General features: G+C 43.8%; 4 protein-coding genes and 1 non-coding gene across 7 annotated transcripts; 2 read left to right on the plus strand and 3 right to left on the minus strand.

Moving 5' to 3' along the window:
* The first annotated feature begins 5,043 nt into the window (after positions 1–5,043).
* Positions 5,044–12,046, plus strand: CD40LG (CD40 ligand). The gene is made up of 6 exons (XM_030967750.1): positions 5,044–5,253; positions 7,678–7,815; positions 9,000–9,042; positions 9,343–9,399; positions 9,677–9,739; positions 11,648–12,046. The coding sequence occupies exons 1-6, from the start codon at positions 5,098–5,100 to the stop codon at positions 12,037–12,039; spliced, it is 849 nt and encodes a 282-aa protein (XP_030823610.1). The 5' UTR covers positions 5,044–5,097; the 3' UTR covers positions 12,040–12,046.
* Positions 12,047–16,113: 4,067 nt separating this feature from the next.
* Positions 16,114–57,962, minus strand: ARHGEF6 (Rac/Cdc42 guanine nucleotide exchange factor 6). Of its 3 annotated transcripts, XM_030967996.1 has the most exons (22): positions 54,928–57,962; positions 53,835–53,918; positions 46,038–46,122; positions 41,146–41,273; positions 40,534–40,735; positions 37,922–37,992; positions 36,648–36,742; positions 35,887–35,982; positions 34,926–35,048; positions 33,490–33,628; positions 31,551–31,610; positions 29,280–29,426; positions 28,332–28,418; positions 27,282–27,360; positions 26,271–26,404; positions 25,866–25,991; positions 23,153–23,173; positions 22,270–22,363; positions 21,065–21,154; positions 20,257–20,356; positions 19,380–19,434; positions 16,114–18,459 (listed from the first exon to the last, which is right to left on the minus strand). In XM_030967996.1, the coding sequence occupies exons 1-22, from the start codon at positions 55,090–55,092 to the stop codon at positions 18,319–18,321; spliced, it is 2,322 nt and encodes a 773-aa protein (XP_030823856.1). In that variant the 5' UTR covers positions 55,093–57,962; the 3' UTR covers positions 16,114–18,318. The 3 variants fall into 3 exon arrangements, with proteins under 3 accessions (XP_030823856.1, XP_030823854.1, XP_030823855.1); XM_030967995.1 differs by lacking the exons at positions 53,835–53,918; positions 54,928–57,962 and adding an exon at positions 49,050–49,139 and having other exon boundaries at positions 18,319–18,459; XM_030967994.1 differs by lacking the exons at positions 23,153–23,173; positions 53,835–53,918; positions 54,928–57,962 and having other exon boundaries at positions 46,038–46,116.
* A 130-nt stretch (positions 57,963–58,092) lies between these two features.
* RBMX (RNA binding motif protein X-linked) lies at positions 58,093–73,352 on the minus strand. The gene is made up of 10 exons (XM_030967997.1): positions 73,275–73,352; positions 71,918–72,047; positions 71,614–71,720; positions 66,023–66,194; positions 64,838–64,954; positions 64,372–64,486; positions 64,133–64,258; positions 63,953–64,041; positions 61,217–63,448; positions 58,093–58,794 (listed from the first exon to the last, which is right to left on the minus strand). Exons 2-9 carry the CDS (start codon positions 72,024–72,026, stop codon positions 63,141–63,143), a joined length of 1,143 nt encoding a protein of 380 aa, XP_030823857.1. The 5' UTR covers positions 72,027–72,047; positions 73,275–73,352; the 3' UTR covers positions 58,093–58,794; positions 61,217–63,140.
* On the minus strand, positions 71,794–71,865 carry LOC115915050. The gene has a single exon (XR_004061474.1). It is a non-coding gene; the product is annotated as a small nucleolar RNA SNORD61 (small nucleolar RNA).
* Positions 73,353–77,530: 4,178 nt separating the features above from the next.
* Positions 77,531–105,314, plus strand: LOC115914813 (transmembrane 9 superfamily member 2-like). The gene is made up of 17 exons (XM_030967587.1): positions 77,531–77,761; positions 78,134–78,201; positions 79,498–79,591; positions 81,148–81,275; positions 81,500–81,629; positions 82,577–82,704; positions 83,894–84,005; positions 86,129–86,208; positions 87,120–87,228; positions 90,401–90,533; positions 91,535–91,654; positions 91,832–91,889; positions 94,773–94,932; positions 95,575–95,726; positions 96,665–96,776; positions 97,195–97,366; positions 104,680–105,314. The coding sequence occupies exons 1-17, from the start codon at positions 77,645–77,647 to the stop codon at positions 104,745–104,747; spliced, it is 1,941 nt and encodes a 646-aa protein (XP_030823447.1). The 5' UTR covers positions 77,531–77,644; the 3' UTR covers positions 104,748–105,314.
* Positions 105,315–142,636: the final 37,322 nt, after the last annotated feature.

Below are 142,636 nucleotides of genomic sequence, written 5' to 3' on the forward strand. Positions count from 1 at the left end.
CAGAGCCTCGCTGGGACGTTTCACTGTGGTTTTGATGGGTGCAGGCCCCCGCACCCCATGCAGGGAGAGCAGCTTTCACTGAGAATGGGGGATGGCATGGGATGTTCTGCTCCCTTCCGCCGTGACTCAGGCAAGAGGGGCTTGTTTGGCAGGGCCAGGGCCGTGGGCCTCCCCACACTGGGCTCTATTTTTAGGAAGTTGGGAGGAGTAGGTGCAGTCTTCACAGCAAGAAGCTTCTAGTGCCATTTGTGGTTTTGCAGCTACTGCAAAGCTCAGCAGTTCCAAGGCCAGGTGCTCTTTGTGGCTCAGCACAGCAAGGCTGGCATTGTCACCCAGATGTGGCATGAAAGCCACATGCCCTCCAGGGCCTTCCATCCTCTGTGGGGTCACTGGGGCTTGTTTCTTTGCTGTTGCCTGCTCTCCACCCACCTCAGTTCCCCAGGGAAAAGTCTGGCTCAGTTGCAACTGTGGATTGTACAGAAGGGCAGGGAGGTGAGGGGGCAAGGAGGGAAGAGGGCACAGGGGACAGTGACCCTTGGAACAGGGTTGCTCAGAGGGACAGCAGTACCCCAGTGCCACCCCCTGTTACTCTTTTTCTATTGTTCTTTACTGCTCCGGATGGTGGCAGAGAAGATGTCTGGAGGGGCAGATGTTCTCTCACATGTGCAGGGAAAATGCAGTGGAGATGACACTGTACATCTGATCTAATCTACCTGCTGTGTTCACATCTGCTGGAGCTTGGAACTTTTGCTCATCTCCACATGGGTTTCTCTATGGCTGAGGACCATGGCAAGCAATGGGGCTGCAGCCTGCCATTGCCACCATGGTGGCTACAACCTGCATATTATGCTCTTCTCTTACTCAGGGGGATGTGGCTTTCACAAGGACTGACATGTTTTTCTCTCTCTGAAACTTCTTCTTGCTGCTCTGGACTCCAAGAATTTTATCTTATTCGACTGAGGTAGATAGTGAACAGAAACCGTAATGCAACCTTTCCTTCTCTGTGATGTTTTCTGCGGTGCTCTGGCTATATCTGTTCCCTCTTCCTCTCTGACGGCAGGGTTGTCCTGGAGACATGAGAGCTCAGAAGGTACAGAAGAGTGAAAAATCTAAAGAAATTAAAAAGCAAATGGCAGAAAAATTCAAATTTCCCTTCTGCCCCTGGCCTTGGGCTGAAGGGGCTTAATTTAGGTTTCTCTCATAGATTCCTTTCTGCATCCCTCCCACGGCATTGCAGGCAAACTCCTTTTCTGACTCAGAATAAAATCTTCTTTTCGAGTGTATTGCTCTTAGGACTGCACAACACCCAGCTTTTGTTAATTATAAAGAGCATGTGGGGAAGCATCACATTTTAAAAAGCTAGTCAAGAAACCACAGCATGCACCCAGAAAACCCCAAAAAATCACTCTCTTCTCAGCAGCTTTCACCTTGCTGCCTTCAGAGATGCTCCCAGCCTTTGACAGATCACAGGGGCAGGCGACCGGATATTTTCTCAGTAAACAAAACTCAGAACACCGAATACGAATGGAGACAATTTGCTGATCAGCGGAAATACCACAACTCGGGCAATAGGAATTCAAGCAGCGGATCACATTTTCCCATCATCTCACCCAGGGGTTATCTGGCTGGAGCAACTGTACCAGTTTGGGTTCACAAGTGGGTGGGTATGGTTACGTTCAGAGAGTTTGGGACGTGAAAGAAAACCTGATTGGTTTCTTGGTGATGGGCTCATCACCAGGTGAAGATGTGACTTCATCTTCCCTGGGATTATCCCATGAAGGCAGACTGTTCCTTCTGCTGTTGGGTCCTCTCTTCCTTGCCCATCATCTCTCTGGGTCCCACTTTCCCTAAGACTGTGTTCCCCATTTTGCTACGCTCCCTCATGTTCCTACAGCAGCCAAACAGTCAGGGATATGCATCCCCCTCCCCCTCCATCCCTCCTATCCATTTGAGGTGGCAATAGAGTAGGTCCCAAGAGGCCGACAGCTCCACATACCCTGCAGCAGGTCCCTGGGTTGCCTGGCTCTGAACAGTCACAGTGCCAGAATGGCTCATTGGAGGTCTGCCTGCCACAGGGCTTGGTCAGCTCCTCCTGTCTGATCCAACACCCCTGCTCTGCAGCTGTGGTGGTCCAGGTTGAGCCGTAGAAGCCTCAGGAGCAGGTGCTGCAGAGTGGACAGCTCACAAGGGTTGATCCCCGCCAGTTGCAGCAGCAAGGGGCTGGATTGCTGGTGTGGAGCAATGGCTTCCTGAAGAGGAGCTGCTGCTGCTGAACCTCTGCCAGGATCCCCGCTGTCATATTTTCCACCTGGTTTCTCCTATCTGGGTGCTGTCAAGGAGCAACTTAGTTTCCTGGTTTGCAGCACTGGCGGCCAACAGTGATGTTCTGTGCTGGGTACTCAAAAGTGGAGCTCTTCCCCATCCTCCTGACTAAACTTGTCAGCCCATCTAGGGCTCCAGCCTCCATCAAGGAGCATGCAATGGGACCAGTGACATGCTTGGTCTTTTCAACATTTCCTACAGGCTCTTCTCATTTCAGTGAAGCAGGCGGCTCTACAGAAATGTGTTTGGAAAGGTTTTGTCCACTGGGGAAAGCCAGGGCTCAGGAATAGCTGTGCAAAAACTCTCTGCAACACTCAGCACTGTGGTTTCACACATTGTTGGCTGCCTCTGTCCCAACACATTCGGGAACAGTATTAAATGATGACTTGTCATATAATTTAGTTTCACATGTAGTGACTTCCCCCAGATGTGTTAAATTTAGAGGAAACGCTAAAGAGCCCTGGAAAATGCTGCTGAGTGTGGTGAGGCTAAGGGCAAAGCATGAGAACTTCAGGAAGCTGATGCTGCTCCCCACTGTGGCCTTGTGGCCCTCAGCTGTCTGGTGTATTATTGGGGATTTTCAAATGGCTTTCTGCCTATGGCAAACTTGCCATGATCGGGACAGTATGCAGGAGCTTGGTGTCAGACCAGATGCCTGAGAGGAGACCAGGCTGGGCCTTTCCAAAGATTATGGCAATTTTGAGACAAAAAGAAATAAAATCAGGCGCTTGGCAGTGGCCCCAGGCTGTGAGCAGGCTTGGTCCTCTGCGCAGCAGAGCTGCAAGCCTGAGGGACCAGGCCCAAAGCTCAGTGATACTGAGGAGACCCCCTTTGGGGACACAACTATTGTATTCCCAGCACTGTTTATGGCACCTTGTTGCCACTGGGAGGACACTCCTGAGGAGACTGGAAAGCCCTGGTGAGCTGAGCAGCAAGGCAGCCCTTGGATGGTCAGGGTGTGTGGGCAGCCCTCAGAGTATGGGCATTCAAGGGGATGGACTTGAGCAGCTACTCTCTAGTCTAGGAGGCAAAAGGGGAGCTGACCTCGGAGCTGGCAGTCTCTTCCCAAAGGATGAGCCCTACGCCTCACTGCAGAGGTGTGACAGTCCTGGCAAGCTGAAGGGTTACATGACTCCAAAGCACCGGCTAGGGCCTCAACCCCAAGGCATCCTCTGCCCTGTTACTCAAATGCTGCCCACAAAGACCCTGAAGCCATCCCACACTTGTGATTAGGATGTTATATTTAGGAGCACAGTGACCTGCTAAGGTCAAACCCTTATTCAGTTGCAGAGGTGTTTGTGCTTTGTTACCAGCATTTGCATTTGCAGCTCATAACACCTTAACCACACAGGGCAGGATGCGGGAAAGAAGGCAGATAGGAAAAGCAGATGCTGGACTCCATCCTGCAGTGCTCTGAGGAGCCCCAAAAGGCACTGTGTACCCTCCTTTCCTGTGGCTGCTGGCAAGCAGGACCTGTTCGGCACCCCCCACCAACACGATCCAACCCTGTATTAGCTGTGTGCACATCTGATAAGAACATCTCCTCTAGCATACCACTTTCAAAACAACTCTACATGATGGTTGATGAAGCCTTCAAATCAGCACTCCAGTCCTCCTCAACATATTCTTGCAGCCCCCCTCCTCTGCATCCCAACAAACCCCCACATATATTCTCTTTACATGGAAAAAATGAGGTCTGTCCCCTGTTGCAAGCAATGAGGACCCCCTGGTATTTACTTGGTGTATTATTTTAGCAGCATTACATGTACTCATGAATGTTGGATTCCTGAAGAGCTGGGGGGCAGGACCTCACCTCCCTGCAGCCAGCTCGAGAGGCGTTCGGGTGTAGAGGGGACATGGGTTTCTCTAAGTTGCATGGCAGTGATGATGGGAGGTCAGAAGCTGGCCAGAGTATCTGGCATTTCCAACACCCCTTTTCATGTCTAGGTACATAGATACAGGTAACAGGAATAAGTGGGGCAGGGTATGAGATGGCTTGTGCCCTTGGGTACAGGGTGAGCACCTCACTAGGGTATCAAGAAAGCGACTTAAAACTTGTCTCTGCAAACTAATAGCCAAGCACCAAGCTCGAAGTCCCATTGTCTGCTAAGGAGCATGAAAGCTGTGCCCACACCAGGGTTACAGTGTCTGTACAGATGGTCCTTTCTCCGAGATCATCCAGCCTACCCAGGCAGAGACATCAGCCAGGGGTAGCACAAGGGAAAGTAGAAACCAGCACAACCCACCTGCCTCAGCCAAGCATCTTCACTGCAGAAATCATCCTTGTCTTAGAGGGAATCAAAAGGAAAAAGTTATTCTTCCCCTTTTGAGAAACAACCAAATCTCTGAGTGTTTCCCAGCCCCTGGCAGCCCACAGTGCTGCTCAGAAGCTCTTTATTTGTATTCAGTGTACATTTCTTTTACGGCAACTTGTCAGAGAACTTTCATCCACAACAGTAAAAAAAATCCACCGGGGAATATTTTTGAGTGATTCAAAGGCAGATATGAATATACAAAATAAGAACCTTTCTCTGTTTCTGGTAGAACAGTAGGAAAAAGCATGGAAGTGCAACAGAGAAGGAAGTCTAAGCAACTTTTTTGTTGTTGTTTGTTGTGGGAGATGGTAGTGAACAAACCTACCCACTATGAAGAGCTTTTTCCAGGAAGTGTAGGTTGCTGTACCCTGTATCCCCTGAGCAGCAGACGCTCGCACAACAGTTCTCATGCTACTTGCAAGCAGTGCATTTGGAGGAGCCCCAGCAACGTACACGGAGGATGAACGAACCCTATGGCCCTGAGGCACCCCGTCCTATCAGCAGCACATCTCCTGGCATCATGAAAATGTTCATGGGCTTCCTCAGTGTATTTATTGTAGTGCAGACCATTGGGACCGTGCTCTTCTGTTTGTATCTTCACATGAAGATGGATAAGGTAAGCAGAGAGAGAAAGTTGTCTCTGTCCCTGCTGGATTGCTGGCATGCTTTGACCTCGGGTCTGGTGAGATCTGCTCATCAGGAGGATGAACATGGTGTAAAATGGTGCTGACCACTGGATAGAGGTAGCAGTACCATTTATCTCACCCATGCTCTCATTTCTGCTTTAATTTGCCATGAGAATATGTGGGAGATCTGTTCCCCTTGCTAACAAAAAGAGAATGACCAATTGCCAAGAGACACCTGGAATAAATCTGCTATCTCACCCATGCTCTCATTTCTGCTTTAATTTGCCATGAGAATATGTGGGAGATCTGTTCTCCTTGCTAACAAAAAGAGAATGACCAATTGCCAAGAGACACCTGGAATAAATCTGCTATCTCATCCATGCTCTCATTTCTGCTTTAATTTGCCATGAGAATATGTGGGAGATCTGTTCTCCTTGCTAACAAAAAGAGAATGAGCAATTGCCAAGAGACACCTGGAATAAATCTGCTAGCTGGTGGCTAGTCTGACGACAAGAGGGTGTGGTTTAGGCATGCAAATGGCTGTTTTAGACTGGTGGTGGTTTTTTCTGATTTTGTAGCACTTCTTAGCACTGTGACATTAACTGAGAGAATGAAAGGTCCAGAAATAATTTTTTTTTAATGTTTCAGTGTGTTTATCAACATCTCACTTCAGGTGCAGTCGTGTAGGTTAGGGAAGAAAAGACTGGACCTTAGTACTTCCTCTGTTTTTGAAGGTACACAGTACTAGTGATCCTGTCCCATACCTGAGACAATATCTACGAAAAAGTTAAAGTCCAGAAAGACGTTTTTGAGGTTGGTATGGCTGCAGCTGCACTGCATGATGCCTAAAATCACCAATCCAAAGCTACTTTACTTCAAGCCAGAAATGACTGCCTGCTCAAGAAATATGTGCCTAAAACCCAGCATGCATTTTTCTTACCTGATACACTGATATGGTGGATGTTACTGATTTTTACATGTGTTGTTTCAACTTAAATTGAAATTTAGATGTGTGGTTTCTGATCTACAAGGGTGGAGAACAATGTTGAGCTAGAGGGGCTTTAATATTAGATGTGTTGAAGGGGACTTCACTGCATGGAGGTTGCAGGCTCTCATGAAGGAATGTGTAGAGGGTCTCTGGCAGAGGGAAATGTGACTACAGGGGTACATGGCCGAGGATCAGAGGCAGCTGAAATGCAGTCACAGGTGGCAAGAAGATTTCAGTTGCCTTCAGAGCTTGTGGCAGGGCTTCAAATCTGATCCTCCATATCTTAGTGCTACCTGTGCTGAGCTCTCTGCCCGGCTGTGTGTCTTCATGTCCAGCTGCACTTCCTCTTTACCACTTAACTGAATGTTAGGTTTTTACAAGGAACAAAAAACCAACCAAAAAAACCCAAACAGGTGTAAATATAAAAATCAGTATTTGGATGCATTTAATAATTTTCTTATTGGCTTTCTGATTTTTTTTTAATCTGAAGATCTTCGCACAATTCAGCCCCAACCTACATGTTGTTTTGTTTTGCTGGCAATGCTTTTAGTCAATAAGTCAGTAGAAAAAAAGTTTAAACCCCTCTGAGTGGACAGGGCAGTGAGGGGCTGAGTGAGCATCCCAGCTGCCTGCTCAGGCCATTGGGGAAGGACCTGCAAAACTCCTGAGCCACCCACTGGGATTTCTGTTTCTTTAGGAAAAGTTAGAGATGGACATTTAAATTAATTATCAAGGTGATAGAAGATAGATACTTATTGAAAAAGCAGGGCAAGCCCAATGAAGGCAAGAAATTATGAGGAGGACTCCATCTTATCAGAAGGCTAATTAATTACTTTATTATACTATATTATTCTATATTACATTACATCTAAACTGAATCTGCACAAAGCACTCAACTCGACTGCACAGAATCTTGTGACTGTCTGCCAACAGTCCCGACACACACACATGGATTCAATTGGTCAATGAATCAAAATACTCACACCAGAATCCAATTACCAATTTCCTTCAGGTAAACAATCTTCCACAGTGCATTCCACTTGTGAACAACAAGAGGAGTAGCCATTGAGATAAGAATAGTTTTTTTCTTTCTTTTCTCTGCTTCTCTCACTGATTCTCTCAGGTTCAGAGAATGTGAATGCCACAGATCTTTAGCAATCCTCCTGTCACCTAGCATTGCCATTCAGGGTGAGCTCCATGGGTTCAGTTCCCAGCGGATGAGGGCACAGATGCTGTGTTGGGTGTCTGGTGGGAGCTCTTGCTGCCCACGGTTTGTCTGCCCACCTCATTCCAGTGCTGAACGTCCGACCCTGAGCTTCCCAGGCTGGATTTGTTGCTGGAAGGAATGCAGCATGGCTCTGCTGCCAGCTGTTGCAGGTTTCCTACTAACATCCCATTGATCCTCCTCTCTCTCCTCTGTTGGTAGACGGAAGAGATGTTGAGCTTAAATGAAGATTACATCTTCCTGAAGAAAGTTCAGAAATGTCAGACAGCAGAAGGTCAGAAGTCGACATTATTGGACTGTGAAAAGGTTATAAAGGGCTTCCAGAACATCCAGTGCAAGGTACATGCAGTTGGGTGGATAAAGATCCCACTGAAGAAGGAGAGGGGCTCCCAATCACACACAGAGCTTCACCCCAAGCTTTTTTTTAAACCATGGGTGCTCTTTACTTTTAGGCTGTGTAGCACATGCCCTTTTTTATACTGCATTCTTTTTACACTATATTGATATTATTGAGAAATCTCATTGATTTTTTTCCTAAAATGCTTTTGATCAGAGTACATCTAGCTGAAACATGCCATGGTGTGTTTGTGCCTTGTGGTGGGCAGGATGGAGCTACAGCCACCTTGGCACTTCTCCCTGATTCCAGTCTGAAAATAATTTATTTTCTGTTGTCTGGCACCTAGCTGCAGTCCTGTGCTGGGTGGCTGTGAGGATGCTTGTGGCCACCTGCCACTGGGAACACATTTCTGCCCACTTTGCCCAGGTGTCAATGACAGTGCAAGGCTTGGGCCAGGAAACAGCCCTGGCAACCAGTGAGAAGGAGCATGAGGGTGCTATGCAAATTGCCACCCCATGGACTCAGAGATGGCATCTCTAGTTGGATCAGGCTCCTCACATTTGGATGCAGAAGAGCCAATTTGCATTGCAACATGCATTGCAATGAGGTGCTCTCATCCTGCTCAGCCCTGAATTCACTGCTCTGTGGCTGTGCTGGCTGGAGTAGACAGGAGAGGAACATTTCTTCTTCATTGTCACTGCCTGATGACAACAAACTCCTCAGCTAAACCTGTCTCAGCTAAATCTTCAGGTTTGCAACAGTACCCAACAGACCACCAAAAATTGTATCTGAGGTAGGCTGTGGTCAGCAGTCCTGAAAACCCCAACTGCAGGGCAGGGGTGTACATTGGCAGCACTTACATCATGGCTCTGCCACATGAAAAGGAGATTTTTCTTGTTTGTTTATCTTATTGTTGTCAATAAACTTTACCTATCATTTTAATAATGAATAAAGCCTAAGACCATAAACCCTATAAACTCATTGCTGCAAATAGCCCATGATCATATGTGAAGCTGGGGAAGGTACAAGAGGGGCTCTCTGGCTTCAGATATACTCTGTCATGAACTGACAGGGCTGTTGGAGTTAAATATCACCAACCTTAGCAATGACCAGAGCATCTTTTATATAGAAACTTTCAAAATCATTGATTTTGAAAAAAAAACATATATTTTTTCCGTTGTAACAGGATGGACCCCCCAAGGAGCAGCCCAAGTTTGAAATGCAGAGAGGTGAGTTTCCTGGTGTAGCCAGTGCACTCATGACTTGCTGGGGCAGGGGAAGTTCCTTGGCCTGGGAAGCGGTTTCCTTCAACAGCCCATGAGTTTCTCAGGGCATGGTGTGGAGGCAGGGTATGGGTTGGAGTTTGGAACATCCTCGTGGGTGTAGGACTGAGCTCAGTGTGAGCTGGCAGAGGGGGACACTGGGCATGGCTGTCTCCCCAGGGCAGGCAGTTCTGGGTGTCAGAGAAGACAGTCTGAAGTTGTTGAAATTGAGCTCAAAATTAAATCTGTGGCCTTTTTACGTGGCAGGTCCTGAGCACTACGAGCATCCCCATGTGATGCACAAGAATGAAACATCTGCGGCAGGTGAGGTGTGGGCACACCCAGGTCCTGTTCCAGCGGTGGGCGAGGTGGCACCATCTCCTCCGCAGGCTTCATCCATGAGAGGCTTTACCTCAGAGGCACCTGCAGGTCTTTGCTGAGTGGAGTCCTGCCTCACTCTGGGCTGGGGGTGGAATCTGGAGATGATGTCTTTGCCTATAGAGAAACATTAAGGGCAGAAGGTGCTGCAGTCCCTGCAGAGGAGCACTGGGGAAACAGTGAGTGTCAAGGCATCAATAACACTGGCCTTTCTAAATTGCAGCAGAGAAGAGGGAGCCAATTGCAGTTCACCTGGCAGGTCAGCAGAGCAACAAGGCGGGCTCAGGTAAGACAGACTCACTTGGTCCTACCTTGACCAGGGAGCCAGAGGGACACAGCAGTGTGCATTCCCAGTCCTGCCCTGTGGCTCTCTAAGGGTGGGGAACGGGACAGAACAACTCCAGCACAAAAATGTGTCCCCAAAACACAGCAAACCTCCCAGTGGTCACGTCGCCACGTGCTCCTGTGCCATGTGGGGTTCACACATCCCAATTGTCCTCAGTAGCCCTATGTGTGCCTTCCTAGAAATGCACCACAAGGGCTTAATCTTTCCAGTGTTTTTTATGAGTGGAAAACTTTTTAGCTTTGTATTTAAGGAAAGCAACCTCCTATTTTTCTTTTGTTCTTAAAATAGATATTTTTGCTCTCCTGGCCATCTCTTGCTAGGGTGGCTGCTGCTGGAGGGCTCTGCTTGTATTTGCATCTGCTGATTTAATCCTCTTCTCACCCATAGTGCTCCTGGTAGTAAGATGGGTGAGCTGAGGGCTTTACAGTCGCAACATAGGGCTCCAAACTGGTTTAGTCAAGGTGTAATTATTCACAGCCATGGCCACATCAGGTTTGAGAGAAACGCCTGAGTCCTTTTGCATCCCAGTGTATCGGCTGTGGTTGCTCTTGCTGCTCTGTCCCTCAGCTTGGCCTTAGCTTAGGGACTTCCCACAACAGCAAGGCTTACCAAAGTGAGTATGAGCTTGCACAGTCAGTCACTCCGTCTGACAAGGACAAGAATTTCACAATCTAAGCACTTCTGATTTAATTCTGGAGTAACTGACAGTAATCGGCAACTGCTCTTTCCGTCTCTGATGCAACATTTCACCGGTGCTCAGTCTACCTGTGGAAAGCTTAGTGCTAGATAAGATCAGAGAAGTGAGAAACTTGCTGTATTTTAAAACTCCCTGCTCAAACACTTGTTGAGCCTATAAAGCAGAGTCCAGAGAGCAGCAGTTGCCTGGAGCTCAACTCTGTGTGGGGAAATATCCCTGTGGGATGCTTGGTCAGGGCCCATGGGCTTCGTGGCTCCTCCAGGACTACCCATGGCACACTGTCTCTGGGCTGGGGTAGTCAAACCCATTATTCCCCTTGGAGCCAAGTTGCTCCCCCTGGCTGTTCTTCCAGGTGTCTCTGTAGGCTGGGGAAAGCAGACATCCAAATTGCAGAGGTCATAGCTGAGCTCAGCCCCTACAGCCATGGCTTCCAGGTCTCTGTATAGGCTTATCTGCATTAACCACATGAGCTACTGTGATGACACCAAACGTGTCCCAAAATCCATGGCATCACCTGATCTGTGTGGGCCGTGGTCCTGGCAATGGGAAACAGCGCTCATTGTGCTAAGCCCTTGCAGCTCTGCACTTAGGTGGGGATAGCAACTGTGCAATGTTAATTTTTGTACTTCCTTGGTAAAGCCTTGCCATCTCCAGAGGCCAAAAGGAGGAAGGACTCTAGAGGAAAGGCAGCCCCCAGATGGAAAAAAACTGGGATCGAAGGCTCTTAAGAGCAGAGTTGCAGCATATTTTCGTAGTGCTCTGAGGGTTTGAAGGGTGTCCCACTGAAGTCCATGAAGGCAGCAAATGGAAGTGACACTGTTTGGTCTGTTGTGGTAAACACAAGCAATCCTCCTCCCAAAGCATTTCCACTTGGCTGGATGAAGGAAGCTAAATGTACCTCCACTCACGTATCCAGTCAAGGCTGACAAAGCCAGTGATCAGCAAACAAGGGTTAAATCTGCTCTGGCCTTGGGGAAGGGTCCCTGCTCCCCTGGGCTGGGGAGGGTGTCCTCGGCTGGGTACCCCGCTAACTGCACCTCACAGACAGACAGAGGCTTTGAGGCCAGATGTCTGTGGGTGTCCCCCCAAATCAGCCTGCCAAACTGGAAGTCTCCTTCTCTGATCTCACCTGCCATGCTCTCTCCCTACAGTGCTGGAGTGGAGGGAGACCATGTATGGCCCCACAAACAGCTTGATATCCAACAAGGAGGGGAAACTGAAGGTGAAGGAAGCAGGGCTCTACTACATCTACTCCCAAGTCAGTTTCTGCACCCCAGAAGTGTCTTTGGCACCCTTCACCCTCTATATTTATTTACATATCCCCAAAGAAGAGGACCGGCTCTTGCTGAAAGGACAAAGGACACAGACCTCCTTGAAGACACATGAAGAAAAACACTTGAAGACTGTCTGTGCACTCCAGTCCATCCGTGTGGGAGGTGTCTTCAACCTCAGGGAAGATGACATGGTCTTTGTCAATGTGACAGACTCCACAAAAGTGAGGTACAGCCACGGCAACACCTACTTTGGCATCTTCAAGCTGTAGTGAGGAAAGGGCTGTCCTGAGCTGGGAATTCAGTCCAACCTTCTTGAACAAAGTGCCTTTCCCTTTTCACCTTATTTATGCTCCTCTGCCTCTCTGTTTTTCTTGTTTCTTAATTTGTATAGTTTGTTATTTATTAATGAGGGCCAAGGGGCCCTGAGAACACAAATGGAACAAAGTTTGAAGCTGTTCTTATTTGCTTTCAGTTTTTATTCTTTCGCAGCCAGTGATTTGGTACATGCTGGTGTTGCGTGTCTGGGTCCACCACACCCCACATTCCTGGCAGGGTCGATGTCCCTGTTATGTCATAAGAGCTTTGTTTTCCAAACTCTGCCATCAATGTTTCTTTCCTAAAGATGTACGGTGGCTCAGGGCGCTTCAGCCAAGCTGGGTTCATGCATATCTCCGGCACCAATCTGCTTACAAACATCAATGGAAAAACATTAAAAGGCTTAGGAACATCTTCTCTAAAGGAATCAGTAAGTCCAGCACTGTCATTGCATGGTAGCTGCTGGTGAGGCAATGTTGCCACTCCAGCTGTCGGCTGTATCTGGAGAACCCCCTTTTTTCCATCCATGCCTGTCAGTGAAACTCAACCACCTTCCTCAGGGTGGCACTGCTTTGGCTGGGTTCATACTTGGTGACAGTCGCTCCACACCAGAGGGGTGATTGGTGGCTGAGGGAGGACTGCAGATTTCAAGGCAGAGAGAAAGTAGGGCACTAGTGGTGGTCTGCTCTTGGTGACCTGAATCAGTTCACCAGACTGTCCTCCCACCTCTGCAGGCAGAGGAACCTTTGCCTGTGGACAGTTTCATTACCCTGTGGAAGGGGCACTGGGCACCACCATCAAAATTGGAACTGCATCTTCTCCTGAGACCCCTCCTACCCAAGGAGGAGGACCGGAAAACCACAGGGGTGGCAGAACCACCTACTTCTTCCCTCCAAGACATGTGCAGAGCATCTTCTGACTGTCCTCAGTGAGGATATGTCCACAGAGGCATTTTTTCTGGAGCTCCAGGAAAGCAGGACTGTGCAGATGCCCCCTTGGGCAGGGGGTACCTGCGTGACACTGCACACTAGGGTCTTCCCAGCCCTATTCTCCAGCTTGGTCTGCAGGGAAGGCGATCAGAGCACAAGGACATTGATTGCATTTTAAAAAACATTTGAAGATGATGCATGTGACAAGCCTGGGGCTTTTGGTTATACAGGTCACACATAGAGTGTCAAAGTTTGGAAATAATCTTGGATGCCAACAAGTTTGCAAATGAAAGAGCTTCTAGATTTGGACAGCCTTTAGGCTTTGTTGTGCTGGAGGCTGCAGGTCTAGTCCTAACATAGTGCCCAAATGCCACCACTGGTGGGACAGAAAGGGCATTCCTTGCACAGCTCATTGCAGAGCTTGGTGCCCAGCACAGCCCCCTTCAAAAGCAGTAGAGCTCAGGGACTGTTTGGTTTCACAATAATTTAGTAAGTATTTTTTGGATGTTCTCCAAAACTAACTTTTTTAGGGGATGGACCACTCTTGTCTGACATCTTGTATGAAGATTATTTATTTAACTAAACCCATCTTATATTTGTAACCAGAGAGACTGAGTGCCAGACGACTGTGAATTATGCTGTGTTTTGCAACATAATTCAGTGTTCGTGGTTCCCCCTTCCACAGTGTGGGGTTTCTTCCACTGATCATCCCACAATTAATACAGTTTATGGATTCAGACATAGGTGGCTCTGTATGTTTTGAACACTGCTCACCCTTCCCAAATCCAGGCTGAGATTTCACAGGGTCCTGCTTGGGGGTCTGGGGACCAAGAGGGCTGTGGGGTGGCACTGGGGGGTTACAGTGGGTACAACCAGTCCCAGAAGCCTCCAGGGGCAGCCATTCCACCATGCTCCTTGGGGCATGTTGAGGTGCCACGGCCAGGCAACACTAGGGACATTTTGGCAGCAGGAGGAAACAGAGAGCCCCTGTCCTGGGCAGGCAGTGAGACACCAAGGCTGAAGCCCCTAGCACAGCAATGAAACAGAGGGGTGGGGACTAGTTTTAATGGGATTTAGGACATCTGACTGAAAGAGGATAATTCCTGCCTGTCCTGAGGTCATGGAGCCTGCAGGGATGTCTCTGCTTCAGAGCAGAGGGATGGATGCTGCACGTGCTGTGTGTGCGGCTGGGCAGCTGCTGCTTCCCAGGGTGCCCTGTGGTAGTGTGACCACATCTTCCTGCTCCTGCTGAAACACAGCCAGCCCTGTGGGCCAGGCTCCTGGAGGCAGTGCTGGGCTGCCTGAAGAACCACAAACCTCCACAGGGGAGGTGGAGGTGCTCGGTCATGGTGGGAGTGTGGGTGGGAGCTACAGGAGAAACCAAAAATGGTGCAAACTAGCATGGTCTGACACGGGGGAAGAAGCTTGGAGCAAGTGAATGGGGAGGAGAGAGCTGTGAGAGCTGTGTGTGTGGCCAAAAACGAGGAGTAGAAAACCTGCTCATCATAGGCAAGGAGAAACTGTGATCAGTGCACACTTTGAAGCCTCCTGCAGCCTCCAGTCTCAATGGCCAGGAGCACCTGCCAGAGACTTTGGGCTGGGCTGTGGTCCCCAGCCCAGATCACTGAGCAGGGATCCAGAAGCTGCAAATTGCATGGTTGAGGAAAACAAAGAGGGGAGGAGAAAAACAGTCATTAAAGAAGTCCATAAATTCTGCAGCAAGGGCAGCAAATGCCAGCTGTCATCTCTCCTGCCTGTGGGTTGCCTGACCAAGTCCAGCCCCTGGCCCCAGAGCTGCCTTTCTCAGGGCTTTTGTTTCTTGCCTCTGTTTCTTGACTTGCCAAAAATAGCCCATGGGATTCAGATGTGAGGTAGTGTGTGAGAGGGGACGAGAGGCAATTGCTGCCATTCCGCTGTGTCCTCCTCCCCCAGCCCTGCCTGTTGCCATAGCTGGCACTGTTTGCTCTCCCCATGGAAAGTTTAAAGGTTGTCAATACATTGATTTTTTCCTTGACGTGAGGCCTCTATGCAAGTCCTCAGGCTGTGGATTTTACCGTTTCCAAACTGATTTTTGTTCTGAGTTAAGGGGTTGAGAGGGTAATGAGTTTGCAGGGCACATCAGCAGGACTGACACACGGCGTGATGGATGAGCAGTGCTGCCCAGGCAGCAGCATGGTCATCTGCTGGGAGAGGTGTTTGTATGGTTCAATACACACTGATCTCACACACAAAAAAAATATATAGATAGATATAGATATATACATGTTTTTTATATATATATACATATATATATATATATATACACACACATCCAAGGTTGCTCCAAGCCACATCCAACTTGGCCTGGAATCCTTCCAGGGATAGGGCAGCCATAGCTTCTCTGGGTAACCTGTTCTAGGGCCTCACCCCCCTCATAGGGAAGAATGAGGCTTTCTAATATCCTATTTAAGCCTGCCCTCTGGAAGTTTCGGACTTCAGTGTTTTTCCATGATGCACCCAAGGCTAGTGTTTCTTTTTTGCCTTGTTCTTTTTCCTACTCTGAAGGCTGTGTTTGGGGAAGGAGAGGAGGGTCCAGCCCTCCTGCCCTTGATCTTCCACTTCTGCTGTGGGCTGAGACCACAGACCATGGTACATCTCCACCAAAGAGTTAAAAAACTCCCAGTCTGCAGGAGACGTCTTGTCCAAGTGGTGGTAGACCAAAGGAAATCCTGTCACCACACCTAATTGCCAGAAAAAAACACACACTAACTAAAAAAACATAAAATCTCAAACAGGCAGGAAGTCACTTATCTACAGCAACTGCCTGGTGCAGCAGAGCAGTCTGTTTTCCATAAAGCATCCTTGTGAACAGAGTGCACGTGGAGCCTGAGGGATGGAAATGCATCTCTTGACCAGGGACCAGGTGCTCTTGGCCCACTGCAGGTATGGATGACAATGGGAGCAACAGTTCAAGTGCCAGCATCACCTTTCATACCAGTATTCCTACCAGTAAATCAGAGAGGTATGATGCTGCCATGGCATTTTGAGGAAATCAGTGATGCCCAGAGCAAGCACTGGCTTTGCTTTCATGGCAGAAACACAGGAAGCAGCTCCAAGGGCTAAGAAGTGACTTTTATCCTTTATTTGTTGAAAATGTCAATTAAAAAACTGTTCAAAATAAAAACATGTTAGAAAAGTTGAACTTGCATAAGTAGTTTACAGTAAATAAACCTACATGACAAAGATACACTGGAAGGCAGCTGACACAACATCCATCTAAAGACAGACTCACTGGAACCTATTTACAAAGCACTGTAAACAAAGTAAATATGGAAACATTGCTGTCCATCTGGCATGGCTTCTTTTCCTTTTTATTTTATTTTCTTGTCTTTTTTTGGCTTCTAGCTCTTGACAAACGCTTGATCCAAAAAGTCCCAGTGTGCCCTCCATCACGTTACATCTCACAAACATGAATATGTACATAGAGCACGGGTTTCAACTGAGCCTGGGGGCAGCGAGGACACATTTCCACCCTCTCCCTGCAGTGTCAGTGGCCCTTGGTTTGCTCTGCATGTCAGCAGCCTAGTCCCCAGGCCAGCTTGGAGCAGGCAGCAGGGCCAGGCAGTACCGAGGGGTCTGGGCATGGCCTCCCTGAGCAGCAGTAAGTGCAGCAAAGGTCCTACTCCTGGAAAACAATTCACAAGCACAGCAGGGCTTGACTGCTGATCAAATCGCTCAACTGTGTGCCCAGGGAGGGATGTGGGGAGCTGCTATCTGGCTGGGATGCTCTGGGGATGGCAAATGTAACCAGACCTCTGTTTTGCTCCAGAAATAGAATTTGCTCTAGAAACTCTTTAAAGAGGGTTTCTTATTACACTCCTTGAGATGTTTTGGAGTTTGTATCTCCCGAAACACGATTTGCAATGTCCTGGCTGAATTTTAATGGCAAGGAGAGAGTTGTAATTATTGCCTCTGTTATGTCCTTCACAACCAACATAATGGTGTGACTGTAATGAGCTGTGGTGCCTTTGCACACCCTGGGACCATGCTGCCCTGTGAGATAAATAAGACATAATTAACAGGTTATTTTTATAATACTGTTAAGGAAGGAAGGAAGGAAGGAAGGAAAACACCAGTTCTAAACTAGGGTATAACACCAAATAAGATAAGGAGAGCTGATACATATGCATGTTGCCTGTATGCTGTATTCAAGGAGCTGTGCAGGGATCTGGGAGGGTGTTGCACATCCTTGCCTCAGGAGCGTTCCAGCTCTTGTCAAAGCATAAATACCTTCCCTATCTCAGGAGAAAGTTCCTTTTCCCTAGCAGAAAGTCCCTGTGGGGTGATGTGGGGAGAAGTGGCCACTGGCAACATTCCCAACCTTTGGGAAGGAGTGATGGAAAGCATGAAGTGGGCAGAAGGGAGCAGGGAACCAGCACATTTAGGGTTGCTTTTTTTGTCAAGCAGTGTTTACATTTCATATGGAGAAAAGCATGTCCTGCAAGAGGAAGCACAGCAAAATTATCATCTTCTAGGCTACCTGGACACTCAATGTGAAAACAAAGCAGGGGTCAGGAATTCTACATCATGCATAAGAAAAGAGATGGGGGCAGAACAGCAGTTATCTGTTGTGCTAATCATGAGCTGTAAGGAGGCAGCACTGTGCAAAATACCCTCCTATGTGCTCTGACAGGTGCTCCAGATCTGGCTTCCCCCAAGGAGTTCAAACATCTTCATGTTAATTGCACATTTTAATCAGTATCAAGGCCACACAGGAACCACAGTATTGCTGGGCTCTAGTTCGCTACAGTCAACTAACGGGGAAAAAGAACACAGATGGGAAAAGCTTCCCCAGTTGTGATTATCTGAAAAGAGAAGCATGGTGCTTTTTTGGTTTCTGCTCGATACCACCTCAGTAATGTTTTCATTCAATAAATAGGTACTGGTGCTTTTGGAAAGAATGAAAGCATTAAAAAGTGCTTAAGCTTCTTCTAGGAAATTGCTGCCCAAGCCTTTGTGAGCAACAATCACTAGCAGAGTTTGTATTTGCTCCCAGTTGCAGGTACAATGAGGTATTAGTTGCTGCAGATGAATTGTGAATCATGGACTGCTTGCTTACTGGTTCAGTTGTGACTGATTGTTTCTGCTTTATTTCCTTACTGGATGGAAAAAAAACCATTTTTTCTCTGTGAATTTTTTTTTTTTTTTGGTAACAAAATACCCCAAACCAACAAAATAAGGAGCAAGAAGAGGCAAAGGATCCAGTTCCACTTCCCAAAAATACACCTGAGGTCACACACTACTGCCAGCAGCTTCTCCATGAATTCAAGCGATCAGGGATGACTTGCGCCCGGTGTCCTCCCTGCCACACTCATCTGTCTGTTTCAGCAGTCTTCTCACCAGCTTCTCCAAGTCCTTCCTGGATTTAAGCTCTTCCTCCAAACACTGTTTCATCCTTTTGTTTTCCTGCAAGGTGAAAACCAAAGGAATAAAGATGCAGTTATGCCCATGCACTTTATGTAATGAAGTACTTCCATGCATCTGCTGCCTGATGCCTCAGAGGTGATGAAATAACAGAGACATTTGATGGGAGTTTGTGAGGAAGAAGAACGTAAGTGGATCAGACCATGAGTAACCCAAACAGAGTCTTACTACCTCACAGACCTGCACAGAAGTTCCCTGACTCTGGGCAGACAGAAACATCCTCCCTGAAACCTAATTTTTTCTTGGGTTGAAGAACCCTTTTCCCCTCTGATGGTTTCTCCCACCTCCAGACTTGGGACTGGAGGGAAGAAGACATATTTCCTCTGAGTCTATAAGAACTGGTGTCCACCAGACCCCTATAAAATGAATGGTCAAGTTGAAAGAGCTTTTGGAATAGGGGGAATGTTTTTCATGTTACCACAAAGACCAGCTCCTCCTTCCCTCTTGCTTTCTCTAGCACTCAAGCATGGAGGATGAGAGGAAGTGGTCTCCAGCCGCACCAGGGAAGGTTTATGTTGGATATTAGGAAAAGTTTCTTCATGGAAAGGGTTGACAAACACTGGAACAGTCTGCCCAGGGAAGTAGTAGAGTAACCATTCCTGAGAGTGTTCACAGAATGTGTAGGTATGGCACTTCAGGACATGCTGTAGTGGTGAACATAGCGGTGGTGCTGGGTTGATGGTTGGATTTCATGATCCCAGAGGTCTTTTCCAACATTAAAGATTCTATGATTCTGTGATTCAGGAAGGTAAACCAGAAAAACACTAATGCTCATTTAGGAATTTGCAGGATTGGACCAGCATCAGCAAGACTTTTCCTGGCACCAACCAGCTGAAAATGATCCAGCACAGATTGATTGGCTGTCACTCAACTCCCAGCACAAACAATCCCACCCAAATTACCTGCTTCAGCTCTTTGACTTCATCTTTCAGTGCATAAACTGTATCAACAAGGCTTCTGAAAAAATAAATTAAAGAAAAAAGAAATTAGAGTTGGTGCGCAGGAAAACAGTGATAGCATGGGAGGTGCTGACAGGAAAGTTGCAGCCAGATTCCGCTTCCCAAGCATCAGGCTGCTGCCTGGGAGGGGACTCTGGAAACACAGCCTAGGAGCATTTATATGCCACTGGTGCAAAACTCAGGGCTCTCTTCTCAAACCTTGATACCTTGTTCTGCTTTGAGTTATCAGCAAAGGTCTGTGGCTTTGGCTTCCTTGTTTATGCTATGGCAATAAATAACAATGACTTTAAAGGTGGAAATGCCTATCTTTTGTAAAGCAGCCTTGATTACTTGAGGCTGTGCTGCAAAAAATCAAATGTGAAAGGAGCACACTGACTGGGTTGGAAAGGGAGGGGCTCAACACAGTCACCCAGATGTGCAAGTTACAGAACAGGCTGGGAGCACTCACAGGCAGGTGCCAGGTAGGCTCCCGAGGGGCAGCAACAGCTCAGTGCATCAGTAGTTTAAAAAAAAAGAGTCACTTGTTTGGTTCTATCCTCACTGACCCCATTATCTTATATCTGGATAAGCCATAAAATGGGGATCCAGACTCCCGGAGGAATATAGCCATGTCAGGACAGCTGGGAGGGTGGGCCTGTCCTTAAAAGGGACAAAGTAGCTGTTGAAATTGTCTGGTGGTTCTTTGCCAGAATTAAGGCAGCAGTCAATGACGCCAGGCCTGCTCCTCTGTGGAGGTACAGAAGGAGAGGGCATCATTTTTAATGCCCTTCCAAAAAGTGACACAGGGATCTATCTGCAAGTGGAGAGCAGCCACACTCACTTTTCCTCTGTAACCGTCTGGCCATTGCTTCGTGTCTCCTCTATGATGATTTTCTCTTCCTCAGGAAGAAGGACTTGGGGAATGGAGTCTTTACGGGAGCCTGTGTACAAGAAATATTCATGAGGGAGAAAAAGGGGTAATCTTCCCTGGTGCCCATGCTACATCAGAGACAGAAGCTCTCACTCTTCCTGCTCCACCATCAGCCTCGGACAGACTGGAGATGTCAGCTACATCCCATTAACCCAGAGCTACAGCAGCAAGTGGAAAATTTTCAAGAGTACTCATTGCATCTAAAGTTACATCATGACTTATAAATGAAATCATCTGAATAGGGTCAAGAGCTCCCCAAAGAACCATGGCCTCTCTTTTTTATATGTACCATTATTTGAAATTTCAGAGATTTAATTGGCTGACATCTCACCAGCAATGATAAATAGTTATATTTCCAGAGGTGAAGATGTTAGATAGGTTCTTATGAAGCAGGTTGTTCTTAAACACACAGCTGATTGAGAGATAATACTCATGCTTCCTTTCTAAAGCTATAAGCAACCTGAGATTATCATCAGGTAATCATTGGTGAAATAGCAGTGTCTCATCTGCCCTCCTACCTGCTTCATTCTCTGTGTTTAGGAGAAAAACAATGGCAACTAAACCACTAGGCAGATGAAGCTTCCTTATCTCAAAGATTGAACACTACAGTTTCCTAGCACGAGTCTCACTGCTGTATGATGCAACATCTGTTTTTTCCCAAAGGGGTTATCGGTGTTGTGGGCAGAGTATGAGCTAAATTATGTGTTTGTGTGCCCACCTGAGCTGAGAGCTTGCTGGAAGCCTGCCCCAGTACAGTACGCCTCAATCACCTTCAGGATCTGAGCATCCTCCTCCAGCGCAGCAGTACCTGTAAAACATCGCAAACAATAGCATGCACAAAAACCAAGGTACTCTGGCCTTGTCTCTCCCAGTCTTTGCTCCCAAGCCCCTTAAGAGATCATGCTGTTTCTTTGGCTTACTGCCTCTGGGACTTTGGCCAATCTGTTTTGTGGTCCTTTACATTTTCTGGCATCAAGTACCATGAAGAAATGGTGTGAAAACTTATCTCTAGTTGCTCATCTTGGCAAAACTCAGGGGGTGATGCCCTACTTTGGGTGCAGGCAGCATCAGGAGATGGGCAGGCAAAGCAACCCTAGTGTGGGAGTTCTGGTACAGCAGCACCAGAGCAGGACTTGGAAACATGAAGTGTTAATTTCCAGCCTCCGCTCAGTGCCATCTTCTCAAGGGAGAGAGCTAATGCTGGAGCTGTGCATGGCAGCATGACCATGGCTTGACCATGGTGACCATGGCCTTTTGTGTAAAGCCACCAAGGTGTGCCCCAAGTGGGCTCTAGGGAGTTCTCAGGACACCTCTCTTTGCAGGTGAACATCCCTATTGGGATGGGGACCTTTTTGTTTCCTAATTCCCCATGGACACTGTTCTAGGACATGCTGGCATGGCCAGGTAAGGGTTTGCCCCAGCTGTCAGACACTTTGGTGACTCTTGATGTGCAGTTTAATGCAGTTTTTAACTACTTGGAAGTATTTCCTTGGCTTCAGACTCAGAATAAGATCACCCACAACCCATGACCTTGTGCTAGCAATCACAAAGAGGGTGGTGGCATATCTAGCAGTCATAACTGGGAGGGGAGGAGAAATCTGTCAGAGGCTGAGGACCCGTGCACTTCCAGAAGTCTCCCATGCTCAGGAGCACCCAGGCTCAGAGTGAGAGCATCCTGTCACATCCTGCACTGCAAGAAAGGGTGTTTTCAAAGTCCCATGAAGATCACTGTGAACACAGAAATCTCCAGAAATGAAAGAAAAATAGCATCACAGAATGGTTGGGGTTAAAGATCATATAGTCCCAATCCCTGCCACAGGCAGGGACACCTTCCACTCAAACAGGTTGCTCCAAGGCCCATCCAACCTGGCCTTGAACACTTCCAGGGATGGGGCAGCCAAAGCATCTCTGGGCAACACTTACTTTTCCGAATAACAAACTCTTCATCAGATGGTTTTCTCTCAGTTTTCCTTTTTGGAAGAAACTTCTTCATTGTTTTTGGACTTTTGCTAGAATCCTACAGAGAAACACACTCTTGTGTTTAACCAGAACCAAAGGCAGTTAGAACAGTGGAGCAGCACAGATGGATGCAGCTACCCATGCTACACACAACACTTTAGAAAGCTACAAAGCAGACAGTGACAAAGTTGGGGAAAATTATAGTTTTTGCCCTTCACATGTACCCACTGCTCCCTGGAACAGCAGTGGGAATTGCACCTGCAGGTTTGGGCCAGGACAGGCTCCTCTAGTAAATGCAGTTCTTCTCTAAAATCCTTTAGCCAAAGAATTCAAACACATTCATAGCACTTTTAGTTGCTTACAAACTCTGTGGTCTGTGCTAGAAAACCCTAAAATGTGGCTTATCCCATTGACTTAATTACTAATATAAAAGAGTTGGCAAACAGCTCTGCTTCTAATTGCCCACAGTTTGAGAGTATAAATCCCATACACAAGTATACACAGAGAAGAGACAAACACACATAAAGTTAGTGTTTGCTATGACTCCACGAGTAAGAAACACAAGTTTTTATCTCCTTCACTCAGTTAAAAGCCTTGCTGATTTGGAAAGAATTGGAGTATTAGTAGGTTACATGCGATAGGGATTTAAAGAAGAAGCATGCCAGGAGTACCATAACACTAACTCCTTTCCAAGAGTTATCTTAAAATACATTTGTCAGCTGCTACTGACTCTGACAATAACTTACTGATACAACGAGGCAAAATTAGGGTCATGCAAGCACAAGAAGCATTAACAGAAACAAGCATTCTGTGTCACGACGAGCCAAAGAGATGTATCTACCCTTACCTTTAAGATATAAGACATCCTCTACAATGAATATGCAAAGAAAGAGAAGATGAGTGTGAGAGACTGATGATTTTTATCACCAAGTCAATTAAATCCACAATTCTAAACCCCATTTCAGTGTTAGTCCTCAGATTAATGCAGCACTCCCTCTGTCCTGGTTTTAAAGCACTATCAACATGCAAAGGAGCACCGTGTCATGCAAAACTGAAAATTTACATGTGAGACACAGGATGAGTGGGCATTAATACACTCTAAACACAGACAACATGCTTTCTTGGTTAGTAGTGGGTGTCTGTAGATGTTGGCTGCCTAAACTGGTGCTTACAACCGCAGGAGCCCCATGTGCCTGGCTCCATCCAAGTCCCAGGAAGCGCTCAGGGCCTGCCCTCAACACCAATTCTAAGGGCCTCAACCCAGCCTAGTGAGGATGCCAGGACACTCTGCCCACCCTGGTGACAATCTCCTGGGACTTCATCGTCTCAAAGGGGACCTTCCATCCTGACTGAAGCCCTGACCGTGTCAGGCATCAGCACTGCAACACCTCCCTGCTTCACTGGCAGGGACAGGGAGCTCCCTGCACATCCTGGGGAGAATTCCATCCCTGGATCCCATCCCTGGGATGCTTGACCCAGGGAGCCAGGAGGTCTGCCCAGCAAAGTCCTGAACCCTGACGTTATAAAGTCTTCACTTAATGGAAAGCAGTCAGTTTAAAAAAAAAAAAGTAGTAGAAGAAACGACCTATTAATTTTCCCTTTGCTAAACTGAATCCAGACACCCACAGAACTTACCTGTTCTGTCATTTCAAATGATTACTGGAAACAGAACAGGAAAAATACCCAATTTCAATGGAAACAACAAGAGTGAGGCGCCATACACAAGCAGGGTCTGAGGTTTCCTGAGCTGGGTACAAGGAAGTGTACAAGACTATGCCATCCTATCCTACGCTATGAGAAGACAAATAAAGTAACACTGGATGTCTAAAAATCTCAGCTCATTTAATCAAACTGTCCCACTCATTTCCCTGCAAGTAACCTTTGAAATTTGTATTCCTTCATTATATCTTCATTATAGGAAAGTGCTTGCATGGAGCTGTCAGCATTGCTTATTTTGTGCTCAGCTTTAAATTAAAAAACCTAAAATACAGTGAAATAGGGATTCTGTTTAGGGATTAAGCATCCCAGAGGAAGAAATGAGACAGATGTGGATCTGCTTGGGCCAGCAACCAAACTTATTCCCCATCTGTCATCACAGGCTTGTGAGTACCAGGCTGTGCCTGCCCAACTCTGCTGAACATGTTGGCCTTTGGGTTTCTACTGACATGGTCAGCACAGCTTGTTCCCACAGAAGCCACATTTTTGGTCCTACAACATTTTGCAGGATACCATCCAGCATCCTAGCCCTTGGGACTCGCTGTGGGCTAGGCCTCTGTGGCAAAAACCTCTCCCCTGCTTTCAACACAGAGAGTTTAATTCCTGCTATGAGTGGCAGGGGACAAGAAACTGCAAAGGACCATGGTATTATATCCCTCAATCTGTCGTTTTTCTCACAGAAAAAATTCTCTTTTACCTCAAGCCAATATTTTTAATTGACCACACAAGCAAGAAAGGGTTTAGCCTACATTAGGAATTTTGAACATGCAAAGATTATGGATCATTTTCAGTCTGCTCAGTTAGTATTTAACCAAGTTAATTCCCAAACTGAAATGTGTTACTTTACAAATTCTAAGAAATAAATGCAACAAGATGCAATGAGGCTACATAAAACCTCTACCTGAAGCAGCAGACCCACAGTTCTGCCAGCTGCTAGACTGTCCATCCCTAAGTGCTGGGAGGGCTGAGGGGATCCAAGCCCCCTCCCTGTCCCCATCCCCACTGAGGCAGAAACACTCCCAGGGCTGCTGTACCAAGAAAGGCAGCTGACTCAGACCCAGAGTGCTCACTCAATAAGAGGAATGTTACCTGAGATACTGGTGAGTAATTCCAAAAATTTAACATGAGGTAGGGAAGGAGAGCACTACAGTTGTGGTGCAGGGTGACAACAGGACTAGGCTGTATTTTGGGTTTTCCCACACCAACTCCCAGCTCCCAGGCTGGGATTCCTGCAGATGAAGCCATCCCTCGGCTGCTGCCTCCCAGCAGGACCTTGCTGTGTAACACTCGGGTGGGTGGCAAAGGAGGGTCAAGCCCACCTCCTGCTCCAGCCACCAAAACGGGGTGGAAGACACAAGAAGCATGGCCAGGCATTTTGCCTCTTCCTCATGGTGCACTATGAGTGGTTCAATCCTGAACCACTGAGCTGCTGCCACAGCTGGAGCTGGAACACATTCCAGCAGGGAGCAGGCCCTGTCCCCATCTCAGACCAAGGCAGGAAGGAGGAGAGAAGGCAGCTCCACCATGGCACTTCCGAAAAACAGGGCTCAGTGGGACACCCAGATGTGGGACTGGTGAAATTCAGCAGCTGAGAGTGCTGGCTATGGCAGCCAACAGCTGACATCCAGCCTGCAAACACATGTACTCATGAGTCCCGTGTAGCACAAAGCCCAGGACAGCAACCTACATCCATCACAGGACAAGGGCCAAAGTGGCAGAGTAATTTCTCTCAACATCCCCAAGAACCTACATTTCTGTGTCCTTGCTGTGGGATATGAAACCTGTACACAAGGTCTAGGGATTGTGTGAAATCAGGGTCCTGGATAGGCAGGTGGGATTGTTACCTCTTTGTAACTCAGTGCTGCTGAAGGTCTGAGTGGAGGAGCAGGACGGAGGCAGCTCAAGCTCCAGGGCTTGAGGATTTTTGGGGGTTCCAGAGGCCCACGGATCTGCCCAGCTGAACTAAATGTCTGAGAAAATAGATGAGAAGCAAACCAAGACTGTTAACCACCAAACAAGGCAGAGAAGTGGAGGGGGATGGACAGGTGTTGAGATACTGAGACACCTAAGTTGCAACAAAAATAGGGCAGGATACATGTAAAATGGTACAAGCACAACATGGTTACAAAGCAAAAGGCAGGATGTGTCTTACAGCTGTTGTGTTACCTCAGAGTCAGGGTGCTGCTGAAACACAGAGCTCAGGCAGCAGTGAGGAACCCAGGCAGCAGAGGCCAGGAGGTGACACTTACTGAATGAGGACTCCAGGACTGCGTTTTGGAGACGGTGCTGCATGTCCCTTTGGTCAGCCTTTGCAAGTGGTCAACCCATTCGTGCAAGTCCTGGCTGGTGCTGCAGGACACAGTGATCCGCTCCATCATGTTCCCTGTGGCAGAGGGTTAAATAACAGTCTTTAGCAAGTGATAGAGACTCAGGAGGAAACATAGGGTGAGATCAGCTCAGCATAGCAGGAAATGGCTCCTCAGTTTGCACAGTCCAGTGGCTCCAAAAAGGTTAAGGCAAAGATAGAAGCATTAATCATTAACAATCATTAAGGTTGGAAAAGACATCTAAGATCATGAAGTCCAACCATTAAACCAGCACTGCAAGGTGTACCACTAAACCACATCCCTAAGCATCTCATCTACAATGACGATGAGACTGCCCATCCTGCTCCAGGCAACCACTGACAGTGTGGGAGCTGCAAGAAATGCTAAGGGAACAAGTAAGATGAATGTGTGAGGATTATTTAATGTTGAAGGTCATTAAACACAATACTTCCGTGATGAATAGGATTCTGTCACTAAATACCACCAGCACATACAGCTGCACTGCAGCCCAGGCACTGAGCATGAAATGACTTGTGTATACCTACAAGTAATGAGATACACTGAATGGGGAAATAGGATGAAAGTTCCCTCATGACCAGAACCATGTATCTGTCAATAAATGAGGTACGCAGAGCTACAAGGCATGGCTACTGGATGCAGACAGGGCGCGCCAATGCATAGCAGTGCTACTGGGGCGAGAGATTTGTCCCATACAGAGCACTATGGTCTCCAAAGGCAGCCAGAGGCAGAGCTCCAGAGCACTTGGAGGACATTGCCTCAAGCAGGACAGAGTTACTCAGAAACTCGGACAACACATGGTAAAAGAGCAGGAGAAAGATCATGGCAGGGGGTTAGTGGAAGGCGGACCAGTACTTCCAGTGGCAACTGTTGCTTGCACTGGGAGGACTGCCCCAGGCAGAGGGCCCAACTGACCTGTGATTTCAAACATGTGCTCATTCCCTTCGGCATCTTCCAGCTTTGTCAGAATCATTCCTGTCAAAGGCAGCTTTCCCTGGGAGAATTGAAGAGCAGTCAGTGTCAGCAGGTGTTGTTCTGCTTGTTTCTGCTGTTTCCTTTCTCTTTGGAAATTGCCATTTAAAATTAATTTGTGAAGGCTTCAGACTGCATGAAGAGTCTCCTTTAATGTATGGAACTGGATTTCCCTGCACAACTAGGTCAAACCCCAGAGATGAGGCTCCCATGACAACTGAGTCATCCCCAGCTCATCTGCCACCCTTTCCCTTCATTTAGTGCAAACCTTTTTTACAGTCAAGTCAGAAGGATCAATTTCCCCTGCCTTTTTCTTAAAGCCTTCCCCATCCCTCTGATTTGCATTCTGAACTGCCTGCTCACCTTACTCCCACCAGTGGGTCAAGCCAGAAAACCCAGCCAAATATTTCCCAAATCTTTCTCATCTTCCTTGCTACGACAAATGACACATCAAAACAAGAGCATCCTTTTCCGGGCAGTATTGATGGTTTCAGAGAGCTGGAGAAAAGCCAAGCTCTCAACAGCCATTGGAGGGTATGTAAAATGGTAACACACAAGAAATGCAGAGTTATATGTAGTAGTACCTCATGGACTGGAATTTTCATGCATTCTGCAGTGGGTTTTGTAAGAATTTCCAGAGATGGCACAAAACTGAGAGCCAGCTGGCTGGTCGAAACCCTACAGTTGGATCAGGACACCTTAGACACAGACCCTACTCTCAAAAACAGCAGGTAGAACAACAGGTTTTGAGGTTTTTGGTTTGTTTTTTTTTTAATTTCACAGCATTCGCTTACCAAATGCTGCTTAACCAAAGATCACGACAAAGTCATTGACTACCCTGGCACATGGTAAAGCCAAGCCCTGGTTCCCAGCCTGGGGTGTTTGCATCACATCAGAGAGTTCAAAGGATGCAGAGGACTCAAATTTGATAAGGATGATCTGTTTTGCACTTTTACACCAAACGCCTTGCAACTTCAAACTAAGCAGGCCTACCTGATAGATGAACCCACTCATCCGTGGGCTTGCAGACAGCATCAGCAAAACATTGGAAAATAACAAGAAATACCGCTCCTCTTTCTCCTGGGGGGAATAAGAATTTAAGTTAGTCCAGTCTGCAATGCATCACAAGCACCTGCCTCTAGCAAACTGAACCTGTTGCAGCTGGAATCACAGCCTGTGAGATCACCCCCAAACCAGCTATTCTGGCTTTCTTTCTTTACAGCATCTCATTTATGTACCAATTTTCCCTGCAGAGATTTTTGTCTGCATCCTGCTAATCCTCTTCCAATCATTGCAGCGTGCCTCAGAAGCCCTTATGTTGCCCAGCATCCCACATCCCAAACAAGAAAGATTTTTGGGACTAGATACTGCATGGGTTTGTTTTACAGGTCTTCCCTTCCCAGGGAAAAACTGCAACAGCAAAAATTCAGTGCTAACAGGTACTTTCCCACACTGAGCATGCAGCACACATGGCTTTAGCACCACTGTGGAAGGTCTGTGTCAGGCACTGGTGTGAGGCATTAGGACTAGTAGGACAAGAATCACTCCAGTTAGTTCCAAAACACAGTCAGCTCTGGGATGGGGTGTCAGAGCAGCCCCTGTGATGCACACAGGACATTTTCTAGTCGCTCTCATTTCTCAGAGTAAGTCACAGGGGAGAAAGAGGGAAATTAATGCGCTATACGACACTGAGATACTTCTTCTCTCGAAAAGTGGGTCACCAAAGGCCTGAAACTAAGCCTACAGGGTGCCTGATTCACTCCAAAGACATGCACAGTCCCATTGCACAGCTCTTCCCAAGGTAAAATTATTTACCAGCATTATTTGTCATCAGTTTGTGGCTTGGAAGGAGAGGAACTACCACCTCACATCACTTACCCTCGGAGCAAGTGGGTATTCAGACATGAAGTCTACAGCCAACAGAAGGAACACCACACTCACCTCACTTCCCCCAGACTGCACCATAACCTGGGACATGTAGATGACATTTCCCATCATTTTTATGTCCTCTCCTTCCCAGCGCTGGATGGATTCAGAAAGGATTTGCAGCTCAAGTTGTTTCCTCTTCCTCAACTCCTGGCATTGTGACTGGGAATCACAGCAGAGCTTTGTTAGCTGAAGGGCAGAAGCCAACCCAAACCATCCCAGTTTCACCAGCAACAACTCACACAGCCCTGTGGGCTCAGAGATGGTCATGTCAGGGATCAGAAAAGCCTATTCTGGCTCCATGCCATGAAGTCTGTTAAAAAATCACATCCCAGTGATTTATGAAGTAATGATTACATTCAAATGTCACGGAAATTGCAAACTGCTCTGAGCAAACTTTTCTTTCCAAACCAGCCCTACCTCTAAGAGTTCAGGGTCACAATTTCCAAACCAAGACGGCTGCACAGTTAAATGTCTCTAATTTTGCTATTGCTTAGAGGGATTTTGCCAGTTTTGTCCAAACAGCAGAGTTGAACTTGTAGCACTGCAAGGTCCCCAACAAGTCAGATGGGTGGATATTTTCCATCCAAAATCTGGGATCCCAAAAACAGGACTAGGTGGTGCTGTAGATTAGCACAAAAAAGAATCTTCTGAAAGTGCTGTTATTGAAAAGACTGCACCACTGCTGGGCAGCTGGGGACTGGAGAAGCTCCAGGGAGTGACCAGTATCTCATCACCTCTCAGCAAGAGAGGACAATGCTGACTGAACAGAGTCCTGCAGATCCAAGCAATACTTTCTTTAACTGACCCTTCTGCCAATGGGGGAAATTGTTGCAAAGGTAAACCAAGGCTATTTTCACCAGCTGCTTGGTTTTTCCAAACCCCTTTATCTGACAGAGATTTTCCTCCTTTCCAATTCATTGACTATCCAGCTCTGCAAAGAGAGAGGCTGCATTGGGTCTAGACTGAAACCACACTGAACCTCTTTAGTTGTGTCACAATGACATTTGAACCAAACTGGGGTTTACTCTGGTTCTACAACTATTGTATGTTTTGATGGCTCCCCAAGTGTCCGAATCCAACGTTCCCAGGATAAAAATCCAAATATAATCCACAGGAGTTCATCACAGTCTCTGCAGAGGTACCGCTGTGACTCACAGCAGCTTTTTGGTCCCTCCCTGCCTTTGCTTGGGAGCCTTCCTGGTCCTATAACAGGACCACATGCCCATCACAAGGGGCATCTCTGTCCGTCTAACCTCAAATTCACACTGAACCTCTTTAGTTGTGTCATAATGACATTAAATTACTCATCACCCAAGTACACATTTCAAGTAAAACCATCCAGTGCTTACGAGATTTCCTAAAGTTTAATGACACCTTGTAATTTAAATGAGTTATTCCCCTATTAGCTTCCAGAATAAATGGAAAGGGTGCTGAGTTTCTAAGTAAATGTAACACGATCACCCTTTCCTGTTTTCTATGAACTTTCTCCTCCCCATCTTTTATCTGCACTGCTAAACACTTGCATTTGTCACAAACAGGTGACATCTGTTATGCTAAAGGAAGGAAGCTGGACCATATCTGGAGTGATTATAGTGAAAGGTCCTCTGTGGCTACAAAGCAAGAGAGACTAGAGTTTTTTCCATAAAAAGCTTTTCCAGGTAAAACCTTTGTGCATATGGATGGCTTTTCCCCTTCTAATTTATCTCAGTGCAGCAGGATTTTGAGGGGTGCAGGCTACAGAGTTCACAGAAATGGGTTTGTTATCTCTGACTCACCCATTCTCTCTGATCCCCACCGACGGCCACAAATTACCACCTGGAGCCACAAATTACTGGAATGTGGTCCAAGCCTCCTGATGCCTGTGGAGCAAACCTCAGCAAAACTTCCCATTGGCACCAGCACTTGGGTCGGTCACAGCCACGCTAACCTCTCTCTCAATGAGCAAGGAGTGGTCTAGTTTCAGGTGGAAAATGATTAGAGATTGAAGGCAATAGGACATGAAAGGGACCCTGCTGCCACCACAGTCCACACATGGCTTTCAGTAATAGAGGAGAAACTTGGAGATCCACCATCTCTGCTCTGGCACCATAGAGCCAGCATGTACTTGCCACAGCCAGAGGAGCAGCTCTAGGCTTGAAATGTGAAATGAAGTTTCTTTGTAACCCATCTTTTCCATTCCAAAAGACCTTTTTTCCTAATGAGAAGACAAATGTCAGGCTTGACTCATTCTTCATGAAATGCAGACCTGAAATGGAGGGCTCTATTTTAAGAATTGCCACCTACCACAAGGGACTTGAAGGATGTGATGGCTTTCAAAACATCTTCATGATCTGCATGCGCCTCCTAGTGAAGGAAGAGCAAATTCCTCAGCCATCAGCAGCAGCAGCACCCACCCTGAGCATTAACCCACCCTGAGCATCACCTACTTTTCCACTACACTCAGGGCTGAGGATACAGGCAGCATGGTCTTCAGGAGGAGGTCAAAGTCTCCCACATACCTTCCCCACCATCCACTTCAACATGGCATGGCAAAAGGCAGCTATGCAATTTACTGATACCAATTTAATGAGTGTGAAGTGGCCAGAGCAAGAGTAGGTATGACTGGACTTAGAACAAATCTGAGTTGCAAAGAAAAATCAATGAAAACAGGCAGTGGTGCAGGGCGCACCTTCAGGAAGGAAACTTCCATTGCAGTGCCAGATATTCCAGCCACTGCCCATCAAGGGTGGAAACCCACCACCATCAAGGGGGCTTCAACTCTGGCTTTAAGGAAGGGCATGTCTAAGCAGAGAGCTCTTGGGCCAGGTAAAAGCAGAATGGTGCCCCTTATCTCTGACCCCAGCTGTATGCTAGTACTCTCCCAGAATGTTCTTCTGGATCTAAGGCCCTGCTCCTCATCACCAAGTCCTCACGCCAAGCAAATCATAAGGTGTCAAGGTTGTGATGGACCTGCCACTGCAGCCTGGCATTGCTCATCTGCAATGTGGGACGAGTGGCTGCCCTGAACACACCTGCCCCCTCAGCAGCTCTGCAGCAGTGCAGGGAATGCTGTGGTGTACATCCACACTGCACACAGCCATCCTCTTCCCACAGCATCACAGCTTAAACCTCAGGCCTACTGATTCATGCAACAAAACTCCCACACTCAACTTAGAAACCAGGACAAATAGGTGACGTGTGTGTCCCCAGACCCACTGCTGAGCCACCTGCGAAGAGCAGGCAAAGAGCACAATGCATATCCTGCACAGAGCACATCATCCCTGCATGGGCATGGTGGCTGCAGCCAGGCTCAGCTCAGTCCCTGCAGCTCAGCTCAGCCAGGTGAGAGGGAAAGGTAGGTCTGGATTGTGCCTACCCTGCAGGCTCTCATGCCCTCTCCTATGCAGGAACATCCCTGGCTCAAGCATAGAAGTTTTAATCCTTTGGCTTGATTGTAGGTCATGGATAAATGTGCTGAATTAACTGGTAATTAAAACTGGATGAGGAGAAAAAGGAAACTTGCTTAAAAACAGACTGTTACTTCTGTTTTCTTTAGCCCCTTGCACCACCCCTGAGTTTTGCCTTCCTGGAGCTGGAGTGCACCAGCAGTGAGTAGCAGAGCTCCAGTAGCAGAGATCTCTACAGTCCCTGGGGCAAGAAATGTCCTGAAGCACACTTGCTTCTTGCCAACGAAGTCTCTGTGCCCCTGACCGCTCTCCCTGCTCCCAGGGGCTCGCTCTCTACCCTTGTGTCTGTGCTGGTGGCCAGATCCATGTCTGTGCAGATCTGCCTCCACCCAGGAGCACAACCCTGGGGCAAGGGGTGGGAATGTGCAGGAATGTGCCTGAGAGCCACAGGAGTGAGTGAGGCTTAGGAATCTCATCAAATGATAACAAAACCACAGATTTATTCTTGGCTGTGCAAATAAACAGCAAGTGTAGCCCGTCCCTAGACTCTGCTTTTACTTGTGCTGGAAATGGCCCATCTTTGAGGAAGGGCTGGGGTGAAGAACAGGTAATGTGCTTCCATAACATTCCTCAGACTCTTCCACCAGTTTCTCACTTTTAATCTGAAAGGTGGATAATGTCTGGGGGATATGGGACATCTCCTTGGAGATGTGGTAAGCACTTTTAGCCACATGATGCTCAAATACCAAGAGGCAGAGGAGTCTCTTGAAGCTCAGGGAGCAGCTCTGGCAGCATCCACAGGCAGAGCCTGCCCAGCAGCCCCACACCCCACGCACCTCCATGTGCCGCTCCAGCTCCTGCAGCAGTGTCACGTATTTATCCAGCCTCAGGAAGGGTTTGCTGAGGCTTGTGGTCAGGATGAGAATGCCTGGGCTGGCCGCACCTTGGCTCTCCATGAACTTCTCCAGCTCATCACTATAAAAAGAGACAACAACAAAAAAACCACAACAAGGAGGGTTCTCAGAGCTGAGGGCTGTGTTTTGCCCATGCTCTCCTGATAGCCAGGGCTCTGCTCTGAGCTGGGCCGCCTTAAAGGCAGCACAAACTCCCCTCTGAGCACCCCCCACCCTCTCCATGGAGCAGGCAGGGAGCTTCTACCCAAGCAAGACCTTCCTCCTCTGGAAAGCAGGAGAGGATGTCGTGCGGCCACAGGTGCTGGAATGCACAGCTCTGGGGCACACTGGCGCCAGCAGCCGGTCCCCCAGCACAGCAAGGTGGCACAGGGGCAGGTACCTGGTGGATGGGGAGAGGAGGGAGGGGGCGGGGGCTGCATAGGCTGGTGTTGTGCTGGAGGAGGCTGCAGCAATGCACTGGGACCCTGCTGGAAACTGTGATGCAGGTGTTTGCACGTACATTGTTCCAGAGAACACGGCTTCTGTGCGTCAGCACATTTGCCAAAGCTGATTCTTTGGTTGATTTAGGAAAAGGGGTCAGACTGAGGAATCACATGAATGAGTCATTTGCTGGAGCCAGGCTTGTTGTTACACTAAATTAAAGCTGGATTTCAGCAGGTAAGTAAATACACCGTGAGTTCCCATTGCAGAATGGGAAGACTTAAGCACTATGCATGTGGTCCTGGCTTTCCCATCATTGCAGGGAAGACAGCTAACCTGTATTAGGGATGACACAGTTGTAGCATCTTGGCGTGGCACACTCTTGAGCAGGACATCACACAAATTCAAGTGTCTACTCATGTGGGTCACGTTGAAGAAAGAAGTTATTAATGTGTTCTACCAATGACCCTGAAAATCAACCATTTGGTTGAATAGAAGCTCAATGAATAAACTGGGTAACTGGGTGACTTGATGACCATCCTCCTTCTGCAGTGATGTGCTCCCCACCGTGGTGCCACAGGGGAACACTCTCCCATTTGTCAGTGTGTGAGCACTTGATCAGTAGACCTGAAACAGCATTTGGGTTGTTTAGCAAGTAAAAATCACAGAAGATGCTACTGCCAAAGCTGAGGCTGCCTGTTTGACCCAAGGTGGGAGTCCTGTGCAAAAAAGGACCTGTGAGATCAGCTCTGAACATGAGCAGGGTGAGTTGTCTTCATGCTGAAGCTGAAAGGCCCTGCTGAAAAGCCCAAAGTCCCAGCAGCAGGAAATAGCATTGACCTATTGTCAAAACATAGGTCAACAGCCATGCCAGGCCAAGTATTAATAACAAAAGTTAACTTTTTAAAGGAGTCTGGATCTCCTTCTCCATCACTTACCTGTGCTGTGTGAGGACATTCACTGCTGAAGGGTGGTTAGCACAGTACGTCAGGTACAGGGAGCGGAACTGGGGCATCAGGTTCATGAAACAGCCTCCCACACGCTGCTGGTTCTCAGGGAGCCTACAGACACCAACACACCAGCTGTGTTAAGCCTCTGGATCTGCACCCTGCAGCTACAGCACTCTCAGGGACCTGCCCAGGAACTACCCACTGCTCAGGGACATTCCCAGGTCACCTCATAACTGCAGCACTGAGCAAAATATCCACACCTGCCATCTGGGGAGGAGGAAGAGGGAGATCCTCAGGTGGGTCTGGGCTCCTGTGGTGCAGACAGTGAGCATCACAACCAATTATCAGCCTCAGACAACCTGTGACTCAACCTGATATGTCTCACCAGCAGAGCTACAGCTGGGATGATGAGGATGAGGATGTGCTGGAACTAAGGGCAGTGTGAGGGTGGGGGGGTACCACTCCGTGGGCTCCCTACGAATATGAAAAGACAGAGAAAGAAGGAGAAGCCATAGCCTGAATATATTCTCAATATTCCGTCTTTCCCCATCTCTTTTCAGCCCTTAGCTAAGGCTAATTATGTCTGTCAGCTTCTCTGCAGGAAATTATCACCTCTAATAATTTGCTCTTTGCTCCCTGGCAATTCCCATCTTCATGCCTGCCAGATCTCCCACCCTGCATGTGCCTGCATCTTTGGGTTAGGCAGACTTTTGTGTCAGTTCTAGTGACACTCATTCAGCAGATGCTTTAACGCCAGTAATCTCAGAGTTCCTTCTACCTTTCCTCCTGCCAAAGCACCGCCTGCAACCTTTCCTCAGTCCTGTTATTTTCTTCTATATTTAACAAGTCTAAGACAGCAGTCAGGAGAAATATTAGTGAACATGCCTTTCTATTATTTTTAGCTACAGTTAAAAAACTTAACAACCTCTGTGCTATGACACACACTTACTTTGCAACTTCTTCCAAGGCTTGGTTCAGTGTTTGCTGGAAAGCAGAGATTTCTTCCATGTTTCCCAGCAATGCTGTGATGTCGCCAGTGCTGAGCCTACAAGAGCCACATCACCAGTCACCATCAAAGAGAAGTTGCTCTCAGGAGCACCGCGTTTTTATTCGTCAGCAGACCTTCCAAAAAGACACAAAAATTTCTCCTTCCCCAGATACAGCATCGGACAGAACACAAAATTCATGGTCTATGAGCTACAGACCACAGTCTCCTAGAGAAGGAGTCTGCTGCCAAGGATTATCTTAATTGGATTTAAATCACTTAATCCCACTAATCTTCTCAGATCTTTAGCTGTCTAATAGACACAGACAGATGGGATTGCAGCCAGAGCTGGGGAGGGAGGTGTGTGCACAGACAGAGAGTTTTGTCTTCAGGGATTCATGCCATGGGTTTCCCTACGGGAGGAAGGTCCAACAGGTAAGGGGCTTCTTTGCTCCATGAGTGAGGCTGGGTGTTTCCAAAGCTAATGTGCCTGCTTCTGTCATCCTAAGAGTCATAACACTCTCATTTAGGCCTACAAGGCTGAGAGCACAAAAATCTTCCCACACGAAGATTTTGGGAAGGGAGAAGTGACAGAAATACAGAGGCCTTAGAATACGACTCTCCCATCTCTCCTGACTGGACAATGTCTAAACACGTGCCCTCTGTCCATGACACCCCAAGGCTCCCACAGCGTCCTCTCCATCTCAGATGCCCTTTTATCTTACTTATCACAAGACTGGAGGGGTCTTAAGTAAGTTCCCAGAAGTGACTGTAGTTCCTTTGCATAATCTCGTTCTGTTTCCAGAATATTTTGCAACACCTAGGGAGAGAGACAGAGCGCTGAGAAGATCTTTGTACTAGCAAACTAGTCAAAAGAATATGACATCAGCTTCCAAGTCTGGCAAAGCATGGAAGCATATCTTAAGTCCAGAAATTACATTTCTTAATGCAGAACCCAGAACACTCAGGGAAGTCCTGGTGGTCCAATATTGAGATTTTACTTTGAAAACTTGGGGAGGCCTGGAACGCAGGTGTTAAAGGCTGCACCAAGGATGGCTTCTGTGGCAGATCAAGCAGGGCACACCTCATTTGCCACTTCAGGGATGTAATAATGATCTGGATTTGGTCCTGCTAATCCATTTCAGTGGCTGGTTTGTCTCTGGCTGCACAGCAGACAAACACAGTGCCTGCACACTCCCAGTCAGCACTCCAGTTTCTCAGTGTTGATAAGGTCTGGAGACAGTGGAGGTGGTTTCCAGCTCCCTGGACATACTGCTTCTGCTTTGCTTTGCTTGATATATATTTAGACATACTGATGAGCAGGATTCAGCTCCAGCACTGAGAGCCAGGGATGCTCACATGAGGCATCTTCACTCCCTTACACCACAGCCTGGACACAGGGGGCTGTGCTAGCTGCCCCTATTTTACCAGACCTTTTTGCTTCGGCAGCAATATGAAAAGGAGGGGGTGTTTCCCTACCCCTTCTGCAGCAGCAATTCATGGCCTGGCAGGCTGCTCCAAAGCCAAGCCCAGTTACAAAGCCAGGCTACGCGCTCTGGCAGCTGCCCGTTCTCTGAGCGCGGCAGCTGCTGGCAGAGGCCTAGGACAGGCACCATGGGGTGTAACATCTCCAGCCAAACCCAAGAAAGGGGCCAGAGCCCTGATTTCGCTTGCTTACACCATGACATTATCTCCCCATCTTTATCAACAGGAAATACCGTGCCTTCTCCCCTTGCATTGATCTGAAAGCTGCCACCTCTCCTTAAATATCTCAGTTGTCTACTTCAAGTCTCTACTTTTGACACCTTGCAGCCACTTCCATTTGTGGTTTATTGTCTCAATGGTCTTGAATCAAGGGAATGGAAACAGCTGCATTTAAACAGAGAGTCACATCCCCAGCTGTTAAAACTGCATCAATGATTTTTAAGGGAAGGAGCTACTTCAGAAGATTGATGACATGGTACTTCTTAAAATGTATGATCAGCACTTCGAAACTTACCACAGGGTAATAATTCTTTGTCATCTGAGTGTTTTCTAGCCCTTTCAATGCTTTGGGAGAGAGTGGTTTATCTGTACAAAAAAAAAACCCATTAATAAATTACAGTGCACAGCTCTCATTATTCCACCAGGAAAAGACACTGCCACATTATGTCCAGCAAATATAACTTCACCCCTCTGACCACAAAACTTCAATTGCAGGGTTTGTTTCCCCATTAAAAAAAAAACTAGGATAAAACCAGTGGCACGCACGACACTGACAGTGGCCAAGCGAGTCACACCAGAAGCTTTGTGCAGCCTCTGCCCAACCAACATCCAGGTTTGCTCCAAAATCCCTGGCAGCAGCCCAGTATCTGTCAATGTTTGGAACCATAGGGTTGCTTCACCTGGCCCACTAAATTTGGTTTTAAAACTGAGTGTCTGTCAGAAAGGACAAGTACTATCTTTTTTAGCAGGTGATTCACAAGGCATTTGAAGCCAACTCAAATCAATATCCTGACCTCCTATCCCCACAGTCACTTGTGATGCAAAATCCTTCTCTGAATGAAGGTAGATTTAAATGAAAAGCTCACAAAACCCTGGAAATCAATTCTCATTCTGCATTTGATAAATCCATGTGGATGCCTCCAGCTCTTGACATACGCGCGCACACACACACACACATATGGACAAATCCCTGCTCCAATTTTCCTTCCCTAGAGAAGCCCCTTCCCTTCCAGCAGCATGGCCTTCCCAGCAACACCATGCTCCCCCTGGACTGGGACAGGCAGGCAATGCAAGGCTGCCCCAGTCCTGGCCACACTGCACATACTGAAACAGCTCCGTGCCATGTGCAGCAGGCAGGCTCTCCTGGCTCCCTGCAATTGCTCACACAAGGCAATTACTTGCACACTGATAGCAGGGGAGAAACTTAAAATTGATAAATTTATTCTCTTTATGTACTGTCTAAATATCACCCTTGTAGTGCTTCCTGTCACTTCCAGCTAAAGGCTCAGAAGAGCTCAGCTCCACAGTTATTTCACAGAATCACAGAGTATTTCTACCCAAAGGGCACACCTAGGACACAGCAGAGGTATGGACACTGCTGAAAAACAAGTAACTCCATTCAGAGTGTGTCTGAAGTCTTACACTTCAGAGGTGGAGGTGGGAAAAGCAGCTCCCTGCCAGCTGCAGCTCCAGCAGCATTCCCGGGGCAGGGAAGGTTTACTGATGGTCCCTCACTCCTCACTTGCAATACAGACACATCTCCTGAGCACGCACACACCAGGGCAATGAACCCTCCTGTCACATGAAATGGTGCTGAGAGAGGATCTGGAGGGAAAAGCTCTGCAGACAGAAAAATCTCATGGGCTCTTCCATCAGGATCTACGGGAGATTGGCCCTTAACTTCAGTGAGGTATTGTCACGTCATGCAGCTCCCACCTGATTTTCCCTTTAGGACTCAAGTTTGCTCTCCTTTGTTTAAAACATCTCTCTTCTCCCTTCACTGAGTTAATTAGTGATTCCTGAGTTGTGCCAGACAAGCCTTCAATCCCTGCTACAACTTCCTGCTCCAGCTCAGACATCATTTCCCAGAGGGAAACAGTGGGAGATGAGATGAGATGATTTTTTTCATTTAGAATCAAATAAAAACCGACCTAATTCTGAGCACTATACTGTGAATTTTTTTCCCCTCCTTTGCTTTATTTTTGCTAGAGTAGAAGAAAGGATGTCTAACAGGGGCTGCACATGTTGTAGCTACTTTGCAGACTCCTGCTGGCATCTCAGTGTTTGAGGCCAGAGCAGATGCTGAGCCACAGAACCAGCACCAAGAACACAATTGGTCTCTGTCTATGGTAAGTGCTCAAGGCGCACTAAGGAGTTAAGTTGTATTTTGCAAAAAAACAGTTTAATTTCACACAAAGGCCTGGACAGGGGTGAGCTGTTTGAATGGATGTGTAATGCCACAGGGCAGTTGGGCAAGGCCTTCACATCATCACCACCCTACGTCTGGGTACGAACACATCACAGAAAATGTTAAGGACACTCAAGACAAAGCTCAATAAAGGCAGATGTCATCATCCCCTCTCTCTTCCTTTCTCAACATTGCAGCAGAAGCATCTGGGGAAAAATGTACTCTGTGGAATCAACCATCACTATTGGACCAAAACATTGACAATGCCCTGCGGCCATGCAGTTTTTGTCGGATTCCACATAGTGATGGTGAGCATCCATTCCACTGATGCCTGAAAAGCCAGGATCAAACACAAATACATTGCCTGACCAAGGTCTCTAACAAAAAGCTAGCTCTGAGCTCAGACACTGACAGCTCTCCAGGACAAAGGGGACCCACATCCATCTCTGTCCTCATCCTCTGACAATATCCCTGCTTACATGCTGCTGGGGCTTGGGGGAAGCAAGAGAAATGCACAATGTGGTGGGAAGAAGGTGAAGCAGCTCTCAAGCAATTCATCCGAAACACTGCACTTTACCCTTCCGTTCATCCTTCTATTAGCCCAGCTGCCTGAAGTACACAAATGGTCCTTAATAAATAGCAGCAATTTCCCAAAGGCTTGAGGGTCCTCACTGCATTATGCCACTCTCATTCAATCAGCCCTTGAAAGCATTGCTTACCAGCAGATTTGATTTCTCTGACGTAGTTGCTTGGGAACCAGCCTGTTTTTCCATTCAAGGTGCCTTCCCACCAGCCCCCTTCTTCAACTCGAGTGACATAAATAATGTCTCCTTTGTTAACAGAGAGCTCATCTTCATTGGTCTGCTTAAAATTGAACCTGGCCTTTACCACCAGCTGGTGACTGCCATTCTCGGTCATCTCCTAAGGAAAGAAATGTGGAAAAACATCAGTAAATAGTCAGAAAAAAACAGAAACAACTAGGACAAGCTATTTTTCTTCTCTGTTGTGACAGATGTTTTCTCAGTATTGCTCTGTATAACAAACCAATAATGCGTTGCTGCTGTGTAAACACTGCCTTCAGAGGACCACAAGGTCCGTCCCAAGCATTAATTTAGTTTTCCAGTGCAATGGGTGGCAGATAAGAATCACTCTTCTCATGTCACACAGAGAAACACTGCAGTTTGGAGAAGCTGCAGGACTCTCTCCAACTGGGACAGCAAACCCATGATGGAGATCAGGGGAGAACAACCTCTGGTGTTGACCCAGAGACACCAATCACAACCTCCCCCCAAGGCCACCAAACCCACGATTACACGTTAAATAAAGGGTACCACAGGCTTGGACTGCCTCCGCAACACCCTCGCTGACTGGGAAGCTGTGCTGTTGGAGTCACTCTGGGGGTCTCCAGCCGTGGAGTTAAGAGAGGACAGATGCGAACATGGCCCTTTTGACAGCTGATCTGGGGAAACAAAACAACATCTGAGTTTTACTCAGCTGTCCACCATCCCTCCACATCACAGCAAAGCAAAGAGCCTGTAAAGAGAACAGAATAGGTCACAACAGTTCAAAGAGCATCTATGAGAGCAAGACAGCAAGTGCATGGCATTTGCAGCATGGGTACTCCCAGTCAGCACTGAGGGTGGTTTTCTGGGCTGGGATAACCCTTCCATCAGGGAAGAAGTTGAATTGCATCTCAAGGCACTCCTAGGTTGTGCCAGCTCTGCAGCCACACATCCAACTGCAGTACTTCTTTGAAATTCCCCTTAAAACTGTAGAAAAGTAGAATAGTACCAGTACTGTGATTTCCCACTGGGGGTGTTTCTGGGATCAAAGTAAGTACTGTTGAAGGTGTGTCAAAGTTTAGCTCTCCAGTGAGTGCTCTTAGGTCACCTCTGCAGCTGCAGTGTGGGCTATCCACACTGAGCAGGGAGGAATGCTGAACAGCTGGTCAACACAATCACTCCTCTATTTAGAGGAGTCCTTCTGGGTTCATTATCCAGCTGAAAGAGGCTAGGCACTATTTTGATTGCTGTTCATGGACCATTGCCATTAGTCATGTGAAAGAGGGATTCAAGCCATGCCAAGGAAGGACAGGAGTGTCATCCCCAGGAGATGAACTGCTCATGGAAAGGCTCAGACCATCCCAGCAGCTCCTGGAGCTGCCTCCTTCACACTCAGAGCTCCCTGCTTTGCAAACCAGTCTCTAGGCTTGTTTTTCTCCCCACCTGATGCTGGAGACAATGCTGCTGCTCTGACACATCTGTTTTTGTAATTAGTGATTTGTTTCTATATTAATACCAAAAAAATTGCCAGAGGGTAAAAACTTTCCTGGTCCTAACTGTGCAGAGACTGAGTCAGTAGCCTTGTTGCTAAGAGCAGTTCTAGCTCCGGCAGAATCTGGCAGTGCTGAGCCCCAGAATCCTGTTGGATGCTGCAGAGGTGTAAAAACATGGGATAGAAGCCACACAGTAATTCCCAGTGCTTCACTGCTACTCTACCCCATACCACACTGTGGGACACCACTCAGATCACCTCCTTTGTGTGTCCCATGGTGCTCAAACGACACAACAGCAGATATCATTTCAGTAAACATGAGGGATTTTTAAGATTGGTCTTGTAGCTTCTCTTCAGATTTTAGGACCTTTCTGCATTCCAGTGTTGCAGTTTTCCACCTGCAGTGGGGACCACATGTCTCCATGGACCTCAAAAGCAGAACAGAGCAGTCTGCAGGAATCCCTGTGCTGGGTGTGCAAGTCCGTGGACCACATTTGGAATTCTGCCTTGAAAACACGGCAAGAGGAGAGGGTGATACAGCCATAAAATGTGTGCAGAAATCAGAAAAGACAAACTGCAAGGCTGCTTTTCCTCCATTCTCCTCCAGTCTGAACGTCAGCATGGAAAACTCATTCTGAAGGGGAAGTTTGGTAGGAGTTACAGGAACTCAGCTGGGCTGTTATTCTCCTCAGAGGATTTTTATTTCAATAGGAAAATACCTCATCCTTAGATTGGACTTGGAACAACACAAACTGTGAGCTCTTGGGGAAGACACTTGCTTTGTCTCTCTCCTAAGCCTTGCACAGTGGGGACCAGGTCCTTGACTATGGCTGCCAGGCGCTGCTGCCTTACAAAGCCCAGCCATGCCATACTCACAAACCATCCAGTCAGTCCATGCTCCAGAGATGGACAACATCCATGGTAAACCTTGTGAGCTGTCAGTCAGTCAGTTTTCTCTCTTGTCCTGCTCATTACACAACTGCCTGACAACTGCACGGTGAATTCCCAGCTTTCTGGGCTGTGGAAACTGCAAAACCCCTCCCCATGTAAAACCCACTTGGCCAACAGAGTGGGTTTTTCTCTCTGAAGCACCCTGATATTTGAGCAGAGTGGTTTTGGCTGCTCTTGGTGACTCACAGGCCAGGGGTGTGGCTGGCTGCCAGCGTGAGATATTCTTCCCTTGATTCCTTCTGAAAGAGAGGGCATAAATCCTGAGTCCGGACTTCACTTATTCAAGTCATCAGCCACAGTCCCACGGAAATTACTCCATTACTGTGGATTTTATGACTCTCCCTGCCCCTCCCAATCTTCCAAAGCTTTTATAAATATCTGCAGCAACCTAGAAACAAATGTAAAACTGCCTTTGACAGTTTGGCAGGAAAGCTCATCATTTATATTGCATCATGACAGTGTCCTATTTTATGCCTGGTCCAGCACGGAACACTGCTGCCATATGTTGCTCAAACTATAGTTAAAATAGCTGGGTTTTCTGCTCACATTCCTACACTATTTTTGGCAGATGAGCCTTGTCTGATCCAGCACAGCTGGTTTTCCTCCCCTGCCCTCTCTTGCAGACAAAAAGCATCATGGTGCTTATTTGATGTTTATCTGTATTGCTGTGTTTTGATGGACAGCTGCTGAACTACAAGTATATTCACTACAAAATGATGCCTCAAGTTATTTACATAGAAAGATCCATGAAGACAAAGGAAGACACAAGGATTGGACTTTAAATGGATGCTCAGAAATACATTCCCACAACCTTCCCTTAGCTGACACCTACTTCCCTCTGCCTCCACCCAGGGTGTTGGGATGCAGCAGTGCTGCGGGTGTTGGGATGTGCAGGCATGTCAGAGCCTTGGTGACAGCAGCAACTGCAGCAGCTGGTACCAGGCTTACCCTGATGCTCCGTTCAGCCTGTGGCCTCTGGCAAAACAGACAAACTGGACCATCTGCAGTGGCAGTCTGTAGGACACAGGCTCCTCAGGAATTTGACTAAGCAACCAAAAAGTAAATGTTTGAGACATATATTTATTTTACCCTGTACTTTTCCCAAGGGTGCTCTCTGCCTGAGCAGCTAATTATATCGCAGGCATTGCGCTTTTTACCGTTTAAACACAGAAAGCATATGTTCAAACAGATGTTTGCCATGAAACCAAGAGGATGGCAAACATCTGTGGAAACTGCAAAACCCCTCCCCATGTAAAACCCATTTGGCCAACAGAGCGGGCTTTTCTCTCTGAAGCATCCTGATAGATGTTTCAAACAGATGTTTGCCATGAAACCAAAGAGGATCCCAGCTTCTCTATAGCCCCGTCACTAAAATATGACAGGAACTATTCCTCAGCAAAGCCCTGTCCCGGGCTGAGCTGGCACATGAGTGGCTGGAAGGATGGAGCTGGGGCTATAAATAAAGGGACGGATGTGAAAATGGCATTGCAGCCTTGCCACCCTGTCAGCACACACCCCATCACACCCCTCCAGTTCAGAAACAGGCAAGGACAGAGGCAAGAGAGTTTCTCTCTCCTTTTGCGTTCAGATTAATGAAGCAAATATCAATCATAACAGCAGCATTTGCAGAGGCTGCTCCCAGTCAAGTTAACCTACATTTTATATCCCCCATCACACTGAACTGCAAGAGCTTCTGCACAGGGTCAGCAGGTGCTGTTGGTAACTGAGGAGGTGCTGACGCTGGCTGAGGCCGCATTCCCATTCCCAAACTTCTACAGAGTGAGCTGCTAGCAGAGCTGAGTCCTGGCTGCAGAACAGCATCCTCAGAACCTGAATTTCTTCAGAGCAGCGTTATACACACAGACACACGCACACATATGTATGTACAAATCATAGGGGGTAGGAGGAGGTTTACAAGTATATACTATTATTATTATACATTATATATTATTATTAGACATATATTATTATATATGTTGATGTATGATATATGCACAATAAATAATACACCAGTTTATATAATATATAGGCATAATGCAGTAAGCTAAAATAAAAGCCTTCCCATGAGAGGAAAGTAATGAGTTTTCATTTTGAAATTTCCTCCTTGAAACCACCTCAAATGTAACCTGCAAGCGGGAAATGGAACTCTTCTCCTGGTGCTGGACTTTGGTGGGTGTTCAGGAGTCTGTCCTAACATACCTCTATGACAAGAAGCTGTGAACTCTTCCCAGCACCAGGCAGACCTGCTCCTCATCATCTCAGAAAAAAGACTCTGATCCTCTCGCCCCTCCCCAGAGCACCACTGTGCCACCATCCCCATCCCCGATGAACTTCTCCTTTCACAGACTATGCTACTGAATATCATTTTAAAGCAATCTGTAGGGAACAGCTACATATCTGGGATGGAATCAGGATAAGGTGATTTGTTTTGCTTCAGCAGCCTAGTCCTGCTCCCAGGGATACAGGACAAGCCATCAGCTTGCTTCTCAGATGCAGGAGCCTACTCCACAAAGCCAGGGAGAGGAGAGAGAGAAAAACATCAATACAATCGACTGAGCAGCTAGCAACAACATTTATTTTGACATTCAGGAAAGGTATTATGCAGATGAAGCTGTTTTTCTCTTCAGCTTTAAAACACAACTATTTTAAAATCTCATCTTTGCATTTTGGGAGGTGCATGTTCATTTACATTGAGGATCATTTATGCTGACCTACTTTGAGGCCCCTTAATGCTTAATGCTCAAAACTGAGCAGAGGTCCCTCAGTGTAAAGTGATAATTGAGCTCTGCAGAGTTCATGCAGCAACTCTGAAACATCACATTTTAACCCAGAGTCGGCAGAAGCCTGAAATGTCAATCCCGCCATCAGTGCTAGCAGCACAATTTGACAAACCTCCAGAAATCACCAAAAAGTAGGAATTAACAAAAATTAAAAAACAGCCCTTCATACACACAAGAAATAGTTTGAAAGGACAACTGAAGAACCCTTTTTTTCTTACCTTCAGTAGCCTTATTTACGGCTGTTAATGCGCTCAGGACCTTGGAGAACTGATCTCCAGTGTACAAATCATGTGGATCAAACACCTGTGAAAGATGAACTCAGTCAGTCGAGCCCAAAACATCTCACACTGGCTGCTGGAGCCGCCCATGGTGCTGGAGGGTGACAGTGGTGATTAGGCAGCCCCCATGTCTCTACAGGGAAAGGGTGATCATTCAGGACCGACAAGTTCCATTTCCTTTACAGCCAGAGAATTCCTGGGGCACCACTGGCAGGCAGCGTGGGAATGGCAGGGGAGCCCAGAAGCATTTGGAGTGTAAGGCTGGGAACAGGGAAGGAATCAGTGCTGTCTGCAGAGCAGAGACTCCTCTGAAAATCACCAAGAAGGTTATTGCTGGCCTTGAGGGAAAGAAAGATTTTGTTGCTATTTTTGTTATCAAGAGCTGAAGAGATTGAGGCTGTATGTACAGATCTATGTATAAACACACACATATTTTCCACAGCAGAATTAACACACATGGAATTTTCTGCTATTGCAATATATAGTTTTTTTACACATTTTTACAGGAAGACAAACCCTGTCATATATAAAAAAATTCACCCTAAAGAATTTGGTGTTGCTAATCCTCAATGGTGAAACAGAAATACATGGTTAGCAAGGGCTTATTTTCCATGACTAATAACCTGAACCTTGTACTCTTCAGAAATCACCACCAGAACAGTGAAGGCAGTTCGAGTTTCCAAAACACTTCAATCCCCTCTAACACCTGAAAAATGCTCTCAACTTCATACAGACTGTACAAATCCTACCATTAATGAAGCAAAGATAAGAGTTACAAAAAGTCCCTCTCGTTGGTACCACCATGGCACCATCTGCTAATCCCCAAATACATGATTTCCTGCAGATCAAGACCACAGATACACAAATCCAATGAACAGGAAAGATTATTTTAACGCTCTCCTGGCAGACACCATCTAATTACAAACACTTCCAACACATTAATGAGTGTATCTTGCTTAATAAGGACACAAGTCTTAATTACCTTTAGGCTAGAACTGCCCTTTAAAACAGCCCTTTCTTGCATTCCACACAGAGCTCCTTGAGTACGCTTGGCATATTTCAAATAGGAAGGGGACTGTCCTCTCTCACAGCCCTGGAGGCTTGCGGCATCTCCTCCTCTTACACAGACACACCAGAGCAGCACCAAAGTCCAACACGGACAGTACGAAGGCTGCTCTTTGTTGGGAATATGTCTGCAGATTGACTCAGCTACTCAATACTGCAAGACATGTTCTACCCTAAAGAAATTTAATCCATGCTTAGCATGGGGACAGTTTGCTGTGATTACAAATATTTAATCTTGTAGCTCCACAGCTCCGATCGCATCTACTGCTCTGCACATTCCAGGGACATACCCACCTACCTTGGGCTGTTTCTGAGCTGATCTATCACCTGCACTCACTTGGGTTTGCTCCTTTGGACCATGCAAGTCCCATCCCCTCTGCCAGCTGGAGCATGGAACCAGTTTTCCTGCCCTGCAGTTACAGGCAGCACCATGCAAGCACAGCCTTCAGCCCTAAGCAGCGATGCTCCCATCTCCGTGGAAAGGGAGACGGTAACAGAGAGCCCGGGCGTGCGCTGACCCCTTTGGCAGCTGCTGCAGAATGGGACGTTACAGTTGCACAAGAGGAAAGTCAACAGCCAGGCTGAGTTGTTTGCATGCATCTCTCTGGTGTGTCATTTTTTCATCCATATCCTTTTTCTTCCACTTCAGTAATTCCAGAAAAATAAAGTCCTGCCTTGAATTAACACTTTTTTTTTCCTAAGGAGCAAAGTAGAAAAAATACATCCCAAATCCTTCAATGCAGAGAATAATGCTGTAAGCTCAGAGTCATCAGTCTGACAAAGTCCAGATGAAAATGGTAGGAAGAAAGATATGCAAAAAATTCTCGCACAAAAGCAAGTAATAACATTTAGAACTTCTTCATGGGGAAATTTTCTGGAACAGCTACTGTGGAACAGTGGCTATGTGGGGTCAGCTACTGTAATGTAAATATACTCTGCAGCTTGTTCCAGAATAAATTCCTCGTACAAAAAAGTCCTCATTTATGAGCTAAAATTTACTTTTTCCAGCACAATCCATTGATAATTCCATTCATAGCTAAAAGACAAGCTGCACCTAGAAGATAAATAGAGGCAGAAAAGGCTTTTTCACTTCTAACACATGGAAGATCAGGTGGATGTAACTAAAACCCCATTTAAATCTACACTTGTTATCTGAGGATCTCCATTAAAACGCTATTCTGACTCCTAGAATCACAGACTGCAGCTCCCCTCGGTAAAACACTCTGCCTGTTTCCGTCAAGCATCGCACCGGGCAAGAGAAGCTCTGCACCGCCGCACCGCCAGCCTCCGCCACAGGCAGCGAGGGGATGAGCAGGGGCCGGTGCTTCGCGACAAGAGCACCCGGCTCTTCGGGAAGGACGAGAATAGGAGACCCAACGCGGGTGCGGCTAGCAAGTTATCAGCATCCAAAATCCCAGTCCCGCGACGGGAAGCACAGAAAAGTTAGGGAAAGCCGGGCTGTGCTTCGAGTCCGAGCTGTCCACAGTTGGACAGCCCCCAGCTGGGTGCCAAGCCCGAAGCCCGGCGCGGCCGCGACCCCTCCAAACCCGAGGACAGGGGCAAGAGCCGCCCGTCCCCCAGCGATGCGGCGCTTCGGGCGCTCGCTGACCCGGCTGCTCCCACTGGACCTGCCTCTGCCTCCAGCGGGAGCGGCGGTGCGGCCGCAGCATCGGCGAGACAGAGCCGGGCGGGCGGCGGGAGCGCCGCTGCCCCCGCGGGAGCACCCGGAGCACAAGCACCGCTCCGTGTCCGGCCGCTCTGCTCGGGTGCCGCGGTGCCCTCACCCCCTTCAGCGGGGACACCCGCGGGAGCTGGCCGGAGACAGCCCTGCTGAGCGGCTGGGACACCCGCGGGGACCCCCGGACCACGGAGGCGCTCGGTACTCACGGCGGCGGGCGGGCGGGCGCGCAGCCCCGGGGCATGGCGGCAGCGCGGGCGGTGCTGCGGAGCGGCCGCTGCGGCTCTGACCCGGAGCCGGATCGCGGCGCGGAAAAGAGAAGGGAAGGGGAAGTGACAGGCGGTGCCACTGCCCCGCTCCGCCCCGCCGCTCGCTGCGGGACGCGGCGCGGCCGTGCGGCCGCAGCTCCCTCCGCCGGCCGCGGGCCGGGGCACCGCGAAACCCCCGGAGGAGCAGGAAGCGGATAGCAAAGCGCAAAGAGATGGGAAAGGGAAGAAGAGAAAGGCCGGAGGTGGGGGGAAGGGAGGAGGAAAGAAAGGGAAAGGGGACGGGGGAAAGTAAATCAGGGAGGGGAAGGGGAAAGGGAGGAGGGAAAGGGAAAAAGTGAATTAGGGGAAAGGGAAATGGAAAGGAAGGGAAAGGGAAAGAGAAAGGGAAAGGGAAATTTAAAAGGACAGGAAAGGATAGAACAGAAAAGGAATACCCACACTATTGGAACAGTAATTGCAGCAGGTTTGCCCCACCGTGAAGAGAAACACTGCAGGAGGGCCCATAGATGGGGCACAGTTCAGTTGAGGCAGTGAGACTGCCTGCGTCCTCTGCTGCCTGTGCCCATCTGTTTGGGGAACATTCTCCTACAGGGTACAGGAAAACCCTCAGATACTTCAGCACACCAGCAGGCTGCAGTGTGGACAGGGAATGGAGCACTGCACTGACATCCAGGGTGAAGCCCAGCTGTCCCAACCCCATGCAGGGACGTACCACACACCTGGAGCCAGGGGTCTCTGGTACACTGGGTCACTCTAACTGCAGACAGACCCATTCTCCAGTGCTTGTGCTGGTTGGTGCTGGGCAGGAGCTCTCGCTTCTGATGTTATCCAGCTAGGAGAACTAATCACTTTGGAGTGAAGCCAAAGCAGAGCAGGTTTTGGGAGTGCATGGATGGGGAGCTAAATGGGTGATGATCTCTCACCTGCTCTCTCACACCTTCAATGCAGGTAGTTTGTTGGAGGTTGCAGGCACCTCCAATAGCCTGCAAATAACCTCTGTGCTGCCCGTGATGGTAATTACCCCCTGCATATTCTACGATTGTTCTGGACAGCCAGGTTAATCCAGTTATTGATTTACCTTGCGTAACTGTTCTTAGTTCACAAAATTCAGACCTTGTCAGAAGTTTTGTAGTTAATAACAATAAAATGCAGCTACTGAATGAAGGTCTGGTTCTTCTTCACTAGCACATGGTGCTTAGGTATTGATCTACTGTTGTTATATGCACACTGGTGTCAAGAGCAAAATCAAAGTTCCCATTTTTGTCCTCAAGAACAAGCTAGGCCTGGAGCCTTCTATGATTTTTCTCTTTAGTCATGATCTCTTCCCTGTCTTTTCTACACTAGACTCCACCTCGCCATCATGACAAAACTCTTTGTTGTCCACTTTCCACCTCAACCCACCAGCATCCAGCTGGTATTACCTTAACAGCACTCACTCACTGGACCAGCTCTTGGGTCAGATAGCTCAGATGCTGAAGCCACAGTGTAAATGAAGCACATTCAGGATTTCTGCACTCTTCCTCAGTCCAAACCATGAAAGAATCCTCTAAGGACACCTAAGCTCCAATAAAGTGCCCATGTCTTTTGAGTAGTCCTTTGCCTCAGCAGAGCTGGGCTGACTGATACTCTTATAACCTGGATCAAATTCTAGCACTGAAAAGCTGCTGGAAAGTTTTGAACACAATCTCATTATTTCACCTCATTAAAACACTTGCCTGGTTAGAAGGATGGGGTGATTCCCCTGCTTGCCATCTCTTTTAGGACTAACACACATGAAAGAGCAAAAGATTTCAGGCTTCAGTCCTGGGCTGAAGCTAAGGAACAGTTTTGTTATTTATACTCTGCCATGAGGTGGATTCTTCCAGCTCACACCTCCAGCCTGCAGAATGGCTTCATCTTAATGGAGCCAGCTCATAGCAGGAAGGTCAGTGTCCTTCTACCCCTATGTCCAAATGTTTCACTGCACCTGTAAACAAGAGAAGTTGCTGTTTGCCTCACTGTGTCTTTCTTCCACTTCCTGAGTTACCAGGACAACAAAGGGTAGGAGGGAGGTGCGTATGTGTAGTTCTGAAAGAGTAACCTCTATGCATTCCCTCCTGCTGGGAAAGACTGGCAAGCAGTGTCTGTTCAGTGGGAGGTGGGACTTGAGTTTCCACCAAAAGCTGCTGGAAACCCTGCCTTCCACACTGACCACCTTTCCTGCATGCTGGCAACGTCCAGTGAAGTGGTGTATTACATGGCAGCTGCACAAACACCCATGACAAAAGCAAATGGAAGGTAGAGTACAATGAAGCCAAGGGATGCCAGGATGGCATGCTAATGTCATGTTTAAGATTCCCCAGGATGAGGCCCTTTTGTACAAGTCAGCATCCAGAAAATAAGTTGTGAACTCTCATTTTCCTCAAAATACCCTCTTTTGTTCACATCTGCAACAGGAACAGAATATTTGACCTTAACATACCCTTGCCAGTCTCAAGACAGAAGTGGCTCAGGTCCAGCCCTAGGGTACTTCACATCTAAGAAGCAAGAGTTCACTGTGGCATTTGGAGAAGGGCAGAATTTGAGAGAACCCCTGGGGTTTGATTTTCATATCCATGGTCTGGGTAAGCACCAGGATGGCTGTCACAGAATGAAATGTACTAAGCCCAGACCTTTTGTGATGTAACTCTTTCCTCAGGCTATGTTGCTGAGGCAGAACAGAACCCTATTCTGTGCTCATCTTCCTTTTACCTAATACCTGATCACTGCAACTTAAATGCTGATAGACCTTGGAAGCAGAAGGTTCTCTGCCTGTTCTGATGCTCCAGACACGCTTCCAGAGTAAATGTGACGCAGTAAACCCCCTCCTAAAGGGCAATGGCCCTTTCCAAGGCAAACTAGGGGTCAGGCTTGAGGGAGGATCACTGGAAGGAATGCTGCTTAGAGTCTCCTTGTCAAGACGTTCCAAACAGAGCGGCTTTCAGAAGGAACAGATGGCAGAGGCTTTGCCTGAGAGGACTCAGAAAAGCTGGCAACATGGGAGAAGAGACGGAAGGAAGCATAAGCACTCTGCCTGTGCCATGTCTTGCCCACCATCTCAGCTGTCCTACCTTGAGCCTTCTACATGAGGCTACAGAGGAACTAGGAAGAAGTAAAATTCATGTCTTCGTGCTCTAAAATGATATTTTGGAAAAGAAAAAAAAAACCAAGAAGAAATTGTTGTCATTTCACTGCAAAATGTAAACTCGAGCTAGAGAGGCTCAAGTTTTTATCCAGCTTTTGAAGTCTCCTCTCACAGCAAAGAGGAGAGGCACACATGAGCATAAGGGAAGCTACTGAAGGCTCAGAATATTTCAAAGATGAAGTGGGTTATAAATCAGAAGAAAAAAGAAGCCAGAAACCTTGACTTTATTAAAGTCAAGGAAGAAAAGGCATATGAAGGATCAGAGGAACACCTAGAGATGGACACACCATGTTGCCTGTTCTGAGTATCTGAAAATTGTGGAGTGTGACTGCAATATTGCAGAATGAGCTTCAAAGCTATGAGATGGCACTGCACAAGAGGGGCGGACTGTTCTCCTGTCCTACCTTTTAGCTGTTTAAGATTCCCATTTTTAAAAATACCTTCCATCACAACCATTTTATTATTAGTTTACAAGTAGAAAACTAAACTCTCAGAAAAATGGAGGAAATCACATGGTCAGTACCAGAAGACTAGCAACAAGTGATTTCTGATGCAATAGGCCTTCAGGAATTATAAATCTCTCTCTCTATATATATAAATGCTCTTAAGACTGTGCTGCTGCAGCAGGCTCCAAGAAATGCATCACTGGGCAACAAAAGACCAGGGAGACAGTTCTGGAATGAGCACATTTTCATGCTGCTTAGCTAAAAAGCTCTAAAGAGAAGAAAGGCCCTTTTCTTGTTTAGACATTCAAAGGAAAAAATGCAGGAACAGAGCTATTGTGGGTTGGACTTTTCTCACTGTGGTGCATGAATATTCTGTATAATGCCTAAGGATTCTGTCCCTGCTTTCTCATCCTCAGAAATTTTCTCCACAATCTTGAGCATATTTCAAACAAGATAGTTACAGGTTTCTTTTTTTTTTTTTACTGTAGGAATTTAAGTGTGACACAAAAGTCTTTAGATAATTACAAATTTGATGGCAAAATTAATTGAACTCTGAAGTGATTCATTTAGACTCTGATCTTGCAAATATGAGCTATGGTTAAGCATAAGAATCTACACAGATAGGATCAGGAACAGCGACAAGAAAGATATCTCTTGACTTCATTAGGTTGGGTTTTTTTTTTTGTGTAAGGAACAATTTAATATGTTTTGCAGAATTTTACACAACAGTTGCAGGGGATGAAAAAAGAGTGCAGTATTAAGAATACTTCACCTTCCCATTAAAGCAGGGCTAAAATGTGCAATTTCTTCTAATAATGAAAAAAAAATTATGAACAGGTCTAGGTTAAGTCTGTTTAGACAGATCTCTGGTTGTTGCTGCATGCTTTGTCTCAAAAGATGAGAATCTGTTAAGCTCACAATTAATACTGTGAGAGATGAGAATCTGTTAAACTCACTGTTTCCAAATTACCCAGACTGAATATTGAATCATCCATTCTCTGATTTCTGTTATTAATACAAAAGATACCAACTTTTTCCCTCTGATATCTGGCTTCCTTTGAGAAGGCTGATCAAACTGGCATGTCACAATAAAAGAAAGGATCTAAGTTGACTTACCTCCACTTTCAGAAGTGCGCAGCCTTTCAAGAACTCTTGAATATTACTGATGCAATCAGCTTCATTTTTAGGCTCCAGGCAATACTAAAGAAAGAAAATCCACTGATCTCATTGCATTGCCTGTACTGAGAAGGCCTGCATGAATATTGACATGTGCCTTTTATACTGAATTAGGGAAGCTTCTTCAGGAGGCGGGTGGGGGTGGCAGGCAAGCTGTTGAAGCAGGAAGAAAGCCACTGGAGGAAGTGATGCACACATAGAAACTGTCGGCATCTTGTTTTGAATGCCAGCATATGACAGTGCCCTAACTGACAGTGGGAAATTGATGACCTTTAACAACATGCTGCCCCAAACCACCACAAGTAAGAAAAAGATAAGGAGCTAGCAAAACTGATTTCTGCATAATGAAAGGCTCCTTTTTTATGGGGTGCAGAACCTGTTGTGTAGTTGCTTTTTTAAAAGCTTATCTTCTGTGTTGCCAGTTCCTATCTCTCATTGGACTCCTTCCCTTTTTCTTCTCCTTCAGATTCTTATCACACTTCTGGACTGTGAATACACGCCTTGTCAAACTGTAACAGGAAGCATTCACATGGCTTCGGTACCAATGGATTTGCTGGTCTTGGGACAGACCAAATGGCACAAATGCAAGTGCTATTTCCTTATTCCTGTTCCAATCTGCTTCTCCAGAGCATTTCCTGACTAACAAAGCATTTTGCAATAAGAGTTTTGAAAGAGTGACTATATTTACAGTTGTAATTAATTATATTGATGTAAATACTGACACACTGCAAATCCTTCTATTTAAAATCAAGATATTCTGATCTCTGGTAGGCCAAGTATTTCCTGCCACTGACTGAACGCAGGTAAGCGAATCAACTGCAACCTTGCAGGGTTTTTTTCTGGATGTAGAAATAAAATCAAGGAACCAAAGCTACAATCATACTTGGCTCTCAATTAGAAATTTAAATGTAAAACATGTCTCTCTGAAGCTCCTTGCTCCTCTCACCAGAGTAGCTAGGCCTCAGAATGCCCAGGGCAGGGTTTCATTGAGCAGGGCTGTCTCAACATAGCAAAATACATCAGAAAGCATTACCTTTTCTGCAGATCCCGGAAGAAGCCGATTAATGAGTTTGCAAAGCACAGTTCCATCTTTCAGAGAGGTTTTCAGGAACCCCTCTGGATCATCCACTATTTTCTTAGGGGAATTTAAGACTCCTAGTGAAATAAGCCATGTTACAATCTGTTCTTCTGGATTCATGGCGGAGAGCTCTGCCGCCAGAGCTGTTCTCCTGTACAACAGCGTACTGGAACCCACATCCGTGATTACCTCTTCCTGCTGCAGCTCAAGTGTGAAACTACCTTCTTTTTTTTTTTTTTTTGGCTTAGTACAGAAACCAAATCTTAGGAACTAAAAGAAGTTACTCTAAGGTACAAAACTGTTGTCAAAATAAAATAGTTTCTAACACTCAGCAGGAAACAGGGAAAGCAGATTGTTAACTACATATTTGCAAAATTATTGAAAATGCAAGTATTTTATATCAATAGTTATTACACCAAAATATCTCACATAGGGACTTCTTCCTTGTGGCAGCTAGCACCCTATTACCTAGTAAATTTAGTCGGAACTTAAGGTTATTGCCCAAATAAATAAATTTCTTAATACTGTAAAGAACAATTTATTTCCAGTGTTAAAACAGAATTCACAATGGTGATGTTTTGGAGCAATGTAGGACTAAATAGAGATTTTCAACCTTATGTGACAAACCTAGTAGTTAAAATTGCCTTTTACAGTCATTTTCTATTGTCTGATTTTTGAAAATAAATTCTGATCATGCACTTTACACATGAATAATGCCTCTCTTCAACTGCTGTGTAGAAGTCCATATCTAATCCAAAATGGTTATTTAGGAGATGATAATATCTCAAAACAATTATCTGGATAACTTCAAAAAGGTCAGGAATTTAAGTAATCCAAAGCTGAGAATAAAATTCCCCACTATTTTACTTGTTTTATTAAGATGTCCCTTTCTAATACCACTGCAGGATCTACTGAAGGTAGCTTTCCACCCTGCCCAGGCAGTGTTAACCACCACTACTTATCATAGCAAGTCAGAAAAGTCCAGTCATCTTTATAACTGTCCTTTCACCACAACAGATGGAAAATGAAGCAATTCTGTTGATGATGAAGCTGGAACATCATGGCTTGAAGAATCCAAGAGGAACAAAGTATCCTAGAGACCAGAATGTCTTGGTTAGTGATCTGAGCCAATTCCTACCCTGTTACTTAAAGCAGCTTTTAAGAACCCAGTGTTACCAAACTAATGATTTAAAGGGTTGGGAAAAATCAGAGCAGCAGAATGATAAAATTGTACACAGTAAACGGGCATGGTTTTTCCTGTACTTTCCAAGTTTTATGACTGGTACTGGGACCTACCAATGGACCAATTTTAAGAGCCACCAGTAAATAAGAACTGTCCCTTCAGGGTTAGACACAATTCTGACCTTTTTCAGGACACTGGGATGAGTTCCAGGTCACTGTAATGTGGAAATATTTGTAACACATGGCTGCAGGCACTGTGAATAAAGTGGGCTACAGCTCAATCACAGCTCACTGCACTTGGTGAGCAGTGTGCAAAATATTTCAAAATTACGACTAATTGGCAATTCAATTGTTTTGGGATTTTTTTTTTTCCAGTCGTAATGAGCACTACTGCTTTGCAGAAGGAAATACATACAGTATCCATAATTTCATAATTCTTTTTTCAAATCTGTAGGGAGCCAAGATAACTACTAATACTCATTTATCATAGGGGACACGCATTTGGATGTAGAAGACACCTCAGCCACCGCATCAGAACACAGCAGTTTCTGATGTAAACAGAAGTACTTACAACACTGGGAGAATCACACACCTGCGTCACTGAAGTCAGTGTTACAAACCTGAACACTGAAGTACTTCACCCACTCCCCCCTCTAAAGGAAACCTTTGGTATAGATGGGCAGGTTTAGTTTTATGATTATTTCACATGCAGCTGCTGCAGCCAAGAAGATATTAATGTCTGCAACTACAATTAAATGAAAATACTTCCCATATCTTGAACAGTTACCAACAGCTTGAAAAATCGGCAGATATAGATATTCACAAAGTCCAAAAATGTATGAAGTTTTTGATTAGCCACTTCAATCCCAACCTCACATCCTTTAGAGTCCTTTCTAAACACATTCCAGCTTGTTTACCCACTTCCACACCAAAATTAATTCTATGGCAAACCCAAGGTATGAGGGTAGAGCCACTAAGGAAGGAACAGTGTCTGGTCTGGTCTTTGGAAAGACTTCACCTTTGTCTATTTGCTGACAGCAACAAATCAAGCGAATCATCAATCATCTCTTGCAGAGTCAACTTAGTTAAAAATCTTATTTACAGCCTGATTTATACCACAGTGTTATTTTAAAAGGGGGTGACTTTCCTTTACCCAACGACCTAGTGACTCTGGCAGCACACACATCAGAACAGCACAGCGACAGGAGCAAGGTAAGATGAGCAGTCACATATTCAGAAACCATTTTTGAGTGGTTCTTCTCAAAGTCACACATGCTTAAGTAATTCACTCTTTTTTTTCCAGCAGAGGGAAAATACCACAAAGAACAGCACTGGAGTATTTGCTGCAGAATCTACTGATACATTTCAACTGGTAGCTTTAAATGAAAAGTTTGACTCTGTGCATGAGCTAATACTGTAGATCAGGGTACATTCTCATTAAGTAGGATTTTAGGCAGGAACTGATCATGCAGTAGCTGCCATTTTGGCATTACACTTTAGGAAGGACGACCCAGTTCAGCCTGAACAGCAGCGCTCAACACTAAGCTAATGCTGAAAAATAGTACAGAATGTTACTCCTTCTTGCAGAAGAGATACTGAGATTACTTTGTAACAATAACCTTCCAAGATGTAACACTAGTGATCTTGACCACCATCCAAGTGTGTCCGAGAAGAATACGTTTTTTCTTTTAAATTAGACAATAAAACCCCAAACCCATAATTCTTGTTAACAGTAAATTTATTTGCCCTTGGAAATACTGCAATTCTACCAATCTGCTACACAGATTTACTCCCAGAATCTGCAGCCCCTAACTGAGATTTAAAGTGATATCCTCATCCCAAACAAAAAGTTTTAAATCTCTAGACAAGGTATGCATGCTTTTTCTTCTTCAGCCACTCATTATGAACTGAGGGTTGTTTAAATGAGATCAGTTTATGTCCATCACAAAAGTCAGTATAAATTTTATTATCCATTATTGTTTATGAATTTTCTACATTAAATACCAATGCCTGAAGATTCCTCTCATATACATTGGCCCATCAACAAGTATGTAAGAGAAAAATGCATCAAAATCAAGACAAAGTTTTGAAGGAAGCACCAAGATGTCCAGTGTACATCGAGGAGCACTAATTATTCTGGCCATTCATCACTAACATTGTCTCAGTACAGCAATACTCCCCTCCTCTCATCCAGAAGGTTGGGACAAAACTGTTAATGTAATATAGCAGAACTTTCCGTGGTTTCTTGGTGAAGTCTTCTGTATTCAAGTGGACTAAGACTTACTTCTGTGTAACTTGCTCTTTTTATCAGCATAAATGGTAAGCACACATGTAAAAGGCAACCAAAGCATTTTGCTGCTGTAGGATGTGTGTGCAACCAGCAATGAACCAGCTCACTCTGGATTGCTGGAAGGTGCGAGCTATGGCAGACAGCAGTTGGCGTCCACCATAAATTTTATGTATGTCCAAGATATCGGTAGTGCTACTTTCAAAGGCAACTCCAGAATGCTTACACATTTCTCTAGAAAATGGTAGGCAACACTACACTCAAAAGCCAGGCTGTATCAGCTGTGATTTGTTATCCTTTGATTTTCCAATGCACATCCACTGCTGCACTGCCACCTTCACCTTTCACCGTAACTGGAAAAAGGAAATGCAAGTTAGTACCCTCTCAGAAGCCAAGAGACAAAAATGCTAGATTATCTTTGAATTAATTTTATATATACAGTTAATACATTTGGATTGTATTCGATCTGTTCCAACAGTATGAAAGCACATCAATTGCTAACTACAATAATCAAAATGCCCCGAGGACAACTTGTATTAATGCATACTGCTTGTATAAGACCGTCTTCCAGGGCAGGTACTAAGTACCACAACTCCTGGGTGAATTCCCCCTTCAAATTCTACTGACCACAAAATTCCACCAGCTCTTGATAACCTCAGCACGCTACTCAGGAGTTCTGTAATACACTGGTATACATACTGGTATTAATCTGTAAGTAATAATGTGCTATAAATAAAATCAAACTTGTAATTAAGGGAAGGTATACAGCTGGCAATTCCATTTGCACCCTGATTTTCCACAAGGCTATTACGTTCCTTGCCACAAGATCTATTTACTGCTACCTTAACACTGGTACTGATAAGTACCAGTGTTATTCACTGCTAAGAATCTGGAAACATTTAGAAGCTGAAGAAAAGGCTGAAAGAGTGTGCTTTTGTCTCTAATACCTGTATTTATTACAATATGGTCACAACAGATTTACTAAACTGAAAAAAAGCACTTTTTTTTTTTTACAAAGGGAAGCTTTTTCACTTGTCAAGAATAATTAAGCTTCAGCTTTCCAGCTAACAGAGAGAACTGAGGTGCACACACATGAAGTTTAAAACATTCTGACACAACCTGTATGATGACTTGTCAGCATCTTTTAAAGTCTCTTAGAACGCTGCATTAAAGACAGCATTTCATCTCTTCATTAGAGAATTTAAGACCTCCATCTGGGTCAAACTATAAATTTAAAAACTGACTCCTCATGGTTTTTTGCAGGTGGTTGGGGAAATGAAGGGGAAATGCTACTTTAAGACCTATTTCCCTAATCCACTTTAGTGGTACACTAGTGACATCAGTGATTTTTGAATGACAAAGGTTCAGTTTTCTTAACCTTTAGAAACACCTATTGTGAAGCGTCCTTTCAGTAAGACTATAATTTAAATATTTCAACACCCAGATCTTAAAAGGAAAACAAAGACAAGGGACAGCATTTGCTGGTTGAAATTTTATCAAGCATCAGAAAAATAAAAAGCTGGTAGGGCAGTAGCCTCTGTTTTGCTTAACTACACACAACCCCTGAACAGAAAACACTCGTGATGATTCTGTATTTTATCTGAAACACATTCCAGTACCCTGAAACAAAGCATATTTTTCCTTTATTATCAAGGTAACAGCAGCAATTTATCAGGAGTATTTATAAAACATTATTAGCATATTCTGACAAGGGCATTGCACATTTTTTGAATTGCTGTTACTGACACTCTATAGGGAGAATGAATTGTAGCCCAACTGAGGCTACAAATATCATGCAGTATACAACAGAACCTATCCTTCCCACAAGAGAGAATCTCCCTGGTAACAGTGACCAGCTATCAGACAGACCAACTATACAAACTACAACTTCTTCTTTTTTACCATTTTAAAGTTGGTTCTTGAAAGTAGAATTTGCAACTAACAACAAAATAGGTTTTTACATTTACAGACTCAGTAAAGAATTGCATAAGGGAGTACACATGCTTCTTTACATAAACGCTTCTCTCGGAAAAGGTAGTTGTCCTTTTCCTTTAATCTGTACTAGATTTTGTCAAATTCTGCACACACTCTAAGTTACTTCAATTTTTTTACTAGCAATTATTTAGTAGAGAGAATTTATTTTCCAGAAAGCTAGATTAACAGGACAGCCACCACCACTTTTTTTCTTCTGAGTTATCAGAGAAATAGGAGCAAGTCACACTTTCACATAAAATCCAAAGACTGCTGTTCTTCAATCTTCTTGAAAAATTATTTTAATAGGGTAGGATTTAGAGCCAAGAAACACAGCTGTTCTACAGTCTCAAACCATTCTGGAGGCACCTGAAGTCTGCAGCTTAATCCCAGGACCTCTGCAGTGATCAATTCCTAATCCAAGATTATACTCACTTTAATTGTTAATCCTGCACATTTAACAAGACTGATTAAATGTCAATACTAATATTTACTATTACAACTCTGATTTTTATGGTCTGCCCTTATAAAAATTCATACTCAGCATTTTCTGCCACATGACTTGAAGTTCAGTTGTAAATATGTTTTTCTTTAGCTGTACCCAAATTGGCCCTGTTTTTGCAGACAAGTAGTGTCTTGCTGCCATTCCCAAACTGGCTGGTTTACAATGCCTTCTCAAGCCTCCTCCTCCAAAACTTAAACAGAAGTCAAAACAACACTTAGCCATGAAGAACATCCACTCAAACCTATGAACACAATGACCAGGGAACTTCCTTGCATCTATTACACTGCTATAATATTTACCTTACGTATTGGTACAGGCACCATTCATATCTGCCATCAACAGATGAACCAGCACTATTTCAGTGGTATCTTCTAGAAGTTATCCCCCTGCAATTAAGAGAAGATACAACAAATTGAGAAAAATATGTGTTACAGCACAAACTAACCTACAGTAATTGCCCCCATTTCAAAACAATGGCACAAGTTTCGCTTGCAGATATTACTCAGTTGCAAGTTTTACTACTTCTTTAAAGAGGTGGAGGATTCACTCACTGGCTTGGAATGAACTGGAATGGCTTAGAGAAAGGTTGCATGGCTTATGGATTCTCATTCCTTTTCAATGGTGCACTGTCACGTTAAATCCATAATTTGAACGACAAAATTTACTGAGGACTAAACAGTAGTACAAAGGTTTTGGGTTTGTGGTTTGGTTTTTTAGTTGGAGGTCTTCATGTTTACTATATTCAAGAGTATCTTTTGAACTTCATGGCTTCACCCAAGTTATAACAACTTGCCACAGACTCTGCCACATGCATCCCTGGGTATCCCTGCAACGCAGTGTCAAACTAAACAGTTAGGCATCCAACTAAACATCAAGTCTGCATTTCTTGCTTCCAACTCCCAATAGGCTGAGCTGGTATTTCTCAACCTAAACCAATTCCTCACTTCACAAGGCTTAAATTTTGTTAATATGCTGCATATGCAGCTTCTTTAAGCATCTTCACTGAGAGATACTGGTCACAAAATACCCCCTCCCCACACTATATGGCAATACTGCATCTACAGTGAGCTGCATTACAGCTTTAGTTTCAAAACTGGTGCCATAAATGCTTTTTATCCAAGGATTGTTGAATTTGGAGACTTTCTAATGTATTGGGGAATTTATTTTCCTTTTTTTTGTTTAATCTATACAGCACTTCCATTGCCATGACATGCAGCTTGTCTTACTGTACTAGAAGAAGGTAACTTGTTTCAATTTTCACTTAGACTGAAAAACTAGTTTGCTTTGCTTACCATCTTTGCTGTTTCACAGGCATTTGATGCTCTTAATCAGCTGTGGAATGCTGAAAGATTCACTTATTTTAGGAAGCCATAAGCCTTTCAGAAGTTGGAGAGAAAGACTTCTTTGCTTATCTTATTTTCTCCTTTGGAATCAAAGATGTTCCTTTAGAAGTGAAACACTACAGAGTTGCAAAAATTTGAAACAGTGTGAGTAAGCATCAATTTGCAGCTTCGTTGATGGAATTGGGCAATGGTTTGCGGATTGTTGTTTTTTTAACAGTATTTTGTAGCTGACTTACGTGAACATGATTTTTTTGCAGGGGAGACCTTTTTAAACTCCCCATGAAACAGTAGGAAGGCAGAATATAGTATTATCCACTTGCTTTTTTGGCTTAAGTGAATGAAATCCTCTATTTTTCTTTACACAAGGATCTGAAGGCATTTTGTACTGGGAATACTGCGACTTCAAATTCTAGGCACAACTGAGCTTTATGTGGAATCATCCCCACCACCCTCCAAATCACAAGCAATACTTTCAGAATGAGATGCTGAACATGTAGAGCAATCCATCTCCATGTTAGATGGTTGGATGTTGTGCGGAAGATCTTAAGAACAGCTTGTTCCATTCATGACGAAAATCAGATGGAAGTGTGGCATTTCAGGGAAACTTTACTTTGAAAATTACAACACTAGTACACAGCTCAAGCTTATACATTTAACATCTGCTTTCTGAAAGAAATGTTAACAATTTTGAAATGATATTAAACATTGTTTCAACTGTTTCTCACAAAAGCATAAAAGTCATGGAGGGAAAAACTTAACAGGCAACAATAAAAAAAGGTTAAAAACAACTTTTCTTTTTAGTAGTCCTCTGGTAGTAAAGATAGAACAGCTTCCACATTTGAGAAATAATCTGTCTTGGTCCAAAAGTTTAAGAGTGTTTTTAGTATCTGCTTCTGCCTCCACCTCTATCGGATCTGCTTCCACCACGGCCACCACCTCTGGGCGCCCCGCGGCTTGAACTACTGTAAGAATCCCGAGGAGGTGGATAGCCCCTTTCCATGGATGGGGGAAGACCCCTGTCTTGTCTTCCAACACGATCACGGCCACTTGAGTAGACATCACTTCTGCTGCTTGAGTAACTTTCTCGGCTTCCATATCCATCTCGTGTGCTGCCGTAATCATCATAGCGACTGCTTCCACCATATGATGGCGGGGGCCCTCGAGCAGGTGGAGCACTACGTGAGTTACCTGCAGGGTCAACGGTCAGGTAATATGGCAACACCATAAGTTATATAGAACAATTTCAAATTTGAATTTACAGAATTGCTGTATTAAAATGTTTACTGCTACTCTTTTTATATGTATTGAGATGGTCTTAATATAATCTGCCACACTAATGGTATTTTAAGTGGGGATTGCGTATCAGGCAGTGAGTGGATTTAGAGATTTTGAAGGAATGAAGACGGTGTTTGTTTATTCAGGCAGGCTCTTTAACTAGGTATTCCAGTACAGCTTGTTATTTTAGAGAAGAAACTCAGCCATATTCTCCAGAGACAGCTGTCATTCTGAACTGTAGACTTTGCTTCTTTAGCTTACAGCTCATTAAAAAGACGACCAAATGATAACCAACAACTGCACTTTCACTGTAGGGGAAAAAAATTGTGCCACTTCCCCCTAAAACACAAGCAGCCTAGTCAAAGTCAGATGTTATGACATCTGTACGTTTACATGATCCTCAAAATGGATTCTTACCGTAACTCTCATACGAATCTCTGTAGGAGCCTCCACTTGGATGATCCGAGTAGTCTCTGTCACGCCCACCACCGTATCCATCACGATCACTATAGGAGGAAAGACTACTAAGACTTAGTACAAATCACTAACATTACAGCAAAAATAAAGTGACAGGGAGAAAACTCCAGCAGTAGGTACCTATATCCCCTGGAGGGGTATTCATCACGTGAACTGGAATGACCATAATCACGATATGCGTAGTCTCGTGGAGGTGGTGCGTAGTCCCGGGTATCCCTGGAACTGGGATAATCTCTGCTTGAATAACTACAAAGAACAAAAACTGAGATGTTAGCCACATGTCCTACCACAGGTCGGAAATCAAGATCCTTCTCCAAACAAAAAACACTTCACTAAAATAAAACAGTAGAAGAATTTACCCGTCTTTAGTGCTGTAGCCATCATCTCTTGGAGACATATAAACATCTCTCCGTGATGGCATTGGCTCTCTGCGCGGAGGACCACCGTAACCATCTCTTCCACGTGACACAGGAGCTTCAAAGAAACAGTGCACTTAATTAGCATTTAGCCATGCAGAACATTCAAGGCAAGTGCTAGCAAATAGCTTAAAGCAATTTAATAATATCTCCAGAGCCTACATTTAGAACACTTTACATTTTTGCTTGTACAGTTTTAAAGCAGCACTAGACAAAACATATTCAAATTGCACCAAATTGTTCCCAACAGCTACAAAATTATACTGGTCTAAAAGGAACCAAAGGTTAGAAAAACAGTACACCATCCCGCAGCAGACTGAAGTTTGAATCACTGATTTGCACCAGTTCCTAAGGGAAGACTAAGGTTCTAGAGCTGACCAAACAATTAATTTAGTCAGGAAGTCCTTACCTCTTCCTCCCATACTACTGCTACGCACTGGTCCTGAGGGTGCAGATCTTTTAGGTGGAGGGCCTCCACTTCGTGGAGGTGGACCCCTCTTCATGGGAAGTGGTCCTCGAGAAGACCCTAGAAGGAGAAGCCACGAACCAATTATTATTTCTGTGATACTCACCTGCATTTTCTTAAAGCCTGAACTACAACAACCTAAAGGTGCCATTATTACCACTACATGATCAACAGTAAACCTCTAAAACTAGACCTCTCCTGTCTAAACCTCTAAAACTAGACCTTCTCCTGTCTTCTAGCCACTTTAAATGCTACCGGCAGAATTGAGAGCCAAACTTCCCACAGCCTAAATTCCTGTCAAGAACTGTCTTTTAGAACTTATCCAAAAGCTACAGGGTGTGACACAAAGGAAAAAAGACAGCTGATACCTGTAATCAGTCACAGCTTAAATGCTTAACAAGTTACTGTTCTCAGAAGAGCCACTTGGGAAGATGTACTAAAGAAGAGCCTACAGAGAGGGAACAGAGGTACTACTACAGAGTCTGCAGAACCTACTATACAGACTCTTCAAGACAGAAGTTTCACTATCTCCAGGGGTTTTTTTCCTGCACTACAGCTTTTACTGTTACACCTCAGGTACTGTTTGCTAGTTAAGTGAGTTTTGTTTTGATACTGAAAAGTCTGAATAAATAACTGTATCTTAATGAATATCCAGTATCAAGTAATGTACTTTAGAATGCTTCAACTTAACAGAAAAGGTTTAGCTGCCCTCTCACTCTGATCTGGAAGGATCAGCCCTACAATTTTCTCAGTTTATATATCTTGCTATAAAGAATGAAAGACAGTCCCCTTTCCCTGGTGGTAGCGAATCACTTTTTCAACTTGAATACCAGAAAGCTTCCTTTCTCACGTGCAAGGCAGGAGTTCTGCTTTTCTTTCATAGGCAAAAGTCAAGTGGAGTGTTAGTTGTAGAAAGGAATCTTCACATCTGAAAGCCTTTTCTTAAGGTGTACTTGCCTAATCAAAACTTTGACTAAACTGCCGAGATCGTATTTCATCATTTTAATAAAGAACAAGGAGTGCACTATTCAGGTGTTTGACTTTTTTTTTTCCAGTAGGATTATTGTCATCTTCCAATGGGATTGTCTTGTGTTGTCGAAGTGTATAATGAGAGAGGTCAATACATACCCAAGTGACTCCCTCTTGAAGGTGGTCCTCTCGCGCCACTTCCGCCTCTTGCGCCTCTAAGGCCCCTGGGAGGACCTCTGCTTCGGGGAGGGGGCGGTGGCCCACGCCTACCACCACTTTCAAAGGATGGCTTGGTTGCTTGTTCCACTTTAATTGCCTTCCCATCTAATGACTAAAGAAGAAGCTGCTTTACTTACTGCTCAGTCATGTTTGTATTTCTTAAATCAAGCCCCTCTTGCTTCACTATTTATAGGGCTTCCATTTTATAAGTTAGAGCAATTCTAGAACTGATTTCAGTCTTCAGTATTAGTCCCCAAGTACTCAGCAGCATGTTGGGCCTAATTTCAATTTCTACAGTACTTCATTCTTGTGGTATTGATGGCAAAAAACCCACAGAGCAGCATCAGAAAGGACTTTCAGTGAAAACACAAGCGTCCAATGATTACGGCAGCCCCATGTCATTTATTCTGTAAATGAAACATGATATATGATCTACAATTTACTTTCAATTGCCATGTACTTTTGTACCAAACTAGGAGTGCACCTGTAGTTACAAGATTAAGCTGAAGGTAACTTAGCTTCAGTCGGAATTTCTGGCAATGGGGAGGCCGTTTAGCACATTTTCTTGACGTCCTGATAAAACGGTGATCGCTGAAGTATTTAGAAGCTATTTCAGCATCTACACAGCAGACTGAGTATGACAATTCACCCCTTTTTTCTAGTGTTTCAAGCTGGGTTTTCAATCAAGGTGACTGTCACAATTTACTCTATTACTTGCTTTTCCAAGGTGCTTTGTGGTGGGGTATTTTTGTTTGTGGGTTCTGTTGTGTGGTTGTATTTTTTTTGTGGTATGAAAAAAGCAGAAGCTTTTTCTGGAATACAGATCTGCAATACCAGGAACTCTGCAGCCAATATACCTCAAACATGAGCAGGTACTAACAAGCCGAGTAATTCAACCTAGTTAATCAAATTTCTGGATGATCTTTAGATGCCACATGTTTGGCTATCATAGCAGAATCAAGACCACAAGCTCTGCTAAAATTAGGTTATTCCATGCCTATCCTGGCAAACATGGTTTATTTGCCTTTTTTAGCAGTTAAATATTTAACTCTGCCATGACAACCAATTAATCATCAGGCAGAAAGTGTTGTTCATTGCACTTCTTTGCTGCAATAAATGAACAAATATAACTGCTAGGCTGCTGGTAATGTCTTTATCTACACTGCTAATAGTACTTTATTGAAGCACTGAATATTTTTTGTTCTCTGTCAAAAATCTAGCTCTCTGAAAATTCACTGTAATGGTGGATGTATTTTGCCAGCTCAGAGTTGTAGTGATTGTTTGAAAACCTGAGTGTACATACACAGGTTCAACTTGATCCATTGTGAGGGAAAAAAATAAAGAAATACCAGCAAAATCATATTGGTCTTGGCTTTGACTTAGTGCAATATTTTACTTATGGAAGGTTTCTCAAAAAGCCTTTCAGCATGACAAATTGAAATATCCACTCTAACGACTTGAACTTCTCAGTTTGCGTCATATTGATTTGCCATTGTAATTAATCTCTTAAATTTCATCCTTCTCAAGCATGAACAGAGGGCTTGAAGCCTTAAGCTTTGCTATGGCCACTGCTCTCCTTCATTCCATGGAAGGTCTTGACAGCTTGTTTTAAGTTTAGAAAGCAAACACTGTCCCCTTCTGCTAGCATGGGTTCTGAAAACCTGGATGCTAGGTTTAAATTCTTTTATTTCTGTTAGGTAGGAGGTACAGTTTTTCCTTGTAATTTCTCCTCCTATTTTCTTCTGCCTTGCACTTAAGCATCTTACCTTGGCAAAAGATTGTTTCTTTGCAGACTGCTTTACAGAAGTAGTCTTAAAAAGCTATTCCATAGGTCCAGAAAGACCTTTCATTAGATACAAAAATGTATTTTTTGCTAACCAGAAAATATTTGTCAAAGTTAGTCCTGCTTCAAAGCAGAGGGGACATTTTATGGTTTCTTAGCTCAAAGAAAGATCTTACCTCACCAAACAAAAGTCACACAATCCATCTCAGAATAAGGAAGTTTTTTCAATGAGCTCAAAGCACAAGCTGTCAACATGAACACTCATTAGCTTATTTTTATAACCTTGATTCAGAGTGTTATAGAAGCATTTTTAATATGATATGAGCACCAGAAAGTGAAGTCACCCTGGTGCTAAAAAGCATGGAAATAATTTAAGCTACAAGTAATTTAGGACAGTAATAGTTTGGCAATCAAAGTCTCCTATGTGTGGAATGAATAATCTGTACATATTTGTAACGTGAGACAGGGAACTTCAACCAAACACAATTAGAGAACTATCCTGCAAACTGTTCCACATTTCAACAGAAAAGATGAATGAAATTTGCTTAATTTTGGGAGTGGGGCAAGAAATCCAGTATTTCAAAGAAACTGTTACAATAACTTGCATGAAGCTGGTCCTAGCACTGCACAGGGCTTTCCTCTTCAATGGATCACTTCGCTGTTGATGCTGCAATGACTCCATTTCTCCATGTTCCTTGATGGCACATTAAGTAAGTTTCATTTTGCCATACATATCCAAGAAATGAAGATCCATTTCTCAAGAGGCCAAGCTTCTGTACATTGTATCACTTCTTCCCCAAAGAACAGGAAGGACTTTCTGTCAATTGGACAATCTTCTATAGTGCTGAGTACAGTTTACGCTGGAGGGATTGTAGCATCTGCTTGCATTCTCTTAACACAGACCAGCTGGCTTCGCAGGTCTACACTGGAATAAAACCTTTGGTTTGTCCTGACCCTTTGCCTAAGGTCTTATTCTCTCTTTAATTATCCATTTCATCTTAAGGATGTAGAATCAGAAAGTCATGAGAACAGCCCACTGCACGAAACAACCATTACAGACTGGAAAGTAGCCACATTTATGTCCAGGTAAGCATGTGCATTTTGTGGCATCAGGATGTAGACTTGACAGCCATGAATTAAGATTCTTCTTAAGGCTGGTAAGCTGCTATTAAGTACTTCTACATTTCTTTTGCACTGCTCAGACATGACAGCATTGATTCAATCTAGAAGACAAAGTAACTGAAGTGAGAAATCTCCATCCCAACTCTAAAATAATTATCTTGTGATCTCTTTCTGCAGGACAAACTGATCTTCAACAAGCATGCTTTGACTAGTCTATGCTTGTCCCAGTATAGAGTGAAATATAGTTGTTCACATACTACCCCTCACACAAACTGGTGCAAAACTCTGCATATATTTTCATAAACATTTGCAAAATAAAAATCAAATGCAAATTCATTCTTGCAGAATCTATTGGAGTCATCCTCTTCTACTGGCTACAACTTCAAATTCCTCTGGGATGACAGAATGAGCAACAGACAGGCAATGCAGAACTCTTCCCCCGGCCAGACAGATCACCTAACTCCTTACAGACTGCTTGAACTGCAGTCTGCACAGTGCTTCTGCTGCTGCTTCTCAGTGGCATTAAAATCTCAAGAATGCTCCAATCCATCTTTTCCAAATGGACAAAGAGACCTTCAAATTGCGATTTATGACAATTGCCTCTTCTCACACCAGGCTTTAAACACTGCTCTTCCCTCAGACCTTGAATGCAGAGTCTTTTTGGAATACAAGCAGTACCTGTTGCCCAGAAGGCTTCCTGAAGATGAGAATGAGAGACCACCACATGAATATCTTTCAAATCCATGGTCAAAGCAAGTTGGACCAGAAGACATTCTAGGGCAAATCCCATCTGAGAATGTTCTTTTCATATACTACTTGCTGTTCCAATTTCAAAGCAGATAAAGGTACTTCCAGATTTATAGTGAAGACAAACCCATGAGAACGATGATCCACAAGGCCATCCTTTCTAACATTTCTTGCCAAAAATGCAGATTGTGCATTCCAGAACAAGTAGACATAACCTCAGCCACAAACATTGTCTCATTTAGCTACTTTAACAAGCAGTATTCTCCCAAATATTTCCAATGTGACCAAACACGGGCCTCAACATTCAAGATGTAGGACAGTTGGTGATTCTTTTCAGAGGGATTTTGATTTGCAAGCTGCACTCCACAAACACACAGATTAGTGACCGAATTCCTTTCAGTCTGACAATTGCCTATTGGTCCTTGAAATTACCTTATGTGAGGATTCAATGACCATTTCAGAGAAAATAAATTATTTAAGCACGGCAGTAAACAAGTCTTCAGAACTGTGGCAAACTAGACAGTGGAGAAATAAAATTCAATAAAAGGAGCACCCTGACAGATGTTTAGGCTGGTATAGAAAGAACGTCATCTGAATTTGTCACTCTCTGCCTTGACAAAACTACTAGCTTACTTAAAAGGGAAGGAAGTCTTCTAAGAGAATAATCCTAATTGTGATAAGGTTGTCATGAAGCATCCAGAAACATCAGTCCATGGAGTAGAAAACCCACTATCCTTCTATAACACATACCCTGCTATAACACAAATAACAAGAGGTTTTACAAATCTCTTGTGTTCACAAACACTGCACAAAGCTCACTTTCTTATTTCTAAAGTTGTTTTACGTACTGACTGCAATAACTGACATTTTTCTTTCACTTCAACTTCTTAAACTAACAAGACAAACATACCAAAATCCCAAGTGTCAATTAATCACAATCACTCGATGTTTCTTCACTTTACTTGAATGGCATGTCAAGAGACACTGCTTACAAGGCCAGTGCCGTGTGACCTAAACCATTCACACAATGCAGGGAAAACCAGAGTCTACAATTCAAGAGACCTAAGATGGCTTTCACTGCCTGAAGAGACAGCACCTCTAGGAAGATAAGCAGTTGTTCACCAAAAAATTGCCAACTTACATCTACCTTTTTAAACACGTGCCACAACAGATACGGATTACAGCAGCCTACAATTCTCTAACAAACTATCCCGGTATTACCTTGGAACTTGTGCTGCAAACACCTATATTTTTATTTTTAAAAACATTACACGTCTTATTGCTCTTAAAGCTAGACCATTGTGTTTTAGGGCGTAAATGAACAAATTCGGTTGCTGGCTAACTGCAAAGCCATTGCACATAAACTAGAAAGACGCCCCTCACACAGACCAAGCAGATCAATGATGCAAGTCATAAATGCAGGAGATTATACTCAGAATACCGGATAGCTCATCAATGCTCCAGCACTCAAGGGAAATCACAGTTACCCATGTTAAAGGAACAGTTACTAATTTTCAGGTAAGTCACTTCCCTGAAGTGCAATTTACACAGTACTGCATTCAAATATGATCAAAAAGGAAAACTAACCCAAAAATCATTATTGAAACATGCAAGAATGAAGAGCTGATTCCTCCATCACCGATTAAGGAACAATAAGAGAGCATAGCTGATTGCCAGCCAGACTTCCATTTTCTATTAGCAAATCCATGAACAGGAGAAACATGGAGACAGAGACATTTTGTCAAATTTAAAGTTACAACTTGTCTCCACGATCTTCTAATCCATTCTCTTTCCAACTTTTATTACTAGTTGATTTACTCCGAAGATTAATTGTCCTGGTCAGTAGCAACTGTAACATATAAACGGTCTTAATTCCTACCTTTCCATTCATATCTCTGGCAGCATCTTTTGCATCTGCTGGACTCTCAAACGTGACGAATGCAAATCCTCTGGACTTGTTTGTTTCCCGATCTTTCATCAAAAGGACTGCAGAAATAAAGTCACATCAGCCCTCCCTGTAATTCCCTGTAAGGAACACTTAACCTTTATTTAACCTTTTAAGCTCAGAACTTCTTAGAGGACATGTAAGCACCATCATTTCAGATGATCAATGCCAAAAAGTCATCACAGCTACGCTGTCGTTTGTTTTATACTATTGCTATCTTAAGAAAAGTTCTCTTTACCTTCCACAATGCGTCCATATTTGCCGAATACAGCCTCAAGGGCTTTTTCATTAGTCTCTGTGTTCAGGCCCCCAATGAACAGCTTCCCAGGACGATCTGCTTCAACCATTTTGATTCTGTAAATGACCTACTAAAAAGAATGAGGCCATTATTAACAAAACATCAGACTGCAATAGTGACTTCTTGGTATATAAATTACTTCTGTCCTCAAACGTACAAGCAAATTTTCTTTAGAAAGATATTAGGTAAGAAATATGAGGTATAAAAAAAATCAAGTAATTACAATTTTTGCAGTGGAAGCAACTCGAAGTAGTATCAACAGTTACTTCTTCACATTATATAGTGTATTTAAAAGATATTAAATAGAACTTTGAACAGTGGAACAAGGCACTGTTAAAATGAAGCAATATTAGTGAATGTGAAAACTCTTCCAGAAGTGCTGTTCCTTTTGTCCCGGACATTTCAAGTAATTTGCTTAATATGTCAACGTAACACAAAATTGTTAACTCTTCAGAGCATCTTAGGTCAGTGTTTTTATATTAAGTTCATTCTTTGTATTATTTAAAGTACGTGGAGCCTATACTAAAGTCCTGGCCTACACAACATGAGAGACTGAGCTGACAACAGACCACCACTGCAGTTCTACACAGCAATGTCACAGCTACAGTCGCAGGGGCGGGAGGGCTTAAAAAGAAAAAAGCCCAAGAGCCGAAGACAAAGCCAAACCCCCCCGTGCCTGGCAGGCCGCCCGGCGCCTGCGGACAAGCGCTGCCCGCGTGTCTCCAGCGCGATGGCGGGAAGGCCCGCGCCAGCTCCGGCACACGCGGGAGCGCGGACAAAGCACCCCCGAGGGAGCCGCGGCGGGGCCGGGCCGGGGCGCGGGTTCAGCCGCGCTCCTGGCACGGTGAGCACGGGGGGCGCCGGACCCTCCGCGGGCTCAGGCACCGCCACAAAATGGCGGCCACCTCTGGCAGCGGCTCCGCTCCGGCCCCGCGCCGGCGGCCTCCTCGGCACTCACCCACCGCGCGACTCAAGCCCGTCCGGACACACCGGCACGGCGCGTCCGCCATGCCCCCTTCGCCCTCCCCCGGGATGCTCAAGAACCCCCGCACATAAAATGGCGGACACCGCGCCTCACACCGCCAGGACCCTCCTCGCCCCACCGCAACGGCGCGGGTCCCGCCGTCCTAATCGGAGCCGGGCAGGGAGGAATTGCGGGCCGGGCCCGGCTCCGCCGTACCTCCGCTCCGCCGCGAGCGGCGCGCCACGCGGCCCCCACCCCGCGGACCTTTCGCCGCGGGTCTCCGCAGCGTCCTGCGGTGCCGCCCGCAGAGCCCTAGCCCGCAGCAGCGCTCACCTCCGCCCGCGCCGATCTGCAACTGCGCAATGGGGGCGAACAAAGGCGCTGCGGGCCTTTATAGCTTTACGTCACCCGCCGGACGGAGCCCCGGATGCGGCGGCGGCGGCAGCGCCGAGCCCGGTAGGGGGCGCCCGAGACCCCCCAGGGCCGGTGCGAGGCTCCCGCCGCGGCTGAGGGACAACGGGGCCCGGATGGGACGGGGCCACAGGGGCGGAGAGTCCCGTCCTGCCAGGAGAGGGGAGCGGGCGCGAGCGGGGGAAAAACAGCGGGAGTGGGCCATGGGAAAGCAGGGGTAGAGCTTTGTTTGCCGGCTGTGCCTCGTCCCGAAGGATTGAGGCCCCATGTGTAGTGCTGTGTCGTTCTGGACTCCTCAGCACGAGAAAGGAGCTACTGGAGATCGTAATCATTACGATAATGATTAGATGTCTGGAGCGTCCCTCTTACGAGGAGAGACATGGAAGCTGGGGCTGTTCAGTCTAGAGAAGAGAAGAATGAGAGGGGATCTCACTAATGCATATAAAAATCCCAAAGCCAGGTGCCAAGGGGATGGTGCCAGAGTCTTTTCAGTGGTGCCTAGTGACAGGAGCAATGGTCATAAACTAAAATACTAGAAGTTCCACCTCAACATGAGAAAGAACTTTGCATTGAGGGTATTACAACCCTGGAACAGCTGCCCCATGAGGTCATGGAGTCTCCCTCTCTTGAGACATTCCTGTGTCACCCGTTCCAGGTGACCCAGCCTTGTCAGGGGGATTGGACTGGATGATCTCCCAGAGCTCCCTTCCAATGCTAACTGATTTTGTGAAGCAGCAGATCTATCACTTCTTCGGAAGGAAAATCACAGTAGTATCAGTTTAACTTTGGAGTTTGCAGGAGCTTAACCCAGTTTGCTAAAGCAGCGTTAAAGGCATTTTTAATTAGTTTGATTAATAGATGTGCATGGCAGCACCCCTTCCTTGGAGAATAACAGCAAAACAAAACAAGTGTGATTTAAAATTAAACGTGTTGATGGCACAAAGTTTTGCCATTTTTGCTCAACTAACTCAATTTGTTAATTATTTGTACTTGAAGTTCAACTGTGATTTTCTTTGGCTGGCTAAACCTGATAGCAGAAAAGTTAGGAAATCTGCTCATGCAAAAATTGGCTAAACTTTCATTATTTGAACCTGTAGATTATCTAAATTTATATTAATCAGTTATCAAGGCCTATTTTCTTAGTGCCACCCAGTCTAACCACCATACAGTCTTTTAAGTTCTGCCTTGCAGTTCTTGCTTGCAGTTCTCCAGACCTTCATTCCTGGGAGATGCCACAGAGTCTATGGACTCTAAGGGCACTGCCCAGTGCTGTTACAGTTGTGCAGCTCCATAATTGCTACATTCTGATAAGAGAACATCAGAGTCTCCTTATCTTCAGTTTTTCAGTCTGTCAGATACTGATATTCAGCTGCTGTTTGTGCTGTGGGAAGCAGAAGGCAACGTTGCCTCAGAGAAGCTCATAGATGTGTTAAGAACACAAAGGAGGGGAGCCCTCAAACACTACTGTAAACTCCAGTATGTACTTGAAGATGTCACCTTACCAGTGTGGATGCTCAGAGTTTCTGGATGCTGTTACTGTGAAGGGGAAAAGGGAAAGATGACCTTTATAAGGAGGTGGAACAGCACTGCCTGTGATATCAATGCAGCTGCCAAAGAATGGCATTACCAGATACTCATCCTATTATCATATGAAGAAAAGCTTCAAATTCTAGTTTCAATACAAAAGAATTTAAAGTTAGGAGCCTCCCTGGGATGGATAGTGAAAACTAAAGCAAATTGTTAGTCCTGTAAGATATATGCTAAAAATGGCCTCCATCAAGGTGGGGGTCTCTGTGCTTCTCTGACCCATGGTGTATTTATTGACTGCCACACAACTGGAAAAATAAGCAAATGCAAACAAAAGCTTCTTTTTCTGTCACCTATGATTTAAAGACTAAAATATTTAATTGATGACTCCAGGCTTCATTTTAGTAACATTTTGTTAACACGTACTGAACATGTGGTTAGGTGGGATTAGCATGAACATAATGACATTTGAAACAGCATTTGAACATAAATGCTGTAATTGTATCAGGGCCGCCCATGGTTCTAAAAATTCTTCTGCCCGTTGTTCTAAAAGGTATCTTCATGAGGCTTCTCATCAGAACTTAGTTGCATCTTCATTGCAAACTGGAACGGTATTTTACAGTCTCTCACTACACAGTGTATGTATGGTCTTGCTCCAAATTCAGTCAGATCTTTTCCTAGAGGATTAAAGAGTATATAATTCTTTGTCACTCTCTTAAATGATTCTCTGCATGTCTAACAGTGTTGTTGAATTTACACTGCAAACTTGTTCATGCAAGTACTATGTACCATGCTCCATATTTTCATCAAACATATTGGCCTTTTACCAAGTTCATCAGGCTTTGGTTTTAAACTGGATGAAAAGTTTAGGAGAGCTGAGGGATGGGGGCTAATGAATAGATAAATAATCTGATCACAAAACATTCATTCAGAATTAGTAAAAATGGGAACGTTATTCACTCTAGATATGCAATCAAAAACTAATAACTGAAAAATGAGTGTAATAATTTTATAACAAGGAGCAATTTTCTAGGCGCTGTCAGCTGATGGGTGTTTATAGAAATTCAGGAATTTTCCTCTGTAAAACTCAGACTAGAGTAGATGAGAACAGCACGAAATAACTGTTTCTGGCATGGATTTTGTCAGCCGTTTCTAAACTGGAACTCCTTAATGTGCTTCTCCCAAATCACCTCTTTGGGATCTCATTGTGGCTCCTTTCAGTTGAGCCATCCAAGGTGGGTCATAGGTCCCTAAGACATAGCTGGACCTGCCTGAAATGACAACTCTAATTTCCAGGCTCAGCTGAAAAAAACACGAGAATTCCTGTGCTCCCCCTTATTCTTTTTCCTTTTGCCTGTTGCTGTTCTATGGTAAGGGCGATTCACTACAGATTGATGAATTGGTTAAATTAATGGAGGTGGATGTTTTGCAGGGCAATACAAATGTCCGGAATGCAGGGCAATACAAGTGTCACTGTCCGGAAACGTGAGTGGCAACAGCTTGCCAAAATGGAAAATACAGAGAGATTGAGGTGTTTGCTACTCAATGATACTTGCTGTATCACTGACAGGAATGCCTTTAGCACAATGTCTCAGGCAGCTGTGAGTACCCATCTTGCCATGGTAGCACAGAGCTTGCAGCCAGCACTTGCACTTACCCTGCTCCTCAGACATGTTTTGCAGCTGTCCCGGAGCACTGCTCCTGCCATCGCCACCTAAACAGCTGACACTGGAGCTTGGCATCATGTTTGTGGTGACTGTGTTGTACCAAGAGGCCATGTTGTGTCTGCAAACATTACAGGCTACATCAAAAAAACCACCAAATATAATTCTTCCAGATTGCTATATGAAAACTTGGATTTCCACCCCTAATTTCTGAGCTGGTAATATCTTACTTTAGCCTTTCTCAGCCACTCTCTACAACTCCCTGAAAGGAGGATATAGCCAGGTGAAGAAGATCTGACTGCTCTCAGGTAACAAGTGACAGGATGAGAGGACATAAGACTCTAGTCGTGCAGGGGGAGGTTTAGGTTGGACATTAGCAGGAATTTCTTCACAAAAGGGGTACTTCGACATTGGAATGGGCTGCCCCGGAAGGTGGTGGAATCACTGTCCCTGGGGGTGTTTAGAAAGACTGGATGTAGCACCCAGTGCTGTGGTGTGATTAACGTGGTGGTGTTCAGTCCTGTGTTAAATTCGATGATCTGAGGTATTTTCCAACCGAGTTGATTCTATGCTTTTTGCTGGGGGCTTAAACTTGAAAAGAGATTCTGGTATCATAGAATCCTAGAATGGTTTGGGTTGGAAGGGACGTTCAAAATCACCTGATGTCACTATCCCCACCCCGCTCGCCATGGGCAGGGACACCTTCCCCTAGACCAGGATGCTCCAAGCGCCCTTCAATCTGGCCTTGCACACTTCCAGTGATGGGGCATCCACAGCTTCTCTCTGCAACCTGCGCCAGGGCGCACACCCACCCTCGCAGGGAGGAATTTCTCCCCGGTATCCCGTCTAACCCCGCCCTCTGGCAGCGGGAAGCCGTTCCCCCTCGTACCGTCGCCTCCGCTTCTTCAGAGTGCCCTCCCCCAAGATGGCGCCCGGCGCTTCCCCCTTCACCGCGCAGCCGCTGTGGCCCCGACCCGGCCGTGACGCCGCTGCCGCCGCCTCCACCTCCGCCTGTGCTGGGGCCGCCTCCGCAAGGCGCTGCCCGGGGCGGTCGGGGCTGCAGCTGCGCTTCATGGTGCCTTTGCCCGTCCAGGCTGCAAGATGAGGCTGCTGGTTGCCGCACTCTTGCTGGTGGCGCCTCTCGGCGCCGCCTTCTACCTGCCTGGCTTGGCGCCTGTCAGCTTCTGTGAGGAGAGCGAGCAGACCGAGAGCTGCAAGGTGAGAGCCCGTACGGGAGGGCCCGACGTGGGCCATCCCTTCGCTCTGCCCCACGGGGGGCACCCGCGGCGAGGGGACTCCGCGGGGTATTCCCAATCCCGCTGCTCATAGGTGTCCTCCTGCGGGCGGCAACCTCTGCTCCGGGAAGACAGACACCCCTAGCTGGTATTCCTTTTTCCCGCTGAACTTTACAGCCCAGCACTGGGAGGACCCTTAGCTCCTTCTTCCTGGCGTGGCCGGGGCCTGTCAGCAGCCAAGGGTAACTCCGCCATGGGATAGCAGCATTTGCTAGTTAGCCTGGCGTTTCCTATCGGCCACACGTTTGTTTCTGAAAGTCCGTATTTTCATGCTTTTTCTTCTTTCCTGATTCAGTCACTAATTGAGCTCTTCGTGAACCGGCTGGACTCTGTTGAATCAGTTCTGCCGTACGAATATGATGCGTAAGTACATCCCAATACTTTTCCAGAAGTGTTTGGAAAGACGATTTTCTGTTACTGTAAGGGTGTCAGTATTGTGGCTGTAGGGATGGAAGAGTGAATCCGGTGCTCAGTGGCAGGAATTAAGTACAAGAGGGTGGGAAGGATGAAGGCCACACCTGTGCCACCTGACTGTCCTAAGTTATTGTTTAAAAAAAGGCTGCGGGGTCTCTTATGGGTGCATTTTTTTGAGCTGAGTACAAGATTTAGTGTTGACTGTTTGACATATTTGAAAGTTTTTTCTGCTAGGCAAATCTAGGACATAAGATGCTTTGAGTTCCTTTTTTCCCCCGATAATTGAAAGAAACTCAGAGACCAGTCACTGTTAAGTTCCTGGTTTTTTGCCAAAGCTCTGTAGCTAATTCTTGGTTTGTTGGTTTTGGTTTTGTTTAATTTTGATTCTTTTATATGAAAACTTCTACCTGCTTTTCCAGATATTTATAGGCCTACAAAGCGATGATAAACAATATGATTTGCAGTCTTGCTGCTGGGCACAGAAAATAAAACTTGCAGGTATTTTAGTTGTTTCCCTGGGCAGTGCAGCAGTAGAAGTAAGATGAAAGACTAGCTAAGCAATCCTCCATCTCTATTTCTATTAAACTTTATGGAAGCCAGTGAATTAGGACCATTGATTGAGGAAAAGTACTTATGTACCAAAGATTAGTATGAGTTTGTTTGTTGTTATCTTGGTGCTTTTTAACATAATGTGCTGCTACCTGTGTTCAGTGCAAAGCCAGAAGGGTTACATTCTCCCATATTCAGCAGTTTCAAGCTGTATGTATCTGAAAAGAATTGGTGAATGCTGTTTGGCAGTGTGGCACTATAAGACTAAAAACACTTTCCTTCTTTGAAATGTGTTTCATGTTAAATGCTATTTGTAAATATTCCTTTAAGAAAGGAGTGTAGTTTTTCAGAAACTTTTTGCATGCGAAAAGTCTGTAGCACAGTGCCTTTTTTTCCCACAAAATGAAACATTCTATTGTTTGTTTAAATTGCCATTTGAAAAGGGTGGGTGAATTAACCATCGTGCAACTTTAACCATTGTGTTAAAGATATGCTGGAATATGTATTGGTTGAAATTGATATTAAAATAGACATCATGTTTCTTTGCAAAGGCTCTCAGATTTTTAATTACCGGTGGCTAAACTGTTAAAAATCATGAAAATTACTAAGGGCATAATTTAAGAATTTGTTTTAGGCTGGTATTTACAGTTATATGTCAATTCAAAGTAAAAGGGAACCTTTGCTACTTTTTTCCAGTTTTGACTTCTGTCAAGATAAGGAAGAGAAAAGACCATCAGAAAATCTTGGACAAGTGCTGTTTGGGGAGAGAATAGCATCGTCTCCATATAAGGTTATTTTGTCCCTTGAAGTTGATCCTGTTTAAATTTGATAGCCGTTGTTCTGATGGCTGTAATCCATAGACATAGCTGAAGATGTGATGACTGGGTGATTAGTTTTGTTTATATTTTTAATATAACCACTATGGAGTTCGTGTAATAAAACCCAGTAAAACTCCTCCCAACCCAAAGGCATCTTAGGTTGGTTAATTACAGTTAGGAAACTGAGCTAGTGATCACCCTTCTTGCCTGTTGCTCTGTGGTAGAGAAGTCCAGAAACTATATCTTAGGTAGTTATTTAATAGCTGGATGTAAGGTGTGCTAGGTGAAATAACTGGCTTATTAAATGTAACATTGGAGACTATAAAGTGATAGTTCAGGAACTGTTTTGTATACTTGGTTGTAGTATTGGGCAGCTTCCAGAGTAGGAAGGGGAAATTGGGTTATGGCTCTCTTGGAGCTTTTCTCTGCTTGTACATACTTATCATCTGCTGTTGGAAACCATATTTTTCAGTGTTGATGCATATCACTTGGAACCTTCTGTAAAATAAATGTATGGAAATATTTTGTGAGTTGGGTATGTGGTATTTTTCTGTATCATGCCCTGCATTAGCCATGACCAAATGTAGCATATCTAAAAAGCTGTGCCATCAACTTAGGACAGTTATTAGCAGCGGAGGAGCTGTGGTCAAACAGTGGCTCTTGGTGTTTGAGAGCTGTGTGGTGTTCAAATACAGTTTCCAGAGTTGGCTTTGCCAGTTAAGCTGAAGACTGTGCTATGTGCGTGTGTGACAATTGCTAGATAATCCAAACCCCTGTGAGAAAAAGAGGCAGCAGTGCTGCTACTCAGTCTTAAGGGACCTGATCACATCTTTTCATTAGTCTGTTAAGTAGGTGATGCCCTCTCCCTTACATGAACTGTTCTTAGAAATCTCCTTGATTGTCTGAGCTAATGTAATTTTAAGTGTTATGACTAGTGGTCACAAGAAGCTTTTAAATATGTAGCGTGATGGGTCATTTCGACTGGATATATAGTGAATAGCTGTTTGAAATGGCTGTACACAACAGTAATTAAAAAGTGCTGTTCCTGGTTAGCATTTGGGCCTTAATAATATTAGAATTTTCAGTCATGCTTTAAGCTCACTAACAGGTAAATACTAACCGGGTTAGAAGTTGAAGATGCAAATTTGAGTGTGTTTGTGTTAGGTGATGTCTATGCTTGACGCTTAGATATTGTGCAACTTGTGTTTTTGGCAGCCTTATCTAACTTGGTTGTCATGGAGAAAGCCAGCTAAAGTTAACATGAGACATTCAAGAATGGTGTAGTGAAAGTCTGTTTTAGCCCATGATGAAATTATCAAAATAAAACAAACTGGTAAAACAAAAAGCAATACCTTTTCTACTAATTTTCAATTTTCAGTTCTCAGGGTTTATCCTTCAGAAACTTACAGTAAGGAGCTAAAGTAGTTAAAAAAAACACCTCCCTAATTTACCTGAAAAAACCCAAAATGCTAAAAGATCTTTCAAGCAAAATTGAAGTGACTTTTTTTTTGTGTGCTTTTTTTAACAGTTCACTTTTAAAAAGCAAGAAACTTGCAAGAAGGTTTGTACAAGATCATATGACCCAGGAAACAGTGCTGATAAAAGCAAACTGGCTTTTTTGAAGAAAGGAATGCAATTGAATTATCAGCATCACTGGTAAGCCAAGACATATGCTTGAGGTTGGGTTTATTTTCTGCTTTTGGACATTTGTTACCTATATTTTAAGTTGTCGCTTTCTTCCTTTTGTGTGATAATTGTCTCTCTACTGTGCATCTTGTAGGCATTACTGAAAAGTGTGTGCGTTACATGAATGTGAAATGTCACTGTGAAGTGAGATGTACCCCTTTCTGAGGACGTGTTCTTTGATGATTTCTGTCTAGGATTATCGATAACATGCCTGTAACGTGGTGTTATGATGTGGAAGATGGACAAAAATACTGTAATCCAGGATTTCCAATAGGATGTTTTGTTACTCCAGATGGTAGAGTTAAAGATGCTTGTGTTATAAATGTAAGTGGTGGAACTTTCTTTGTTAGTATAGGGTGGTTTCATTTGTGGTTTTACTTTCAGGCTTTGTTTTCCTGAGAAAGAACGGATGTGTTTGTAACCATGCTTAATGTTCCGACTGTGGGCACTGGCAGAGCTGAGTGCTGCTTGTGTGTGCAGTGACTCACTGATACAGTTTTCCAAATAAAATGTTCTTAGAGGTCTTTAACTAATATATGTTTAATAAAGCTATAAAAGAATGGTGTGGGTGTTTAAAAGCCTTAAAAATTTGAGGCTTTATTCTGAAATTTCATGTGTATCCATCCTAGTACCTATTCACTTTTTGTCTTTCGTGTTCACATGCAAGATGCTCTTTTATCAGTATCAGATAGAGGCTTTCTAGTGAAGTCCTAGAAATGAGCTCTGTGTTCTAGTTGCAAAAGTCATATCTAGCACAGTTTACAAGTTAAATGTGTCAGGGTTTTCCCAGGTGGCTGAAGGTTTATAAACACAGCTGTGACAGAGAAAATTATGTTGACAGTTGGAAATGTGTCAGTCATCCTGGGCGATCCATTGTGAACTAGTACAATTACAGATAGTAGTGATAGTTTTATCCCTCCTGGGTGAGGGACAGCACTCCTCTTGGTGAGGAGAGAACTTCCCATGACTCTGCTCTACCACTTGACCTGCTGCTTTTGTGCAGTGCCGTCAGTTAATTTGTATGCAGTTGGTCTGATGCTTCTTTGAAGTGTTGCATTTATCATGCACGTTCAGTTTACTCTATCTACAGTGACCTTCCAACTCAGTTACTCCTCAAGCTCCCCAGACTGTTGAAAGTGATCTTTTATACAGGTATATTAATGTTGAAGTGTTTGCCTTTGTTGCTCCTTCATGTCTCATGATAAAGTTCTTGACTTCTTGCGCCCTCTCCTGTTGGAGAAGTTGCTCAGTCTCCTGATCATGTTTTGTAGTCAGAGTTTAACAAGAAGAACACTTTCTACCTCTTCAACCACGTTGACATAACAATCATGTACCACAGCGGGAAGGATGAAAACTGGCCTGGTGCAAGACTGGTGATGGCAAGACTGAGACCACAAAGGTAATTGTGCATTAAAGCATCAGGTTCTGGTACTCTGGAGTCCTAACAGCAGTTCCAGAGAGAACTGTTCCTTAGAGATGTTATTTGAGTTAATAAATTCTGAGTAACTTGTTATTCTGACTTCTGGTAAAGCTTTCAGTGTGCTGGTTTATGTCTGGAGCTGTTTACAAGGACAGTTCCACAACTGTAAATGTCATTTAACTTTGCTTTTAAAGTGTTTCCCAAAGTCCCTTGTGATGGAGAAGCTACTTACACAGACTTTTAGAACCTGACCCAAACAACAGAGCCTTTTTCGTGTTTTGGTTGATTTGTATCTGGATGTGTATGTTTTCAGATACACTGAGAAACACCCTTTCACTAAGTAACAGTTTCCCATGTCAGATCTGTTACCTGTCTCCCAAATGTACTTTGGATGAATGTACAGGTGTTCTTTTTCCTGTATAAGTTTGTACACAGAAGTATAGTTGAAATACCATGTTAACACTGCTATTCAGAACTGAATGACAGCAACTAATTTCCTAGGAAGACTAACTGATTTTCTCGAACAATAGCTGCTTTGTTTTTGTGTTGACCAGAGTGGAGGTGCAGCAACTCAGAGGTCAGAAGAACACTGGAGCAACTACTTTGGCCTCTGGTCAATCTGTTCATTTACAGTTCATATTTATCTATATTTGAAAATTGCAGCCCAGTTATAAAATTTCAAACTAGGTAGGTTTTTATAGCTAAACTTTTCTCTCTTTTCTATAGAGGTTAAGTAAGTTAATAAATTACACTACTGCAGTTTCTGAAGTCATACAGACATGCTTGGTACAACATGACTTGATTGTACTTGGTTTTTCTCTTGCGAAGGTACAGTGGTTTTTTAGTGAATTATGCTTGCTATACAAGTTTATTCCTTCCATGAGTGCCAGGAAGATTCTACCCATCTTATTCATTTTTTCATAAATGCTTTATCAGTAGCATCCTGAATGGCTGAAAAATGAGAATTTCCCTTTTCCCTGGCAGTGCAGACCACAAGGGGGCAGTTAGGTTGCACATAACCTTAATTTTGTCATTCTCTGACCAGGTGCTTTGCTTCAACCTTGAAGCTCTCCTTATGGGGAGTATTTGTGGTTGGATCACAATGCTAAATTTCTTTGAAGAAAATTGAAGTTTTTAAAAATTTTATTTAACTTGTTTTCCCTGTTAGTTACAAACATACAGATGAGAACAACCTAAGCTGTGAAGGCCCACCTATGGAGATTCCTGGAGAATTCACCAATAAACTGAATTTGGTTTACACCTACTCTGTGACATTTGAAGTAAGTATTAAATCTGCTACATGAATATGTAATTCCACAAAAGAATGAAATCAGAGCAATTGGATAACGTTCTAATAGCTGTAAGTGGATTACAGCAGTGTAAATTCTGTAAGAATGGTCTTGTGAAGTATTTTTCTGAAAATCTTAACACGTTTTTTGTTCTTGTAACTTAAGTGACACTATGAAAATATAACTGAAGGCCTTTTTCCCCCCCTGTTTTATTACTAATAGAAAATTAGCAGATTGTATAACTGGAAGAGTTGTCTTCCTTGAGGTAAACTCTGCTTTCAGATTTCAGTCAGGCTGCTGAGAGTCTTATGTTAAATAACAGTTTATATTTGGGGACATTTTCTTTGTTAAATGTTGACTGTAAAGTTTTATCTTATGAAGTTGCAGGGTTTGTCTCATTTTGTGTGGTGTTTATTTTTTGCACTGGCTTTTTCTTGAGTAGGTGATCATTTATTTTTTTACAATTAATATGCTAATGTTTGCTAATACAGTAATGCTCTATTCAGCCTGTAATGAGTTAGGAAGAAGTTTCCTTCTGGCAAATGGGTCTTTACCCCAGCATGGAAGGTGAGCCTCCTGAGGGTGTGACTATAATTTGATTCAAGGTACTTCAAATCTTGGTACCTCTGTTTCAGTCTGTCCTGAAAACGTGGTTTTTCTGATGTAACACACCTGTCTTAGAGGGTTTGGCTTGAGACCACAAGCTTGTTTTGTACAGACAGTGAAGCAGCCGTGATATGGCAACAGCTTTCATCCTGCCAAATTGAATTTGATTTGAACCCGTGACTTTGAGGTGCAAGGCTCTGTAGCCTGTCACTTTTCCCTTGAGACACCCAATCCTCTTTCAACTCTGATTTTCCTACATGAAGGAGCCTTCTTTCATTAACATTTGTGTTTAAATCTTGAGGTAAATTGTGATTCAGAACTTCAGTATGAACTTTGGTTGCACAAATGGGTGAGGTGTTTGGATACCCACACTCTTTCTCCCTGACATGGAGAACGTAAGGCTCACATCCAGTGGGTTTGGATACTTCCAGCAGGTGGCGCTTCAAAACTGCGTATTCTCTCTGTCATCCATAAGCCTTGGTTTGAAATAATACCGTGTGTGTTTTACTTTTTATTAGTAGTTTCAAAATAACTTGAAAGTGGAGTGTTTGTCAGTGAGAAGCATTTTTAAATAGGAGAACATCAGTTTAAGTAAGCCTGACTACATAAAGCTTAAATATATACCTGTTTTATGGTCCTTTTTAATATACTTCTGATGAAAAAGTTATGGTGTCTGCTTTGACTAACTGACATGGACAAGGTATTTAGCACTGTGTGAAAAGTATGCATCATCATGGCTGTAATGTTTAGTACACAAGTGTACAAAAATAAAAGTATGAGAGCAGTTTGGTACTTAGCTGTGCAAACCTAGCACCTTGTGAGTAAATGAAGAAATTGAGCAGAACTTCATGCCTGTCAGGGGATAGAATTTGGTAGCAGGTCAACATATGTGTTCATCCAAAGAGAACAAATAAAAATAAATAAATGGGGAGGACAAGGCTTGTGAGTCAGTCCTCAGTTGTAGACATGAAGGTCCATCACAGGAATATCTGGAAATGAAAGTTGTGTGCCAGGAATCAGACTGGAAAATAGTCTGTATCAGCCAACACTATGGCAGAGAGTGAAGAAGCCTGTGCTAAATCCGTCAAAAGTGATTAGAAAAACATATTTCTAGCTTCCCTTGGAATTTTTCTCTGGAGTATGTTTGACAAAGTTGAAATTTCAAGATCAGTGTGCTATGCTGGGAAAATCTTGTAGTAATGTCATAATTGTTTTTCAGCTGTTGGGATCTGCAGGCCGCTACATCCCAAATCATGGAAAGATGAGGCTTAGTGAAGCCTAATTTAAAGGGAGAAGATGATGATAGGAGATTTCAATGAAAATTCACTCTTTTAGAATCTCTAGAGATGAATTAATGCAAGAGAGATCTTACATCCAGGGTTGATACCAAGCTTAGAAGTGAATGCTGACTGGAAGGTTTGGGAAGAGATGTGGTATGCTTATTTCCTCTTGGAGACTTCAACAAACTTGTACTTGCTTCTATTAATTACTGTTTCATTTCCTTATAGGAAAAAAATAATATTAAGTGGGCTTCCAGGTGGGACTACATTTTGGAGTCCATGCCGCATACAAACATCCAGTGGTTTAGGTAAGATTTGCATTTATTCAGTGAGTAATCTTGCGAGGGAACACAAAGATTTCTTAATTGTACTTCTAGGGAGATAGAACAATGTCTGTAGGTTTTCAGTCAAGAAAACTTTTTGCTTTCATATGTGAATTAAGTTTTCATCTCTTGGGAGCAATTGTATTACTGCATTTTGTGAAAGGAATGCATCAACAGTATCCAAAAGGAAAACAGTTCGCTTTTTTTTACTTTATTATCTCCATTCTGGAGAAGTTTTGAGTCATTGCAGCTCTGCAGTGTTCTTTCTGTTACTGTCTGGCTTTGACTGCCAAGTGAGAGGTACATGTATATATACTGCATGTTTTGTACTCAGCAGCTGCTTACAGTAAAAAGGTCTTTTTTTATGAGTAAAAGATGTATGTGAAAAACTCTTGCTTATTTTGTTTCCCTCCATAGCATGGGAATTATACTAAGTAAGTATATAATTTGTGTTGAAGTGTTAATGTTTTGCGATGTAAATCTTGTAAAGGCTAATCCAAATAAATTGTTCTCTACAAAATATTAATGTCACAGAATCAGTTTCACTGGTTGATAGATATAAAACCTACTTGATAGTCTGCTTTAAGAACTGTAGCTGTTTCACCAGGGAAATTACTTCTCAGCTATATAAGGAGGAAAATAAAGAAAAGCAATACGTACCTGTGTTCAGAATTAGGAAGGTATCATGAAATACTGTTTTACTCACTTCTGTCTCTTAAGTCACAGGCTTTTAAATCGTGTGCCTTTATTTTCCCCTTCTCTGAATGGGAAAATACTGGAAGGTCTGAATATCTAAGGCTTTTCCTCAGATCTGAGCTGTACATGTAGTATGAACTGATGCATCTCCTGAAACCTGAATAACTGGATTCAAAGTTTGACATTTTCTTTATCTGCAGTATAATGAATTCCCTCGTAATTGTTCTGTTCTTATCTGGCATGGTGGCTATGATCATTCTGAGGACTCTTCATAAAGATATTGCAAGATACAACCAGATTGACTCTTCTGTGAGTAAAATGTACAGGTTTTACATGAGCACATTTTTCTGTCCGTAGTGATGTCTGTCTCTTAGTTTTGAGTACAGTCTAGAGAGATGTATAACTATGATGAGTTTGATACATGCTAGTATCTCTGGGGGTTAAAAATTATTGGAGATACTCTGATTAACATAGGCCGATACAAATTGATGTTACCTGTGGCTGGAAACTGTGGTAGAATTACTTTGTTTAGGTAGGAGATCATAATATTGCACTTCATGGGCAACACAACTTCTGACCTGTAGCTGTGTTAGAGCTACTTGGTATGTGCGTAAATGATATCTTATTTTATTTGTAAATACAATTCCCATGGTAATTGCTGTTTTAAACTGAGTGTAGTTTGTTTAAATTGCTATCCGACTGAACCTGTTGTGAGTTCTTTTGAGATATGTACTCTTTAAAATGGGAAAGCTGCAGGTTTCCATAGTGGAAGTGAATATAACTGTGAGTTGGAAAGACTTGACCAGTAGACCGAGAGTAATTTTTACTCAGCCTTTTTCTCATTGGTAAAAGTGGTATCTGCAACTCAAAGATGAGAAGTAATGTCAGATGCAACAAAGGTTTGAATTTTCACTTTTGTTGCTCTCCATCTGGTTAAAGAAATACTTCAAAATGCACAAAAATGTTTCATATTGACTGTGAATTCTGTGTGAAAATACTTCTGTTCTTCTTTGTGGTTTTAATATTGGATATCTTTTGTTAATGGAAATCCAGACAGTGATTTAAAGTGGAATGATTTTTCTCACATCCTTTAACTGATAGTTTTTGTGAGGCTTTTATTTGATCTCTCAATTAAATTGTGTTCAGTATTTTATACTGTGTTGTCTTTATTAGTTGATCATTTTTAATGTGATAAAGAGCAAGACTTGTAGAAACTTGATGAGTTTTTATAAGTAACATCAGGGATAGGTGTGACTTTCAGAAAGCCACAGTTTTTTATTTTCTTGCCAGGTGTGAGGGACTTAAAAATGTGTTGCAGCTTAAGGAGCTTATTTAAAAAGGTGTGAAGTAATTGTGCAAAAGAGGACGTTGGCTGAAGAAGATGCAGAGAAGCAAAGTAGTATCTCACATTTAAGGGATGCTGCTGATTGTGCTTCAGAAGAGATCGATGCACCGGCCAGTGATTGTGGTCTTAGAATGTGCATTTAATGTTTCAGCTGATGCTAACTGGCTTTTAGTGTGATGTGGATTTAGTGAGACATTCATTAATGAAGTGTTCAGAAATCATTAGATTACTTTAGGGTCTTGTGACTAAGAGAGGATTCCTGAACTGAAGAGAACTCATGTCAGTATGTTTTCACCAGTGAGAGGTAAAGTGGTTTTTGTTTGTTTGGGGTTTTTTTTGTTTTGTTTTTTTTTTCCCTTAAAATCTTTGTAATGACTGCTTGAATGTAGGGGACTTGAATCTTCGTTAGAATGTTTTGAGCACTAAGCTAAATTAATGAGTAAGATGAGGATTACGGCACCTTTGAAAAGTTTAGAGCTCTGATATTGTTTGAAACTCTAAAATACAGCTTACTACTTGGCTTAGCTGTATAGTTCTTGTCATTATGTTGTAAGGTTAGCAGTATGAAATACTGCTGAATTTTTTGAATAGAAGTCTGAAAAATACTCTGACTCTTAGCTAATTAGCCAGTAATAAAAGAACTTAATTAAAAAACAAAGCTTTGAGACAAACTGTGGCGCATAGGCTTATATAGGATAAATCAAGGGTCTCAATCTGCCATACATGGTTTCCCTTTATTTCTTAAATGAAGATAATTACCATGTGGCTATTTGTTTTAAAGTTCACATTAGAACCAGAAGGTGTATTTTGAGTGCATTTCCCAGATGAGTTGTTGACAAGGATTCTGTACGAGTCATTTCAGATCTGTAAACATATTCTGTGTTCTATGAGGAAGTGAAGTACTAATAGCGTTTATTCCTGTTTAGTGTTTACCATTTTGGAAACAGAGATTTGCTTCAGGTGGTAACCTTTGCAACTCTTCCATTCCTTACTTACAGCTACCTGGGAAAAACCTTTATTTTGTCTTACCTCAACAATTTTCTTATTATCACAAGTAGTTCAAGTTCAGACTTCAGTTTTGTATTTATGCTTCTTTGACCAAATGAATCTTTCTTTGCTGGAAGAACACTGATGTGTTGGAATTATACCTGGATATCTGGTATAATTTTCTATCAGGTATAGGCTGTGGTTTTGTATTTTAATCAGTGTTATCTTGTGTTTAATAGTTTTCATTTTTTGTATTCATATATCAGCCTTCTGAGAGTAATTTCTAGCAAGCAGAGGTGTCAGTGTGGGGAAAGCAACGACAGTCTTCCAGAAAAAGAAAAGTTACATCATCTGTATGTCATTCACTAGTGTGATCTGCTTTCTTTCTTCCCCTGTTTTTTGGCAAGCTTTAATTCTAGTGATAAGCAGACCTTTGAACTGAACTCAGTATTACACTGAATGGAACCTGAAGCTTTTAACTTTATGAGGAGTAGAGGGTCTTCTTGTGGGGTTGATTATCTGTGGTTGTGTGCATTAGTTTTGTTGTCTGGTTGTTTTTTGTGAGAGGAGGTGTCTGTTTTGAGTGACTTTATTGAAAAGTTTTGTTCATCAGCAGTGGTTCCTTAAAGCCACTGGACTGAGGCTTCCCCCTACCGATTCCATCCTTTCATCCATTCACATCTGGCAGTGGGCCAGAGTGTTTGTACTTGTCCCTCATGATTCCAGGGTGCGAACTTCCTTACTTCCTTCTGGAGTACAGAGACAGTTTCATTCATTTCCAGTATTGTCATTGAGACCAATGGACTTTGAAATCAAAACAGAAAAAAATAACTGCATGAACTAGATTGAAGTTAAAACTAAATTAAATGCTTTGTTTTAGTTTAAATTTAGAATGATTTTCTACGGTTTGACTAATTACATTTGCTTTTTCTTGCTTTAGGAGATGAGTATTTTCTTCATAAATCTTGCCTTTTTCACTGAACCATTAGGGGGTTATAAAATCCATGGGTGATGAATCAAATGCATTAGTCTGGCTTTGGATCTTAACTGGAAGCTAATCAAAATTTAAATATGTATTTTGCATCTTGTTTGTGTTAATTCACTACTGCATTATGTATTGCTGCTAAAGACATTGTTGATTTTATACAGGAAGATGCCCAAGAGGAATTTGGCTGGAAGCTGGTTCATGGAGATGTGTTTAGACCTCCAAGGAAGGGAATGTTACTGTCTGTCTTTTTGGGCCAAGGAACCCAAATTTTCATTATGACATTTATTACTTTATGTAAGTAATTTCATTAAGGTGATGTGTATGTAGTGTAATAGTAGTAAGAAAGATGCAATATTATTATATAGAAGTCCTTCTTTTGGAAATAGAGTTCTTCCTTTAGTAACATAAAATATGAAGGCAATTTCGTAACAGTAATTAGATAGCTTTAGTAAGGCTGTTGTAAGCGTTGTCATTGAAAACTTTGTGATATCTGGGCTAATGCTGATTCTTTATGAATTCAGACGTCAAACTTCCTTCTTACAAGTTTCTTTGTTCTGGGAACCTTTTCTGTCCAATATGTTTGACATGAGGCTGCAGCCATACATAAATATGAGCAAGAGTGCACACCAGTGAAATAGTACTGACACAATGTTGAGATAATGATAGCCTACCATAAATAGCTGTATATGCATGGGATTTTGTAACCTGTTACAAGATGCTATTTTATTATTGGTTATCTGTAAAATTTATGAGCATTCCTTTTCTTACTGTACAGTGGAATTGGAAAGTACACTGATACTTAGTACAAAAGAAGAATCTTTTCAAATTTTGTTCTCCAGGTTTAACTCAGATTTTGGTCTTTCATAGGGGAGCTGCTTTTTTCTATTTATTGCATGATACTGTAAGATTACTAGAATTTTCTTGATGGGCTTGTCTGTCATTGTTGATCAGAACTCTCTATCTTGCTTAGCAATGATAGTTTCCTGCACAATCAGTTTGGTAGTATAGAAAGAAATTGGTGGCAAGAGAAAATGCTTTTGATGGATGGTGGCATTTTATTTTTCAGCGTTTTGGCTATGAGAAGTTTTCTACTTAAGAGATGAGGTGAAAGTAATGCTTTTGAACAAAACAGTACCATTTGGGGTATGTTTATGTGATGAGGTTGTACAGGAGCTTAGGCACTCAGCCTTCATTTAAATATGTGGTAGTGAAAGGGATAAACCTTCACAGTGATCTGTGTTACAGGGATATTTTGACATGTGTCCACAAATAACTAAATCTTTTTGTTTCTTTAGTCCTAGCTTGCCTTGGTTTCCTTTCTCCTGCCAACCGTGGTGCTCTGATGACCTGTGCAGTTGTATTGTGGGTCTTACTTGGAACTCCAGCTGGTTATGTGTCTGCTAGAATGTACAAGAGTAAGTACATGCATTTATTTAATGTGACACAAATTGTTAGATTCAGAATTGCTGGGCTGAATATATACCTCCAATTGGAGCTGGTGTCTCAGACAGTGTATCTGCTTCGTGCTGCCATTCTGCAAAACAGTTGGAAAAAGTCTTGACATTGAAATTGTTTTTACTTTTTCTCTACAGCATTCAGAGGTGAGAAGTGGAAGACCAATGTCTTGCTTACAGCTCTGCTGTGCCCTGGGTTAGTATTGTTTCCCCTCATTCTTTCTTTTATTCTTAAGTATAAATGAATCAGAAGTGGGAAGGAGTTGGGGAAAAGCCAATTGTTACGATGCTTGTCTGTGTGACTTCGTGTATGGTACTCCCAAGCTGCTGTTCCTTTTGTGCACTGCCTATCTGTGACTATAAAGAAAAGTGAATTCTGAGGAGCTGGAGCCTGGCACAGCTGGAACACAGCTTCTTGGCTTCTTGTTTTTTTGTCAGGTGCGGGGGTAGGAGGAATGAGGCAACTCTCTTGCAAGGTTGTGTCACAGCCTTTGGGAATCACTGCGCCAGAACATTGGGCCCAGTGCTGGGGTAATTCCAGTTTGGTACTGCAATACTGGGTGATTCTGGTTATAATCTTTTTACATGTGAAAAACATGGTTCACTCTCCTGTAAAAATTTAGGGTTTAATAGATGACAACAGGAGACAAAGACAATAAAGCAAAGATGTTATGGCTGGATGCGTCTTGGCACTCAGCCAAGAGCACACCTGCAATTTTGGAAAACACCCTTTATATACCATTTCTATTGCATCAGCTTGTTACATATTCATAAACAATTATGCATAGTAAACTTTTCCTCAAACTAGTTTACATATTCCAGGAACTATTTTACATGGCCCTTCCACCTTTTTAGAGCATGTGTATTTCTTGGCTCTGGTTTTAGCTCCTTCTCTTTATCACTTCCAGTTTGGGCCTTGGTCCATGCTTTCTTCAGACTGTGAGTGCTGATAGTTGGCATATCTGTAGCAGGTGTCCTTATCCTGTGTGCATTGGATGTTATCCCATCCAAGCAGGCATTTGAACACAAGCATACTTATGTCAGCTATTTTACTACTGTGTCTAAGCTTAATTAACAACAGAAATAAAAACGATATCTTTATAGCAAAGTTACCTTAGCACCACACATATAGAATCCATTTTAATATTTGCAAAAAGCCAATATTATAATATGTATCTATAATGTTACATGAATGTAGGTGGTGTCCAGTTTGGGATGTGGCTGTAGTGTGTATCATACTGTATAATGTGGGCAATACTGTCCTGCTTGGGAAGGGCAATAGCACTTCAACCTTTTGTTTTCTCGTAGCTCTTATGACCTTTTTTTGAGAATTAGTGGGGAGAGGGAGCAGAAATTCATTTCTTCTGCAAGTCTTCCGTGTTTATTGGTTGCAACTTTGAGTACATGAAGTCATCCCTTGGCAAGTATTTGTGGCAAAAGTGGAAGAAAATATTATAAGTTTCTTAAGGTATTTCTTCCCCCCCCAAAGCCTCAGAATGAATAAAACATGACTTGGCTTCAAGTAAAGCAGAATTTCATCAAATTAAACAAGTTAACAATCAAGTCTAGTATTTCTGTGAGAAATCTTACTTCTTAACAGAATGTGCTTCAGTCTCCCTGCTGTCATTTAGATGCTATTGGGAGAAAGAAGAAAATATATATCAATGGAAAGAATACCGTGCTAGTCAGTTAAACTCCCAAATAAATTGAGTTTCACAGAGAAAGTAAAATGACTGAGGCTGACAGAATATGAACAGATGCCCTGATTACACTGTGCTAGTTCAGTGAATTTGCATAATATCATAAACAGCCCAAGGCCTTTTTAATCTCAGTAGACTGATGGGAGTTTGTATTTGCAGTATTTTTTATAATTGTGGAGGGGGTAAGTGAGGTCTATGTTATGAGCCTGGGTAGATGATAAAGATTAGAAAGACTTTTAAAATGGATTTTATTTTTATTTTTTGTTCAACAAGATGCTTACACCAGGGGTCGCTTGGGTGTGCTTATTGAACAAGTCTATTCCCCCAAGCAGTTTTGTCAAGAGTCAGGCCTCTCCTAGGAAAAAAAGGAGCCTGTCTATTGCTCTAATCCTTCCTCCTTCCTTTTTAAATTAAATACAGGGTGCATGTTCACTTTGGGGCAGCTTAAATTCTGTCTCAGGAACACTTATTTTTAACAAAACCCACACAGTGGTGCACTTTACAGGACCCTTTCTGAGGCTGAATTTTCTGTGGTGTATATTTGAATCCAGAAATAATGGCAGTTAGCACAAGCTTTTTTTATATGGAGTTCCTTTGCAGAATGAACATTCTGCTTTATTTTCAGAATGGGATATTCGAGATCTTCATCTCACCTTGATTCAGCAACACCTTGGTTCTTGTCTCTGAGTTGTTTCTAGCTTTTGTTCAGGATGTTTAGAAAATGAGGCAGATGTGTTTAAGGGGGGAAGGAAAAGCAGATCTGGAGACAAATCATGACTGATGCAGTCTTTATTTAAATTCTCCAGAAACACGGGCTACTTAGTATGTGTAACTCCATGCTTATACAAATATTTCTCTTGTAGAGCAGAGCCCTCTTTAATCCCCCGTTCCCCTTCTGACACAAACTGAAGCAGCACATTAGAGTCCATGTTGTGAGAGTCCATGGGGTTTCCTAAATAGGAGATTTTGCTATCACTGTATTTATTCAGAAGGAATTTACTATTTATAAGGGATATAAATAAAAAAATATTCATGGTTTTAATAGGAAAGAAGGTCCAGATAAGGAGTTTTTACATTTATTCTGTATTTTTCCATTCTTTGTATAGATTTTTTCAATGGCAGCTTTCTGTTACTCTTTGATGTTATGTACAGAGTCTTTATTTAAATAATGGCTTTCCCTGCATTACCTACATTACAAGCATTGGGTGGTGCAGGCATTTTTACTTTACCTGCACCAGTGGTGAAAGAAATTAGGACTGTTGGGAAATTGGAAAATTGAAAGAAGCTACATTTATTTTAACTAATTTACATTTTGTAATACTAAGTGATATTTATTCTTTCTTGAATATTCTAATATATTTTCTGATCTAATTTTTCAGGATTGTCTTTGCTGATTTCTTCATTATGAATCTCATTCTGTGGGTGAAAGGCTCCTCAGCTGCCATCCCTTTTGGCACTTTAGTTGCTATTCTTGCCATGTGGTTTGGAATTTCAGTCCCACTAACCTTTGTTGGTGCCTATTTTGGCTTCAAAGAGAGGGTAGGGTCCTTTGAATACGTATTTGAAATACACCTGTCCTCTGTAATTGAGCCATTGAAGCAAGAGTTCTAGACAGGATCTGGTTGGGTTGAAACATCTGTGATCCCATGATTGTAAAAGGATATTTTACTGTCTTGATATTGAAACAGAGTGTGTATTTGTAATGTCATACCAAACTGATTTTTTCTGTCCATTCACTAGAATCAGGTTTTAATTATGGTCTTGGAGCTCTTACTTGCTTTTTGTGCTTCAGCAATAGTAGTAGTATTGCTGAGTTTTGAAGTAGTACTTAAGAGAGGCTTCAGTTTTGTACTTCACTAGTTTGAAGTAATGCCAGACAGCTAAGAAAAAGGCGATGTTATTGGATTTTTTTAAATTTTATTTTGTTTTTAGCTAAGGACTGAACAGATTTATTTTGTGTTCTGCTTTGATTACTGGCCCATAGTTGGAATGTCTAAAGCACATGTGCTTTTTCCTAGTGATGGATATCAAGTTTGTAGATTTTTTTGTTTGATAACGTGTGATGGCTTATGAATGAAAATATAGTTATGTTTATAAATATTTATATGCTGATACTAGGGAAAAGTAATCTTATTTATGATGTAATAATTCATCTTTTATTTCTATTATTTTTTTCTGCAGCCTATTGAGCATCCAGTGCGTACAAACCAGATTCCTCGCCAAATCCCAGAGCAGTCATTTTTCACAAAGCCATTGCCTGGTATCATCATGGGTGGTATCTTGCCTTTTGGCTGTATTTTTATTCAACTTTTTTTCATTCTGAATAGCATTTGGTGAGTATCACTTTTTTTTTCCTCTATTTATACAGGTTTGATAATATGTATGGTGAATTTGAACATCCCAAAGCACATAATATAAAGAATAAACCAATTTTTAAGGTTTTTGATAGTTTTGCAAATTTTATGGAATTTCTGGAGCCTTTATATTTATTTCTGTGCTTAGAATTTACAAAACTAATTTTTCTTAAGGAGAACTTCAGAGTATTATATGAGAGTCCTATTGCCTTGTTTTATCTTTTACATCTGGCTCTGTACAGCGCAAATGTGGTTGCATGCTGTTGTGGTTAGGTAGAGCCTAATCCATTGTGTAACTATATTATGATTTATGAAACTAATGTGATCTAACAGTTTCAACTGTGTAGATCAGAATCAGGTCAAGATCTTGGGATTCTGCAGAACAAAGACTCCACTCCCCATGAACAATCCACTCCACTCCTGAATCTTGTAAAACCCAATCAAGCAGTGCGTAAAAATTTCAACCAGTGCAATCTTTCATTACTTTCACAATGTAAACGTGAAATGTCTAATACATTGTTGTTCAATGGGAAATATTATCCTGAAGGTGCCAGGTTTTTATGGTGTCATCTGTATAGGTTGAGAGATCTTACAGAAGTTTTCTAAACCAGTTCTTAAATGCAAATACATTAGATTAACTTTTTTATCAGTCCTCAAAAAATGTGTACTGTAACTGTGCTGAAAAATACAATCAGCTGACAAACAGGTATATTGTGGACTTTAGCTTCCCTTTATCCTATGAAAGGAAAGCACGGAGGGAATATGCAATTAATACTCCTTCTATCAAATCCTGTACTGCAGTAATTGTCGTCTTCACTCAATCAAGTTCACTCAGAATCTGGTAATGTGACATTGTGAATTAACTCAGAGCTACAACCAAAAATGACACTTGTGTTTTTATTTGTTTTTAATTTTAGGTCTCATCAGATGTATTATATGTTTGGATTCCTGTTCCTAGTTTTTATAATTCTTCTAATTACATGCTCAGAGGCTACAGTTTTGCTGTGCTACTTCCACCTGTGTGCAGAGGTAAAAGTTGCAGTTCTGATGTAGATATGACTTGTAACTGGAAGATGTTAGAAATACAGGTGAGGTATTCATGTACACTGTGAAATGCTGGACACTATGAACTGATTGCATTTTCAGTCTTGGCATGCCTGTCTTAGCCACTCTTCTGAAATGTGCCTTCTGCTTCAAAATCATCTGCTGGCAACAGATAAGCAAAACCAAACAGCTTTTATCTTAGAATAGTTTCATCATCTTCGTAGTGGAAGCAATACGGCTGACTTTGAAAAAAGAAAATATCTGCATGCCATGTTGGAATTTTACTGAGCTAAATTTTACAGAATTAAATGTGTTCATAAGACAATGTTAATTTTTCACCATCTTATCTATACTCCATTTCCTACATGGTGATTCTCAGCAAGGGGTTTATTGTTTCTTTCAGGACTATCACTGGTGGTGGAGGTCGTTCTTGACCAGCAGCTTTACAGCAGTTTATCTCTTTATCTATGCAGTCCATTACTTCTTCTCCAAACTCCAGATAACTGGAACTGCCAGCACCATTTTATACTTTGGTTACACAATGATCATGGTCTTGATTTTTTTCCTTTTCACAGGTAAGTACAATGTTCAAACTAAAATTAATATAGAGGGCTCTGGTTTTGAAATGAGAAACATTAGGTGAAATTTAGATTACATGAAATATTAAATACAATTTATGACTCTTTAGGTGGTGTTACTTACGTGGTTTGTGACACCACACAGCATAGTAAGATTTTTTACATTTTCTTCCTAACTTGAAATTACATTTATTTATGGTAGAATTAATTTTCCTTTATTGAATATCAAGCCATTATATTTTCAAAGGCCCGTTTTTGTTAATTTTATCAAGTATTATCATTTTATGTAATATCGAGTATTTTGTTTATTTCATCGATATCGAGTATTAACTTGATTCTGGATTTCATAATTGGTTCTAGAAGTTCTGTAGTTAAAGATAATTTCTCTCTGCATATGGAGGATAAAAGATATTTTCAGCTTTCACTATCAGCAAGTGAAGGAGGCTGGTGGTGGGGAAGAAGTGATTGTTGACAAGATAGGGTTTTAGTATTGTTAGAGTTGTCTTACTTGCTCATTAAACCACTTCAAAATGATGGAAATGTACCTTAACTGGAGGAACCAATTTGAAATATGGCTCTCCAGTGTTGGTTGTCCAACTTTTCTGATGTTAACTGATGCAAACAAAGTATCTTCCAGAGGATTATTTTAATGTTCATAGTTGCTTGACTGAAACAATAATTTTGAGGCTGATTTGATGAGAAATTTGTGTCAAATATACTATGTGTTAGTGAAATAAGAAGCTCTTTGAAGGGTACTGGCCTTGAAAAATAGCCATGAGTGTTTTATCTTGGTGTTCATCATACTGCTGCTGTTGTATATGTAGATTTAACACATGAAGTCAGATCTTTTAGGTGTCACTGCTCGGCTTCGTGAAATACTGCAGTGACAGAACTAGAGAAAATGCTTGTTCACATATGATGGGCTGTTGATAAAAACAGCCATGACAGTCACTCCAAAGATTTGTAATAGAGGATTTCTCAGCAGACGGCGTGGTAGTTTATATTGTTACTTTTTAACTTCTTCTGCCTGTTTGTTGAAAGCTGCTGTGATTACATTGTGTTCGCTTTGTGAAATGCATCTTTTAGTTAATTGCAGTTGAAAAAGAGTGGCTGAAATAGGTAATGAAGGTAAGTCTTAACATGAGACTTCAAGTTTGTCAGTGTGACGGGGAGAAGGACCTCTTCCATCCTTATGTATTTAATTTTCCTAGTACTGGTTGGCACAAGGCAAAAAAACCCACTCTTCATAAAAACCTGAAGAAAATTCCTGTATGTGTTTGAGAAAAGCAGTTATGCTGTAGAAATGATATTAAATAACAGTAGCTGTTGCTTATTGCTGGTTTTTGTTCTTTATAAATGTCTCTCTTCTAAGAAGAACAATAAAAGTTCTAAAAAGAAGCAGGGAAAAAACTAGGAGGAGTTAATTTTTCTCGTTTTTAATTATTAGAAGGCAAACTTGGAAGTTTGCATATTACCAGTTTAACCTGTGCTTAAATTGTAGTGAAACAGACAAGCTCTAGATGTCTTCTATAGTATCTATCTATCTATCTATCTATCTATCTATCTATCTATCTATCTATCTATCTATCTTTTTAAAAACCCCAAAAATGATAGTCTAAAATGTTTTAATTACTTTTATGCTAAAGAAATATGTTAATATGTGTCTGAGTTTTAGTGTAGGTTAGTTGCTATCCTGCCAATTTCAATATCACATAATATGCAAATTGGTAGAAATAAAAATGTCCCTTTCATATATAAAATGATAATTGAAATTGTCATGCCAGCTGCCAAAATGGTATTCAAAGCTTCAGATATGCTCATCCTGGCATTCTTGATATGAAGGCCAGTGAGACCCCTGAAGTACAATAATAAACTGTGCTGCAGTTATTTTTGCAGCGTCGTCTTTTTCTTTTGCAAAAAACCCACAATGGTGCTCCCTGTGCTGTTTTTGTAGCTCATGAGGAAAGCTACTACATGGCCCTCCTTTTTTTTTTTTTTACGTTTAATAGACTAGCTAGTCACTAGAAGGCTAATGAGTACAACAAATGCACGGAGTACGTAATAAATCCTTGCTAGTGTAAAATACTGTGATAACTTTCTTTTCCATATTTAGTTAGGTGATAGATTTTGGGCCTGAAGTGTAAACTGTTCTAGACAAATGGCACAAACAGTGGGCACCTAACTTTGCTTTGTTTTGTAAAATAATCCTTAGCAGGCATAGTTTTAGAAAATAAGGGTTCAGTTTTTCACAGTTTCTGGAGGTGAAGGAGTTTGCTAATGTAATGTTACACATGCCTTGCATTAATAGCCTTCCAAAATGGGGCCTTGAGCTGTTCCACTTAAGTTAGCGTCAGGTATCTTGGTTTTCTCTATTCTTACCTACTAGGTCTCAGCAACTCTGACAGAAATACAAGGGGCAGCGCATTGCATTACCCAGGGCATTTCAAAAGGGATCATAATGAATAAGTAAATAGGAACTGAATGCTTGTATACCAACACTGACAGTAATATAATCTGACCAGTGAAATCTGATGGTGTGCACACCTAAAGCAGACAATTTAATTTTAATGTACAAAGTGCAGCTAATCTTTGAAGAAATAACAAGTGTGGTTGGATGGGGGTAGCTACATTATTACATGTATTTTATTTGTGGAGGCAAAAAAATCCTGAACATAGTCAAAGCATGTTTCTTTACAGTGACCTCTATTTTTGAACATCATTTTCACTTGTGAGTTAATGCCATTTTCAAAATTGAGTTTTGATCTTCTGGGTAGACTGTGTTTAGAATCTGAGATTCTGAAGCACCCACCACTGTGCGGTGATTGAAACCAGTATGATACAGAGAGCTTTTAAGGTACATGAGAAGTATCAGCCAAGTGCAGAGTGCTTTTCTGTTTGCTTTCTTACAATCTGCTCGTGCTTTGAATTCTTCTTTCTTCGTTAAACAATAAAGCTAGAAGAGATGAGTAGAGAAGAGTCTGCTTAATGTATTTTGACATTATTCTTTGCAATAATCCTTGTTTTTAATTTGGAATTTAACCTGGTTTACTAATAACTGTCCCTTACTCAGTTAGATGCTGGCTTTGTGTATAGCATCTTGTTTCTGTGTACCAGAAAGTGGTAGTATATATATTACAGATCAGACTATTCAGCAGAATATAAAGCAGAGGACAAGATCATCAAAAAACAATGAAGGTGTTAGTGTCTCCCCACTACATATAAAGGGATTTTTGGACATATCTTGCTTCTTGGCTAAAGAAGTGTCTTGAGTCATCTTCATATCTGGATTTGTGAGTTTTAAATGGCTCCTGCAAAAGATCCTTTACTTGTACCTCCCCAGAATGGTAAATGACATGCAGTGAGCTGCTGTACACTGGGATGGCATCACTTTCCTAGGATAGTAGGGATTATTTTAAAAGGTAGAGTCCTAAAATATGCACGTCATCTGCTTAGGGGAAAAATAAGGATCTATCCCACAACAGTGAGTTCTTCAATGCAGACCATTCAGGTGTTTTTTCATGCAGTTTAAGTTGGTGAATGGTTAGGATTCTGTAAAGTAAACACTAGCCAACTAATTTGTTATATTGGATTAAACCAAACAAACGGATTAGAAGGGCTCATTGGAGGAATTGGTGTTAGGCTTGGTGCTGGGTCATTTGATAGAGATGTGCATGTGAAAGATGTAAAAAACCTTAAAATGTGAAGGAGTTCAGACTAATCAGAAAATAAATGTAATGGCCTCAACTCTTGCAACCAGTGGGGTGTTTTACTCGTTTGTAGTTTTAGTTTGTTTGCTGCTTTTTTGGGCCTTTTTTGTTGTTGTGGTTTTTTGGTGTTTTTTTTTTTAAAGTACTTAGTGTTAGAATTTTTTTAACAGCTTTTCCAAAAACGCCTTTAGGTATCTGTTCTCTGTCATGTTGTGTTCATTGGTGTCTTGAGAAAAGCCTGAGCTGCAGAGGTGTGCTTCTTGTTGATAGTGCTTCAAAACTTGGGTTTCAGTGAATGTGTTTTGAAAGAGACAAATAAAAGCAACATCCTGGTATGGTCTTATCTAATCCTTACCTAAATACTTCTCCTGTTCTAATGAGAGGCTCATTTTAATAAGGGATGATTTTCATTTTGGTGCAAGATGAGCTTAGAAAAATTGTCAAGATTGAAGTGCTACCTATGCTCTTCAAGAAAATACGTTTCAAGTGATGCAATGTGGTATGGCAAGGTTGGATTTTAACTAGTGCCACTAATAATAGCAATTCTACTGGGTAGAGGTACAGGTGTAGGAAACAGAGTGTGCATTTGTCTGTGTTTTAAGATTGGCTTTAGACAAAGTAGTTAAAAAGAGAATCTGAAAACCTGTGGTACTTGTCAGCACCAGCCTAAAGATCCAGTATGAAGTGCTCAGATCTGGAACAAGTGGCAAATTTGTGAAATGGGTTAAAATGCAGAAAATGTGGAAAACATTCTGGCTAGAATTTTCAGACAAGCCACACTAGTTCAGAAGTATTTTTCCCCAGTTGCTATTCATTTGCAGATCCCTTTGACTGGGATATTTATTGCTATGTAGGAAATCAGAAACATTTTTACTGCTTTACCTTTTTTGGGCCTTATAGTGTTCATGGAATCACAAGCATCCCAAGGGCTGAGGGGGAAAACACTGAATTTCAGTGGAACCAGGCGCTGTGCTGTGGTTCATGTTCTTAAAGATAGAGGCAAAAATTGAGCTTTTTTTTTTTCACAAACATAAGCAATCCATGATAGGTAAAGCATGCATAGGTAAAGCTACTGTTCAGGAGAACCTAATAAATAATGTTCTCTTACCTTATATTAATTTCTGTCCAGTAATACTGGTTGCAATGTCAACACAACTCTGCTGACCTGAGCCTTTAGAAGCTTCTAGTCTATTTGACCCATGTTATTAAAAAACAAAAAGGCACTAAAACCGCCTAGTTGATTTGGTGTGATTCATTTGCACTCCTAAATCTGCAGTTGGATTTCTAACCTAGTTGATAACCAGTTTTCAACCTAGTTTGTGCCACTGCCTTTAAACTGATCTTAGAGCATCAAGTGGCTCTTTAGGAGAGGTACCTTTGATAGATGATGGGGTCTTTAGTTTGATGTTCTGGTTTTGATATTTCTGGTCCTTAGAGCTATCCACATATGGAGTTTGTAGGATGTATTTGTTCATAGGAGGGAAGAAGAAATTACAGTGCTGGTTAGCCCCAGTTATTGATGTAGAGGTAGCAACAGAAGGAATCTGCGCTCACCAGAGAGGGTTCGGACTACCTAAGTCTGTGTCTTGGTGATGAGTGTTGCCTTTCTCTCCTGAACTTATGATTCAAATCTGATATCTGACAAACATTACCACTTAAAAAGTGTCTTACTCTGCTTCCAGTACATTGGCAAAATTTTTGATAAAGTTTGAAAAATGAGCAGGGTGTACTTGGTCTTTGATCTGCTAAACAGACTTTTTTAGGAGGGGAAGTTGAAAATCAATGTTACTGAAACTTGTGTAAATCTGTTCATAGATAAAATGCTTGTTCACAGTGTGAAGTCTTCAAGTTCTGTTATGACTGAGGCAATGTTTTATAGAAAACTGATGTATTATAAAGATTCAGACTAACAAGGATGGGAGGAAAATATGTGGATTTAGAGTGTGTTCCCATATTAAGTTGTGGCATGCTCAGAAAACTACAGTAGCTGTCATTCTTGGGATAGTTGTACATTGTTGTTATGATAGTACACTTTTGTTCTAGAACAGCCGATCAATTTTTAAGGTCTCTAATGTGTTAAACATTTGGAAGAAACTGCTTTCAAAGCCATAAAAGGCTTGGAGAGAGCTATTTTATAAAAACAACCAGGAAGCAGAGACTGAGAACCATTATTAGAACAAAACTGTGAGAGTAAGGTTTAGAGTAACAATGCTGGTATTAGAATATTTGGCACAGGAAGGAGTGGGATATGACCATGAACTGCAAAGACTTAGTGATGTCAAGCCTACAAAGGAATTGCATTCTTTGTGTGGTTGCTGTCTCATCTCCTATGAACGGCCATAAATCTGGTGTCTCCTACTGTTTCAGAACAGCAACTGCAAACTTCTAAGGAAAGGGTAATCTGTGGCATATAATAATAGTCTGTCAAAAAGCCTTTAACTGAAGATATACATGGTAGCATGAGGAATGTAAGAACTGGCATACAGATAATAAGCATCCCAAGATGGGTTGTTTGCTTGGGAAATATGAAGATATAGTTTGAAAGATAGAAATGCAACTCATGTAAAAAACCCAAATGCTTCATTAAGAATCTTCTAGTTATTAAGTCAGTCATAATAGTGAAAGCAATTGGATGTTAAACATGGGCTGTACAGACAGAAAAGGATAATATAAAACTGGAAGGAGCTGAGTGCATGATCTTGCGAATGCCTGCAGTGGAGCTGGGAAGGGCTGTCCCAGGGATGGCATGTAGCTATGTTTTTGAGAAGGAACTCAGTGCAATTGAGATCTTCCTTTTTTTTGTCTGTTAAGGGTTAACATCTCTGTGGCAGTTTACAACTAGTAAAAGTGTGACAAGCATTGCTTCCTTTAGAGGCTGAAGACTAAATTAATTGGGACTCTGTCTCCTTGCATATCAAGTTCTTAAAGTAATTTAAAAGTAAATGTGATGGACAGTGTCTTTGCAGTTGCCCGATAAAAGTGACTGCCGGTGAAAACCACAAATTTCTTCATCAGTTTAAAAATAGAAAATTGTTATATACTAATCTCATTCAGTGTTTTGGTTTGTCACTGCTGCTTTCACTTGCTGCTTACTTCCAGCTGCTGTAGCACTCAGAGCATTCCTTTGCCAAAAGGAAGTAACAGGATACACAGAAGAAGAAATTTCTATTCTCAAGTATAAATAGAGCACAATGAATATAAAACTGGGACAGGTGAATTTTTTCAAGGCCTAGTTATGTGTCATAATTCATAGGTGGCAGTGAAGTGTTGTAGACCTAAAAAAATCAGGCAGGGGTTGGCTTGGCATGTTTATAAAAGTCAGTTTCTGAATTGGTGCTTGTGCCCCTGCTCATAGTGGTGGCAACACGGTCATCGGTGGCTTAAATGTACGTGAAGCAGCCTGGACCCTAAAAGTCATCTTTGATCTAAATCAATAACCTAGCTTGAGGATGAATGTGGGTTGTTAAATTTAAGAAGTGTTGTTTTTCTGGGTAGTTAGCTGGATTACAGTGTTATATTCTGTCCTGCTGGGAAGTACATGTTAGATTTCTCTCTCAGGGCAAGCTGGAAGATAAACTAACCATTATTACTTTCTTGTTTCAGGGACTATTGGATTTTTTGCCTGCTTCTGGTTTGTAAGTAAGATTTACAGTGTTGTGAAGGTGGACTGAAAAGCTTCAAAGTGTCTTTTGAACATATCCTTGCTGTTTGATAATTTTTACCATGTATTGAGAAACATCCTGTGTAATTATTCTAATTTGTAAAAGTGGAAGACCAGACCACAACAAAAAATGCATATTTTTATTGAAGAAAATGGCACCATTGCCATTTTGATATAAACAAAAATGTTTACATCAATATACTCATTGAACATGTTAATTATAGTAGTTCAAAAATGATATCCAAAATTTGATTTAGGACGAATAAGAATTCTGTGAAACAGTTTATTTGAAAAATTGAGTGCATTATGCAGTCCTCCAGCTGAATTTCCTTGTGACTGGAGTTTGGGTTTTTTTGTTACCTCTTTTGGTTACCATTTATATACCACGAAAGCCTAGGACTGTCAAGTAAATCTATGTAAAATGTGAATTTTTTAAACTAAACTATGATTGTACATATTATCCTGCACCTTCTTTACAACTAGGTTATCTTCTTACAAATGTACATGCATTTAGTGTAATGTAGACTTTATTAAAAATATCGACACTGGTTTTTGTTCAAATAAAACTGCACAACTCTAGCTGATGTGTTTCCTTTCTTGCTGGTTAGGTCTTCACTACTTGGACACAGATCATATTATTTGGACCAGTTGATTGGTTTTGTGTTTTATAATGTTCATAAGCAGTTTGATTTTGTCTTTGGTGCAGATTGTGCAAAGACTGGTGGGTCACTGGAATCTGGGGTTGTAGGATGGGCACGGGTTTCTGGACCTGTGTGTTATCTCTGTGCTTTCTCCAGCTTACCCCAAAATACTTTTTGCTGGGCAAACCATTACTTTCTATCAAAGATTAACCCCCTATTTCTTCTTGTAGCCATTTGCAACATATGTCTCCTTATTCTTCATCCTCTGAAGATTAATTGAGCTTGTTGGAAGTTTAGACATGAATCTAGGGGGCTTAGAAATGGGTATTTCATAAAGGTGAATCCTTTTCCTTCCTATGCAGAGCTTAGCTTCAGTGCTGGATTGCATGAGATGGAACATCTTAATAGCCTCTTCAGCTATAAGATGGCAAGGGCTCTTCTCTAAGGAATGTCAAAGTTTTAAAGAGGCTCCCCAAAATCCTGAATGGCCCTGGAAGCTGAGCAGAGTCACTGCAGATGTGTAATTCCAATGGCTGTGTTACAGATGCTGTTGGAGATGAGTAGGGGGATATTCACTCAGATTAATGGGTGAAATACTTAAAGCTTATTAAATGGCATATGGAAACATCACTGGAAGCTACTTTTCAGCACCTAAACCCACAATTTAACAAGACCCAAAATGACTCTGTATTTTTTCATAGTCATGTAAACACCAGGTGTCTGCAGTTAATGTTTATTATCCTTTCGATAGTGTAGTCTTTGGTATGAGGATTTCAAGTCTCTATGGAAGCAGTTCCTTCAAGGTTACTGAAATGTTGGGACAGATCACCTAGCTCAGGTGGGATGACTGCCAGGCCACATCTTTTGAACGGTGTCCGTGGAATAAAAATGAAGCTTTACACAGTTTAAAAAGTGTCAAGCATTGGTGTACCAGGAGGAGCTGGCTACAGTAAACATAGTTCCCAGTCTAAAATATTTAAATATAAATAACTTACCTCAAAAGTTTACTCTCTGAATGTTTCTTGCCACAGTACCTGACCAATTATCATGTTATCAAAGGAGTGTGCAAACCTATAAGCTGTGGGCCTGGAGTGGCTTGACAGATAAGCTTTCCTGATGGGAATAGCTGTAACTTCACTATTATCAGCCAGGTTCACTTTTGAATTTTGAATTACTTTTTTTTTAACTAATAGTCAATTTTATGCAAACTGTTCAGTGATTAGGAGGTAATTTCAAAGATCATCCTCCATAAAGTCTCTTGATCATATTTTATGCTTCCTGTGACTCATGGATGTAATCTTGTATCCCTGGGATATTCATGGCATGCTTGTCTAATTCCCTATGGTAGCTAATCTCACCTCTCTACCTTAAAAAAATATTAAAATATCTTTAAAGCATGACTGGTAAGAAGGCAACTTTTACAGCCAATCTCCAGCTCCAATTGCTCCTGCTGGGGAAGTCATCATGATGAATTTGTGACATAATTTCTATGGCAACATGCTGGGATTTCATAAATGGGGATGGTGATTATAGAGCAGGATCAGGTGAAGTTGGATTGTGATAGAAAAAGCCCTGATTCAAATGCAAATTGTTCAATAATGGCATAGGGGATACCAGAAATTACTGGCAATTTATTTTATTTGGGTTAAGCTCCTCATTCAATCTTTAGTTTGAAGTCGCTTTTCCAAGGATGTGAGCAAAAGAAATGACTGGAAAAAATATTTTTCTCCTCTCAAGAGAACAAAGTTGTCCTAATTTAATAATAATTAATCAGTTAGTGTAATTAATAAGGATGTTCTCTATTTCGATAATTTCTCCAATTCAAGACTCTCCAAGTGCTTCACAAACCCTAATTGATTCCACCTTAGTCCTCCCTTTAGCAGGACCACATAATTTACCTCATTTTCTGGAGACAGAGAGGTGTGTGAGCCCCGCAAATTGATTTAACCAGGTTAAATGATTTGCCCAAGGCCAGACAAAGAGCTGAAGTCAGGAAAGAGCAGTGTTTCAGAGAGCAGCCTCTACCCAGGTGGATTTTGGCTGTGGGAGAGTGGGTGCAGCTATTGCACAGCCACAGGAGTGGGGACCATGCAGTTGCAGCCTCCGAATAAATCTGGTGGATTTGTGTTGTCCAGCATATGAAGCTGGAAATTGGAACAAGCCCTGTGAGCACACACTGGTGGTGAAACCAGCTGAATTGGCTGTTCATTAGTTATTCTCACTGAAAGTGGAAACAACTTGGTTTGTTTTTTGGATTTTCTTTTCCCTTTTTTTTTTCTCTTCCTCAAACCACTTGGAATTTAAACTGTTTATCTGAGGATTAAACTAATTGCTTCTGCAAAATGCCATTCCCACACCATCTAGTGTACATCTGTTAACTGGGGAGGGATAACTGAACCAGTTGCCAGATGGTCTCTTGGATTTGGGTGGCGAGGAGCCAAGGAGCTGCCAGTTGGTGGTTTGTGGGGTTCTAGCAAAGAAGTCACGCTACATGCACATTCCCCTCAGTTACTCTTTTCTGCCTTAATGAAGATATTGCCTAATGCAATAAAGCAGCCATTAGCCCCCTCTCTGCACTCCCTCCTTCCCAAAAGGGGTGAGTTTATAAGCCTGATTTGTCTGACTGAGGCAGGCTTTTCCAGGAGCTCGGGTTCTCCGCACGCTATGTGTGCAAAGGCACTTTCTCAAGTATTCAGTGCCGTGTCTGCTGGCTGCCTCTTTCTCTGCCATAGTGGAAAGGTGCTGTAGTGACAAAGCTGCTCTTTGAAAGATGTTTTTATAGCTAGAAACTCAAAAAATCATTGCTTAGTCTTGATTATCAAATGACACGTATACATCTAAATGCAGTACATACTGGCCCACATCATACTGACTATTTTTAAAACTTCAGCCTGAGGGCTGGATGCTGTACTTTGCATTTTAAAAGCATGTAATATTTGCCAGTGCTTGGAGTAGGGCACAAGCCCTGCTGTGCTGGAAAGAAGTGTTACATCAGAGTCTGTAGAGGTTGTTCATAGTAGGGGTAATGCAGGTGTCTTTACCAACACTCAGAACATCTTTTCCAGGACTGGACCAGAACTTGGCATCCTCAGGGCTGACAGCTTGGTGGTGTGCTTTGCATGGGACTGCTGTGAGGGGGACAGCCAGGGCATCCAGAACCCAGCCTGTTTCTGACTATGCCCTGGCACGGGCTGTGGTGCCCATTAGCTGTCACAATGGGTTGTGGAGTGAAAACCACCCATCTTGAAATGACAAACTGACAAGTGGCAAAGCAGCTTCCATCTAGTTGAGGAGGTCTGGTGTGGTGCAAGTTTTTTTTACCCCTTCTTACACCAGCAAAGTCTTCCCTGCTGTAAACTCACAGGAGGGAGGAATTTATGGCTTCAGCGTTAAAAAAAAAAAACAAAAACAAAAAAAACCCCAAAAAACAGTTTGGCAGCTGAGATTTTGGTTTGCTGTCAGAAAGGTGGTAGACATCAACAAAATTCAACCAAAACTATTTGTTGGAGGGAAGTCAAATCAATGGTTTTTTTCTGCATTCTGTGAAGTGGAGCAGCAGCATCTCCAAACTCCCCAATGCTGGGGCCAGACTGTGGGGCTACACTCCCAGCCACACCATTTGGCTACATTAAAGATAGTGTTAGATGCACTGCTAAGCAACTCCTTGTACTTTGAGAGGTGAATTTTATTTTTTCTTTAAAGGAGGAGTTTGGCAAGGGGCAGAAGTGGTGTGTGCTCGCAGGGATAGCCTTACACCACTTGCAAAGCTCCCCAGGGTGGGTTCTGCTGGTGAACAAATCTCCTGGCATTGCAAAGCAGTGGCTGTTTCCAGATATGGCCAGTGCTGAAGGGCAGAGCTGAGACTCCATCTGTGGGGAGCTGCCCAGGGTGTGTGCAGGTCAAAAAGCTCTTTGCTTTTTCTTGGAGAAATGCTTGGCCAAGTTGTGCACAATCTTTGCTGGGATAAAGTCCATGAGGCATCACCTAGTGAACAGCTCTTGGTGGAAGCAGGACTGGAGTCTGTGGGACAGCTTGCATGGGCACAGGAAACAGTCCTGGCCCTGTGGAGCTTTCTCCATCTCACTGTGGGGCCCTGGGCACGCTCCTGGGGCTCCCTGGCTGTGCCTGGTGCAGCTCATGAACACAGGGTGGGCAGCGGCTGTGTGTGGTGAGAACAGCATCAGGCTATACAGGGAGGTATCTGTGCTACTCTTCCAACCCACATCCCTCTGTTGCTCCTCTGGAGGAACAACACGTTCCCTGCCAAGCCCCGTTCTCTGGGGGAATAACACCCGGTCCTAAGGCTGCTGGGAGCAAGCAGCGGCCTAGCCAGAGACTCAGGAGATCTGAGGTACCTGTGCCTTTTCCTTTTGCTCCAGCTTTAATGTGAAAATTCCTGTAGAAAGATACACCTGAACACTTCCCTGGGCAGGAGCAGGGAAGGGAGGGAAAAGTCTCTGAAGGAGCTCCCTTTAAGTTCCAGTTTAAGTTTCATCTGCCCCAGCCCTGGGAGTGCCACAAAACTGGCTTGTGGATGCAACTACCACTGTTGTCTGTGTGTCACCATTGTCCCTTGACTGCTGCAGCTCTCCTGGGACCACATCAAACCTGCTCCCAGTCCTCCTGCTGAGGCCTCTGTTGCCCATTTGGCTTTGTGCCTGCTTGGCTTCTTATGTGCATACAACACTGACGGAGGATGGAATTTGCATGTGGTACTGGAGGAAGAAGATGAATGGAGATTTGGGCTCAGAAGGAGTTTTGTCTGCTGTCTACATGCAAGGATGTGGTTAAGACCTTGTCTGGAATTGCCAAGGGATATAAAGTAGAAAATAGCATGCTTTCTTGGGAGTGGAGAAAGCAAAAAGATGTCTTGAACATGATCCATCAGGAGCACAGTGCTGCTGCTTGCATGCTCCAAGAGAAGGGGCCCAGAAGCTGCCCTTGGATATATCACCAGGAGTAGATATGGCAATGTGCAAGCTCCATCAGAGGAGTCACACACTCCCTTTTTCAGAAGGGAGCTGGTGCTTTCTCAGCCGCTTCTGAGAAACAGATGAAATGAGACACAAGACTTTATAGCTGTTTTTAAGGATGAATCAAAGAGACAAAGGCAAACTGGGATGCTGAGAAGGTGCACATATGGAAGAAGCTCCTTTATTGAAATTACAGGCGCACAAATCCAGAAAAGCCTTGTGGGTTAGGTCTAGGTGCTGATTTTGGTAAGCTTCTTAATTGGCATGATCCCTCCTTGCCCGGGTTATGGGTGAACTGACCTTCAGAAACCTGGTTTGGGGATGAGCACTGGCAATCCCTGAGGCTGGGTGGTGGCATGCAAGGGCCCAGCTCCACGGGGCTTTGACACAGGGCAGAAGACTGAAGGAAATAGTCAAGGGCACAGCACAAATCCCTACTCTGACTCCCAATTTCCCAAGACAGCACTGAGCTGGAATGCTTAAAGAGGATCCTTTGAAAATGACTGGTGGTGAAACACCAGCTTTGTTTTCAGTACTCATCTGTTACACTTTTAGGAGGGTAGATGTTTAATGTGGTCTTGAAGCTCAGGTTTACTGCAGCCCTTGTGCAGAGAGGATCCTTGGAGGCCACAAAAGCCGTGGGCAGCTTGGGAATGCCAGGCTGGCTTTCGGATGGCGCGTGGCTGTGCAGGAGCCATCCAGCTGCGGGGCCTGCGTCACTTCTCCGCACATCCCTGTCGTTAACGCGCAAGGAAATTCAGGGCATCATCATTCGAAACTCTGTGTCTCACACACAACGGGATTGATTTCTCCAAGTTCATTTGGAACGCGTTTGGGGGTCAGATGAGAAATGAAGCAGGATCAGAGCCAGCCTGAGGGAAGCTTCCATTTATGTGCATTTCTCTTTTTTCCAAAAGAGGTCTCCAGCATATGTATGTTCAGCAGGGAGAGGTCTGGGCAAGGAGCATGCCCTCAAAGCAATTCCAGTTCTGCCTTTGGGATATGCCTTACATTTCACACAAACTGAACTGGGTCCAATGTGCTCTGCATGATAGAATATGGCTTTGTGAGCACGTTCATGTGTGAGACTAGCATTAGTAGGCATTTGCGCTTCAATTTGTGCTAAAAGCCAACAGATGGGGAAAGTAAATGCCAGGAAACCGGGCCCTGATCAGGTGACTTGAGCTGTGCTCACACTGTATTTAGACAATAGACTGTGTTGTGTATTTGGAGTCTGATCTTGTGAAAATGAAACCCTGCTGGTGCTAACCCACAGAGGCTTTGCACACTGGGAAAATGGCCAAATTCCTCTGGAAAATGGTGAAGCTCCAGCTGGGAGAATTAATGAAAGTTCACTTTTGCCAAAAATGCAGAATTTCATCTCTTTGCATGAAAAAAATTGGCTGTCATTGATGGAGATTCCCCCTCTCCTGCCACCCCATCTCACACATATACAAGAGGAACATGGCAGTCAAATACCCAGACCTGCTGCAGGGATCGCAAGTAATTTGTTCCCTGTATCTGAAAGGGGTAAGGTGAGAAGTCAGGGTTTGGGCTGCAGCAGGAATAGGTAGGCTTCATGCTGAGAAACCCTTCCTAAGCGTAAAGGATGGGATTGCCCAGGACATCTGTGGCACTGTGTGGTGAGAGCAGTGTGGTGAGCATGTCTGCAGCCATGCAGGTTTATACAGTCTGTGTTGAAGTGGGGGAAGGGACTAGGGCATCTTTTCTAGCTCAATTTCCTATGATTTCTGGCACCTTCCAAGCTGTCTGTTGGGCAACTTGGACCCAGGTGCTGGAGGAAGGTGTGCAGCTCTCCTGCTCCCCTCACTGGCCTCCTGGAGTTTTACTGTTTCTTGGGAAGCTTCATAAAGATTTGGCCGTTCATCAGTTGAATATGGCTTTGTCTGGATGCTTCTTTAAGTCTCTCCATCCAAAGGGAAACCAAGCTTTTTCTCTTTGTACCAGCTGTGTAAGTGAGCTCCCAAAAATGCTCTGCCCTCTCCCACTGCCCAGACTGACTTCAGGGAGGCCAAATTCGCAAGGGTTGCGTGTATGGGGTGAGGTCTCTAGAGGGCAACAACTCCTCAGTCCTCTGTGGTTCAAGACTTTCAGAGAATTTTGACCTAAATTACTTTCCCAGGCCACTTTTTTCAAGTTTTCAAGTTCTTCTCTAGCTTCCAACCCACAGTTTGAGGTGGGCCTGCAGTTCGCCTCCACAAGGCACGGACTGGAGGATCTCTGCTGGTAGCACAGGCAAGATAACCACCTCAGATGAGCAATCCAGGCATTAGTTTAGTCTTTAAAGTGCAGTGAAGAGCATTTCAAGGATTTTGCTCTTCTGGCAGAACTGTCTGCCTGTTTCTGAACAGAAACCTGATCCAACTGCTCTTGTAAAGCTCTTATTTTCTTCAATAGTCCAGTGGTTAAGTTCCTTGACAATAACTCTGAGCCAAACTGGTTGATAATCACAACCTGACCAAGCAAGGACAGTTTATCTTAAAATACAACAATTATACAGAAGAAAAAAAAAACCTGAACATGATGCTCTGCTGTATTTTGCTGCCCTGCTTCAGGAGGATGGGCTGCAGGATGACCTGAAGGATGGGGTGCTGCTGTAGTAGGCTCGAAGGCTTGTCTGAAATCCAGCCTTTGACCTTGCTCCACTGGATTTTTGCTTATTGGGGGGAAAGGGGATAATTCAGGATATTTACAAATTTCTAATGTGTGTGGAAGGAAAAAGAATTATCTGGGATCGCTTATCACGTATTATTTGAATGACCTTCAATGGGTTGCATTTAGGGAAATTTGATTAACTTTAAAAGAAAAACAGTATTTGGGTCTAAATTTTTAGCCTCCTTGAACAATATTGCTGCAGTTCCTAAGAATAACCTGTGGAAGGATTTTTCTCCTTTGGGGAAAGGCAGGTCACAGTGCTGTTGGAGCTGGGGGTAAGGGAATTCATTGCTTCTAGTGCAGGTGTGCAGCCATCACCCACTCCTTGCTTGGCTCCAGCAGGTTGAGTTTGCCCAGGTACATATTTTTTGCTCCCTGTAACACAGGCTTTGCTGTTCATCTTAAAAGCTAAAGGTTGCAGATTTCTGGCAACTGATGGAAAGGAGTTTTTGGAGCCTGGTGCTGTTGGCATGCAGAGCAATGGAGTGTGTGTGCAACACTCTTGGAGGGTCAGGGTGGCCAGGTGGGAACTCCCCAAATCGTCTCCCTCCACACCCTAGAGCTTCCCCGCTGCTGGAGGGGTGGCCTGAGTGCAGGTGCAGCTCCTTTGCCCTGGGCTCCTTTGCAGGTCCTTGGCCACCGAGGGCTCTGGGGTCGCAGTGTGAGTGCAGCTGCAGCCCTGGCTCCCACTCCCCAGGGCCTGGCGTCCCGCTTGCAGCTGAAGCACTGGCCTTGGGAACTGCCTTGCTGGATTTAACAAATACGGATTGTAGGGAGAAATGAGAACATCTTTAACATCCTCAGAGAGATTTGGGTCGTGCTTATGACTTGAATGTTTACTTGATGAAGAGTGAATTGCTTCAGTCCCCTTGCAGCCCTTGGGAACCACTTGTGAAAGGAACAGCAATTGTTCTCTGCTCAATTATTCTTACATAAGTGAATGCCTTGTGGTGGACATCCCCAGAATGGTGCATAATTGATGCACTTAACTGGTGAGTACACCAGAAGGATGTCACTTTGCATGGCAAAGTATGGGGAAAAGACACAATGCTGGAGGAGTTGTCCTGGGCCTCTGGGAGCGGGAGTGTGCAGTGGCTGTATGGGAAGCTATTGTGCCCAGTGCGGTGACCTTGAAACATATTGAGCTTATTAGGAGTGCATGTGGACCGAGATTTCAGTGTGACTGCGTGGCAAAGCAGTCAGGCCAACGAATATGTGATAATATTTTTTATAAATGTGATAATTAGATAAAAGAAGAGGGAGTTGGAGTTTAGACTCGAAGACACTAATTAAATTCACATTGACAAATCAGCATATTGGTCTCGTATGGATTAAAGCAGCTCTGAAATGCTTCTTTTGTTTAGATTACACTAATTAAATTCACACGTTTTGCCAAGCCATAACAGTTACCTTGAAACACAGAAGGCTGAACCTAAAGCTTCAAAATGCGTGTCAATGAACGTGCCAAAGTCAGAGCATTTTTGCAGAGGAAATAGCTGAGGATTTTAAGAAATCTTGGGACTAACATTTGTGAAGTTTTTATACCCTCACAACTGAACACTGTCAGAATGATGCATGCTCTTACTTAAATGCTGAGTGCTTAACTGCAGTTTTAAATTATGCTCAGTGATGAGGTAATAAAATATTTCAGCAAATATGTCTCAGAGGAGAACTTGAGAAAGAAAAAAATCACATCTATTCCCAGCAGCCAGTCTTTTCAGGTCAGTATTTAAAAACCATAGGTCACACATCAGAGAATTATGAGCTGCTGCTGGCAATATTTTTGGAAGTTAGGACTTCATAAATATATCAGCTACTTGATGCAGGGCCGCCCCACAGCAGCCACCACTGAGCCAAAGCCAGAGGATGGGAATTTTGAAATTTAAACTAATAATTGTGTTCTTTCTGCTGGGTTAAATCTGAAAAAACTGAGCTTGTTGATGTGCACATTGCCCAGAAATGGGAGAGGTGTTGTCAAACTGGAGCACCCTGTTCTGGGCTGGTGGAGCCCCTTCCCTGCAGGGCAGGGACGTGCCTTGGGAAGATGGTTTCTAGGGTTGCAAGGTGCTGTTCCAGCATCCCCTGGCTGGAGAGGAACCCAGTGGCATCACAGGGTTGTGTTTTGTGCTGTACAGTCCAGGCAAATCCTCTCTGTCATCTTTAAGGACAAAAATCTCAGTGTAAGCACTACTGCCTCATTGCCAAAGCTTTAGGTGTGAGGGCCCCACAGTAATCCTGAATCATCACCATCTCATCATTAGTGTATATTCTATTTTCTGTCAGTAAACACAGTTTACCCACTTTACAGTTAAGCTTCTTAAGATTCATAGCTGATGAGGGAGCAATTAGGACAGAATTTAAATGAATACACACAAACTGGGGAGTTCCTGCTGGGGGAAAGGAGAGGTTCAGGCTCTGTCTAGAAAAGTGCTCAAGGCACACGGCAGTAAAATGCACTTAACAAGAAACTCGTTACTTTGGGGCTAATTATGTGAAACTTTGCTGTGTTATCTGCTTCAAATCTGTCTGTTGAATGGACAGCTGGACCCTGAAATGGGGAGGTTTCTACTGAAACTGATGCTGTATTATTGTAATAATTTGTTCTATTTCCTTGATTACATGAAACTCATTGGGCTCCTCCCAGAAGATTTAATAGTTACAGGATTTGATCCAAGTTCAGGGAAAGTTTTGGGACTTTATTTTAAAGGCTGGACTTTAAATGCATTTTAAATGCAAGTGAGCCTGCATGGGGCAGTGGGAAAGCCAAAGGCAAGGGCTCTGTGAGGGTTGACAGCACTTCTCCTCAGAGGTTTTCATCTCTGCTGTGGTGGGGTTTATTTTTTTTTTTTTAATCAAAGCACTGAACTACTGGTGGATGGAGAGTGCTGTATAAATGCAAATGTCATTTGCCTCTGTCTGCCGTCAGCTGGGGTGCAGGTGGATCACAGTTCTCAAGGAGGGAACGATGAGGGAATGCAGGGATAAATGAGCATCATGGGGAAATTCAGCACCTCTGGGGCTCTGCTCTGGTTTAAACAGCTGTGGGGACAGCTGGGCAAGGGCACGTCCCAGTGATGGCACTGGGCCCCGGGAGCTCTCCCAGTGTTGGTGTGGGCCATAGCTATGGGACTGCCTGTGGGAGCAAAAGGGGATGGCAAAGTGGCTTTGACCTTGAGGAGGGTCCACTGGAGTCCAAGACAGAGCAGCTACAAGTACTTGTCCATCTTCAAACCTCTTTACACATGTTGATTAATTAATCCTACCTAATTTGATCCGTTAGTCAGTGATTTGCCCTCAGTTATCACCAGCCAGGTTGCAGAGTGGCTGGCTACTGCCACACGTGTAAAGTGAGAGCTGGTAGCTGAGAATCTTCTGCTAGCAGTCCTCATTTTGGGAAAAAATATTGGTCTGCTGCAATATACATTTTCTGTCATCAGTCTTTGCCCGAGGTGGGTTTCTGCATTCCTCCTGCCCTGCACGGTGATGGTTGGGCTGGCACCAGCGCAGAGACTCCGGCTAACAGTACCCAGCGGGGAGGTGGCACTGCATCTCTGATTTGGGTCAAGGAGAGGACTGTCCCTGTGCACAGCTGTCGCTTCTCTGGGATGGGTGAAAGTCCCCACTTGAGCGCTGAAAGCTCTCAAAGGCTCCGGCTTTGTCTGCACGCGCCGCGGGAGCCGCTGCTGCAGCTGGGTTGCAGTTCTCGTGCAGCTCTGCTGGTGACAGTGTCGGCTGAGCTAAAACCCACGGCGGCTGTGGGGTGGCAAAGTGCTGAGTGCTTCTGTCCCAGCCCCACTGGGGTGCCGGGATCCAGCTGCACCCCAGGATGTGCCTGGCTGTGGATCGATGGATGGCGAGGGGATTGGAGATTGGGACTGAGCTGTGCGGGCTGGAGGGCAGGTGGAGTTTGGGATGGGAGGACGCAGGCGAGGAGGAGTGATAAAGTGCAGGAGGTTCAGCTAAGTTTTACTTACCTATCCAGATGTGACATTTGTGTCAGCTAGCCAAAACTCAAGATAGATGCTACTGCAATTAGTTTAAAAATGCCCATTGTCCTGGAGGGTGCTCAGGTCCTCAGCCCTTATCCAGAAAGGTGCCTTGGGAGATGGGCTGGTTCAAACCTCTGAATGCAGGTGTTTTTTGTGGGGCTGCACCAAAACCACCACCCTGAGATGGTCGTAAGAAAATTGGAAGTGGCAACTGTCCAAGGTAGCTGCAGATCTGGAGCCATCCAAATTCTGGACAGCATGAATGCATTTTTGTTTTTTGTATTGCATCACAGTGGATACAAATCCCTGCACAGAACAAGGTACTCAGATGAGTCTGCACCTTTGCCAGGATGTGCCATCCCTGTGTGCCTTGGCTGTGCTGTTACACCTTGCAGAGGACCTGTCAGTGCCGCGTGCCCAGCCTGCAGCCAGTGTGTAGGAGACAGTCGGGCCCTGGACACACGGGCTGGGCTCTTTCTCTCTCAGCTGGTGACCAGTGTCCCTGTAAGAAAAAATGCTGAGCTGTGCACTGGAAAATTGTACAATAAGTCAAGTCAAGAAGAAACTTGGATGGGAAAGAATTAGTTAATGAAATAAATGATTGCACACTGCCAGTCTTCCCTCATGTGAGGGTAATGAGTGTGTAAATCAGGTAATAAGCAGAAGCTAGGGGCCTACCCTGCCCGTGGGTGGGCAGCAAGAGCAGAGAATTCCTTGGGACTTCTCTGACCCTGGTGTAATTCAAATTGTCGATGTTCCACAGCGCTTTCAGTCCCCTATGGCAAATGCCCCCTCCTGCTGATTACCCCTTCCCTTTAAAAATAAAAAGCACCCACTATCAAATTTGAGGATGATGAGCCTTGTTACACCTCCAACCTCTGCTGTTTTTGATGAGAACTTGCACCTTGTGGGCACCCTGCGCCTGGCAGCTGTGGTGTCCTTAGACAATGCCACTTACCACACAAATACCTGCTGGTGGAGAGTGGCTGGCGATGCTGACATGCACAATTCATTTTTCCTGAGGCATTTTAGCTGTAATATGGTTCGTAAAGATAAATTTTCCCACCCTAAAGGAGTCTGGTAGGTATCACAGATGTCTTTTAGGTAACATAGCAACTCTCTTTTTTGGCTATTTGCAGGCTTCCAAGCCCAAAGCTGTCCTTTCGTTTTTCAGGACAAGCTATGCTATTAAAACAAGCAAACAAACCAGACCAACAGAATAATTTGCTTAAGCCTCAAATTCACAGCAGCAAATAAGATATAATTGCACCCTTTGATCTTCAAAGATCTCATCCAGTGTGTGCTGAAGTCAGTGAAAGCCACTCTGTTTGACTTCAATGAACATTTATAATATACAACTCAGAAATATCCTTCCATTTTATCTGTACATGTCTGAAGCCTCTCTGGTGGAAATAACTTCAGTATGTAAGTTTGGGTGTTTTAACATAATTTTATGTGGCATGAAAGTGTTTCATATTTGAACATGAAAGGAATAAAATTTGTTTGCCCTGAAAAACACTACTGCTATTAAAGAAGAATGTGGCATCAAGCCCAGATCACCTAGCAGGAGTTAATACAACACTTGTAGCTGCATCAGTGTTGCTGAAACAAGTGCTCAGTTGCTAATGAGCTGCCTGCCAAGCAGTGATGCTGCCATCTGAAAACCTTTTTGGTCCTTGGCATCTGCCTCTAAGAGAGACATGAGCTATATAAACCCAGAAAATTATCTTCATTGTGTCAGATTAATTCTGCATATAGTCCAGTGTTTTAGCCTACTGTAAAACTAAAACTATCTCTATGTAAGTACACTAAATAATAATCTGAAATTTGCCTTGGTGTGGAGGTTTGGTGTTTTCCTTCTCTACTTCTATGTACATCCTCAGCACCAAACATTACTGACTAGTCTGGAGGAGGAGGTTTAGCAGCATGAGAAGTTTGTAATAGAAATCAAATATTAGTACAAGCAAGATGATATCTTGCCCAAATGAGACTTGATTACATAATTAATCTTGATAGTTATACATGATTTTGTGTGCATATGATTTGAATACTGGATTTAAAAGCCAGGAGGTGAGCCACTGAGATGATTTGCTTTCTAGGGAAATCCAGGCAGAAAGGTGAGTGAAATTTCCATGGGCTCTGGAATAAATTTGAAGGATTTAATCCTGCTCAGATTGTGATGGAGGCCTTTCCCTGCAGAAATCCTGGACCAGAGCTACCCATCATCCAGGCCACACACAGCAAAGAATTTCAGCACTGGAACTCAGCTCTCTGGTGCAGTTCAGCCCATGCTCATGTTTTTGGTGATCAGGGATGTTTTTAATGACACATTAATGACAAAGAGCATTATGGTCTCAGTACGTGTTCTTCAAACGTGTCATCACCTCATGGGATATTCCCTTTTGTGCACAGCCATTGCTGTAGTGCCTTATGTCCCTTGCAGTCTGGCTTCTGCCTCATTCTCTTTCCATTATTGTTTGTACAGCTTCGTACACCCCTTTGCATCCCACAGCATTTTCAGCCAGGGGAGCACCAGGCTGTGGTCTCGCCCCTGGTATGATCCATCCTTTGAGGTGGGTGTTGTGGGAACTGCTCTCATCAGCCTCTTCCAGCTCAGTGAGAGCTCTGTGGCACGGGAACCTGGAGCATCTCCTGCCATGGATTGGGATGCACATATGTACGTATTAAGGATCTGTCAGACTAGATCCCAAACATTTCAAAGACAAAATATTTCACATTTGGGGTGTTTGACATGTGATTTTTAAACTGATTTTTTATTCCCTAATTTTTGTATGAACTAGTGATAATCAGAGGAGGGGGATAAAGCCTCAGTGTTTGATCCTTATATTTACTTTTCAGTGGAATTGTTCTCTTTCTCCAACAAGTTTTTGAGCACTGCTCACAGTGTATGAAGTTCAGCAAAGTAGGATATTGCAAAAAAAAAGATAACTTCTGCAAAAAATCACTGAAATCTCAATTTATATACCTACATATTTTAATTACAGCAGGACAGTTGTTGTTCTTCCCTGTATTTTAGAGTCCTTCAGGAATCTGCTGTGAAGGAGAAAAAGCCCCTGGAGAATCTTTGGAAAAGTAAAGGCATGCATGTGTTTGGTCCATAGGAGTGATGTCAGAGAATAATCTACTTTTGGAATAAGAATTACTAGCGTTTCTAAAAGGCCTGAGGTTTTGGACCATGAAGAGGGAATAGCGAGTCATGATTGTAACCACTGTCTTTGAATTTTGCTTTTTAACCACCTGCTAGCTGTTTGTTTTGTGGTAGAACAGGCATGAACACATCCATTCTCCCATATAGGATGTGATGCAGCAGCACTTCTGAGATCTGAGCCTGTGGCTTTCCCCAGGATCCTATTTAATAAAGTATTAGCAAGCAATTATTTTAATTTTGATTTACATCCCTGAGAGTTATTCTACTCTTTTCCCCATTCCTTAAAACCCAAGCTCACCTTGATGAAGCCCACAGGGTTGCTGTCCCTCTACAGTTTCTTCTTCGGTGACAGGCACTGCAAGTGTGTTTTCCCCAGCAGGAAGATGCAGACAGGAGAGAGGATGTAGAAAGTTCAGGGCATAAACCTGGTGAGAAGCCACGAGCACAGCTGATACTCCAGGGAGCAGTGGGGTATGTACAGCTGTGTGGCAAGGACTTGGTGCTTAGGGGTGGGTTTGTGATTGGTGCCTCTGTCTTGCTGGTTTCAGAGGAATTATCCTGGGTGAGGGATTTTTATCATATCAGCTGGATTCAAGGCAACATGAGAGGAGCATGGAGCAGCAAGCAGTGAAAGGAAAGTGCTCTCCATGGTGTGGGAGATGAAGGTGACAAGGAGAGGGGCCTGTGTGGATGGGGTACCTTGCAAAGTTTAGGTGCCAGCACTGGGGGTACTGTAAATCTTACTGCTGCTGCCACGTGCATAACACGATGCTATTTTAGGAGAAACCTCGGGGACCAGATACAGCCAAGATGAGAGATGGATACTGTGCCCATTGGTATTTCTGGTGTTGCATGTCAGCATAAGTCCACAACATAGACACCTAATGCAGCATCACAACTGGAGAGAGTAAATGCCACCATGTTCCCAGGAATATTTTGGAGCTCCTGCCATTAAAGATTGCCTTAAGTACAGATGGGATCAACCGGCCACAGCTGAATTTTAATGGTGCAACAGTGACAACCAGTGGCCAGCTGGGCTAATCCGGGATGAGTGCCCTCCCTCCAAACCAGAGCCGGGCACCTGGGGGGTCTGGAGTCACACTGGCACAGCTCTCTCCAGGCATTGGAGGATCCGCCAGAGAGGCTTCTGAGCATGGCAGGCTTTCCATCTTCTGGGTCGTGATCCCACATTGCTAATGGGTGAAATGTTAGTGTAGCATTTTGGGGTTGAATTTCTGGTACTGAGCACTCAGCTGCTGGAACACAATTTGAGGACATTTTGTGTGAATGGTTGGAGAGGGCAGAGCATAGGTGGGGGGCAGGTTAAGCCTCTAATTATACTAGTTTATATTTGGAGTTGTGCCTTGCCTCCAATAACTTTATTTCCGTATTGCACCCTTTTGTGCTTAAATGGGCATGACCTCAGGCACAGCACAAAACAGTACATGGTTGAATGTCTCATGTAAGACTTTGTTTTTCCCTCTCCTCAAACTCAAAGAAATCATTTGGACCCCAAAGTTCTTGTCCTGCACTGTGTGCAGAGAACCCCACAGCTGACCAAACACTTTTATTGTGGGAAAAGCAGGAATTCCCCTGCCTGCCTCCACCCAGGCACTGCTGTATCCCACTCACAGCATCCCAAGGATTCAGTGCTGTGCCCTAGCACATCATCCTAGTGCAGTCTTTCCCCTCCCAAGAGAAGTTTGGGGCTGTGTGGGAGCTGGTGGGGCTTGAGGTCCTCCTGCTCCACGTCTGCCATCTGTTTTGGGCAGGCTTGGTCCCTTTCCCAGGGAGGTGACAACATCCCTTCCCAGGGCCACTGCAGGGAGGGTGCATGGGGGAGGGCAGCATTTGCTTTTCATCTGCACGTTTGGCAGTTCAAAGGCTCCTGCTCCTTGTTGCTGCTCTCAAATCTGTAGATGACACAGATGTGAATATCTGGTGATAGCACAGGGAAACTGTGGTGCCATAAGCAAGGGTCTGAACAGCTCGAGGACTGCCAGTAAGGTGCCATTTGCAAGATCTGGACATTTGAGAATTTAGGACAAAGGTAAGACCCTTGTGAGCTGGCACACGCAGCCCAAGGCTATTGACCCTTCTTGTGCAGTGACTGGTGTTGGATCAAGCTGTCCCACAGGCACCTGTGATGTCCCTATAACATTTTGGTTCTCAACAGGCAAATTTTTCTGAAACCCAGAAAGCTTTGGGGAAAACTTTTTGGTCTTTCTCGCCCCAGTGCAGATGTGTTGTATGTCTCAGTTTGGTGAGTTACAGCTACTAGTGATATGATGCTGTTGTCCAACTGCAATGCCGGTCACCTTAACTGAGACTGGCTCATTTCATTGAAGTTTGTTGTTTATAAGATCTTTAATTGTTTCCTCCTTAGCCACTTTGACCTCTGTGTCCCTTTGGAACAATTCTGGTTTGTCTTGGATTTTTACATTTAATAATTAATTTAGAAACTCAAGAGTTTGGGCTATAGGAGCACCCGGGCATGGCGTGGAGCTGCTCCCCGCTGGGGAGAGTCAGAGCAGAGCGCAGCGAGCGCCGGGAGGTGCCCGGGGGCTGGAGAGGCGGCAGGGAGCGCTGGCCGGGCAGCGCTGGCCCTGTCCCTGTCCCAGACTGAGCGCTGGCCGGGCAGACGTCCCTGTCCCTGTCAACTGGCGCCGGCAGCGCGGTCCCTGTCCCTGTCCCAGCACCGAGCGCTGGCCGGGCAGCGCTGGCCCTGTCCCTGTCCCAGCACCGAGCGCTGGCCGGGCAGCACGGTCCCTGTCCCTGTCCCAGACTGAGCGCTGGCCGGGCAGCGCTGGCCCTGTCCCTGTCCCTGTCCCAGACTGAGCGCTGGCCGGGCAGCACGGTCCCTGTCCCTGTCCCTGTCCCAGACTGAGCGCTGGCCGGGCAGCACGCTCCCTGTCCTTGTGTGCCCTGCCTGGGACCTGCTCTCTTCCTGCGCCTTGTTTCCCTGACCAGATTGGCCTACAAGTAAAAAGTAAAACAGGAGGTGAAACCCTTTTACGTCTGTTTGGTAATCTTTCTTCTTCTATCTTTCTTTCTCCTTTCTTTTTTTCTACCCCTTTCTTTCTTTCCTTCTTTCTCCCTCTCTCTTCTTCTCTTCTTCTTTTTTTTTTTTTTTTTATTAGCAGGGCTCCTTTTTTCTCTCTCTTTTGCCTCAATAGAAAGAAAAAAAGTTTTGTCAGCACTCCTGTTTCTTTTGTTGTTTTCTTTTTCTCAGAAGTCTTTTCTGCTTTTATCCTAATCCCAGGCATGCATGAGGGAACAGTTGTGCTCTGTTGTTTGTCTGTTCTGGTAGTTTTGAACCAGTAGGGCTCCTGCTTTGTTCTCTTTATTTTCTGAACACAGAAAGGTAAAAGAGTAGGAATAGCGATTGAAACTCTTAAGAAGAGAAACCTTCGATATTTATTTAGATTTAATTCATTTTTTGCCATGTTGGTAATAATTAAGGGATGATGACAAATAAAAAAAAAAAAGAGGGAGAAAAAAAGGAAAAGGAAAGAAACCTCTTTTCACTCTCCTGAGATCAGAGTTTTGCTACCCAGAGCATTTTTAACTTGTACGCCTTGAGAGGCACGTTTTTAACTCTGTTGTCCAATTTATTCACTCTCTGGAACCAGACAACAATTTAACATATGCCAGGGTTGTTTTTTTCCCTAAACACAGAATTACTCCTTTGTAGAGCTGCCTGTATGATTTGAAAAGCAGTGTTAGTCTGGTTTACCTGATGCGATGTCAGCCTGACTTTCAAGTCACATCTCAGTTTTAAGCCTTATATTTATGGTTTTAAATGCACTCTGGTGCTTCTTTTTGGGGGGCATGTTGCAGAACTGTCACTAAAGGTTTATTTATGATTTTCCAGGTATTTCTTTACTAGTGGGGCATGCTGGCTTATAAATTGCCTGAAATGTTTTAAAAAATTAAGCTAAAACTAACATGGATCCATCTGTCTCTGTTTCATTCCTGCAAAAAAAACCTTCTATGATTTTGGTATCCAACATGTGCTTGTTCTCCGTTGCCATGGAGATGCTGTAGGCCTGAATTTTTTTTCACAGGCTCTTACGATGGAGTTTTTTTTGAAAACTGTTTTGATTAATTTTTCCTCCACTTCAACTTCCCTCTCACTTAAACTGTTTTCCCCTTTTGTTTCCCACTTGATTTATGGCAGGTCGCTGTCATTTAAATAGATGCACGTTTTGAAATTCCTTCTTTCTGTTCGAATGCAAAGAAAAAAAAAGAGAAAAAAAAATAACCCATGCAAGTCATGCTCAAAGACTTGGTTATTGTTGCTTGTTGGATTTCTGCTCTCTGTGGTTGTCGGGCCTAATTCAAAGTAATTCAGGCTACTCAGTGGGGGCAGTGCATAGCTCCACAGGAAATTATGATAGCAAAAGTCTTCCTGTAGAGCTCTACGCTTGGCACTACAAAGTGCCTTGGGCTGCAGTTACCTGAATAGGGTTGAATTAGACCAGACAACCGCATCATCCCACTTCTTAATCTATTAGAGCGATATACAAGTGGCAATTGTTGATTGCAAAAATGGGATTAAGAGGCTCTTCAAGTGAATTGATTTTCTTGTGAGAACAAAAAGAGGAAAAAGAAGGCTCGTTTGAATCACACAGCCAGCAAGTTTCGTGAATGGATTCCACTCCCAAATGTTAGAATTAAAGCAACCAATATTTCCCCATGGAGCATGCAGGTGAGAGGAATAAAGTGCTGAAAAATAGAAAATTATGTCGAAAAGTTTGTGGTGCTCTCAGCAAATCTTGGCTCTTAATCCATGATCCCTCCCTCCCTCCCTGCTCCAGGCAGCAGCAAAAACAAATCCTTTTTTGAGCCAAACACTTCATTGCTCTTCATCATCCTCTGCTTATTATTCTTTAATCTTTATTTTTACCCACACATTTCACCTATTTATTTTGCTTTATCTCAGGCAAGAAATGGGGTGAGAGAACAGCTCCTTTGACTCCTGCTGCTTTTCCCTGAATCTTTCCACTTATTTATTCCCCCCACCAAGACCAAAGCCAGTGCCATGTCTCTCCCAAGGGACCCCCAAAATCTGTTGCCTGCATCACTCCAGAGCAACTCCCCCCAGGGATTTCACCCTGTCCCCTGGTGCCTGTTTTTCCCCTCGTGGCTTCTATTTTCCCTGAAACCACAAGTTTTGTGTGTCATTAATTTCCCATTAACCTGAGTGTATCATCCCCTGGGAAGAGCAGAGCCTGGCATCTACCTTCACTGGGATGGGTCCTGCTCTTTACTTTTGGATGGTTCTCAGTGATGCTGGAAATCCTTTCACCTCAGCTGAAAGAGAAGCTGGTTCTGGGCTGCAGAGGAAAGGTAGTGGTGAAGGCAAGTTCTGCCCTGGCTGTGCTGGAGAGCAGCGCTCAGGCATGGCTCACTGTCAGCAGTGTGGACAATAGAAATGACACCCTGCAGGGAAAAGGAGCTGCTGGAGCAGATGGAGGGAGCCTGGTGCTGTTGTTTGCCTTGGGAAGGGACAGTGGGGATGAGAAGTCTCCCCTCCCACCATAAAAGCATGAGATCCCACCCTGGGTGCTGGCGCCAGTGCAGGGTGAAGGGCATGAGCCACTTTCAAGCGGGCTTCAAAGATTTTGGGGCAGGGAACAGTTGACTGAACTGGACCTTGCTCTGTGGGTTGGAGGGTACATGTTCCTCCTCACCAGCACGTCCGTTCAGGCTTGCTCTGTGGTCGGTTTGCCCTTTCTTTAAATTTGCTATAGCAGGCTTGTTCCCTCATCTGGGCCCTGCTTGGGATGGGGCTTGAGATGCGTCTCAGAGCAGAAGGGATTGATGGAGTCACTGCTGTGAACTGGAGGGGGCACAGCCACCAGGGAAGCTCTCACATGATGTTTTGGGAAGGGTCAGAAGTCTATTTGGAGCAAAAGCGCCATCTCAATGCTTCACTTAACGATTTTTTTTTATTTCAGGGGATAGTTACATTGTTGCAAAACTTTTCCTTTTGGGTAGGTGACTGTAGGACAGGGATGAACTTTCACGGCATCAGAGACTCCTCTCGCATCCCGACAACCCCCTGTGCATGTTTAGAAGTGCTGCAAATCCAAATGAAACAAGACCAAATGTGCCTCCCTTAGGAGGTTGCATTCGTACATCCCTGAATCCTTCACCATAGCAGGCACTTTTTTCTTTTCCCAGCACATTCCAGCCCTTCCTACCTCTCGCTCAGCTCTCACAGTTTTAAGGGGTGCTGTTTCCAGACACACATTTGCATGGGTTTCCCTTTTTCACCTCTTCTGCCCCATGGAAAAATTTTTGCCAAAATCGCAGTCACAGGATGCCAGGAGCACCCACAAAGTGTTAGCATCCATGAGGAGCAAGCAGGCACAATTTTTTCCTTTGGAACAACATCAGCATCTCTAACTGTGACCCGGTAATTGCTCTGTATTTAATTACCCGAGATTGCACCAGGCCCGCGTGCTGTATTTGCGTGTGTGCTATCAATTATGTCATAATAAATGAATTTCCTTTTCAGGATTCCCTGCAGCCGATGGCTGGGCTTCTGTTCCTCCTTGACTGTTCTGACTTTGAACAGGTTTATTCAGCTGTTGTCTGCTAAGCCCTACAGAAAAGAACAATAGCTTCTGATCTGCCTTTTATGGGTTATTGGAAACTGGTGGTCCGCACTACAGCTTTGGTCAGTGATTAACCAGAGTGAAAACAAACTACACAAGGCTAAGTTGATGTTGGAGGAGGAATGAACCCACTTCATTAAGGCTTTAAGAGGAAACCTTTTCTTCTTCAATGCTTGTTCACAACTTTTCAGGTCTCTATTTAATCACGTAATTCTCTCTAAGTAGGAAGAGAAGCTTGCCTCACAGCGAGAGGTCTTTTGCCACATGACAACTTAGAAAGATAAATTATATATAAATATCTTCATGGTTTTGTGGAAAGGAAACCAAATTCAGTTTCACTGCATGCAGCTAATTTACCAGATTCTTAGGTGTTGTGGGCACCCCAGCGTCCATTGCAGGTAGAGAAATTTTTGCTGCAATTGCCTTAACTTTTGCTGAGTGTCTGTGTGTGTAGGGTGAGCAAATCATATCTGATCAGTGCCAGACATGGGCAGCTGACAGGGACGGAGGGCAGACGAAGCGGCAGCAATTATAGCAACCCTCCTTTACAACCACTGAGACAAAATGGAAGTGCTCCCCAGGGTGGGGGTTTGTTACATCTTCTGGACACATCGAAGCCTCCTGCATACTCAGATCTCTTTGCTGTTGGCAGCCTAGGGAGCAGAAATGAAGGACAGGAGATTTAGGGTGGATGAATTTGGTGCTGGTGGATATGACGAGTGACTCCAGCCCATGAGGTCCAACCCTCATGCTGTGCTGGGCAATCACACAAAGTGCATCATGTTGAGGCAGCCCCTGGGCTTTTGTTTAGTGTAATTTATTATTTAATTTTTTTTAGCATGGCAGTTAATTATGGTTTGGAGAGCATAGGACTTTAACCCAAAGCACAGCCATAATAAATCAACCCTCTGGCTCCTCTGTGGGTATCCAGCAGCAGCAGCAAATCTGTTTTTTTCCACATCCCCTGCTTTTCCTGCACTGCGGGCAGCAGCTCCTCCTGGCCATCAGTGCACGCCCAGGGAGGGATAACATGGCAAACGCCAGGGAACTGCTTGCTGATCACCTTTAGCAATTCCTGGTGGACAGCAGAGACCTTCATCAGGTAGATGCCTGAAATGCTAAGGGGCATGTGTTAAACTGGTGCTTGTGGCATGGGTGCGGCTGGTCCAGGCTCCTGCTCATCTGTTGGAATAAGCAGGGATTTGTTTGGGGGCCAGGATGAAGGAGGTTGCTGTTGAATGTATGCAGGCCATGCAGTCTTCTAATTTTTCCCTCTAAGAGCTCCAGTGGTGATATGCAGGAGATTCCACTGAGCAGAGGTGACTGCAGCCCTGGGCGCCTGCTGCAGGCAGGGCTGACCCACCTGGGTGCAGCAGTCTGCCTTCCCTGCAGCTCACTCAACACCCTGAAACTCCCCATTCAACACTACAAATTCAGCAGGAATCCTGGATTTGAGTGCTCAAGACCCCTAGCTGTAGTTGTGCTCCCAAGATCTGGGGGCACAGAGCAGGGTGAGTCCCTGCATGCACCCCAACACCTGCAGTTTTTCCAGGGCTGCTCCCTTCTCCTGCCGACCTGAGTCACAGTCCTATTCCTGAGCACTCTTCCCATCTAACAGGGTGGGTGTAGCATTCCCCTCTACTTGCCTCAGATGATGCACATTGCTCCTTTGCACCCATCTGTTAAACTTGGTAAGCACAGCAAGGACCTTGATGAAAGGATATTTGAGGAGGACGAATCTCTAGTTCCAGTGAGACAGGAGATGAGCAAGAAAGTGTGACTTTGCTTGGGGCTCTCTCCACACATGGAGAAGCCATGGAAAAGGTTTTGCTCTGCTCTTGGTGCAGCACTGCACCGAGGAAGGATGGACCCATCTGGGCTAGGAACAGAAAAATCATCACACCATTCTTGGAGGAATGATGACTGCAACTAAACAGGTTGGGAAATATAGGAACAAAGAGGGTAAAATGTATGTAGAGGTCTCCCACTTCTCATGAAATCAAGAAAAGTAATGGGTGATCGTTTCCTCCTTAAGTTAAACAATTTTTCCTCCAGAGATTCATTGTGAAGCATGATTTTCCATAAAACTATAAATTTGTTTTCTCCAGGTGTTTTTAAATTGATTAATTTTGGGTACAGAAATGTTTAAATATTTCATTAGCTGAATTCTTTGAAGTCCAATTAGAGAAGCTTGTTGGAATAATTCAATGAAATGCTTTGGTAGGAGTGGAGGATGGAGGGGCAGGAAAGCTGGGGCGCTGGGATGGGAGCAGCCTGGATTTGCAGCAGGTGAGGATCCGTCCCAGTGCAGGGTTTGGCTACTAAATTACAGTGCTAAGCTGTCTCAATTAATAATTAAAATGTGTATTTAAATAATGCATCAAAGGAAAATGCCTAAATTGCAAACTTGAGATTTTTGGGGTGAGCTCATATTGAGACTCAGGCTTCACATATGGGAGGAATTCAGATACCTAATGTACCAACATGAAATGGGGATTTCAAAAGCTTTTACTTTTGTGTTAAAATGATGAAAAGATATGTAGGAAAAGAGACTGCTGAGCTCCTTGGAGTGTTTGTGAACAAAATAGCACCTTTTTGGGGAAACAAAGGCAACTGTTCAGAATCTATCAAACAGTTTATGCCTCAAATACCAAATACCACAAAAATTGGTCAGCAAAAAGTGTGAGAGATCCTTTAGATGATTCCACCAGGGGGAAGGCTGGGTTGCAGATTGAACAGAGAACACAAGAAGCAGATGTGCCTTGGACAAAAGGATTATCAGACTAAAAGCCTTTTGGGAGTCTGCAGCTGAATGAGGAGGAGAAACTGAAGCAAAGTGAGACTTCCAACAGTGTTTCATTTCTGGCACAGAAGTGTCCTTGGAGGCAGTGCAGGGTCTCACGGCACCAAAGCAAGACCTGCAAGTGTACCTGGAGGCACAAGACGTGTGCATCATTCCTGTGGTGAGGTTGTGAGGTCCAGTGCCTTCCTGTGCCCGTGGCACCTGGCACCAAGCAGTTCCTGCCTGCAATCAACCATTCTTGGCTTTTCTCAGAACTTGTGTGGTCCTGGGAGGTTTTTGCTCTCAGGCCTCTCTGCTGGGCCAGGCAGCGGCAGAGCTGCCTTGAGCAGGCACTGCCTTTGCTTTGGCTGGAGAAACAGAGAAGTTGGGCTTTGCCAGCTTCATGTCCCTGCTCTGCTCTGGGGATGGCACTGCCACCTTTCACTCATCCTGCATGAGCCCAGCTGGGCTCCTGACCCTTTGGGTGCTTGCAGAGAGGCAAACTTGCCTCCTGCTGCCAGCTCCCAAATCCCCCTCTCCCCATGCCTGCCCAGGGGTGGCGTTGGGTGGCAGTGGCATGCTCAGGCTGGCTGTCACCATCGTATCACCCCGCCTGTAGGGCTTGGCCACGCTGATGTCTGTGTGGTTTGACTCCAAACACAAACTTCTCTGGGGCTGAATAGAGGGGATTCCTCAGTGCAAAAGGCTGGCTTTCCCTTCACACATGAGGGATTTGCTCCAATATGCTTTGATGTCCTGCAAGGAAGCTGCTGCAGCATCAATGGCATCTAACACAGTGACACATGTAGGGCCCGAGGGCCCTGGGAGCAGGTTTAAATAAGAACATTGACTCATCCACCCGTGCACGTGACTGGCGATGGCAGGAGCCCAGCCATCGATTGAGCTGTCAATGTGTGCACATGGACCACGTTTTGGTCTTTCTGTCCTGTGCAAAAATGACTGGTCTTGGTGCACGGGGCCTGATCCAAGCCTTGGAAAAATACTTGGCTGCTCAGGAAGTGACTAGGGGGTACAGGACCTGTCCACTGTGTGTGTAATTAGTGCAGCATGGCTTTCTCAAATCTGTTGAAATGAAATCATTTAAACTGCAAATTGTTTCCCTCCATAGCTGAGCACTGCACAAAGGAAAAAGTCTCCATTCAGGGTTATTATTACACCCTGGGGCTTTGGAGATGTTGTTCCTAATGGAGAGAGAAGTAGGCAGTGTTTAACCAACAGAGGAAATAGTGTTTAACCATAAGCATGTCTCTCTAATTTCTGCTTACAGTCCTAATGATGAGTGGGTCTGAGCATCAAAGGCAATTTTGCTGAGGCCGAGACCACAGGGATTTCATCCCTTTTACCAGGGGACAAGAAAAGTCCCTGCTTTCCAAGGACGGATTTTTCCCCAGATTGCTGCTGCTAGTCCAGGCTTCTCCAGATGGAGATGGCCTTGGAGAGTGTGACCAGGCAACTTTCCCTCCAGCCTGCACACAGTGCTGAGCTTTCCAGCAGCTGCCCAGTGTGCCACCACAGCCTTTGCTTACAGCAAGCACCTGAGCAGGTCTGGCTGGTCCAAAGGTACTCCTCCAGGAGGGAATGTGAGTCTGTTTATCACACAGCAAGGTGCTGATGTTTTTCCTCCTGGATGCGGGTGTTTGCTCATCTGTGAGGTGCCTGCCAGCATTCCTTGGAGCACACAGATGGGATCTTCAGAGGACTGGACCCATGCACTCAGCCTCTGAAGTGATGCCCAAGTAGGGAGGCTCTACATGGGATGTGGTTATGACTGAAATTTATTAAGGACATTTAGGTGTCTATTGATTTTGGCTGCTCTTTGTGGCCCCAGAACCTCACTTTTCACCTGGGAACAGTAGGACAGAGGGTCCCAAAGGGGAGAGGTGTGTCACAGCAAGCAGCTCTTTGCACCTCTGTAGAAAGCATGTACTGGGAGAGCAGCGAAGCTGCTGGTCCTGGGACATTGTGACTCTCTGCAACAATGAGGAAAGAAGATACAGCAGCTTTGAACCATGCTGGCTTAACAAAGTAATGTGGAATTTCTGTTTCTTTGTGAGTAGGTGAACTTTTTATTCAAAATTTTCTTTGCAGAAGTCCTTTAGCAAATGTACATGGTAGTGTACATCTCCTAAATGGTAGGGAGGGGTTTGGAAGAAGACAGGCGATGTTGGACTTTCCTTAACCTTGCAAGGAGTCTTGGATCTTGCTGGGATGCTGCTGAGGTGAGGCCTGGAGGGCAATGCCAGGGTCTGTGGGATTCCCAGGGCACAGCAGAGCAGGGCCCTGGGAGAGCCTTAGGGGAAATGGGCAGGGCAGCTGGGGCAGCACAGCCCCTCCATGCGCAACCAGTTGCAATCCCTGTGGTGACGTCCATGCTCCCAGACCAGCTCCCTGCCCAGTAGGAGATAGCCTTGGGCTGATCCTGGCTCTCTGCATGGCCAAGGAGGGCTGGTCAGGGTTGTTAGAATCCCAGGGATGGCCCTGCCTTAACAATCAAAACCTCATCAAAACCTGCATCTCTGCAGAAATTCACAGCTCTGATAGCATGGAAGTTGGGGAGAGACCTTGCCCAGAGCGGGATTAATTTCAGACCCAAAGTAGGGGGTGCAGAATCAGTTCTCTAGCCATGCAAGTTTCTGGCTCTGGTGACTTAGGATTAGTGCTCCAGAAAGGGAGGGTAGGACCATTATAGTGAAATGTAGACTCTCCATAGGAGGCACTCATACATCCTGATGGTGCGGGGAGGGAAGAGGGGGGAGAAAGGCATCTGTGGGCCAGTCAACTTCACAGAAGGAGCCAGACTGGCCCTGCCAGTGCCCAGGCACAGGTGCCAAACCTGAATAGGACGGGTGGAAAGCACAGCGTGTGTACCTGCAGGTAACACCCCACGGGAGGCCCAGCCCTGGTCCTGTGGCACAGACCAAAGGATTGCAGAGAGAGGATGTGGAAGAGGTGGGAAGAGAAAATGTGTTTGCCTGCATGTCGGTGTACAGGGCTAATGTTTGCTGGGAACTGCAGTTAGGAAATGCACGGTCGAGTGTGAAACAAGGACTGAGGTTAACGCTGTGAAGGAGCTGGCTCTGTCAGATCTGCACCCCTGTGTGATGGCACACCCTCTGTGGCATAGGCTGGCCCTGTGTCCCGTGTGCCCTGCAGGCACAATGCCTGCAGGAACCCACCTGCATCTCCACATGGGCTGGGCAAGAGGAGTGGGGAAAGGTTTGTTGTGGGAGAGTGTTTTTTTCCCTTGTTCTCAGAACTTAATTTCATCATGAGAGTGCTTCTCTTAAAATGCAGATGGGGAACTTCTACTGCTGGGCTGAACACTGCCACGGCAGGTTAAGCTTCCATCAGCCTCTGGCATCAACAGCCAAAACATGGCATTCCCTATGGAGATGCTCAGTGGAGGAGCTGGTGCCGAAATAAAATCTCCAACTTTCTGGAGCGTGCTAAAGGGGTGAGGGCTCTGGTGGGATGGGGATATGAGGGGTGCACAGCTTTGCAGCGGGGATGGGAGGGAAAAGCCAGTGAGTGCTGGTGACGCCTCCTCGGGTGCTTCTCTGCATCCACTGCTTCCTTCCAGGACTCTGGGACACTGGAGAGCAGTGGTGGGGCTCTGGGGAATTAGTTACTTGCATTTAACTCACTTTATCTTCCACTGGAAAAATGGCATGCACAAGCATGTATGTAGTTTTCTCTGTAACTATTTTTTAATATGTGTGTATATCTACGTATATATAGCTATATATAGTCTGAAGACTTCTTGTGGATAGGGATCTTGGAGGGTAAATACAGGACTGAAACCAAGGAATCTTAATTTTGGCTCAAATTTTGGCTATACTGTTTCTATAGAGACCAAAAGGAAGCTTTGGCTCCCCCACTCAGCTATTAAAGTTTAGTGCATTGAAAACTGTCTTCATGCTGTGATACCCTTTCACGGAGTAGAATAGGGTCTGAGCTAATCCATGAAAGTTGTCATGCTATGAACTAGTAGTCAAGCTTTTTCCTTTCAATTGAGTCTAAAACTATACTGTACTTCACACTTGATTGGCCCTTCAGATGGCAGGACTCAATATCCCTGCTGGAAATAAGCTCGTCTTCACACAGTGATGTTGAACGTGGAAAGATCTTGTTTCTGTGGCATAATTACTAGCACCGCAATATGAAAGTCGTCAGGATGAGACTTCTTTTTTTTTTTTTTGGTCTAATTAATATATATCAAACTTTGCTTTCTTCTCCTCAAAGACTGGGGAGGTTTGGGTGCTAGCAGCATGCCAAGAACCTGGACCCGAGCACAGGCTCCCGCTTGCTGGGGAGCTTTCCTCTCCTCAGTGTTGCACATACAAATGTAGCAAGGCAAAGTTATCATCTGCACACCCGCCTCAGCCTTCCCCCATTGAGTGTACTGTAGCAAAGGTAATGAATGGGTCTTTTTTTTCCTCCTTTTTTTCTCCTTTTTTCTCCTTTTTTCTCCTTTTTTCTCCTTTTCTTTTCTTTTCTTTTCTTTTCTTTTCTTTTCTTTTCTTTTCTTTTCTTTTCTTTTCTTTTCTTTTCTTTTCTTTTCTTTTCTTTTCTTTTCTTTTCTTTTCTTTTCTTTTCTTTTCTTTTCTTTTCTTTTCTTTTCTTTTCTTTTTTCTTTTCTTTTTTCTTTTCTTTTCTTTTTTCTTTTCTTTTCTTTTCTTTTTTTCTCTTCTTCTCTCCTTCTCCTCTTCTCCTCTTCTTCTCCTCTTTTTCTCCTCTTCTCTCTTTTTTTTATATTATATTTTTATTATTTAAATTTTTTTCCCTACTGTCTATAAAGATAACTATATAAAGCAGGGGTTTGCACTGGGGCAATTTTTCTAATGGAAATCAGCCCGTTCCTCTGACCTTAGCTGCTACTCGTGCATGTTCACAGGGGCTAAATCGATGGCAGGGACAGTGGACTGTCATTAGGATGGAGCAGCCATGAGACTCTCGATTAAGACTTCACTAGTGAAAAGTTACTATATTTTTATGATTAAATTTTTAAACCGGGAAAAATGCCTTGAACTGTACAGACCAAAAGGGGGCACCAAGGTATTAAAAAAAAAAAAAAAAAAAGGCAGTGTTGGTTTGGGTAGCTTACCTTTGTAAACTGTGGCGGGTTCTACCATAGCTTTCTTACTTAGTGTAGTTCCTAAACAACCACCACAACAAAATTTCTCCTCGAAGTTTATGCAAATTTCCAGTATTTTCACTCTTCCGATGTGACACTGATTCAGCTGGGGAGGCTGCTTTGGGGATTTCTTTTGTTCTTTTTTTTCCTAATCCTCATCAGTTAATTTTTTAAGATTTGTAGAGGTTTTTAAATACATAGTTCGGGTGAATGGATTTTCTTAATTCAGGAGTGATATTTTAGAGAATAAGCACTAGATTAATTTAATTACATAAATTCTTTAAGTGCTGTCTGCTTTTTCTGGAGTATTCATTGTTGCCTCTGTGACTACTTTTAAACAGAAGTTTGCTGTTTTCATTTTGTATGGATTTCTCCCTTGAGTGGATGTAGGAGGAATTCTCCTTAGCTGGCCGTGGGATGCAGTGGAGGGCACAGGTAGGGACAGTGTCACCCCTTCCACTTCAGAAACCAGCTTTAGCTCATTTATGGGTTCATTTATGGGTTGCTCAGCTCAGCGCTGTGACCAGGACAAGGCACAGGCACTGGAAGAAATTCTGCCCTGTGACAAGCAGGACCCCAAGGGTCTCTTCTCACACTGCTACGGGAAAGGGATGAAAGTGCAGAACAAACCTATATTTCTTCCGTTTTCCATTCCTGTCCTGTAGCCAGATTGGTTAAAAGCCTTCTCTCAGTGAAAGGCTGCAGCACAGGGAGGGTGCAGGGCAATTGTGCTCTTGAGTCTGGGGGTTTTCTTCTCTCGAATGTGTGGAGGTTTATGGTGCTCAGTTTATAATCTCCATTTTTTACAAGCATCTAGCACGTAAAATGCCAGTCAGATGATTATGGCTATTTTGTAATCACTATGGTCTATTTGTGCTTTGTAGCTCTGTTTAGAGAAAGTCCTATAATAAAATTTTCAGATTCAATTATTTTTTTCACACCAAATTGGAATAAGTTTGTTTTCTTTACTTTTTGAAACCACCTTTATTAGTTTTTAAATAATTTAGAAATGAAAGATGGGGTATTTTCAAGCACTGACTACAATGTTTTATAGTTTAATTTAGTTTAATTTGTACTGAGACCTAAGCCTTTATTTTGGTTTTGTTATGTTACCTAATTTATTAGATCATATATTGCATAATGCAAGTCAACTGAATAGCTGAGGTTACATTAATAATTTTGATACATGTGGCTAATTAGTTTGTATTTTCTGTGGATCTCAATTAAAGGAAAAAAAGCAGAATCTACATGTCTAGTTTAGATTTCTGCAATAGTGTTAAATGCAGTAAATATCTAAATACAACTATTCATACAAAATTGTGAAATTTACTTTTAAAATATAAATAACATGGTATTATTTTTTAAGGGACTATCCCTTTGGTATCTCACAATTTGTTCACAATAGAGTACACTTGTCTTATCCATCCATCATTTAATAACAACACCTACAAAACTGCAGGGCACGAACCTGGTTTGTTCTCTGGTTTAAGAAATGGCATTTTGATCCCATCAGCCACCTCCCAAGAAATGTAAAGTCGTTGATGTTTTGGTAGCAAATGCTTTGTAAGAAAGTATGGAAAGAAGGAGAGACATTAACACCATAAACTATCCCGAAGAATTTAGTTGGAAAAATCATTTGTTTGTCTAATTTTCCTCTTGCTGTTTTGCTGCAGTTTAAATTACTCCATGATCTGAGTATATTAGTACAATATTTTAATTTAGTTTTTCCAACTAACTGGTTCAAAATACTTTCTGGATTTAAAAGGTTTCCTTCTGCTTTTGCAGTTTACTTTGAAAAATAACTGCTAAAGAGCATTAAACTTCAGCGATTCATTTCATGATTATGATAATAATAATAATAATAAAATTAGAGTCTTTCTATTGAAAGCACTAAAATATTGTGCCTTTACCTTCTGCTGCCCTGTTTGGCTATACCCTGTACACTTCGATCTTGTTTTAAAGGTTTGCCATAATTTATTAAACCAGTTAACAAAAATGTGTAGGTAAAGAAAACTCATTCAAACATTAACGTGAACCACCTCAAGCAAGAGCTGCAGAAAGCTGATTTATCAGGTTAAATTCCCTTTCCACAATGAATATTATTTTGCTCCAGAATAGACTTGCAATGTAAAATGTATTATTTTTTTTTGTGGGAAACAGAGAGGGAAAATAAAATTTTAAAAAAGGATACTTTCTCAGTTTAGCCTACATATCTTGCTGTAATTGTAAAATAAGATTTTATCTCTTCATTTCAGAGGCATAGAGGCAAACATTGCCTCTTCTGCTCCCATGTAGCTTGGGTAAATCAAAAGTGCAGATGTATAAAGTGCAGGCAGAATTTGAAATCTGATTTCCCCCTTTGATTTACAATTACAATGTATCAAAAGAAAATATTTAAAAATTGAATATGCCTCCAATTTTATTTTTCCTTATCCCTCGTGCTTGTGCTTTTTAAGCAGTGGGAAGACCTGTGCTCCTGCTTTGGGTGCTGCACTGTGGAGTAAATTATCACCCGAATTTTTTATTGTTTGAAGCACAGAGGAAGAGAAGAATCTGCCTCGTGCTACTTCACTGGCATTGGTACCTCACTGAACCCGGCTTCCTTGCAGACAAATGTATCAGCAGAAGAATTTACTGCTGATTTCCCTGTGCTCTGCATGAACGGGAACAGTTTTTTGTTTTGTTAAAAAGCAAATCAAGAAGCAAAAAAGGCAAGAAAACAACTTCCAATTCCTTGTTTGGTTGAATACTAGGGATACAAATCTTCTGTGCCCGTGGCTGTGTTGGGAGTCTATGAGCCCTGTAAAAGCTGGCATCGTTAGAGGCATAATCCAGCTGTATTTTAATTTTCAGGGTAGAGCAGAGCACTTATTTGCCGTGTCTCTCTCTGTCTCCCTCCCTAATGTTAGTGCAGAAAGGAAACTTAATCTCTCCAGTGACCCTGCTTCTGTTCTTTAGCTCATAAAAGCCAAAAAAAGTCAAGCCACAGGCTCCTATATGTGGCAGATCCTGTAAATTACCCTGTAGCACTGATAGGATAACACCTTCCAGGGGATGGATTTTTTGCCTGGACTCTGAGTTTTATTCCCTTTTGTGAGTTTAAGAGACACTCATGATAGCAAATCCATGTATGTGTATGCACAGCATTTGATCTATAAGAAATTGTTTTATTATGGACAATGACTGGAGATAATTATGATGGCATACAAATTTTTAAATGAATTCCAGGGTGCTGATGCCTCGTTACCTACCCAGAGAGGAAAGCTGCTGTATTTCTGCCTGCAAAAGCAGAGACAAAATTTAATCAATGCATTTAGAAATAAAGTCCTAATGTCTCATTTCAAAGTGGGCAAATTAAATGCACAGCAGAGCAAAAATTCTAACACTGTCACGTATAATTAGTGACTCAAATGTAGGCAGATATTGCTAGATTTTTTGCTTACTGCTGATTAACTTAATATTGTTATGGAATAAGGGAAGAAATGGGTTCTGGCAAGGTGGTTAGGACAGGAGTCTCAAGTATGAGCTGGATTTGGTGGTTTTATAAAAATGTGAAAAAAAAAAAAAGCCATTCCTTTCTGCTCCTTGCTTTGACACTGCCTAAATTAAATACAGAGTTGCACTGGCTTTGCACGTTGTTTTTTGCTCGTTTGACATTTAATACTGTTGTATCAGGACCGCTCATCTCAGCTGAGATTCTGAGAGGAAAATATGCAATTTAGACCAAATGTGTGAGGGACTGGCTGAAGCCAAGCGCTGCGAGCAGGCAGGGAGTTTGCTGGGCTGTGAAAGGCAGATTGCCCCAGGATGTGGCTGGGCAGTGCTGCTGCCAGCACAGCCCTGGCACCTCGGCAGGCACCACTCCCTGCCGCCTCTTCTTTCTGTAATTGCTACTTCCTTATGCAGATGGATGAAACGCGCTTTCTCCATAAAACTCTCATTAATCTTGTGTATAAAGTATACTTTTTAAGTTTATTGTAAGCAACAGAGTTCTCCAAGCTTTTTAGTATCCCTAGCACTGCAAGACTACCACATTCAATAAATGTCACGTTATTGTACGTCTGAAGTTCAAAAAAAATAAAAAAGGAAGGGGGGTTTGGTTGCAATCTCTAATTAAATCCAGCGGTAAGTATTTCCTGAATAGCAGAGACCTTTCACACTCCGTTACCTAATTCTTTACAGGTGATTTTCCCCCCAAACCCCCTCCTCTTTTTTGGCACTAGGAAGTGGTAGTCATAGCACAACTGGCTGGATTGCAGAGCGAGAAAATGCTCTGTTGTCTCATAGTGAAATTGGTAAACATGATGGCTAGTCCTTAGAGTGAGAAAAAGTAACTTCCTATATAGTTTTTCCTCCATAAAAAGCAAAATGTGATGGAAAGGATTTGAAAATAATTATTTTTATTCCAAACTAGCCCTCTTTTGGTTGAAAAATAGCTTGGTGCAACATTGCATTTTCCCCCGCTGTGTCGGAACCGCCGGCAGGCAGCGCGGGGCCGGGGCCGGCTGCGTTTGCGCCCCGGGGGCCGCAGCCCCGCGGGCGGGGAGCGCCGAGCCGCGGCCGGGACCCCGCGCCGGGCACGCAGAGCCTCCGCTCCGGGAAGGAACGGTCTGCCTCCGCTCCGGGCAGGGCCTGCCTCCGCTCCGGGACCGGTCTGCCTCCGCTCCGCTCCGCTCCGGGAACGGTCTGCCTCCGCTCCGGGCAGGGCCTGCCTCCGCTCCGGGACCGGTCTGCCTCCGCTCCGCTCCGGGCAGGGCCTGCCTCCGCTCCGGGACCGGTCTGCCTCCGCTCCGCTCCGGGCAGGGTCTGCCTCCGCTCCGGGCAGGGCCTGCCTCCCTCGCTGTGATGGCCGCCGCCTCCGCCCTCCGGCCTCCTGCTGCCGGCAGAGCTCTCCCTGGCCAAACGGCTTACGCTGGGAGGAGCTTTTGCGGCCGGGCTCGTCTGTTCTTTGGAAAAGCAGCCCTTTTCCCCCCATTCCCTGAAGGATAAAGTGATGCAAAGAAATACAAATGGCACAGCAATGACTTGGGCTGTTACATGCAGGCCTGATTTGATATATGAGGTCAGTTCCTGTAGGATAATTCTGCTCTGGTTTCCTTCCAAGCTTTGTGCTGAGCTTCTCATCCAGTGTTTTGATAATCTCTTCTGAAAACTGAGCAACTGAAGAGTCAGTTAAAACCATATTTCTTCCAGGCAAATAAATGTATAAATGCTCCCCAAACACACTTGCAAGCAGAAATGTCAGCTAGTGTTCTCCAGATATTTTGATGTTAACAGAATATCATTTGGCATTGACAAATATGGAAATGTAAAGTAACGATGTGATGCAACAGCCTTCAAAACCGTAGATAAAAAGTCAGCAAAATTTCTTTAGTGTTGATAGAAAAGATTGTTTTAATTAAAAAAAAAAAAAATGCACCAGTTTAGTGATGTTCCTGACCTCTTGGTATCATCCTTTGTACAAGGGTTTGCCTGCTAGTGGTCACCACAAATGCCACTCCTCTTATCTTGTGTTGGCCACCAAAACTCATCACATGGGCGTTACTGCATTTCCATGGCCTGGGAGAAAAACAGTCTCTTTGAAGTCAACAGCTCTTGGAGAAACTAAGTCACATGTATTTTTTCATAATAAATGGTGCAGAAATTCCTGCTTGCCTCAACACCAGCATTACCACTTTCTCCATGGCTGTAGCTGTGGATAGTGCTGCTAAAACAGGACTAGGGGTTTGGAGAAGGGGGAGATGTGGTGTTCCTCAATTCCCACATGGGAACAAGGAGACCTGCCGCTTTGGTATTGCCACAGCTGAGCTGATTTGCCTCTTGGGACGCTGGAGAGTCCCAGAGCTTTGTAAGACTATAGGAGGAATACAGTGTCATTGCTGAGCAATAGACTACTTTACGTTGGCTGCTGTGAGAGAAGAGTAGCTGGCTCGTACCAGCCCCGGGGTGTGTGTGTGTGTGTGTGTGTGTGTGTGCAGGAAGGAGGTCCTGGCGAAGCTGCCACGTGGTGGGCAGGACACCAGCTCCCCTGCTCTTGCAGCTCTGCATGGTTGCACCAGTGTGCAGCAGTAAAGCTCATCTGCAGGAGCTATCCTGTGAGTGTGTCACCATCTCTGCTACAGGCTATGTGCTTTCTAAAGGGTCTGGGTACGTCAAAACTGTAAAGTGGTGTTTTGCCCCACCAGTGGCAAAGCCTATAGGAGGCTTTGCCTGCAAATCAGGCTGAAGATCAGCTGGTAACAAACACCATTGGTGCTGTGTGGGTGCAAAAAATGACAGTCACAAAGCTCTAATCAAGGTGATTTCTCTTGACTTGGAATGGTTTGGGTAACAGTACCTCTTTCTTCTCCTCCAAAATGTAGCTGCTTTCCACTTCCTCAGTGGCTACAAACTGTAGAGCTCCCTGTCTGGGAAGCAGCCGATCTCTTTGTTGTATCAACAGAGCCCAAATAGCCCAACCAATGTATGTAGCATTGGAAAATGCAGTCAAGAGGTTGAGTGCTTTGCTGTATCTGTTCTCAGCACAAAGTGAAAGTATTTCGTCTGCACCAAACCTCACTCATTTACACTTTGCTTATCTGCAAATTCCATAATTTTCCTACTTTCATTGGCAATGATTTTTCAACTTTTATTAGCAGTGATTTACAGCAGAACACTGCACAAGCCCTCCTCTTACTCCAACTTCATTACTTTTACAAAGTAGACTACAGCCCACTTAATCGAAGATGCTTTGCTCAGAAGAATTATTGATGATTAAAACCAAGCTACACTTGTTAAAATAAATTACTTGAGTACCTTTGGAGAGGCAGCAGCCCTTCCTCCTCAGAGCAGTTGTGTGCTGTGGTAATTTGCACCACACAGGGACTTGCAGTGGGACAGCAGTGCTGGTGGAGGCCCTGTGATGCCATGGTGCAGGAGGGTGTGTGGAACTTATTTGAAGTCTCATGTTTCCTTGTACTTTACCAATATTACATCAGCTGTGCACCTAGTCAAACTTCATTGATAGGGGAGGTTGATTTGCTTACTGGATGCAGAGCTCGGGTGCCCCAGGATTGCCTCCTGTCCATGTGGTGCCTCTGAGTTTTGCACGTGGATGCAGGAGTCAGCTGGGAGCTGGATGGAGATGTGGGGAGCTCCTTGTTGGCTGTGAGATGAGGCGACATGAGGTGGCAGAGAAGAGCTTTTACTTTCATTAATAGTTTCATTAATAGGAAGGAATTATACTCATGAGATTTGCTTCAGATGTTCCACTTTCTTAGAGTAATATGGACTTGATGATCTCAGAAATCTTTTCAAACCTTAATGCTTCTGTGATTCTTTGGAGAAGCAGAAAGCAGCTGCAGACAGATAGTGGGAGCATGATGCCTGGAGGGTATCCGGGGACCTGCGTCAGTTCCTGCTGTGGGAGTACCCAGCTCACTCACATTCCTTGGCATGGGATAGTTCCCCCATACCTGCACACATAGAATTGTTTACGCTGGAAAAGCCCTCAAAGCCCTCTGAGAGTTCCCGAAGCCACCACTGAACCTTGCCTCCAAGTGCCACATCTACACATCTTCTAAATGCCTCCAAGGACAGTGAGCCTGTTCCAATGCATGACAGTCACCTTGGTGAAGAAATACTTTCCAATATCCAATCCAAACCTCCCCACGTGCCATGTTTCATCTACAACGTGACTCACCAGAGGTGTTTTTTGGGGAGCACTCAGTTTTATTGCCAGATGCAGGGTTGGTTGTGCAGAGATGGGTGCGTGAAGGACTTGTTTCTGAACTACCAGCAGTGTGTTCACAGCAGTATATGGGGAAAAAGTTATGGGCAAAGCAGAACTTGCAGGTGAAGTTGCCTTTTTAGACTGAAGCAAGGGAAGATGCATTAACACCCACAAGTA

Source organism: Camarhynchus parvulus, chromosome 4A (assembly GCF_901933205.1).
Source record: "Camarhynchus parvulus chromosome 4A, STF_HiC, whole genome shotgun sequence".
Taxonomy (NCBI): Eukaryota; Metazoa; Chordata; class Aves; order Passeriformes; family Thraupidae; genus Camarhynchus; species Camarhynchus parvulus.

Excerpts from the sequence above, each read along its gene's own strand:
- CD40LG (XM_030967750.1), top strand. The coding sequence starts at position 5,098 with ATGAACGAACCCTATGGCCCTGAGGCACCCCGTCCTATCAGCAGCACA. Across the intron at positions 7,816-8,999 it reads TCCAGAACATCCAGTGCAAG|GATGGACCCCCCAAGGAGCA; the intron begins GTACATGCAGTT and ends CCGTTGTAACAG. Across the intron at positions 9,740-11,647 it reads GAGCAACAAGGCGGGCTCAG|TGCTGGAGTGGAGGGAGACC; the intron begins GTAAGACAGACT and ends CTCTCCCTACAG.
- ARHGEF6 (XM_030967996.1), bottom strand. The coding sequence starts at position 55,092 with ATGAATCCAGAAGAACAGATTGTAACATGGCTTATTTCACTAGGAGTC. Across the intron at positions 40,736-41,145 it reads GGAGGCAGTCCAAGCCTGTG|GAGATGACCGAGAATGGCAG; the intron begins GTACCCTTTATT and ends TTCTTTCCTTAG. Across the intron at positions 19,435-20,256 it reads CAGACGGTTACAGAGGAAAA|AAGCCTTGTTGATACAGTTT; the intron begins GTGAGTGTGGCT and ends TTATTTTTTCAG.
- RBMX (XM_030967997.1), bottom strand. The coding sequence starts at position 72,026 with ATGGTTGAAGCAGATCGTCCTGGGAAGCTGTTCATTGGGGGCCTGAAC. Across the intron at positions 64,955-66,022 it reads TTCAAGAGGGAGTCACTTGG|GGTCTTCTCGAGGACCACTT; the intron begins GTATGTATTGAC and ends TTCTCCTTCTAG. Across the intron at positions 64,042-64,132 it reads TACCCCTCCAGGGGATATAG|TGATCGTGATGGATACGGTG; the intron begins GTACCTACTGCT and ends TTCCTCCTATAG.
- LOC115914813 (XM_030967587.1), top strand. The coding sequence starts at position 77,645 with ATGAGGCTGCTGGTTGCCGCACTCTTGCTGGTGGCGCCTCTCGGCGCC. Across the intron at positions 78,202-79,497 it reads CTGCCGTACGAATATGATGC|TTTTGACTTCTGTCAAGATA; the intron begins GTAAGTACATCC and ends ACTTTTTTCCAG. Across the intron at positions 87,229-90,400 it reads ACAACCAGATTGACTCTTCT|GAAGATGCCCAAGAGGAATT; the intron begins GTGAGTAAAATG and ends GATTTTATACAG.